Raw genomic sequence first — 144,179 nt, 5'->3', positions numbered from 1 at the left:
CATTACTGGATATAATTTTATTTACAAAGTTGTTATCAAAATAAGTATTTAAAAAAGATTTTAATTTAAAAAAAGATTTTGGATACATTTTGAACCAAGAAATGAGCAGAAGTCAGTAACAAAATTCCAACATTTTCATTTGGATTGGAAATATTGATCAGTTTGTTTCACATGAGCATTTTCGAAGTTTGAATTCATCAAGTATTCCTACCAATTAATACATTAAAATTATTTTAAATTTCCTCCCATGAGGTCTTCTCCTTAGCAGAAATTATCTATGAGATTTCAGCTTCCTGCTGAAGGATTCCCAGACTTGGGAAAGGATGTGCCAATGGGTCTATGGCATTGGCCATGTTTCCATGATTCCCAAAATAATTTGCTTATTTTTCCATCTACGGGATGAGAAAGATAATAGAAGACACAGCAATGAGGGGTGCTTTCAGGAGTACAAGCAGAATTCAGCAGTTTCACAAGAAGTCAAGGAGGATTGCTGAACTCTGCAAGCCAATTAACCTTGCAAACCTGGATAATTTCCCTCCCCGACAAATGCCCACTTGAGACTTGGGCTATATCTGCACTGCAGAAATAATGCAGTTTGACACTACTTAAAGTGCCATGACCCAATACTATGGAATTCTAGGATTTGTAGTTTTGTGAGATATTTAACCTTACTTGTCAGAGAGCTCTGGTGTCACAACAAACTAAGAATCTCAGGATTCCATAGCATTGAGCCATGGCAATTAAAGCAGCGTCAAACTGCATTATTTCTGCAGTGAGGATGCAGCCTTGGGCTTTGCTATGATTCTTGATTCAATCTTGATTCAATTTAGATGGCAAAAGTTGACTTCACTTGGGCTAGCCTGGAAAAAAATGCTTGCATTTTTTTAGAATTGTGTGCCTTGGTTCCATGGATCCCGTTTCCTCCCTTGACATGGCTATAGTTATAATCAGCATGTCTCTTCCTCCTTGGAACATTATGGCTAAAAGTCTTCTGATAGCAAGGAATTTGGAAGAAGCCTGAGGAGGATCACTTTTGACACCAAACCTGAGAAGATAATATAACCATCTCCTCAGGAATATTAGCTGGATGGAAAGTTACTCCAGTACATGCACAATGTAAGGTGCCCTGGCACCTTCTATATTAGAATGTATGAGTATTGAACTAAGAACCCACATTATGTTCAGAACCTGATCTTCTGGAGTGTGGGACAAAAATAGATTTCTTTCAATAAAGCTGGATCCTTGATTCACCAGGGATTTCTCCTGGAATTCTTGGGGAAGGAAATTCACCTTTATATTTCCATATTTCCATAAACACAGCCCAGCAAGACATCTCTTATCTGCAGACAGCCCTTCCAACTTCTGCTACCATCTTTTCCTTTCAATAGTAAAGATTCTTATTATTTATTGTTTGTGATGTGTGAGAAACTAAGAGGAAATGAGGAGTGTTTTATCCATTTCGGTCAGTATATGTCTATAGAACTCCCTACCTAAGGAAGTTAAGCTGGATCCATCTCTTTTAAGCTTTGGACAGGCTTTCAAAATAGTACTGCTCTGCATGACATTTAATGGTAGAAACTGATGTTTTAATTGTTTCAAAACTGGTTTCTAGGATTTTCAGACTGGTTTTTAGGTGTTTTAAGAATAATACTTTAATATGCTTTAAAAAGGTTTTTATCCTTTTATTGTTTTCATTGGTTATTATTTGTTTATCATCTCAGGAGCACTTGTGGGGTTGAAGATCATACAGAAATAATTTCAACAAATAAGTGTGAGCCTTTGGGGTGACAAGCTCCTCACAACCTAAAAGTACTGGTTTGTTTGTTTACCATTCTCAGGAAAACTTCAGGGTGCTGAATAAATTGATCAGCAACCTTAGGTTGATTTGCCCACCCTAATCTCTGCCTGACAAATCAATATTTTATAGAAGTCTGGGAGTGAAATTCACCTTCCCTTAACATTCTGTTGAATGTGTGAGACATAATTAGTAGGGGATTTGCCAATGCCTTCAACTGAATGAAGATTTCACCTGGGACATCAAAGAAATCTTTTGACATATGTCACAGTTTAAACATGTGCTGTGTCAGAGTCTATTTTCTTTCCTGCTACTACAGATGTCACTGACAGTTTCTTCGCATTGAGAATACGTTACTCACGAGCATCTCATGGCAAGTAGTGTCAATGTTAACTTTTTTATTTTTTTAAAAAATGTCTGTAAGAGATACTTTAGCACTTTTATATTTCTTTATATATTTTATCTGAGAAAACCATCTTGTTCTTGCTATATAATTTTTTGCCATCTGATTTTTATTGTATTTTTTGTTCTTCCAATAATTTTGTGTTGATTAAATGCCTGGGGAGTAGGTAAAAACAACTGCCATATATGATACAGCGTTAAAGCACTACATTAATTTTGCTGCATAGATGGATTAAAAGAAAATCCCAGTAGAAATGCTGCATTTTAAATATCCCATTTGTTAGGCAGTGTGAATAGCCAATTTTATTTTTTAAAAATGCAGTGCCTGACAGATACATGGAACCTCAATTCACAGAACAGATGGTCTGCACCCACATGTTTGTGCATGCTCCCCCCATGATGGTCAGAAGTTATTTCTTCATAGATGGGTGGTATGTAGCATCTAAGGCTGCATCCACATTGCAGGAATAATCCAGGTTGACACTGCACCAGAGGGCTCTAACAGAGAAGGCTAAATGTTTCATAAAATACAATTCCCACAGTTCTATAGCATTGATCCATGGCAGTTAAAATTGTGTTAAACAAGATTATTTCTGCAGTGTGGATGCTGCCATAATTGATTTTGCACTTAGGACTTTATCACACATGGCTTTTGAACCACAATTAAAATTAGAAACTAGGGCCTTGGCAGATACTTATTGTGCAACATTGCCTCTAACCTGTTGCTGCTGTGCCTCCAAGCATGGTTAGAGAGCTCCTTTTCATTGATGGGGAAAACTGTCAATAAACTCCCAATTGTGCTGTTGTGCCATTAGTCCTTAAGTGTGATAAGTTCCTCCTGCAGTAGTTCCAAGATTGGGTGTCAGTCTCCTCCTTTCCTCCCTTCCCCTTGCTTTTTCCAAATAAGCTGGTTTTCTTTTCTTTTTTCACTTTCTTTTCTTTCCTTTCATCTTTGGTTCACTAAATCACATTGCCATAACTCCAGAATTACATTATAAATAAAAATAAAAAACCAAAAGGCACGATGGGTAGGGGATAGGGCAGTGAAGTGGGGTTAAGGGAGAGTGTGGAAAAGAATGTGAAAGACTGTTGATGGTAGAAACATCATGCTAATGAAGGGACATGCAATAAGGAAAGTATCCAATTCCTTTTATTAATGTGAAGGTATTGAAAATGAGGCTCATGTGATCAAGTCCTCAGTGTTTGCTAACTACACCCTGTTACATTGTTCGGGTGCACTACACATGCCACTCTGAATCTGTTTATAATTGATGAAAAACTTTGTTTTTTGTTGTAAATATGTTTGTTTTCTTTGTTGTTAAAACCTATGCTTTATCTTAATATAATACTTTTTGGGGGGATCATAATGAAGGGAACTCCAGTTAGGGGTATGAGTCAAATTATGTATGCCCTGTTTTCCTTTCAAGATCTCCCTGATTCTCTCCATCTGGTGTGCAATCTTCCTCTCATTCTCCCACCCTCTGTCTTTCCTAGCATTATGATCTTTTCTAGTGGTCCATGTCTTGTCATTATATAGCCAAGTTATGACAGCCTCAGTTTGATCAACTTCATTTCCAAGGAGATTTCACTCTTGATCTGTTCAAGGGTCCATTTGTTTGTCTTTTTGGCTGTCCATGGTTTCCTCAACATTCATTTCCAGCACCACCTCTCAAAAGAGTTTATTTTCCTTCTGTCTGCTTTCTTTACTGCACAGCTGTATATGATGATGTGGAATACCATGGCTTGAATGATTCTAACATTAGTGCTCAGTTGAATATCTTTACTCTTTAATATCTTGTTTAGTTCTTTCATTGATACCCTTTCCATTCCTAGTCTTAGGGACTCTTCAGGCCACCCCTAAGGGATGGTGCAATGCCGCCCTTCTAGCCAGATCGGGGCTGCAGAATCAGCTCCTTTTTGCACCCTGGAAAGGGTGCAATAGTCATGGTGCCATGGCTATAAGGAGCTCCTTCGGCGCTGCGTCATTTGGACACAGCACCAGAAGAGCGCCATGATGCTGTGTGCTATGTGGAGTGGCACACGGCGTCATAACACCCTGGGGGCAGAACCGGAGCATGCATTGTGGAGATGCTACACCCCAACTCCACCCCCCAGCCAGCCAAAAATGCCAGTCTGTAGAGTCTCTTACTCTGATTTCTTGACTGCAGTCACCATTCTGATCAGTGTTTGATCCAATGTATGGGAACACTTTAATTTACTAGCACAGTGTTGCTTTAATTTTGCAATCTGTTAAGGCATGAGAATGCCAGTATGTTCCATTAATCTGGTCTGTAAATGCATGTATACATGTATGAATTTAGTCTCTTCACTGAAATTAAGGAGGAGCTCCAGGGCACAGGAAACCTCTATGTTGCAACAATAGGCACTGTGCATAATAGGTTCCTCCTGGATTTTATTATTTTATTTGTTCTCCTGGCATACAAATCTTTCAAATTTTCAAATATTTCACTTACAATTTTGCAAAAGATTGAAGTAGCATTACAACCACTATTTATGAATATTTTTAGAAAAGTTTTCATTCTCTAAAAGTTATTGCACAATCCATTTCAGTCATTGTGCTGTTGTTTCCTCACATTTTCATAGGGTACCAAGGTACACACAACTAATGTATGACCATTCAAATTGAACATCTTAAATTATTCCATATTTTAAAAGGATGCAGCTCAATTTATCATTAGCCAAATCATATGGATTAACCTTCATAAAGTAAGCATTGTCTAGGCAAATGACAGCCTCAGATCAGTCATCAGGCCGATCTACAGGAGACCCATTGAATCATGGAAAGTGAATACAGCGCACCCGGTTTATACTCAGGCACACCATACGCGGCTTCTGATTTACATGGAGGTTGCATTATAATACTTTGAATGGTGCATGTGTTCACCATGCGCGCACACCACACCACCACATGCACAAGCCCCATTCACTCTAATGGGGCTCGAGCAAACGCGGAATTCGCCTTATGCGGGGGTCCAGAACGGATCCCCGCGTAAGGCGAGGTTCCACTGTATTTCCATAAGTACCACAGATTCAATGTGTCTGCTTCATTTGGAAGTAGCAGTTGGCATTTATTACACAAAGTGTTATATATTACTTACAATAAGCATTATTAAGTAATGCCCAAGTGAAAACAAGCACAAATTTTCGGAGTTATATATAGAACAATACAGATACACATAAGATACCAGCAACTAGCCCAATTGAAGCCTGTGGAGTTTATTTCTGTGTAAGGTGTTTTCCACCAGGCCAGTAAGGACTGTTTTAATTGTTGCATCCAGATATAATTGTTATATTTTTCCTTAAACTGAAACACACACACACACACAATTTTTCTTTTGCAGTCCACTGATATTCTTGAAACACATGTTATTTTGTTCACCATCTCCAACTGCATGGTTATTACTACCTGTTCATTTCAAGTTGTTTTAACTTTGTTAGAAACTGCTCTCATGACAAAGAAAGGTACAGTATAAATTATATACCACCCATAACAATGCAAGAATATCATTAGCAACCATTTTGATAGAAAATGACAGATGATCTACTGGATAAAGAAGACAGAAAGGTAACTTGTTCTATAAACTCAGTGCTTCACCTCCATTCTCCCTATCCATGATGGGGTTCATCGAAACTACTTAGGGATATTTTACAATGCACTGTGTGTGAAACACTGTGGGGCATACTTCATGATAATTAATGTTGTAATTTCAATGATTAAGTGTATGTTCAACCATATGCAAAACTGTTCAGTTCAACCATTAAGTATCATTTATTATGGGAGTGTGTTGGCTTTATTAATGAACATCCCACCATAATAAATTATCATAATAAAAAGGAAATCTTGATCTTACATCAAACGAAAGCTTCCAGCCTTCAGCACACACAGTTATGGAATACAATTTTGCAAAGTGTAATATGAGAAAAAGCCCTGTAAACTTTAAAACTGATGATAATCATGCTATAAATGTTTTATCAAAGGTTTTCATCTACTACCACTGGAAAAAAATGTGTGTGCTTTTTAAATAGCTTACAAGGTTTTAACAACACTAATCAGGAAGCCTATTTTGTATTAAAGAGAATGCATGTCTTCTAAACAGATCCATTTAATTGTATCTTATAGTAAGTAGATAGAACCAGTAAACCTAGAAGCATAGAATCCTAGCGTAGAAGAGACCAGGAGGGACATCCAGTCCATCCCCATTCTACCATGAAAAATGGCCATTCAGCCTCTCTTTAAAAGACTCCAAAGGAGACTTCACTGCACTCCAAGGGAGTGTGTTCCACTGTCAGACAGCCCCTACTGTCAGGAAGTTCTTCCTAATGTTGAGGTGGAATCTCTTTTCTTCGAGCTTGTATCCATTGTTCCAGGTCCTAGTCTCCAGAGCAGCAAAAAAACAAGCTTTCTCCCTCCTCCAAGGCAGCATGTTCTTCTAACACCTCTTATAGTCAGGAAGTTCTTTCTAATGTTACATGGAATCTGTTTTACTGTAGTTGAGTCCATTGCTCCATGTCCTAGCTTCTGAAGTGGCAGAAAATAAGCTTGTTCTATCCTCAATATGACATCCTTTCAAATATTTAAACAGGGCGATCATATCACCTCTTAACCATCTCTTCTCCAGGCTAAACATTCCTGGCTCCCTAAGGCCCTGTGCAGACTGGCCTTAAAGGCTGGGTTGACGGTGGAGTCGGGCATAGCATCCATATCTTGTCTCCTTTCATCCTATTGCTTTGTCATGATCATAAATGATGATGGTTCTTCCCCTTGCAAAGGGGAGAATGTTTGATTTTGTTTCATTTAAAGAAAGCCTCTTAAAATGTTAAAGCTACAATGTATTTATTTAACCTATTATTGGTTTGCTTTTAGGCATGGAGAGTTCAGAATGTCCCTGAGGCTGAGAGAGTGTGACCTACCCAAGGTCACCCTGTGGATTTACATGACTCATCTGGGAATAGAACACCATAGAAACTCACTGGGTGACCTTGGGGAAGTCACATGCTCTCAGCCTCCAAGTACAAATCTAGAATCCTGGGTATTCCTTCATTGTAGAAAAGGGTTGGATAAGATGACCTCTGGGATTCCTTCCAATGCTAGGATTTCTCCATGGCAGAAGAGCATTGTCATTTGCCACTTTACCCTACTCCACTTCCTTCTTGTCTTCTCTCAGAATCTGAATATCATGGGCATGACAACAAAGGGGAGAAGGTCTGAAGGTATCCACCATCACCTACAAACAAAATGCTCTCTCTTTTTGTTCTCATTTGTTTTTCAAAGCAAAGCTGTGGGCAAAGATGGGGGAGGACATCACCCTAACAAAGGAAATAACCTCTGGTAAAACCTGGTATGAAAGGTAGCTTTGCTTACACAAAATACATAAATTCTGGCCATTGAACTGTCAGATGAAAGGTCTCATCCCTTCACTTCATTTGGAAATGATTAAAACCCAAATTCTTACTTGTTTATTAAGAAGTTCTAATAATTTATTCTCTTTAAAAAAGCTTACGAAATCTTTGAAGAACAGATATTTCGTGTGTTTATTGAATTTTGTTGAGAATTCTTTACATCACTATTTGTGACTCCATCAAAAAAGAGATAAGATTTGACTGGCATGACGGCTGGAAAAGATTTGTCTTTAATGCTATTTTAAATGCAGTCAGTGTTTTCAGTTGTTTTATCTCTTCTGGCAGGTCATTCCACAATTTGGGGGCAACAGATGAAAATGTTCTCTTTGAAACCATTGTTAGTCTAGTCCTGGCCAGTTGGAGCAAATATTTCCCAGAGGACATGAGTGTACAGGGTGGATTGTACAGGACATACTGAAACCATATAGGCTTTGTTAAAGTTTTAAACCCAAGGTGTTTCTAAGAAATTTTTAATATGTGAAGGACACATATTTTCCCCCTTATCTTTCTAAACAGTTCCCTTGGGATATTTGAATCAATAAGGCACTCTGTTTGAAGACCTTCAAGGAGGCAGACTTGATGCATACCCTGACTCTGACCCCATGTCAGTGTGATGCTGCATGCCCCACAACATGGTAGGCAGCATCTGGCGCTGCATTCAGATGACACAGCGCCAAAGGAGCATTGAAAAGCCATGGTGCCAGTGGCTATGGCACCCTTTCCACGGCATAAAAAGGAGCCACCTTTTGCATCTCCTTTTTGTGCCATGGAAAGGCCAGATCAGGGCTGCAGGTCGCCCCTTAGGGGTGGTCTGTTCAGCCTCTAATTCACAAATACAGTTTCAAGTGTCATACATATGATTACAGTTAACTAGCTGCTCTTGCCAACACTGTTTCCGTAGAATTCATCAGAATTGTTTATAGACGCCCCTTTTTATATCTTCTAAACCTTGGCCATAAAAATGTCAATATATCTCACCCTAATCACTCCTTCAAAATCCATTCACTTCTGATAAATTGTGACTGCTTTAATAAAACACAGGCATCTAAAGGTCCTGTAGCTATTTCTTCTTTAAGATTGTCTGACTGCTCACAGATGAAATGATTATTACTAGAGGGATTAGGGAATTCCACCCTTCGTCTCAATTCAGAATAAGATCATTCCTACCACATTCTACTACTTCAAAAAAAGATAGAATTTTTGCTGGAATTTAACTATCAGTCTGTCATTGGACTATGGGCTACCTTCTGCCCACTAATATGCTAATTAGATAAGAAAAAGAGCAATAAATAAAAACACATATATGCTTTCATTAAATGTTATACATAACATGATAATAAATAATAACTCATATCAATAGCAAGTTTTAAACATTAGGTTTTTTAAAAAAAATAGTGGGTGAAATGGATAGTGTCTGCCTGCTGGTGTAATTGATGCGACTGGCAGGATGGATACTCATTCTCCCTGCATATCTTCAGACTTTAGTCTGGAGGACTAGGGATCCATTTGGAACAGGGCAGAGAGAGGAAGCCGAAGTCCTGCTGTGGAGGAGTGAGTCTGTTTGTGTGGTGTTGGACAGAAATCAGTGATTTCGTCTGGAAACAGAGCAACCACATCTCAAGTAGAGTTGGTGGCTTGTTAACTGTTTGCTCCTTCAGGAAAACTAATATATCTGGAATGAAATACATATTTTCCCAGTCTCTCCCCCCCCCCCCCCATTATCTATTCTCACCATGTGGTTCCATAGTGTTTGATAGTAGATGCTTGTGTAAACTTTTAATATGCTGTTGAAATTAGGCAGTTTCAATTTGTTGGGGAATTTCATAAATACATTCCTATTCCTTTCTTGCCCATAATTTCACTCATTTAATCTACCCATGGCAGAGGTGTATAGCTAAATACTTTTGAATGGTGATGAACTGCAGTTTATTATGCTACTGTTGTAAACTTTTCCAGAATTGTGTAAAGAATGTTCTGTTTGGCATCCATGCCTTGGGAGATAGGGCAGGTGTTCACACTTCATATTGTTAACCTGCCACCGTACTTTTTCTTCTAGACAAGAGAATACCTCAGAGCAACAGAGTAGTTACTTGTTTGGAGATACAAGTAACTCCAGCTTCCTGGATACCTATCATTACAGAGGCAGGCAGCCAACTCCTCATTTACTCCCTGTAGGCACAAATCTGAGAAACCTGGTAGTGAACCATGGCGAGGCAGGTACAGTGAGAAAAGTCTCTCTCTTTCATTTGGCCAGAAATACACACTGTATTTTCAAATTTTAAATAGGAGATGTTGAGCAATTAGCCACCAGGTATGCTAAGGTCAAGCAGTTATAAATCTCCCAGCAGCAGTTACAGACAATTTGTTTGTTACAGTCTTTCATCAGATTGCCATATGTTCTTGCATGGTCTCTAGTTACTTGGATTATTGACCACAGGTCCAACTTTAAGATATAGCTTTTGGCATTTTCATGTTTAGACTATGGTCAGTATGACTGCTTGCTTCCTATGATTTCAAAGAAATACCTTTGGTCTTAGATTCACCACTTAGTGGGAGAAAATAGGTCCAAGAATATGTAGTAGTAAGATTCCACAATGTTGCTCCCCACACAAGGCTTGGTTCAATAGGGAAGCTATCCCAGGGAAGAAATGGATTAGATATTCGGATTTAATTAAAATAACAGAAAGGAATATCGAGTTTAAATCTCAGGAAGAATTAAGTGATGTTGGTATCTCTTGTCATTGGTATTTGTTTAGGCAGTTACGAGAAAGATGGAAAGCAGATAAAAATAGTATAGGATTTCTAGGCAATTAACAGAATGGGAAGAGATAATGGGTAAAGGGAAGAAGAAGGCAATAGCAAGATTTTATAAAATGATTCTGTGTTGGGAAAATGAGGAAGAGATTATCAGAAATAGTATGATACGGTGGGCTCAAAATGTGGGCCACAACATAGAATATAAGAAGTGGGAAAGAATTTGGAACCAAGGCTTAAGATATACTGTAAATCAAGAATTGAAAGAAAACGTATACAAGATGATATATAGGTGGCATCTTCCCCCCCAAAAAAATCTCTTTAATGTATAACACAGCTGATTCTTTCTGTTGGAAATGTTTAAATGTGACTGGGTCTTACTATCACATGTGGTGGTCTTGTAAGATGGCCAAAAAATACTGGTTAAATGTGTATGAAATTATAACTAAAGAGTCAAATATCACAATTTCTTTTCTGCCTGAAACATGTTTATTAGGTATGATGGGAAGTGATGTAGAAAGACAATATGGTAAACTTCTGTTCTATTTACTCACTTGTGCTAGAATTAACTATGCTACCTATTGGATATCAAATCAAATACCATCTATGGATAAATGGCTAATGAAGGTTCTGATGATGACAGAAATGGACAGAATGACATGTTGGTTAAAGGAGAAAAATGAAGAATCCATAAAGAAAAACTGGAAACTTTTCTATGACTTCCTGAATAGGAGATGGAACAATAACATTCTACTTTAATTAATTTATGGCCATTCAACATGGAATGCTATGAAAGATGTTGAGAAAGGGACAAATGTACTGTTTAAAAGCAGACCCCTCTTTCTCATTTTCTTGAATAAAGTATTGTTGATTATAGAAGGATCTATTTGTAAGGGGAAAGGGGGGAATGCAGGGAATATTTAGTAACTTTAGGATTGACTTAATGCTATGAATAGGAAAGAACTAAGATTTGCTCATAAGATCGAAAAGACGGGACATACAGTTGCTAGATTTTGAAAAATAACTACAATATTTTTTCTCTATCTGTTACATGGACAAAAATAGAAACTACATTAACTGTGTAAAGGCATAACTTCGAAAACGGAATAAGATTAAACAACATTATGATAACATTCAAATTAGAGAGCTGATCAGTTGGAAGTGATATGTATGTTATATGTAATTTTAGTTATGTCAGGGGTAGAGGGAATTGTCGTTTTTGGGTTAAATGTCAAATGTTCTTTTATGGTGTAATGTTATCATGTTATGATGGTTTGGTGTTTGTAAAGAAATGAAAAAAAATTAATTTAAAAAAAAAAGATTCACCACTTAGTGTACCAGTACTTCAGCTCTGAATCGCTATGATGCTCTTTAATGCTTCAGCATGGTGCCCATTGGCTACAGTTGTTTCATTATTTCCTGAAAACCAGCTGTCAACTGGCAGCTAATAGTTAATGGATTGGTACCAGCCAATGGACCTCAATCAATCTCGTGTACTTCTTGAAAAAAGAGGGGGGTATTTGTTTGTGTTAGGTGTGTGCTTGTAAGTGGGTGTGTTTTTTTTAGAATGACTAACAAGTATATACTTTTATATACAATTATGACACATAAACACATATACATTATTTTATGATCACATTTCAGTGGTGTTGATGATAATGAATGGCCTTTATAAAAATGCCACCACTGAGGGGAAAATTATTAACAGCTCAGAGTTTTGAAAGGTGTAGAATCAGTAACAAGTATTTATATTAAACATGCTTGGAGCATCACCAGTCACATTCATTTTGATTGATGTGGCATCCTGCCACTTGTCAATTATATCTCCTACTAGGCGATGTAGTAGCTCTTTCCAAATGATTCTGTCACTGTTACCAGTATACAGTAGAATTAGTATATATGCATTAAAATGTAGCCATGTGGGAGTTTAAAAGGTTCGATTCCATTATAATTTCAGATTCAATCAAACCCTAATTATAACATTGCTATGGTGACCATTGTGAGTGTGACTGAAAAGACAATTGCATGCTGCTCTCTTGGTTTTCCAGCACTTACAACTTTCTTGAAAATTACCCTTTTGGTGACATTTCTCAAGCTTGTACTTAATTCATCAGTAATTATTTTGTGGGAAAATTGTTAATGTTCCACTGAGTCATATGTCTACGCCATCAGGAGCAAAGACTTTTAGGTTCTGAATATCTAAAAAATATATCTAAAGTTCATCCTTTATAAGTACACACCATTTAGTACATAAGGAACTTTGTTGGTTTGGTTGAATTCAAGAAGACGGAGATGAGAAAGGTTCATCCTGACTGAAAAAGTTAGATGTCTGTATATAGGATGCAATTTTCTTTCCATTTGGAGCCCTAACTGGGTCCTAGATTGAAATCTTAATAGCATGAATACTCTTAGGTTGCTTTCTGATCATTCTCCCAGTTATGTGATTTCATTCACAATACTCATGCAAATACAAATATCCCACAAGCTTTATATCCCACTGGCAAAGCAATGGTGCTCATGAAATTGACACCCATACACAATCTTATTTTTCTAGCACTATATAATACCAGTAGGGATGTGAAAATGTGTCAATCTAGTTCTCATTGATTTTCTCAGTTTTCTGTCAGCATTCTCACTCTGCTCAGATACTATATAGTTATGAGGTTTCTTCATCTGGGAATTCATGAATCCACACACGTATATACATTAATTAAATAGTACACTCTTTTGAATACCTTTTTCTTTTCAATGGGGTATATTTTTTCAAATGCAAATTTCCTCCACTCTGAAACAGCAACACTTCCCTCATAACTACAAGGCAAAATTAATTCCATGCAACTTCCTATCTCAGAAAATGTAAAACGGATTCCACACAGGACTGTGACTCCAACATATTTCTCCCCATCCCTAACCATCACCAGGTACTCGCAGAGGGAAGAGTCAATTATATCAACTGTAGCTAATGCCATATTGCAGAACTGATGCAGTTTCACTCTGCTTTAATGGTCATGGTGACATCCTATGGAATCCTAGGATTTGTAGTTTGTTGTGGCACCAGAAGTCTCTGACAGAGAAGACTAAATAGCTCCCCAAACTACAAATCCTAGAAGTCCATAGCACTGAGTCGTGGCAGTTAATGCAGTGTATAACAGCATTAATTCTGCAGTGTAGATGCAGCTGTAGTGAGGAAAGTGAGGCTGAGGAATAATGCTTAGCCAAAGATCATCCAGAGAGCTTCAAGACTATGGAGATTTGGATGTGGGTTTCACAAGCCATAGTCTTACATACTGATTTCTACATCACTGAGAGAGGTTGGTTTCTGTTTGGTTTGGGGATTTGACTACCTCAGAACCATGAATCCTAGTCATATCTTTAATCCTACCCGTACGCAAACAAAGAGGCTTATTTAGCTTAGTGGTGGTACCTTCTTTGCAGGCTCTCATACAAGGATTGCATCTATTTTAAGTAGGACAGAGGAATAAAGTGATATTCTTTAAACTCAAAATAAAAGCTACTTGAAAATATTTAAGACTACCTATCTTATCTGTGCTTTAATCCCATTTCGGGTACAATACAACAAAATTTTAAATTAAATTAAATTGGGGAAAAATATTTTAAATGAACTAAAATCATTTTGTAAAAGAAGCATGCTGAAAAGGGGTCTACAAATACCTATTTATTCATGTTTCAATGCTCAGTGTATTTTATATACCATTCTGTAAATGTCATCAGAGTGTCTTGTAAGATCACACTGCACTCTCAAAAATCCTATTAAACTCAATCAATGAAATATTATTGAAATCAAGAGCACTTTACCCCCCCCTTGTTTTAACCAGTCATTTAAAACTGAAACAGCCCAGAGTGAAATGCTTAAAGATTTTCCCTCTTTCCTCTGTCTTTCTTTTCTTGCATAATTCTATTTTGTCAGTGCCAATTGATTTTAATTCATCTAAATAATTGCCTAAATAATTGACCCCCCCTTCTTTTCAGAAATATCAATTTCTTCTTGCTGGCTGGATATTGCTATAAGTGGTCATTTATTAATTTTGGTAAATTGCAAATAGAAAATTGGCTTCCAATTGTTATTTTTCTCTACTGTGCCTTTTCAAAAATGGAAAATAAAATAAAATAGACAGTGCTGTTTCACACATAGAAATTATGAACTATTAACCATAGAATCAAGGAATTTTCTCTGCTCATTGGCTAGATAGTAACACTTCTGGGATCAAACCAGACAGTACTTTCTCTTTCTATTTGTCTATTATAATCTGAACCAAATGTTTTGACCATTCTAATCTAATTAACAGAAAGAATATGAACTTCACTGATTCTTAATACACACCATGAGGCACCACGATATCACACAGCTGATGGAAGACTTCCAGCCCTGGATGAAGGTTGTTCAGCTTTTTCATCTGGAGTTGAGACACGTGAATGAGTGAAGGTAAGTAGTAAGAGGTTAACGTCTGAGAAATTGGTCCATGGAATTGAGCTCTGGTTGGCAGCTCAGGGGGCTAGTGCCTGCAGCTGAGATAAACTATAGTTTGCATTAGTCATTGTGGTTGGTTTTGACCTATGGTAAGCCTATGTATAAGAGACCACCAAGCGATCCTGGCTGTTATCCCGTTGAGTAGTGATGACATAATAAACTAGATTTTCTATCTCTTATCTACTGGGAATTCATGTTTATAGTAATTAACAACCAAACATGACCTCCAAAACCTACATTGTCAACCTGGTAGCACCTCAGCTCTTCTGATGCAGTTCAGACTGGGACACTGGGAAAAGATATTTGCAGTACTTTCCCAGTCTTGTGGGGTCTTCAGATAAGCAATTGTGGTAGGATTTCAAGGGGTTTCTCCAGCTGTCTGCTCTTGATATATCCTGTGACTGGGAGAGCATTTTAGATGTTATTTCCAGTGCCCAAATATGCAGTGTCTTTAAAACACACACACAGACACTCTTTGGGGCACAGCCAGACTGTAAAGGTTTTGAAGGGATCTTTAAGAACACCAAATAGAGACAAAACAGAAAGGAGCAGGATCAGATGTAATTCTTACCAATTCAGATTAGTTTCCACCAAGTGTACAAAACACAGCGCTGTCCTATGCATTATATTGGCCACTTTGTTTTGTTCCCACCCTATGCCCTTAGCCCCATCCTGTAGTTCTTACACAAGAATTTGTAAATACTTAAATTTGTAACCAGTGTGTGTGGTGTTTTGGTATGGAATGTGCTATTCAAATTCACAAGCTTTCTAAGTATTTACCAGATAAAATATCTTTTTTGTATTTAACATGTTGCATTTCCACACTAAAGTAATTACGTCAGCCATTGTTTTCCTTTAGTTTTAAAAATATACTATTTAAGAACATGAATAAATTAGATGTCATCAGATATTAGCTTAATTCAGAGGAAAATTGAGTTTGATCAATGGGCCAAAAGGAAATGTTCCTCCACCCATGCCCTAGTTCTTCTCCAACTTGGATTGAAATGGTTTTTGCTGCTTCCTCTATCTCCTGTATCCAGAAGACTCCAGACCATATATTCTTAATCCAAGCCCCCCATGTTCTCCTGAGATTTCAATGCAGGGAGGGGCATTGTCCATGTGTGAAGGGTTTTTATTTATCTTGCCTATCCTTTTGACCTATAGAAGAACCAACAAAGCATCTTGCTACACTCCACCAGCAGCCTCTTGTCTGAGCTAGGGCTACTACTATAGGATTATCTCCAACATCCTGTGGATCAGTGCTGCACCCAATCCACATATGCCAATATAGCAGCATTAAAAAACCCATAATAATGTTGTCAGCAAGGCAAGATAAGGCAACAGCAAAGTAGGTGGATGAAGTTAGGCAACTGCAGTCTCAAAAAGTTGTTCTTATGTGCTTTCAAACTGATGCTGACTTTTAGTAAGTCTAACAGAGGTTTAGCCTTTGCCTTTTCTACAGCTAAGAGAGTGTGAGTAGCCAAACATTACTCCCCCTTGGTTCCTATGGCTTAGTGGGTATTTAAATTCTGGTCTCTTGGAGTCCTAGTTGAGCACTCAAACCACTGAAGTAGCCTGGTCTAAATGCAAATCTGAACTATCAGGGTTTTTGTTTGTTTGTTTTTATCTGTCGTTTAAGAGTAGAGGGCCACCAAATAAATTTTCTTGAGGCATCTGAATTTCTTGTACCACATATTAGGGACCACTACCAAATGGCTTTTCCAAATTATCCTCTCCCCTCACACAGTTTCATTCGATCAAATTCTGAACCCTCCCTGTACACCCCATGACTGACATTTAGTAAAAGAGAAATAATGGGAGTCTATTCACTGTCTCTTGCATTTCACTAATTTGGCCCTTTGACAGCTTTTTAAAAATCTGCTATGCAATATTAGGTGTTCCCTTTGTTCTTCATCTGATAGGTCTCCCACACATACATGGAATCAGATATAACAGCTGTTTTCTGGGGAAAATGGAAAAGATATAACATGATCAAAACCATAAATTAGAGGTTATTGGGTTAATTATAACAGTGACAGAAGGGAACTGAGGATTTCAGATATAATATAGCTAGATAATTGTTAAGCCACATTGGTGGAAGCTTTTTGTGTCTTCCCTCTTCTGAACAGTTTAATAAGGGTAAGATATAGGACACACAGAAAGGGCAGTTTCCCATGCTGTTAAGCCTTGATACATTGAATAAACATGTTCTATTCTCATTAGATGGTCCAACTCAGTAGCAACTGGAGGAGGGGTCATGTGGTTTGTAACAACTAAAGCCATGTTGAAAAATAACACACATATACCTAGCCTAGACCTAAACCATGCAGGATTTTATGTTGCAACCGCTCTTTTAATTATGCCTGAAAACAGACTGGTAGCCTGTGCAGATGCTTTAATAAGGGTGACATGTGCTCCTTATAACCAGACCCAGTTAGCTGTCTGAATGAGCTCTTTGAACCAGCTGACGTTTCTGAACACTTTTCAAATCCAAACTCATGTGGAGTGCATTACAGGATACGGAACATGACATAACAAATGCATGCATCAGAATGACACCTCCAGGAATGACCAGAGTTGACACACTACTTCTAATGTAGTAATGTATCTGGGAGTACCTGGAGCCAATTGCCTTCAGGGGCATCATAACCCATCCAACGCAGTCAGAATCCCAGTTCTTTGTCTTCTGGTTGTCCAAAATAACATCTTGTTTTATCTGAATTAAGCTTTGTTCACCCTAATTCAACCCATTACAGATGGCTTACACTGATCTGAAGTAATACATCTTCCTTAGAATTCAATGGAAAGGAGAAGTAGAGTTGATAACACCTGTCATCAATATACTGGTAGCTATCAACCCCAAATCTCTAGACAACTTCTCTGAAAGAGAAGAATGTGATATACAGTACTTGTAGCTATTAGTTTTGTAAACAGTAACTAAGGCGTGTTACAGACCGCCATTTAGTATGCGCTCTGTGCATACTAGGGTTAGAAAGGGGCATGCTAGGGTTAGGAAGGGTCTTACCTTCCTAACCAGCCATGTCCCTAGTATGCGCGGAGCATGTAGTAAATGGTGGCGCCCGTCCACACGGGTGCTGCCATCTTTACGTCTCGGACGCACAGCGTCCAGACGTGGCACGGCGGAAGTGAGGCCACGAGTGCGCGCCTCGTGGTGCCACTTCCGGGTGCCAAGAAGAAGCACCATTTCGGCGCTTCTTTTTAGCTGCGCTGGGAAGCCTCGCGGTATGGCCGCTGGGGCTTCTCGGCGCAGCTAATGATGACGGCGGCAGACCGTCTGCTTTTGGGCGGTCTGTAATGCACCTAAAACAAATAATCCTTCAATGAATGAAGTCTGCTGAAGTCTGTTTCATTAATTAAGCAGCTGTTTCACTAGGCATTGTTCCTGAAAGCTTTTCCTGTGCTGGAGTTGGCTTTGATCCTGAGTTCCAGAGAAGACTGCATCTGATCCAGTTGGTACCAGTTTGGGGTTTCGAGGGCAAGAGACATCACCCATCCCAAAGACTTTTCTAACAATGTATACATTATCACCAAAGGTGCATCCACTGGCAATATGTTTCCTAATATAGTCCAAGTAGGAACAGATATGAATGATTTTAAATATAAGCATTTTTGCACATATTTTCATTTTCATTTTTTTAGTGACATTTATGTATACATATTCATTTATGTAATTAAATGCATCAAACATTGCTTAGAATGGGGACTACAGTCAAGAAATCAGAAGAAAACTAAGAGGCAGTACAGACTGGCACTTTGTGCTGGCCTGACTGCGGAGTAAGGCTGAACTAGGGTTCAGCGTCCACACACTCCCAGCCCTAGTTCTGCTGCTCAGCTGCCATCATGGCGCATGCCTGTACATATGCCACATGATGGTGTCTGTGGTGCACAGCACCCAAACGGCACTGGCCAGAAGGGGTGTCATCATGGTGCATGAGCGTGCCAATGACACTCCTTTCAGGAAGCTGCTCAGAGCAGCTTCTTTTGGAGCGCTAATCAGTGCTGCAGCGTGCGGCTGCTGAGGCATTGATCCGAGGCACACAGAGGTGGCGTTTAGCCGCCCATCTATATAGCCCCCTAAGAATGGGGAGGACAGCTATGAAAGAATTACAGAAGTCCTCACCAAATGTGCCTATGATGGTGATGGGATGGAGAGAAAGCCATCTCCTGAGGATCTTTTTAGATTGAGAAAACAGTATTTGTGCACATTTTAAAAACTGTACACTTTTTAAAATTGTGGATCCTCTTCAAAGGTATGGTTTTCATACCTTCGTATGTATCAGAAACATTTGATCATATGGATTTCTGAGTGAAATCCATATGATCTCCAAGTGCTCTCTCCTACTGCTAATCTTCATCCCTGTAAAAAAGAATAGTTCCCTAGAGAAACATGAACCAAATAAATTTATCTTCTACCCCCATATAAAAGATGGTCAAATGAATATTAAAGTTTTTCATTATAATAGATGCTTTAGGATGGTGTAAGAATTATAAGGAGAGGTTTCCTTTAGAACTTCTTTTAAAAAACTCAACCACTTGAAATATTTTGCCAGGAGCCTGTATTCCCTTGCAAACCCCCCTCAGTCAGGAAATGATAGAGAAGTGGAAACATCAGCCACTTCTTGATTGAGGAAGGATGGATCCCTACTGATCCCAATGATTGTTTAACAGTAAGTGGGGTTTGTTGGACTTTCACAGTCCCTAGGTTTATATAATATATATTGTTTATATAATATACACTGAGACCTTGGTATCCACTGGGGTTTGGTTCCAGGACCCCTGATACCAAAACTTGAGGATGCTTAAGTCCCATTATAGACAATGGAATAGTGAAATGGCATCTCTTATATAAAATGGCAAAAGCAAGATTTGTTTGGGGGGATTTTTATGAACGTGTTAATATTGTTTTTACTTATTATTATCTCTTATAAAGATCCTTCACTATTATCCAGAGAGTGTCATCACTTAAACCTTCTATTCATGTACCGAATATATTTTGATATGTCTGTGTCTAATCCCTACTTTCTGTCCCATCTATAAATCATACTTGAAAAATCAAATATCGCATTTAAGCAATTACTTTAGCAAATTCCCCAGTGCTTTACAGAGTTAATATCCTTATACTTCTTCTAGTCGCTCTCTTCTTATCTTCCTTTTAATTCCTATCTTCCTATCTTCTATCTCACTTGTTAAGGCTATCCATCGGTTCTTAACCCCTTCTAACTTTACATATTCCACCCACGGCTCCCAATCTTTATAGAACCTTTGTAGAGACTGTTATTTTCATTATACAGGATAGCTTTTCCATAGCAAATATATCATATATTTTAAGTTTCCAATCTTCTATTTGCGGGGCCTCTTTTTTCCCCCAGCACCTCGCGTAAACCATTCTGGCAGCAATTATTGTGAAAAATATAACTTTTCCTCCTTCTTTCTCCAAATCTTCATCTTCAATGATATTTAATAAATACATCTTTGGGCTCACGCACTCTTTTATATAAAACATCTTTCTCATTTCCTTATGGATTGATCTCCATAATTTATTTGCTACCTCACAATTCCACCATACATGCAAGTATGTTCCCAATTTCCCCCCACATTTCCAACAATTACCATTAACATTTTAAAACATTTTGGAAATTCTATATGGTGTCAAGTACCATCTGTACATAAATTTGTATAGATTCTCTCCCATCTCCATACTGCTTGTATATTTGAATCTAATTTTCCAATTTTTTCCCTATTGTTTCATCTCAATTGTCTGATTAAGGTCTTTAGCCCATCTGATCATATAAACTTTTACTGTTTCCTCTTCCATTTCCCATTTTAAAATTAAATTATAAAACTTCGAGATTCTTTTATTCTTCCCCATTTTTTATTATATTTTCAAATTCCTGGTCTCCAGGTCCTATCCCAATTGACTTATTATCCATTTTGAATCTTTCTGCCAGTTGCCTGTATGAGAACCAATTACAGTTTATTCCTTCTCCTATTAATTCCTCTTGTGTCTTCATTATAAATTTGTCTTGTGTCTTCTTTAAAATATCAGAGTATCTAATCCAGTTATTGCTCTCTTCTGATCAGGGCCTCCGCTGGAGATGCCCAGAGTGGTACTCTGCTACACCATTTCCATTTATTTTTGTTCCAGATTTTGAGTAGTGATTTACGTATTAGATTATTATTAAAGTTTCTGTCCAGTTTTAATTTTCCATAAAAGAGGTATGCATGTATCCCATATCTTAATTCGTAACTTTCCAACATTAATAGTCTTTTGTTCTCTAATTTAAACCAATCAAAAACACATGCTTCAAAGTACCATTTCAGAGTTGGAAATGCCATCCCCCCTTTTTCTATTTTATCCTGGATAATTTTATTTTGTATTCTTGCTTTTTTCTTTTGCCACACAAATTCCATCAAGTCCTTCTTCTACATATTAAATGGTGCATTATTCAAAATTACTGGGAGATTTTGAAAATAAAAAAAATCATTTTTGGGAGAACGACCCTCTTTATCGTCGCGATTCTACCCATCCAAGATAATTTTAATTTATTCCAATTCTTCATATCATTTTTAATTTCTCTCCAAATTTTACCATAGTTGTTAAGAAATAATTCTTTGTTATTAATTGTTATTGTGATACCCAGATATTTTACCATTTTTTAAATTTGGAACCTGGTTTTCTCCCTGATCCTTTCTTCTTCTTCTTTTCATAAATTCATAGAGAGCATTGTTGTTTTTGCGTTGTTAATTTTGTAACCCGTTAATTTTTCCATAGTGTCTAAGAATTAGCATCAAATTTTCTACACTCTCATTTGGTTCTGCAATTGTTAAAACTAGATCATCTGCATAGGCCCTCAGTTTGTATATTTCATTTCCCACTGTAACTCTTCTATTGCTTTTTCTTTTCTAATTAAATTTAACAATACCTCTAATGCGATTATAAATAAAAGTGGAGAAAGGGGACATCCTTGTCTGACACCTTTATTTACATTAAATTTTTCCGTTTTCTCTCCGTTTATTAATACTTTTGTCTCTTGAGATGTATATATTCTTTGAATCCAGGTAAGAAAATTTTCTCCCACCCCCATTTTTTTAGTTCCCCAAACATGAAGTCGCACCTAATGTTATCAAATGCCTTCTCCACGTCTAGAAAAATCATTGACAATTTTTTATGAATATTTTTTCATGTATCTCAATTATATTAATTATATTTCTAATATTATCCTTTATTTTTCTACCGGTGAGAAAGCCATTTTGGTCTGTGTGAATCCAATTTGTTAATATTTTCTTAAGCCTATTTGCCAAAATTGAGGCTAGTAATTTATAATCTGTGCTTAACAAAGCAATTGGCCTATAGTTTTTGGAGTCTAATAGATCTTTATCTTCTTTTGGGATTAGGATTATATTGGCCAGACTCCATGTTTGGGGTAATTTATCCCTAATACCTTGGTTCATGGTTTCTACTAAAAAAGGGACATATTGAACCTTTGAATGTTTTATAGGAAACATTAGGAAAACCGTCTGGGCCCGCTGCTTTACCTGATTTACTTCTCCTAATAGACTGTGATAGTTCTTCATTTTAAATGGGTTCATTTAGCAACTTCTTTTGTTCATCTGTTAGGCTTTTTATTTTGACTTGCTCCAAGTATTTCTCAATTTTATTTTTTTTATATTTGCCCTCTTTAAATAATGTCGAATAGTATTTATGAAAGGCTTTTTTTATTACCTCTGTATCTGTTATAATCTTCCCTCCCTCTTTTATTTTCAAGACTGTTCTTTTAGCTCTTTTCTTTTTTAGGTAGTATGCCAATACTTTCCCTGGTTTGTTTGCTGCTTCATAATATCTATATCTTAAAAATTTCAACTTTCTGTTTATTTCCTCTGTTGTTAATATTTCTATTTGTTTTTGAATATATTTAATTTCCTGCTTTGCTTCTTTATTATTCCACTCTTTCTTTAAAGTATTTTCCCATTTTATTAGTTGTCTATTCAATTCCTCCATTTTCTCTTCCTTCTTTCTTTTCTGTTCTGCCCCCCTTTTTTTATCAAACAGCCTCTTATAACAGCTTTCAAGGTATCCCAGATTATCCACATTGGGCATTCACTGTTAATGTTTTCCTTAAAAAAAATCTCGATATCTATTTTGATTTCTCCCACAACCTTCTCATCTTTCAACAGATTTTGATTTAAAGACCAATTATATTCTCTCTTCTCAAATCTAAATTCAACACTAACAGGGTTGTGATCTGACCAAATATTTGGATGTGTCTTTACGTTATTGATTTTTGAAATAATATGTGTGGAGGCCCAAATCTTGTCAATTCTCGCCCACGATTTATGGCTATTTGAGAAAAAAGTAAATTCTTTTGTTTCCCCATGTTTTGCTCTCCAGACATCTTGCGTTGTAAACAAATCCATCATCTCAAAAAATTATCTTGGAAGTTTTCCTTGGTTCTTTTTCATTAATTTATCTGACTGCCTATCCAATTTTGTATCTACCACCCCATTCCAATCTCCCACCATTATACATGATTCATAGTCCCATTCAATTAATGTCTCGGTTATTTTTTTTATAAAATTTGCCTTTATTTGTATGAGGGCCGTATATACCAATCACTAATATCTTTTGCAGGATGAATGACAATTCTACCGCCAAGAAATATCCTTCCGGATCATCACATACTTTCTTTGCCTCGTATTTATTATTTACATACATTACCACCCCTTTTTTCTTTACTTTAGTTGCAGAAACGAATTCTTATCCTAATTTGTTACATCGCAAATATTTCTTATCTTTTTCTTTAATTCTAGTCTCCTGCAGGCAACATATGTCTAATTTCATCTTTCCTGGATAGTGGAATATTTTTTCCCTCTTCTGGGAGGTATTCAAACCCTGTACATTCCAGGTACATATTTTCAAGATTATTGTGTGAACCCATTATGCACTTACAAATACCTTATTTACGAATTATTCAATCTTTACTAATCTCAGTCTTAATTATCAAAGTATTTGTCCAGTTGGTTTTCTCCGTCTTCTTGTTGTTGTTGATCATTCCAGTCTAAGTCTTCTATTATGTCTTCTGGGTATGTCACCTGATATTCCAAGTCTGTTAATCTATCACCTCGGTCAAATCTCATTTCTTCTCTTTTGTCTCCTTTCTCTTCTTCATAAAAGGTGGATTCATCTTCTGTATGGTGTTTTAGGCTTATATTGCCTGCTGCAGCTCCTCTTTAATACTCCTCTTCTTCCTCTTGATCCACTTGGTCATCTTTATTCGAGTCACCATTTTCATCATTTTCTTCCATTTCCTTTCCATCCATTTTCTCTTTCCTTTTTCTCAGAAATGCTTTTGCTTGTTCTGGGGTATAGATTTTGATTCTTTTTTTCCCCACCAAAATGTTATTCCTTCCGGAATTTCCCATCTATATTGTATTTTTTCTCACCTCAAGAAGGCTGTCAGATTCGTGTACTCACGTCTTTTACGAAGTAGTCTAGCTGGGATATCTTTTAAGACTTTCACTTCTTGTCCATCATATTCGAAAGGTGTTTCATTATGTTTATTTAGAAAAGCATCTCTAGTCCTTTTTCTGACAGAGTGGAGTGAGATATCACATGGCACCCCTTTCTGTTTTGCTACCTGTGAGTTCACGCGGTATAATTTATCTATCTCTGTTTCCAAATTGGTTACTTCTCTGCCCAAAAATTGAGCTATTTTGGGAATAATTTTTCCATCAAATTTTCATTTTTCTCCTCCACAATGCCTCTCAATTTTACAGCTCTTTCTCTTGTTTTATCTCTTTTTTAAATTTATTTATCTCTTGGGCAAGATTTTTAGAAATCTCTTGGGCAAGATTTGCAGAAAGTCCTTCTGCCTTCTCTAATATTAATTGATTTATGTCCACACTTCTAAGTTCATCTGTAGACTGAAGTTTCAGAACTGATTCTGAGTATTTGCTCTTGTGTTCCTTTTGGGATTCATCTTGCTGTCCCAATCTGTTCTCTATAGTACTGCTCTTTTGGGCTCTCTATCCTCTTTCTCTATGATAGTGAGTTTCTTATTTCCTGGTTCCATCTATCTCACGTTCCACTCTATGGTTTCCTCCGTCACCTCTTCCATCTTTGTCAATCTGCTCTCAACTCCTCCTTCTTCGTTCCTCTCCTCCCCTCCTCTCTCTCACACTACTCCAGCCTCCGTCTCCACAGCAAACAGTCAGTCTCATCCTATTCGCCTCTTCTCCTCTCCACTCCTCGCTTCTCCAAGGTCGTCTACCATGGGACGCGGAGTTCTCCAGATAAACAAAAGGGGGGTAGGTTTTTGGTTTTTATTTTAACCCTTTAGACTGCCATTGTTGTATTTCAAAAGTATAGTCACAGTCCTGTTATTAGTTCCTCAGTCCTCTCAGTCTCTGCCCAAATCTTGAACTAAAGAAATCCATAAAGAGCAGCACCATTCCAATTCTGTCTCAAATCCACTATTTTGTATTGTAAATCTCCAGGGGTTTATTTGTCCAGACTAGATCCTTATTAACAGTCCAATGGCAAAAATCAGCACCCTTCTCACTCTTTTCTCTCCTGTACTTCTTACCCCAGATGTTATGTCAGTTCATTCATCACAACCATTTGAAACAGCAGCTTCAACAATATAGTTTAAAAATGTGGTGGCACCTCTGTGTAAGATATGTCCGCGCTTCTCCTGCATGGCCGTAGATTGCTCTTCAGCCCCTGATTACAACTTCTGTTTCAGCCCAGGGTTCCTCTGGGTCCAGACTTACTTCTGCTTCCACAGGATTCTTGTGTAGTTTTTGAGCCTCCGCTGAACCCCCTCTGATCTCGCCTTTCTTGGAGAGATTTTTGAAAAATAAAAAGTACTTCTTTTGATTCAAATTGCCATGCAGAGCGAGAAAACCTCCAGGAGTCTTCTTGGAGTGGGTCTCTTCAAGGCGCCATTACCACCAGAAGTCTTACCACCAGAAGTCAGGAATGAATGCCTTCATCGATTCATGGAGCAGCTTGGGAAGGTGCCACCTGTGCTCCAGGGTCAGGTTCTGGACATGGCTCTCCAGCTTTTTCTGTACGCTTTGAGCCACAAAGTCCAGGTGTTCACTTGCCACTTTCACTTTGCTTGCCACTGGTGTTTTCATAGCCCTACCTCTCCTTTCTGCAATCAGGCCCTCCCATCTCCTTCCATGGCTGCCATTCACACCTGAGGCTGACCAGGGACTCTTTGGTGGCTCGAGAAACACCGGAGCAAAGGCCTGCATGGGTCTCCAAACAGTGATTGGAAGGCCCCACTCATGCTGGATCTTCTTGCGCTGAATGTGCATTTCCAGAAGAATATGGACTGCTTCAGCAGGATCAGGCAAGTGCACAGCACTGCTTGCAAGCTGTGTCATTTCAGAATCGACAAGAGAACTTGTTTCCTGTGATTTCCCCTCTGGTGCTTCTTTCCTGTCCCAGAACATCTGCTCAGAGTTTCCTGAAACTGTGTGAGATGTAGAATCTTGAGGCCCATCTTTTCCAGACCAGAAAGGTGGTGAGGAGGAATGGAAAGCTCTGAGAGTTTCTTGGAGGTGTTTAGGGAGGCCCCATCTTGGATGTAGGAGTCCAAGTAGACCACAAGTTGAACATGAGTGAACAGTGTGATGCGGCAGCTAAAAACGCCAATGCTATTTTAGGCTGCATCAATAGAAGTATAGTGTCTAGATCAAGAGAAGTAATAGTGCCACTGTATTCTGCTTTGGTCAGGCCCCACCTAGAATATTGTGTCCAGTTCTGGGCGCCACAATTCAGAAAGGACATTGAGAAACTGGAGCGTGTCCAAAGGAGGGCGACAAAAATGGTGAAGGGTCTGGAAACCATGCCCTATGAGGAACAAATTAGGGAGCTGGGGATGTTTAGCCTGGAGAAAAGAAGGTTAAGAGGTGATATGATAGCCCTGTTTAAATATTTGAAAGGATGTCATATTGAGGAGGGAGCAAGCTTGTTTTCTGCTGCTCCAGAGAACAGGACCCGGAACAACGGATGCAAGCTACAGGAAAAGAGATTCCACCTGAACATTAGGAGGAACTTCCTGACAGTAAGGGCTGTTCGACAGTGGAATGCACTTCCTTGGAAGGTGATAGAGTCTCCTTCCTTGGAGGTCTTTAAACAGAGGCTGGATGGCCATCTGTCAGGGATGCTTTGATTTGGATTTCCTGCATGGCAGGGGGTTGGACTGGATGGCCCTAGTGGTCTCTTCCAACTCTACGATTCTATGATTCTATGATTCTATGATCTGTGCTCTGCAGTCATCCTCCTCATATGAGCTTCCAGATACTCTTTGGTCTGTGGGCTTAGGAACGAAAGTGGCTGTTCTTTGATATGTACCTCTTCTATGACTTGTGGAACTTTATGGGTACTGATATTGTTCTGCCAATCTGGAGGGTGATTCTGTGAGTCAAGGGGGAAAGGGGCAAAAGCATGGAGAGACTTCAGCACAGCAGCGGGCAGGCCCCAAGCATGCTGGATCTTTCTGTGAAGAATGTGGAACTCCAGATAATTCTGGACCTCACTTGTGAGGAAAGGCAACAGCCGCTCAGAATAGGTAGAAGCTGTTTCTTGATCAATTATAAGTGAAGTTGCTTTCGGAGGGAGAAATGCCTTCAGAGACTGCTGAGACCGTTCTGGAAGGCCCCACCTGTGCTCTGCAATCACATGTCTCAGGTGGGCACTCAGGCGCTCCTGCGCATCACATCTGAGGAAAGAGAGACTTGGAGTCATAATCTGCACTTCTCTTTCCTTTAGGCATGTCTTAACCATGCACTCTCCAGTATATTTTTGTGACTTCATGGAAAAGGGGGAAAAGAGATGCAAGGACTGGATGACTTTGGAGGGTAGACCCCATGCATGTTGAATTTCCTTTTGCTGGATGTGGAACTCCAGATTATTTGAAGCCTCGTCCGTGAGGAAAGGCAGTCTTGCCTTTTCAATAGAGGAAGCTGTTCCACCAACAGCTGTGACTGAAGTCTTTGCTACCTCCCTTTCATGGTACAGTTTCCTTCCTGGTTTCTCTGATGCCTTAGTCTTCGGTTTGGTTTCTTCCGCCATTTCCTCAGCTTGAGGAATGAATGCCTTCATCGATTCATGCAGCAGCTTGGGAAGGTGCCACCTGTGCTCCAAGGTCAGGTTCTGGACATGGCTCTCCAGCTTTTCCTGTATGCTTTGAGACACAAAGTCCAGGTGTTCACTTGCCACTTTCACTTTGCTTGCCACTGGTGCTTTCATAGCCCTACCTCTCCTTTCTGCAATCAGGCCCTCCCATCTCCTTCCATGGCTGTCATGCACACCTGAGGCTGTCCAGGGACTCTTTGGTGGCTCGAGAAACACCGGAGCAAAGGCCTGCATGGGTCTCCAAACAGTGATTGGAAGGCCCCACTCATGCCGGATCTTCTTGCGCTGAATGTGCAATTCCAGAAGAATATGGACTGCTTCAGCAGGATAAGGCAAGTGCTCAGCACTGCTTGCAAGCTGGGTCATTTCAGAATCGACAAGAGAACTTGTTTCCTGTGATTTCCCCTCTGGTGCTTCTCTCTTGTCCCAGAACATCTGCTCAGAGTTTCCTGAAACTGTGTGAGATGTAGAATCTTGAGGCCCAGCTTTTCCAGACCAGAAAGCTGGAGCTATTTTTTTCTTGACCCTCTGAGGACTTAGAACCCTTCCTGAGGGAGCAAGGGAGAGAAAGTATTTTGCTGACTTGAAGATTCTCTGGGGCAGGCCCCACCTGCACTGTAGCTTCATCCTTTGAATGTGGACATCTAGGTGTTGGAGGATGCTCCTTGAAAGGAACCGTACCTCCTGTGGCATGATATAGGTCTGGGTCAAAGTCTTAGAAGGATGGGGCAATATAGGGGTTTCTTCCATAAAGCCCCGGAGTGACCTTTGCACCAGGAAAGGAAGGCTCCACTCGTGCTGCACCATTTTCTTCCTCACATGTTGTTCTAAAGTCTCTCTGGAGGGCCCCTGAAGGAATGGTGTCTCAGTGTCCATAAACTGGAAGTTAGCCCTTCCTGGTTGGAGGGAAGAGAAAGGCAACCTTGGTGCCTCCATCCAAGCACGGGCCTCGACATATTTTGTCCCCAGTCCCCAGAGAGAAGCCAGGCTTCTACACTTCAAGGCCAGTTCAGTTCGGCCCATTTCCTCTAGGCCAAATGAGAAAGAGGGGATTCGGAGTCTCAGTGGCCTAACACCAGGATGGATTGGCTTGGGGAGAGCCTGCCTCAGGGTGAATGACCAGCATCGCCAAGAGGCTGTAAGGATGACAGGGAAATATCCCAGATGGAGTTCCAAAGCCTTCTTCATGAAGTGGTGCCTCAGGGTCCCCAAATACTTCAGTCTTAAGACTGAGACCCAGCCGAGTTTGATGAATGGCTGCTCCTCCCATTCTCTCAGTTTTTCTCCTCTCCTGCTCTGTACTTGTAGCACCAAGAGTCCAAGGTTGTGGATGAAGGCCCTCAAAGCTGGACTCCCTGGGGAAGCTTCTCACTGCGTGTGTCCTCCTCTCTTCAAGGAAGCTGTCACTTCCTGCTTCTGGGAACAGCAGCTTCAGGGAATGGAGGATCCTTCTGGGCAAACCCCACTGATGTTGCAGCTTCATCCTTTGGATATGAAACTCTAGACAATGGTATGTATTCTGAGGTAAAAACAAGACTTCTTGCTGCAACACTTGGAGGTGAACCTCACTCCTGTAGAAAACACATTTCTGCGGGAAATACTGCATGAAAGCTGTGAGAGAACTCTGGACAGTTCTGGGCAAACCCCACTCATGCTGCAGTCTCTTCTTGCTCAGGTGCCGTTCCAAAAACTCTTGGTCCTGAAGGTGGAGAAAGGGGATCTCCATGGGGAAGAACTCAAAAGGAGCCTTGTTGTGCTGGAGGGGCTTAGAGTGTGGCCCAGGAGCCACTGCACCCAGAGCCTCCACATAATGTTGGCCCAACCCCCAGAGAGAACTCAGGTAGCAACGCTGCACACACACCTCCATCCTCATAGACTCCTCTGCAGGCACAAATGGCAGGAAGGGTGTCCGGTGCTGCAGGGGCCTGGAGTCAGGGAGAAGAACCTTGGGCAGAGGCTGTTGGGACATCAGCATTGTACACCTGTGAGAAAGTGTGACTGCAGGTGGAAAGGTCTCTAGCTGCACCTCAAGGCGCTTCTTCGACAGATGGAGCTGCAGTCTCACCCTAAAACTAGCTTGTGGAGCAGGGAGCAGCTGTGAGACTGTAGTACCCATCGTCCTTTTCACTTTCATGGTTCTCCCTTGTTCTCCACTAGTAGTACCCACCATCCAAAGCTGTGGGAGTGTTGCAAAGCAAAGCTGTTTAGGAGGAAACAGCATTCTCAGGGACTCCAGGACCCTTTTGGGCAGCATCCATCGCTGATAAATGACTCTCTGGTGGACATTTTTCTCCAACAGAGCTTGGGTGGCCTTGCTGATAAAGGACAGCTCTGTCAGGCAAAAAGCCACCTCCCCCCTGCCTTTAGCCTTCTGGGGGGAATCACAACCAGCGTCTGGCAGAAGGTACTGAAGGGATCTCTGGATCAGCCCTGGGAGGCCCCAGGTGTGCTGCAGGGACTTGCTTCTCACATGCCATTCCAGTAAATCTCGACTGTCCTGACCCAGAAATGGGGTGTCTTGTGCAGAGAAGCTGAACTGTCAATCTTTGCTGGGCAAGAAGGTACCAACAGTCACTGGTAAAACTGCACCCTGCAGCAGTTGGGCAAGAGACCTATTGTATATTGTGGGCAGTCCCCACTGGTAGACCAGGATTTTATGCACAAGATTAAGTTGGATGTGATCCAGAACAGTCCGATCCACAAAGAGGAGCTGCTGGCATCTTGGCTGAGGAGGTTTTGCTCCAGCGGGGAGGCCTTTGGGGAGCACACAATGGGTCATTTCCCAAGGTTGCTGTGCTATCTGAGCAACTCTGCCCAGCTGGATCTCCAGGGCTTTCTTGGCCAAGTGACCTTGCAGTGCCTTCCGCTTCCAGTCCCAGCCGAGCTGTGGATGATGCTTCCTTGAAGAGACTGTGGGGTTTTTCAAAAAGCTCTGGATCATCAAGGGAGGCACCCTTTCCTTCACTGAGCCTTCCAAAGGCAACATAAAGGCCCTCCCATTTTCTTTGCAGCTCTTGATGGGTGGAGGAGAGAACACTCTGAGAGACTCTAATACCCGCCTAGGTTGGCCCCACCACCTCTCTATGATCTTACGCCTGAGGTGGGCTTCCAAGTGTTTCATTGTCTCCAAGGGAGCAAAAGGGAACTGGCAACAGCTAATAACCACCTGCACTTCAAGCTTGGCACCAGCTATGGTGTTCAGGTGAATTGAAGATGCTGGGACAGGCAAGAGGAACCGTTTCAGAGATTGTTGCACTAAGCCAGGCAGGCCCCAGTCATGCTGAAGCCTCTTCTTCAGGACATGGGACTCCAAAATCTTCCTCTCTTTGGGTGCTATGAAGGAAGGCTCTGCATGACCAAACTCAACACATGTGTGTGCCCGGGAGGGCAATGCAGCTGACCACACAGGGGGACTGGGGACCAACTTGGCCAGGGACTGCATGTGGATGGATGGAAGACCCCACAAGAAATGGATCTGTTTGCACCTGATGTTTATCTCAATAATGTCAGCTTTCTCTTGAAGACTCAAACACAGCCTGTTCCTCAACTGAGGGTAGCTTTCGCCAAGCAGAATAAGCTTAGGCAGATGTGTGTTCCTCTGTTCCACATTAGTCATCCCGTGAGAATGCTCTACAACCACAGGGAAGCCTTCTAGCCTCATTGCTATGGATTTCTGCATAATATGGTCCTGGAGGTTTCCTTGGAAGCCCAGTGTGGTCTTAGAGTAAAAGGTTCCAGGCATGGGTGGCCTTAAGGAGTTCTTCTGCAACTTCCTTGTGCCACTAACCTGGCAATCAGCCTTTGCCGTCCGGATGGAGATTGTCAACGGAGTCTGCGCTTCTGACTGAAAGGGTGGTTTCATATGTTCTTGGCTGTACTTTCTCTGCTCAATCATTCTCAGCTGCATGACTTCCTTGGCTGCCTTGTCTCACACCGCACACATTGGATCATCACAGAGCAGCTGACGAATGGACCCTGTATAAGGACCAATCTGGTTCTTGCTGACAAACAACTTCTGTGTGACTCCTGCAAAGAAAATGAAAGGTTCCTGTTATTAATAGCAATTCTTCCCTTGTGTCATGGTTGAAATCAACACTGCTTGGAAAAATTACTTTTTTGGACCACAGCTTCGAGAACTGAAGCAAGTTTAGAACAAAGGCATGCAATGATATGTGTGTGTGCATGTTACATATCTGAATATGCAAGACCTAAGCAGAGCAGTGAAGGATAGGGGGTCTTGGAGATATCTCATCCACAGAGTCTCTATGAGCTAGGGATGACTTGAGGACAACAACAACAACAAAGTGTGCCTTCAAGTCCCCTCTCTAGTTATGGTATAACCGTGAATCATTGGGAACAAAACATTCCGAAGTCCACGAAATAACCTTTAAATCCCATTAGTAATTCAAAAAAATACTTCTTTTGAGATCTAAGATATCTCCATCCTTTGTGAGGTTACAGCTCCGTTTGTTAGGCAGTGAATATTAAATCTTGCAAGATATGCCTCCAAGCTACTGCATCAGGTAAAACATGCCAGATGACATCCCAATTTCTTTTTTTTTTTTCAAATGTTTTATTTTTGTTGGGGGTAGAAACTCCAAAGAGTAAAGTTCCAGGCTATTGGCTCCCTATGTAGGATTCCCTGTAGCAGCTAAAACACAGTCAGACAACATATTCAGGGGTTGTTGTGTTGGCCATATACCAAATGGCAACAACATCCACACTCCATAAAACAGTGATACCTTTATTTTGGAGAATGAACAGGCACAAAATACATAATACCAGTTTTTGAACCTTCACAGGCTTCTTTATCAGGCAAAGGTATTAAAGTCATTAAAGGGAAAAAAACAATGATAAAATGACAAAGTTAGTCACAGGTCTGCATTTTCTCAAGGTGTTGAGATCCTAGGTCTTGGATCTCAGAAGTACCCTTCTTTTATCGCTAATGGAATTCAAATTCAAATTTTATCTCCTGAACTTTGGAATGCTTTGTTCCCAGTGCCACAAGGTAAGAAAGAGAAGGGGCCTGCTTCCATAGCTATCCCTCCACATAACAACACAACAACGACACCTTTTGTGGATTTCTGATGTTATTGTACGTTGAATACCAAAGACAGCTTTCTCTACGTCATCATATTTCTCATTTCTGAATAGCTGTGAAAGCTGGCCAATGTAGAAAGCTGGTGGGATGAAAATCCACTGATTTGAAGTGTGGTGCTAGAGAAGAATTCTACAGATACTGTGCACGGCCGAAAAGACAAATCAATGGGTCTTCAAGCAAATGAAGCCTGAACTCTTCTTATAAGCCAAGCTGACTAAACTGAGGCTGTCATCCTTTGGCCGTAACATGAGAAGATATGGCTTACTAGAAAAGACAATATTTGGTAAGGTTAAAGATAGTAGGAAAAGAGGAAGATCACATTACAGGGGGATAGACTCAACTGGTTGTTGTTGGCTTTTACTGGAAATGGTTTTTGAGCTGCCTTTCTGGAAGAAAGCAAAATATTCCCCCAAATGTAAATTATTCCTCCAAAAACATCCCCAACACGGGCAGGGGAAATTGTAGGCTTGCCCTGTTCTCCCCTCCAGCCAATTGAGGTCCAAGATTGCTCTCTTCCTTTAACAGTAAGTAATGTGGACATTATAGTCTGGTTCACTTTCAGTCATAGAAAAAAAAGCCTCTTCTGGGCTAAAATGGCCTGGGAGAAGGCAAAATCTGCTGGAAATGCCCCCAAGTCTTCTAGGGGGCATTTTCAGCAAAAAATATTTGAAAGCATCTGCAGGTGAGAAGCAGTCCTCTGGACATTTGGAGCCAGGAAGATTGTTACCTTGTCCATGGCCTGCAGTCTCCTGCTGCCTCTCAGCTCTTCTTTGATGAACCTGCCACAAAGGAAGAAGAAAGGGAGGGAAATGCTCAGTCGTGAAGCAAATCATGGTAGAGGTGGCGGGATGATGCTGGTGCTCTGTTCTTCACCCTTACAACAGCCACATGGCAAAGGACACTGTGCCAGGGCTAGGTTTGTTTTTGTTTGTTTTTCTATCCTGAAGGATTCATGGCAAATCCTTCAGCCCTTCACAGATGAAAACAAGGACATGGATGGCCAAGCAACATCAGAGGGTGGTCAGGATGGCAAAAGGTGTGAATGAGGGGAACCATGCCAGGGAGGAGGAGACCCTGCAACAGTTTCCTTTTGCTTACTGGGTCTCTGGACTGTAATAAAGGATTGTTTGATTGCTTTTGCCTGAGCCAACTGGAAAGGGCAAGACTCCATTCCTCTCCTCTCCTCCCTGCTCAGTGGAATATGCTTTTTTTACTCTTTTGAACTCATTTTGGAGCAAGTGAATTTCATAGCCTTGAGCCAAAAAGAGTTAAAGCAGTGCCAAACCGGGTTAATTCTCCAGTGTGGATGCAGCCCAGGAGTTGCAGAGCGCAACAAACTTCTTCCCTCCTTCCAGCCTCATCAAGCAGCTCTCTCTCCCTGCTCCTCAGAGGCTGGCAGTGCTGCTGGCTGCTCTGCTTGGCTGATTCTATGATCCTCAGGCTAAAGACACTCTCTCTCTCTTTCTCTCTCTCTGGCGCACCTGGCAGTTTGGCACCCTAGGCAGCTTCCTAGTTCGCCTATATGGATGAGCCGGCCCTGCTCCTTGCTCTTCTGTTCTTTCCACTGATCAGAATATGACTGTAACTATGTTGATTACCAATCAAAAACTTTTCATGCTCATGTCCTTTTCATTCCCATGAACTCATACTGAGTGGAAGTTATAAAACCTTTGCTGTAATCAATAAAGCGGTCCCTCTTCCAAACGGCAGGAACTGGCACGACAATGCTTGGGATGTAATATTTGCCTGTAAGTAAACACCTTCCTTGGATGGTTCAGGGTCCACCTGCAATACCATGTCCCTAAGGGGAACACCATAGGATTCTGGTGTTCTAGAATTTGCCCAGCAACCACACATTCCTCTAACACACAAACACACACGACATTCCCAAGCATCCCCTCTCCCCTCCTGCTTTATGCAAATAGAATATAGATTTTCTTCTGCTAAGCACTGACAACATCTCAGCATTAAGGATGGTAAAAACTATAATCTCTGCTCCTTAGTTGACTGGACATAAAATATTTCTTATTCTTGTGGAAGGGGGAGCAAGACATGGGGGTGAAGCTGGCTGGGCAAATGGGAAATCTTGTGGGCCACATGGAGTTCATCGGCAGGCAAGTGCCCATGCTCTATTCAATCTTCTTATCTCAGTCCCCAGTTGTCTTTAAAGCCACTTTATAAGCCCTTCATCTCTCCTTGCTGGAGTAGTACATCAAGAACACTCACATTTTTCTCCATCCCATGTTCAGCTGCTAAAAGGCTCCTGATTCTCCATGTATCAAACCTACATGTCACATTTCCCTTTTTTATCCAAGGCCATAAATACTTGATAAAACATGAGTTAGCACAAAAACAGAGACCAGGTACACCGTTCCTGATTTTGTTTTTTAACATCCAAATTTCTAATACTCATGGGAAATGTTGAGCAACAAAGCTGACCACATCTCCATCTTCTTCTTTTACTTGTTTCCCAGATTCAGCCCCTGTATAAAACTCTTCCAAATCATTTGAACATCAGAAAAGGAGGAGGATGAATGTACTGTTGCTCCCTCTCTCCCTCCCTCCCTTTCTCTATTTCTTCCTTTTTTAAATCATACAGCTCTAGCTTCCTAAACCAGGATTTGTTTTTAAATGCCTCCCACACTCTCAAAACAAGGATGCCTGAGCTGCAATGTCTTGTACCACAAAGAACAGTACATTTGTAAATATTCTAACAAAGAATGTTTAAGAAACAATAGATTTTCCATTCAATCCCAATAAATCTGATTTTCCCCCCCAAAAGCATATGCTAAATTGGCCCTCTTTTCTTGGGACCAATTCTAATATAAATGAATACATTTTATAAATAAATAAATATTATTTTACTGTTGGTTTTCAAAGTGATTTAATTTTTAAAAAATAATTCTATGGATTGTTTAAGCACAAGTATGGATAATTTTGCCTTTATATAGCAATCTACTTTAAGTTGATTTCTTTTAATTTTTGTTAGGGGCTATACAGACCACCCGAAGGAGGCAGTCTCCGGGGACCCCTTTACTGGCCGGATCGGGGCCACAGTAACCTCATTCTGTGGCCACAATCCAGCCTCTGGAGAGGAGCTTCAAAAAGCAGGTCCTTTTTGCACCCTCCAAGGTGATAGAGCACACTGTGTGGACCAGCATGTGCCAAAATGACACTCTGGGGTCGAGGTTAGGGCACTCAGTGTACGGACACTACATTCCACCCACATGCCGGCACAAAGTGCCAGTCTGTATAGGGTATTAGTTGCTTTGAGTTCCCATATGGTGGGAAAGGTAGTGAAGTTAAAATCCTGTGGAACATCTAATATTCAAATAGATAAATCCTTGGAACATAATATGGCAGACATAGATGTGGTTGTGAGAGAAAAGGAAATCTTAAGAACGACAAATGGAGATTCAGACCCTGTGAGAAAAGAAAACAACTGAGGTTCCAGCAGTGAGAGGCACTCTGAGAGCAAGTCTAAAAGAGACCAACAAAACAGGTGAATAAATCAGCTGCAGAAAGGATCACAATAGTCCAGTGGCAAAAAGGGACATTCCTTGGAACAGTCCATGTTATCTGATGAAACCTCATGGATTCCTTGATCCTCTGACAGAATCCAAATCACTGATGGTCCAAAGTCCCAGATACCAGGTGATACCTGACAGGCTATGAAACATAATATAATAAGAGCAGGAATAGTAATACTAACAGAACAGAAAGAGATTATTGATCCATGGTGTGCAGCCACAGAGATGCATCTAAGGAAGAAGACTTTAAGTCTATGAAAGCTCATGCTGCCAACTTCTTTCTTTCCATTAGTCCCAAAACTGCTACAAGATCTCTCTACATACAGGACCACTTCTAGAGGCAAAGGTACTCACCCATTCTCTGATAGGCCAAAGCGAGGATAAAACTTCACAGAAAGCTAAACTACATCTGAAGGTTAAATTGCACCACTGACACAATCTTCTCCATGCAGGAAAACCTTGCACGAGTTTCCACATGAAAAAGAAAACTGGGATCAGAATAGCATTCCTGAAAAGGAATTTGCAAATAACACAACAATGCCTGTACAGTATAATCTCCTCCATATTTGTAACCAAAGCCAAGGGGATCCTTCATCCAAGGCTCTGGACCAGGCAGTACTGGTTGGAGATACAAGTGTAGGGCCTTGCCAGGGTTCCAATGTGCATTACAAATGTCTCCATGTACCCTTTGTGCAGCCATAAATCAGAAGGAACCTTCAGCCCTTGGGGCATTTCAGTGGGCCTCTTCCTCTTGGTAATACCCTCCATACCTCTTAATGCCAGCTCATGGGTGGCACTTATTATAAGGAGCACCCCTTATGTGAGGGGCCAGAAAGCTGGTCCTTTACAGGCCTTCTAGGTATCCCTTATGATGAGAGATGTCCCTGACTGGAAGCTTAGCCAGCTTTCCCTTTTATATAGATACCAAAAACATCCCAGTTACACTCTCTGAAATATAGAGAGGAAAGCAATGGCAAGCCTCTTTTGAAGAAGTTTTGCCAAGAAAACTGAACCAGCATTGTGTAGGGGTCTGAGTGTTGGAAATCTAGAAAAACTAGGATTCAAATCCCACTCAGCCATGGAAACCTTGGGCATGCCACACTATCTTAGCCCCAGAGGAAGGCAATGGTAAACCTTCACTGAAGAAGAAATCTTGATAAGAAAACTCTAGGAGAGGGCAGTAGCATACTCCAACTTGGTGTCACCCATTGTGGGGTGGGATGGGGCTTCTAGAGGCAGGATGTCCAGTGAACCTGCTGCATGAGAGCATGCACGCAAACATGCATGGTGGAAAAAAACGTGCATGACCCCGCAGCAGCCCAGAAAGCCCCACAGCGACTGGGAGAACAGTCATGCACTCCCCTGGCAGCCCAGAATCATCTCTCTCTCTCTCCCTCCCTCTCTCTGTCCTCCATTTGGGTTTTCTTGGCAAGATTGGTCCAGAGGAGTTTGCCATTGCCTTCCCCAGAGGCTGAAAAAGTGTGGCTAATCTAAGACTATTGTTGTGGTCTGAACAATGAAACTCTAAACAAGCCTTGGCAAGAAAACCTCCTCATAGGGTCACTGCTTTAAGGTCTCCATGAGTTGGAAACACTATAAAGGCACACAATCACAACGAAGTCTTAGATTAGTCACACTCTCACAGCCTCAGGGGAAGAGAAACGCAAACACTCTCTGAACAAGCCTTGCGAAGAGAACCCCCTTAGGTTTGCCATGAGTCGGAAATGCCTTGAAGGCACACAGTCACAATAATAGTCATAGCTTTGTCACACTCTCTCAGCCTGAAGTTCTGAATGTGGGATTTGTAGATTGATGAGGCAAATCAAGGTCAATGCCTCATCCAACTAAAAATCCCAGGAGAGAGCTGTTTCATGGCGGAGGCTAGGGTTTGACCTCCATAAGTCATAAATTCCATGAGTCAGCTTTGGGCAAGGCACACTGTTTCAGACTCAGAGGATGGCAATGGCAAATCCCCTCTGAAGGAGCCTGTCAAGAAAACCCCATGATAGGCTTGTCTTAGGGTTGCCATAAGTCACAAATGACTTGGAGGCACACAGTAACAAACCAGTTTATCCCCAGCATTTCACTGCAACAGGGTGACCAGATGTCAAATCTGCAAAGGAGGAAACAACACTATTACAAATTAAATGGTAAAAACACTAATAGAAATGTAAATTCATGCTTTTGTTCTGCCAAAATTGGAGGACATTTTGAAAATCCTCCTGGACAGAAGGCTGGAGTGTAGGACATGCCCTGGAAAAGGAGGACATCTAGCCTGCATTGTCCATTGGGCAGGAATGCTGGGAGCTGCAGTCTAACACCTGTAGAGATGACATTGCTTACTCCAATCAGTTCCATTGATGGGAGTCCTCCATTTGGTCACCGGCGGGCTTAGGAGTCATAGTTGAGGAACCTGCCAGAGCACTAAGATCTTCAGGGAAAGGCTTTCTTGGGGTCCCACCACCATCCCAGGCTCGCTTGGTGAGGACATGAGGAAGGGCCTTCTCTGTGGCTGCTCCCACCCTCTGGGACTCCCTTCCACGGGAGGCTAGGCTGGCCCCCTCCCTGCTTGCTTTTCTATGGCAGGCTAAGACATTTGTATTTCAACAACCGTTTATAAGCATGCCACTGTAGTTTTTTTTTTATATTGAGCATGTGTGTTGTCTTTTAACTTCCATTATATTTTAAATGTAATTTTATATTGTTTTTAGGTGGCTTTAACTGTTTTAAAATTTTATTGTAAAGCTTTTTAAATCTGTGAGCCACCTTGCGTCACTTCGGGGAGAAGGGTGGCATATAAATGAAGTAGATAAAGTAAATCAAAGTATAAAGTCAAAGGCTTTCATGGCTGGCATCCATAAATTTTGTGGTTTTTGGGGAGGTTATGTGGCCATGTTCTATAAGGGTTTATTCCTTATAGAACATGGCCACATAGCCCGAAAACCCCCACAAAAAACTAAATCAAAGTTATGTATGAGTGACTCTGCAACACTCTCTCAGCCTCAGAGGAGGGCAAAAGAGTTTGCCTGGAGGTCAAACTGGGGGTCTCTTCCAGTTGTAGGATTTTGGATCCTGTGCATTTCTTAAAAATCTCCTTAGCAAGTTTGTAATGGAATACAAGGGGAGCATTTTGTGTGTAGGTGGCGGTGGATCCCTTCAAATCTCCTGCTCTTTCTCCTCCTGCTCTCCCAAGAAAATTTCACAAAATCGGAAAAACAGGTACACAGATATTGGGCAAGGGGACTTGGATGATGGTATAGAGGGCATGCTTATCGGATTTCTACATGACACCAAATTGGGAGAGGTAGGCAATACCCCAGAAGACAAGGTCAGAATTCAAAATGATTTTAACAGATTAGAAAGCAAAGCCAAAACTAACAAAATGAATTTCACCAAGGAGAACTGTACGGTACTAAACTTGGGCAGCAAAAATCAAATGCACAGATATAGGTTGGTGGACACCTTTCCTAACAACAGTATATGCGAATGGGATCTGGGGCTCCTAGTAGACCACAAATTCAGCATGAGTCAGCAGTGTGACGCAGCAGCTAAGGAAGTCAATGCAATTCTAGGACTGCAGCAATAGAAATATAGAGTCTAGATCGAGGAAAATAATAATGCCACTTTATTCTGCTTTGGTCAGACATCACCTGGAATACTGTGTCCAGTTCACAGCAGTAAAAACCCATCGCAGTTATTTTCTAAAACTTTGATGGCATAAAAATGGTGTTTCTCTAATTAAATTTTTTTTGAGTTCTTACAATAAAACACGTAATGTCAGTATAACAGTGACAAAAACAAAACAGCAACAATTAACTACAGGGGACCAAGGGTATGCATCTGATGAGTAATTATTTTGTAGCAGAGTCACGGAATTGGGGTTTGCGAGAGCCAGAGTTGGACTCGTCCAGCTGTGGAGTGTCTGTCCAGAGATCCATTTGTGAAGTAGGAGGTTGGATCCAGTGGGAGTGATGATTATCCTAGTCAATAATTACTATTTTATATTAAAGTAGAGTTTCTAGTTTTTGAATGAATTTGACTATACATATGACTTTTTGCAAGAAAGTGGCAGGGGGCAGTTACTTTTGAAAGTGTAGATAGATCTGGTATTATTATGCCCTGCTTTTAAGGAATCTCATTGCAGCACAGGAACTATTTTGTTTTACACTTGTGATAGATGACTCACCTCCTAAAGTGTACTGAAGCGCTAATGTTTTCCACATAAAGACCAAATATTTCAAGAGAAATTTAAAAAATACACACCATGAGCAGTTGATACTTGAAAAACGAAAAGCAAAAGCAAACTATTACTAGACGTCTGTGAGGAGAAAACATTTTAAAATATTGTCACTATTTTTAATGTATTTTGGGGTGCTGAATTTGTGATCCTAATTCTGATATGGAAGATCAATAAGTATTTCATTGTCTGGACATGTTAAAGTTTTGTATGAGAGTTTTGATGTTGAGAACTGCTGCCCTGTGGATTTCTCAGTAGATTCACATTTAAGCAACTGAGCTAATAGCAATGTTCTAAAGAGCCTTCTGGACTCAATTCCACATTTGTCCAGGCAATATCCAGCAGGAAAAAAAAATATCTCTAAGCAAAATGAGTTAACTACGTACATGGAAAGTGGGAGAGTATGGGGCATTTCGAGATTTCCTGAGTGGTTTCTTAATTTCAAATCATGCACAGTTCTCTCTCGCCTCATTTTAACTCCCAGCTTCCATTTCCCCTCCCTTAAGAATAGGGAGGGGGAAATTAAGACTGCAGAATTAACACAGTTTGACCTCTGTTTATGGATATATGGGTGTCATGGGGGACTCTCCCCAGGGATGCATGCATCTATGGGTGTCCTGGAGGACTCTCCCCAGGGATGCATGCATCTATGGGTGTCCTGGAGGACTCTCTTCTGGGATGCAAACCTCTCTGCCATAGTCCCTCTTCTCCAGAATGATGCAATACCTCATTCCCACTTGCTGAACATGTTTCAAAAGAACTGACAAAGAACTAGTGTAAGGAAAGAGCAGGGTTTTTTTTGCATTTGCCTCGCTTCATCACAGTTGAAGCTGATCTCAGTGGGATCGAAACTGGTTTCAAGTAGGAACAAGGCACATATAACCCGATCAGCAATTCATTTTAAATTGTAGTGGGATTTTTTTTATTATTTATTTATTCATTTATTATGGTATTTATACCCTGCCCTTCAGCCCTAATGGCTATCAGAGCAGCTTGCAATTATTATGTTTAATCAGACGGTTCCCCGCCCTCAGGCTTACAATCTAAAAGACATGACACAAAAGGAGAAGGGAATGGTGGAGAGAAAGGGGATGAGGTCCAGTGGTTCTTCTCTCCCTCTGAGACCTGGGCCAAGGCAGATGAAATGAGCCCTGTGGGTCACTTTTTCTTCCAGGCTGCTAATCATCCTCTGTCTCAAGGATGAGAAGCCAGACTTCTCCACATGCCCCATGTCTTCATGTGTTCAGAAACAATTGGCCCCCCATTTTTGTTAGTAAAAAGCCATCTCCTTTCTACTATTACCACAATCATGTAGCATTGCTGTTAGTAGATAAAATTCACATTTTAAATGTGTGTTTTGATTTTACAACACACTTTTTCTCAGTATTAGCTCAAAAAACCTTTAGAAGCCTTAAATTAGGTAAGTATGATGAAGTCCCCTGAAACTGTAGGAGAAATTAGAAGACAAGGTCTGGTGAATCAAAGGCCCAACTTTATTTCAGGAAAGAATTGCATTTCTGTCTCCCATCCTGACAGACTAGAATCTGAGGAGAATGGGAGCCCCAAGCTCATATACTCTAATCTTGTTTGACAAGTCACTATTGCAAAATATATGTGCTGGGAAAATTCCATGAAACTAACACATTTGATAGAAATCAAACCTACAAGGCACCAGAAAGCATATCCAGAGGTAGTTATGCTGGTACAGCAAAGTACAATAACATCTGAAATCAACAAGACAGCGATACTTTTATTGGGCCAACCAAAATGAACAAAATACATAATGCAAGCCATTGAAGCTCCATTGGCTTCTTCATCATACAAAGGTATTAAAAATCATACAGATGTTGTTGTTGTTGTTGTTGTTGTTGTTGTTCTCAGTCAATAAGGTACAGAAGGGTCTCCATGTAGGCAAAGGCCACTTCTTTCTTTTGGCCACCACATGGGCTCTCGGAGACAAAGAGTTGTAAAGTCCAGAAAATTAAATTTAACCTCCATCAGTAACAGAAAAAGAAAATGCCTTTGAGATCCAGGCTACCATTATCCTATGAGAGGCTACCTTTTTAGCGAGAGAATAATGAATTTCTCAGTCCATCAGTTGGTCTTGTAGTCCCTTAAAGGGTAAAAACAAGCAACAAAGCATTTCTTAGTCTTTTTCTTTGAAGTTTTTATCCCATTACTTAATTTGCAAATGATGTAAAATTAAAGTTACCTTGGTTGAGAAGGTGTCAAGTTTCATATCTCATAAAAGAATGATTGAAAGTATCTAGAAAAACAACAACATTATGTTTCATGATCAGTGATTTGGTTACATCCCTATGTGCTATCTAACCCATTCTCCAATCCCTTGACACTATAACATATGCTATGTACCCTTCACAGTGTCAGTTCGTTCCTTTGGGAGAACTTCCCTAGCATTCAGATACACAAATAACAGAGAAGTAAGCCTCCCCCCCCCCTTTTTTTTTTTTTTTTTTTTTTTTTTTTTGAGTTAGCACAGGAAAAGTTATTATCATTCCCCCTTCAAGGGTTGTTTGCACTTTGCAGACAGGATGTGAGAATGACGATGAGCATAGGTCTGGTTGGGTCATTTTAAATGTCTTAAGTAGTACCCCAAATTTTGTGGAATCTCCTGTTGATAGCTGCATCTTTTGCATCTTCTTAAAGGCACATGAGCTCCATGAAGGGAAAAGTTGGTAAAGAAAGGCATTGGGGGGAAATACACCTTGGGCTTCAGGTTGTGTGCACCTCTATATTGTATGTAAAGAAACTAAAAAAACACAACTTTCTATTTCTTTCCTATAAAGCAACTTTGGAAGGAGTGACTGGAGCTAGAAATCAATAAGGTACAGTGGAACTTTGGTATCTGTGGATTTGAGCATCTGCAGACAGCAAGACCATGTTGTCCCCAACGGTGGTGCATGCATGTGGCTGCACTGCCATTAGGGTCAGGCCCTATTGTGCCCAGTGGTTGTGCGTGCACACGTCTGCACTGCTGTTAGGAACAACTGGAGTTCATGTGAAGTCCCATTTCCCCAATAGTGATGCAGCCGCATTAGGGACAACAGAACTTCACCTGAGGTCCTGTGTCCCTAATGGTGGTGCAGTCACATACATGTACCTCCATTGGAGGCAACGGATCTTGAGCATCTTCCAATTTTAGTTATGCACAAGGGAGATCAGAATGGATCCCCCATGGATACCAATATCCCATTGTACGTGTTGTATACAGGTCAAGCTTTCATGACCCACCACATGATTGGCATAATGAGGAAAAATTACATTGTATGGAAATATATCTGCCTGGATTTGGGAAACTAGAATGTAGTAGCCCTAAGAGAAAGGAATTCCTAGTGTCTGGTAAGCATGGAATGTAAGTTTAAGAGAAAATGGTGCATGAGTGCCTGAGTGGAGGGAGAGAAAAAACACAGAGAAAAAGAAGCAGACAGAAAGAGAAAGAAACACTAGGCTGGACTGAATGCCTATATATACAGGTCAAAGGAGTTGATTTCCTACTGCCCTAGTATCATCCTGCCTTCATAGCACAGAGCCAGCATTCTGATTGAACTGCAGACTCTTCACATGGGAAGGGCAGTTTGACAGCAAATCTGGTCTATTCCTGCAATAAAGCAAATGTTTAAAATCTGCCTTGTTCTCTAGATCTTCCAAGAAAATCCAAAGCACTTCAGAATGATACCCAGTGGCTGTTTATACAACATGCCACTGTACCACCCACTGCCACCACTGCTGATGCAAGTCTCTCCCTCTGAGGTCACAATGAGTTGCCCAGCCATGTTATTAATGTTGGGCACTTCATTTTTGACTTCAGAGGAAGTGACTCACACCATTGCCACTGTTGGTGGGCAGCACAGCAGGACACGTGTAGACAGCCTCCTGGGATTGCTCCAAAGTGTCCAAGTAATGGAGGGCAGTTTTGGGACCATAATTGCTCCAGGAGTAGCCAGGAGTATTCTGTCCAGTGCAGACCTGCTGTAAGGCATTTTAAAATAAAGCTGGTACTGGCTAAATAAATACCTTGGAGGAAGAAAAAGAAGAGCAATAAGAAAAAACAAAAAGAATAGGAGAAAAGAAATTATACTTGGATAAGGTTGGCACGATATAATGGCAAAGCTATATATTTCTCCCAGTTTAAAATATTTCCACCCAGCTAATTTTCAGTCAAACAATAATAACAATAATATAGTTTAAATTCTTTAGTAATATGAGTATTGATGGGTGGGAAAAACCTTGTAATAGGAACTGACAAGATGTCAAATTTTAGACAACATTATTCCAAATGCTTTAATATGTGACAATGAGTGGGGTAACATTTCACTCATATAGTCAATGAAGTTCTCTAGCCACCACATTATATTTGATTTGGGAAAATGCTAAGGGAAAGAAAGAAAAAATACCAATGATTCTTTTCCTACTCCAGTCAGAATAGACTTCTAATTGAGCCAACAGCTTAGCTCTGCTTCTGCTATTTTAAAAGGGGGGCTGCAGGGAGGGAGAAATCAAATTATACAGTGTAAGGTTTACTCTTTTTCTCTCATTAAACAAGAAATGGCAAATACAAGGCAATCCTGCTTTTGTTTACTGAAATCAGTCAGTAGGATTTGCAGTCTGTATAATGTAAAATGAATTAATATATCACACACCTTTCCTCCCTAATATTGTTGCATATGAACATCCTGTTACTCCTGAATAACTCTCCTGTTTAAACACACACATCCACACACAAATTGCAATCCAGCAGCTTGTTTAACTAACTTCAATGTTAGGTCGACTGGAAAGCTCATTTGTAAATGGCCCCATAATGAAAGATTTGCAAGCCAGCTTTTGGGATCCTTTGCCATGGGTTTAACTCTGAAATGGGTGATTGAGGATGGGGATTTGTAAAGTCCCTAATCACTAGTGATATGCTGACTAAAGATTTTTCTTTCATTCCCTTGCTGTCTGTACAGCTGCCATTGAAATGGATGATCTTATTAATTTTAGGGGCACTTTTAGAATATTAACACTAAGTACATACACAATAGTGATTTCTCCCTTTTGCCTACATGAGGAGTAGGATACTATTTTCAGCTCAGAGAAAGATGAGCTGAGGTCAAGTGTGGGGAGATTTTCTTTTTTTAAAATGAAAAGACATTTACTCATATGAAAAGTCTATTTGGGGTGCAGAGACCAAGGAGGGGGTCAGAGCAAGAAATGGATCTGTCCTCCTCCTCCTTCTCAATGTTCTATATTAGGAGTGAACAAAAAAATCATTTCAATTTATCTTTGTCCAAAATTTATCCAATTCACACCTCACAGAACTTAACCCAAATCTGAATGCAAATAGTGGTTGAAAGTCTTTACTTTTCCAGGTCTACACTGTAATTTAAAAAACAGAAATACCTTAGAAGAATGACTAAAGAGTGAAAAATACACATATAGGAAGTTGGGCATTTTAAGAATTCTCTAATGCCTTGGTTAGAGAAAAATGTTTGCAATGACAAATGTGCTCAAGTATGTACTTCATTTTGGAAAACTGTGCACAGAAATAGACACAAATGTTTACCTTAGACAGGGAATTGGGGAAGCTCATACTCAAATCTCAACAACCTTCAAATAATTGGATAACGCCAATGAATTCATAGAGGTCACAGTTGGCAGACTACAATACGTGGATAAGTATTCAGCATGATAAATAAGCCTGCTGTTCATCTGTTAATCACAATTAATACCTTCAAGTTCTTCTGTTTTGGGAATTCCCAGAGGTATTTGACTGAGAGCAAGTTGAGGTCAGATGTTGGACTTAGATGGTTTGAGCTACCTGATTTATTTTCACTATTATTCATTCCTCATTTGAAGAAACCTTACTCCGGCAAATTCTGGAGGCATATGTCTGTTCCTACATTTAAACATCCTGCATTTCCATATCTGTCCTTGGCATGTCCCAGAAATGCATCAAGACAGAAATTGCATAGCTCAATGGCACACTACTTGGCTTGCATCCAGAAGTCCCTCAGGTCATCAGCTAGGGTTTCCAATATACAGCTCACCATAGTTTATTTGGCTCTCAAATAGACTTCTTTCCAGATTTTAGAACTAGCTTCAACCAGGCATCTCCTGTGTGTTTTGTACTGCAATTCCTATCATTCTGAGTTAGAATTCCCAATGATAGGAAATAATGGGAACTCTAGAGAACTGAACAGTTAAGAAAGCAGACAGGAAGAAAATCAATTCAGTTTAGATGTGGTGCTGGAGAAGAGTGCTAAGGATTCTGTGGACACCACAAAAGGCAAACAAATGGGTCCTATAACAGGTCAAGCCAGAAATCACCCTGTAAGCCAAGATTACTAAACTGAGACTCTTTTACTTTGATCACAACATGAGAAGGCATGACTCATTAGAAAAGTCAGTAAGTGCTAGGAAAAGTAGAAGGCAGTAGAAAGAGAGGAAGACTGCATGCTAGATGGATGAAGTCTATTAAGGTGGTCATGGGTATGAATTTACAAGATCTAAACAGAGCAGTGCAGTTTAGGGAATCTTGGAGATGTCTCATCCATGGGGGACACTTTCACACAAAGTAGGCAAATGTCTTTAAAGCATGATTAAAATGTGGTAATAGCATGATCAGGGGAAAGATTATCACACCGCTGCATGCTTCTCCTATTCGTGTCCCATGTGTAAACTGTAATGGACATGTCATTGGGTAATAACAGGAATTTCCATTATTAGCCAATGACACATTGGTGTCTATTGGTTATTGTGCTATTGCCACATTTTAATCATATTTTAATGACACTTGCCTCCCATATGAAAGCGTCCAGAGTCACCATGAGTTGAAACCAACTTGAGGGCAGTTAACAGCAACAACCAAGTTCAAACCCTTCCACTTAATGGAAACAGATCAGTTTGCTAATTAATCACCCCAGAGGTATCTAGGCTGAAATAGCCTGTCTTAGGTACATTCAGTTCATGACTCCTACACAGAGACAATTGATGTGCAATCCACTTAAATCACTGAAATTCATTGGAGGATATACCATTGTCAAAGTGCCACAGCTTTGTAACCTCCATACAGACAATATTTAATAACCGGCTAGTATTTGCTAACATTCCTGCAGTTCTTTCAAATGTAATCTTGCTCTTTCCATGCTTCGTTCATTGCTTTATTCTTGGAAATAAAAAGTTTCTGGGATCATATGATTCTATGCAGAATTGGTTTTTTTTCCAGTCGCATCTAGGCATTTACATCTCCTGGGTGTTTTTGAGAACTATCTCTGGCATCAAGAATATCAATGCTAGAACATCAATATTCTTGCATGTTCATTGATGGCCACCTATTGGCTTCTTAATTTAGTATGCTGTTGATGCCAGCATCATGGCATGTTATGCTTCAGCTGCTGGGCTTCAGGTTTCTTACAAGATGGAAATGGAGTCCCACTATGGAACTGAACAGCTGTGGGGTTACTAGTCATGCTTATCTCTGACGTTGATTGGTTAGCCTACTGAGAAGTACTGCTGAGCTGCCAAAATGACAAGCAGTTTGGATGGTTTGGGGGAATAAGTAGCACAAAAAGGCTAGCAACTGCCATGCTATATTATAGGCTAATGACAGAAAAATAGTTCTAATTTAAGCATATCAAGATGAATATTGGAAATTTTTCACTGAAGCACTAAAAAAGTCTGACTACTATCTGCTTCTTTCTTTGGCAGAATATATATATATATATATATATATATATATATATAGAGAGAGAGAGAGAGAGAGAGAGAGGCATTTTTAAAAAGTAATGTTGACAATGGTTTGAACAAATCTCTGACTTGTTGGATATTACTTAAAATTATGAAGGACCTTGTCTAGACATTAATTTTAATAAACAGACCTTAAAAATACTTTTTTTCCTTCAAAAGCACATTATTTCTTTATGTTTTTAAAAAAATACAATATAGAAAAGAAGAAGTATACATCTTATAGAAATTTTCACAGTTTTAAGTATGACTGCATGAAGTGTAAGAAACCATTTTGCAGGATTATAGGTGATAAAGTGACAAATTATTGGACTCAGACATGCTGGAGGGGCCCTTCTGGGTCAGTGGCTTGAAGGACATTGGAGAGGGAAGTCTCAATTACTTACCTGAAATTGTGGTGTGGAATTATATTATGCCCAGCAGTCATGATAAATTATCTCTTATTCTGGGTAAGTAAGCAATACCTCTAAATTCTTCTCAGCTGAAAGTCAACAAGAATACTCCCCCTCCCCATATTTAGGTTACTGAGCTGTAATTCAGGACATTTCTGTACACTCAGAAGATATGTTCACTTATTCACTTGAGCATGGGCAAGGATAAAACCAGGGACAGGGAGGCAGATGGTATGTAATCCCTGCCCTCAACATTCTCAACCATCCAAAAGTAAATTAGATGATCACACATTGAGCACAAAGCTCTGAAGTGAGCGCCATAAACATTATTGATGTTCCTGCTCATAGGACCTTTGTAACCATGCTCAGAGTCTTCTTCAGACTTTTGCACTCAACTAATGAATTTTAATTCTTGGTGCTCAGGAGTTTGTGGGCAGGTCTTGAATGCACACTTATGCCTGTCCCTGGTTGTATCTCTATATATATGTAGGTGATGCCACCCTGGGGTTGTGATGGGGCCACCTAAGGCAGCTCTTTACCAGCCCAAATAGGAGCTGTTCTTTTCTATTCCTATTTGGGCTAGTGTTGGGACAGATTGGGGCCAGGACATGTGCTTGCTATGGCTCTGGGGTGAGCAGTTCCAGGGTGGCCCATATCCATTCTTTTAGGGCAGTCTGTTTTGCCATAATCCGTTACTAATTTTCCTCTTTCAGCAATTTTATTCTCACTGCAAGAAAGTCTTCAACAACTGCAGAGTTTTCAAAGATCTTGTCTGCACAGGTGAACCCTCCCCCCCCCCCCTGCATCCTCATCCTGAGGCCAGTGCTGCCTGTTTGCACAATGCATGGCGACATCTGGTGGAATACTGCAGGCTTTTCCCATTAACCCAACATTGCTCTAAAGTTGGCTAAATTAGGGAAACCCTCCCCCCCCCCAAAGAAAAACCTCAGAGTATGGGGTTTTGTGGTATAAGAATGAGCTTGCCTGTGCAACCAACGAAAAGAGAGAGTAGAGGGATTCTCTGATTACATGGATTGGGCCTCAGAGAATTACTGGCTTATATCTAGTGCAGACAGGACCAAAAACTATTTTCAGTTCAGTTACATGTTATTTGTGCCCTTTTCTGCACATAAAGCAGTGCAAATGTGTGTGTGTGTGTGTGGTTTTCCATGCCAAACAATCATGTGCAAATTTTGTGTAGAATAAGTTCTGACTGTGAAGGTTTTGGTCAGTCCAGGATTGTTATCATAAGGATCTCTCAATGTTCAAGAAACGTCGTGGTGGTGGTGGAGGGTTTCCAAACATCTTTAAATATATATATATATTTCTCATTCCTGTCATTCACTTGAGACCTTGCAGACATTCATGGTTGGTGACTCAAAGCACACTGCACTAGCCTAGATGAGTCAAGCAATGATTTAGTTTGTAAATAGTAGCTTCATGTATTAATAATATTGTATAAGGCATCCATGCTCACTGATAAGCACAGAATCTTTCTGTTTGCCAGTGGAACAACTATATATATATATATATATATCACCAATAAATGCAAAAAAAATCCACTTGAATGATTATTATGTGACAACAACAATGAAACATGGTCTAATATTAAAACAGAGTTGAATCAAACAGTTTTTAAAATTGCATCATATTTGAAAACATAGGATCAGTGTTAAAAGCCCTTTCCTCAGATGCCAAGAGCATGTTGGATTTAAAAGATCTTTGTCTTTTGCTATAAATCTAGTTTCTGCTTGATAGGAGTTCCAGAACTGTGAAGCAGCCACTGAGGAGGTCATCTCTTTTATTGCTATCAAATCCATCTGGGAAGTAAAGGAGGTGAGTCTGAGAGGAGAGGCTTCCCTAAAGATCTCAGAACCCAGTCAAGGAAACATAGTGCCTCTGATACCCTGGATACATGCCATATCAGGCTTTACAGCACTCTGAAACAAACCATTAACCAGTGGGGCTCATTGGATCAGCTGAAGTTTCTGAACACATTTCAAAGGGAACCTCAGGTAGAGCATGTTAACAGTAATGTAACTGTGACATGCATCACCATGGACAGAACAAAAACAGGACAAGAACCTGCTAGCTTTGAGCAGAGAATGCCTCATTCTATTCAATGAACAGAGAAAGGCTAGGTCTCCACAATAGGGACGTCCATGTGTGTTTGGACCATTAATCATGTTTTTTTAGATGCAGCCCGCTTCTCCTTGAATCAGTTACCAGTGATTTTAAATGAGGAGAATAAAGCCCATTAATACCAGTGTGAAGGTTGAAACAATTGTTCTCAACTTGCATTGGCATTTGTTTGAATATAGGCACTGGTATGTTATTATTACAAAAGTGAATTTAATTTTAAATGTTGCAGTTTTGTGATAACACACAAATCTCTCTGTGTGTATGTGATATCTAGTTCTAGTACAAACAAATAGAGATTATGAGTATGGCACAAATAAGCCATTTATCATTACGTTGGATTTAGCAAATGCCTTCCAATGATGGAAGCACACTACTGTATGAGATGCTTTAGATCCAGCAGAGGTTTTCTGTTGACCAAAGTAGAGGTGATTTTGTTGATTCCCCCATTCTGCATTCTTCATTGAAAAGCTACTGTGGAGGGCTAAACAAGTAGGGAAGATGATACTGATGGCTCGTGAAGGAGAGGAGAATCAATACAAGTTACTTCTGCCTCTCTTTTATAGTTTTGAAAGATTCTTTAAAAAGAATGCATATAAGGAAGCATTGAACTGAACACTAGTTGGAGAGAGCATTGGGTGCACTATAACAGCAGGATAGCTACCCACAGATTGGAGTGTTTGTGGTTTAGCATGCCTCATAGTATTCAATGACATGACATGTTCATGGATGTGCTGATGCAGGTTGCACATGTCACTGCTCATTGAATAATATGGGGCTTGAGCATCCATGGAGTTTATCGCACAGGTCCTCCTGGGTCTGTTCTGAGAACGGAACGGAAGGAGCAGGAACGAGTGCGGAACGAGTGGGGGACGGATTTTACCGCACACAACAGTCTCTCATTCATTCCGTTCCTCCTCTCTTCTGTTCTCAATCCATTCCAGAGGGGGCAATTTTTGAGAACTGTTCAGAACAGTTCTCAAAAAGCGTTCCCTCTGGAACAGAATGGGAACAGAAGAGAGGGGGAACGGAATGAGTGAGGGACTGGAGTGTGTGGTAAAATCCGTCCCCCACTCGTTCTGTTTCCTGCCGGGCCGTTCTCAGAACGTCCCAGAAGACCTGTGCGATAAACTTCCATGTTTACCCATCCACAGGGTGCCCAGAACCATGTTTGTATGTACAGCACTGTGCAAATCTACAGCACTATATAAATAACCATAATGATAATAATAATAAATAACCAGATGGAACTTCCCACTGTACTCTGGTCCTACAGTGCCATTCTACCATGGATTAGCTTTGAATGGCTTCAGCAAGTTTTTATAAACATTCTTAAGATACAGTTGGCCCTCCATATCCATGGATTTGTTATCCACAGATTCAACCATCCACAGCTTGTAATATATATCATTTTTGTTGTATCAGTGGGTGACTCATCCACTCCAAAGCAAGGTTGCTCTCCCTTTTGCATCTCTCAGGGGTTAAATATTAAGTAGGTTAATAGTTAAAATAAAGTGGTCCTTATTCAACTGAATCTGATCTCTTGACTTGGGCAGCAAAGCATTGATCTAAAAAAGGAGGTGAGTGGACTGTCATTTTCTAAAAGGTCTAGCCTTTAGATTCATATGAACTGAAAACTGGTCTGAAAATGACTTTCCTGAGCATATTTATTCACTTTTTAGAAATCTACATTCTCCCTGAAGACTGGGAGCATAAACTGTCTTGGAACTCTGGAGACAGAAGTGTAGGAACTGATGTATTATGCAGATGCCCAGCCATGAATTAGCAGTTTTACTCATTAACTTGTTCATGCTCAGATAACTTCATTTAATACAATCAGAGCTGAAAGGGATCTCAAGAGGTCATCTTTTCCAAACCCCAGATTCCCACATCAAGGCAGGATTAATTCACACTAAACTATTCCTGGCAGATGTTTATCTGATCTCTTTCTAAATACTTCCTGAGTTGGAGATCCCTGTGGCAATTTGTTCCACTATCCAATCACACTTGAAACTAGACCTTCTTATAATGTGTAGCTTTCATCAATCATTCTACAACTTAACACCATATCTTTTCTTCTTCAATCAAAACACTCTACCATGGTAAATATCAAATTTGAATACAGAACCCACTATTTTCTCTTCTTCCTTTTATTGTACTAAATAACCAATGATCTCTTTTTCAATTATATATCTTCTTTTATTACACGTTACTTGTGTTTCCAACTCTCATATTTGTTCCTTGGTGAAAGCTAGTTTCATCAGATGATGTAGTTGGTCGATTTAAGGAAAACATTCAGTTGGAGGAATGAACCTCAGAGTGAATAACTGGACCCAGCAGGAACAAAGAGAAGACAGAATGGTAAGGTACAAGAAATAAGTCCTAAAGAGAGGACTTGCTCATGTAGAACTTGTTATACTGTAATGACAAATACCACAGATATCAACGTTCAGATTCTGCTTTTTCAGATCAATATAAGTAGAACATTTCAGAAAATGGCTTATCCATTTGATAGTGTCAGCTCCAGTACAGACTAAAAGAAAGGGGTGGCCAGAGGCTGCCCTTTTCTTTTCTGGATCATTGCTGCGGCAACCACATGGCCACGGCAACTATCCTCCTCAAAAAAGAGCTGCAAAATGTTTGGTCAAAGGATTGTCTTCTCTGCGTCTGCTTTTGAACCTGAGTTGTAGCTGTAAAAGTCCCTGACACAGCTATTTTTATATCTTTCTCTTTCCCTGCATAAACACTTTATTAAGTCACAAATTAATTATAGTTATAGAGGCAAACTACAGTTCACTAGTTTAATATTCCAAATATGTTCCCTGTTCTTTATATCTCTTCCTTTTCCCCACGTAGACATTATATTAACTCCTGAGTTGGATTTTAAATCACAACTTATTTATAGGGATAATCCAGAATTCAAGGATATCGATGTTCCTTGTATTTCTGCCCTCTTGTTTTGAGGTTCTTTATATTTACTCTTCTACTCTTCTGTCTTAATATTTAGAGGGTTATTTCCTCCCAACTTCAGTGCTTCCTTTCATGCTCTTTCGTCCCTTAAACTCTCCTCCAGCTTCGCTTCAGCGTTTGCTTCCGCGTCTTTCTCTGTGCTTGACTCCGCATTTAGCTCTGTGTGTGCTTCCGCGTTCGGCTCGGCGTTTGCCTCTGCATTTTCACCCTCCTTTCATGGTATTTCCCTTTTTTAATTTCTCTTACACATCCAAAAAACACAAAATGCGCCTTACACAATAATAAGTCCAAATTCTCAAACTGGTTCAAATACCAGTTTTGTCCCTCTAATGGCCCCCTATTTTGAGGGTGTTTAAGGCTTTCTCAATCCTTTGCAGACTTCGCCTTCTCTTCCCATAGCTAGACACATAATGACATCAGCTCTGAGTTCTCTGGGGCTCCTCCAGGGGTCTGAGTACTGTTGTAATTCTTATTCATCTGATTAGGAGGATGTAGCTAGACACTTCTCCAATCCTGTCTGCTGGCCAAGAAGCATGAAATGGCTATGAGAGGTGACTTGAAGGGCTTTAAAGAATGTTGGGCTGAGGGTGTGTAGCCCAGCATAGCATAGATCTGCATGTCAATATTTACAATATGCGGAGGGAATTGAGGCCTATAATTGAGGCCTATAATGAGGTCTTGTGATGGTTAAGAAACTTTGCATGTGTGGACTTTTAGGACCAAATCTTCTGATACATGTCCTCACCACAGCCATCCAGCAGGAATGCATCACACCCATCATTCTTAAACTTAACAACTATTTTATTCATTTGTTGTTTATTGAGAGTCAGGGATGTATATACTGTAGTTCTGAGAACCATGTGAACATCTCATCATACAATTCAAACATGGGCTATCAGGTTTAAGGAAATTGTTGACAAAAAGAAGGGATATTTACTCCATAATTAATGTTGTGATTAAACATGTTACCCCCAAACTGGTGTCTGTTGCCTCCTTCTTGGGCACAAAGCCCTATACATATTGGTTCTCAGGGACATTGCAGTAAGGGAAGACACTTAAGTCCTGTGCAGATTCTAAGTTCTCTGCTTGGGCAGAAGGAGCCAGAGATGTGTTCTTGTATTGCCAAGGAAAAGTTGTGAGTTTCACTCCAGCCAGGGGGTCAGGGTCAACTCAGCCTTGCATCCTTCCATAGGTCACTAAAATGAGTACCCAGCTTATTGGGGGCAATTAGCTTAGACATTGTAAACCGCTTAGGGAGTGCACTAATAAGTGGTACAGAAATGTACTTATCAAGTTGCTTGAAAGTAAATCCTAATTACATTGCTTAAATAGATGTATATAGGATTGCTCCTATAATGTAAATGTTTCAGACATTTATATGTGGTTAGAACTTACATGTATTCTTATGTGGCATTTTCTTCACAAAATAATCAGGGCTCCATTCTTTTTCATTTTTCAAAATTTGATTATTTTACTATATATTCAGTAAGTAAGAATGAGACGTCATTCTTATTGAGAAGGATTTCATTGCTCTATTGTAGTTGAACAGATCATCCTTTCAAGGAGATACAGAAAGAAACCTATCCATTACTAGTTAGTGTATTTCAAATGACCATAGATTTCTTACTTCTTTATTTTCTCAATGTATGTCTTGTCTTTCTCCCTCCTGGCTATACTAATAGCAAAAATATTTTATTTCTTCTTTGCTACTAGAATGCTGCACATACTTCAGATGTGTCCTTTTTTATTACTGTTTCTTCAGTACGGAATAGATGTCTGACCCTATTCCATAGAAGTAGCAAATGTCAAACTGCTTAACTGTTTGCTGTATCCAATTTGCTGTTAAGCTTTTGATGTGATACATATTTTATGGGCATCACTTGCTGTCTTGGCCCTAAATATAATGCTACAACTTCAGATCTGTTATTTCTCTATGTGCTATAGGTGCCACACCTCCAACCCCACCTTTAGAACAGAAGTATCTTTTTAGATTCAATGCTGTTAGAATATAATGAACAATGTTCTTCTAATTTGTGAGATTCTGACTACTTACCATTGTTTTGAGCCCAAGTGCTGATGAGGCATACTTATTTAGAACAAACATTTCTTCTTTGTTTTAATGGCTTTTTAAATCTTGCTTGCTGACAAAGGGATTAAGCCCATGATGGGTCCCAGAGGAGCTCAATTAGCCTCCAGATCTTTGTGTAGCTGTTGCACATGATGCTACAAAACAGGTTGTACTAAATGCATGAACTACAGTTTATTGGGAAAAGTTGAACAGGGTAAACACATTATCTGAAGGATGTGGGGCTAACCAACCTAAAAAAACATATTGAATTTCTTCTCTGTTTTTTTTTGCACGAACACATTACTTCCTGACAGTTGGTCTCTTTCTAATAGGTGGTAATGGGGAAATTAAATTTCAGACAGGAGCATAGGTCAGAAAATGTTACATTTTAGGACGACCACTCCAGAATCCTTCAACCTGCAAGAATATGATCCCTGTCTGTCTCCCACAACAAGTGCAACACCTTGTGATTGTGGTGCCTCTGATGGCATTATCAAACAAAACTTTTAAATCAGAATTAAAACTAGATAAATAGTATATGTAGCCATACTTATCACATGACATCATCTCTCTCTTGTTGCAGCTTTAGATTTCAAGCATTTCAAGCATGGTCTCTACCTTTCCATTCATGAGGGAAAACCCAACAATGATTCCCAATATCACTGGTATGTCTTTAAGTCCCCCTGGTGGGACAGATCCCTTCTGCTGCAGTTCCAATATGCTGAAAGTCATAAAGCATAGGTGGGCATGATTCTCCTCCTCTTCTCACCCCTCTCAGTATTTCCAAGCAGGCTGTTTTCCTGTTAACAAAACTGGAGTAATGTTATTTTAGAAATGAGTCAAAAAGATCTTCTTAGCAACAGAAGGATGAATAGAAATCAGGAGCCTATGGTAAGATAATGGAAGCTGAGTCAAAAGAATATTACAATAATCAAAAGTCAGACATGTTGGGGAAGGGATGGAAATTAAGATGAAATGGCCCACTGGCAGCAATATATGTGATTGGATGTTTGAAGCTGTTTGCCCTGTTTGTCCTCCAATGGAAGCAGTATGCAGAAGGTTGGATGGGATATGGCATCTGAGGTTCTGGGGTAAGCCATTCACTGGTGCTCTGGAGACTGCCTACCCCTGTTTTATATGATCATGGAATCAGTGAAAACTGAATGCTGACTGTTATTATTATTATTATTATTATTATTAAACTTTATTTCTAAAGCGCTGTAATTATACACAGCGCTGTACAAAGTCAGTAAAATTAAGGAATATATAAAAGCCTGCCCGAGGCGTACACTCTAAAAGTAATAACAATTGGATAGAGGAATAGATAAAATTACAATACAGGAAAGAAAAAACAAGTTAAAAAACATCAGATATAAGAGCAAATCACATCAAACATTATCAGACAGCCAGATGACAATCACAAATTCCCTGAGAACGCTTCCCTAAACATTATGGTTTTCAGCTCAGCCTTAAAGCTGGTTAGGGAAGTGATGAGCCGTGCATGCAGAGGAAGAAGGTTCCAGGAATGAGGGGCAGCAAGAGAGAAGGGACGGATCCGGGACGGGGCAGAGAAAATCCTGGGTTGAGAGAGGAAACTTTGGCTACCAGAGCGGAGAGTGTGAGTAGGGATGTAAGGAGAGAGAAGATCACTTAAATAAAGAGGGGCCAGCCCATGCAGGGCTTTAAAGGTGAGTAACAAAAGTTTGTACCTGATGCAGAAAGGAAGAGGGAGCCAGTGAAGGGAAGACAACAGAGGGGAGACATGATCATAACGGCGAGCGAGTGAAATAATGTGTGCAGCTGAATGCTGAACAGAAATTAATGGGTGGAGATGAGAGGGATGAAGCCCTGCCAGGAGGAGGTTACAGTAGTCTAGTCGTGAGACCACTAGGGCATGGACCAGTGTTTTTGCGGTAGAAGCTGAGAGATATGGACGGATTTTGGCAATATTATAAAGAAAAAATCTACAGACCTTGGCTGTAGACTGGATCTGGGGGATAAATGACAAAGAGGAGTCAAAAATGAAACCAAGACTGCGGGCTTCCTGGACCGGCTGGATAGAGATGTTGTCAACAGAAATAGAGAAGGAGTATTGAAGGGTGGGCTTAGGTGGGAAAACAAGAAGCTCGGTCTTGGACATATTGAGCTTCAGACGCCGATGGTGCATCCAGTGGGAGACAGCTGTTAAACAGGATGACACTTGCTGTTCTAGCTCTGGTGAAAGATTAGGGGTGGAAAGGTACAGCTGGGTGTCATTGGCGTATAAATGGTAGGAGAAACCAAAAGAACTAATAAGTTTGCCAAGAGAGAGTTTGTATAAAGAGAACAAAAGGGGTTGTTCCTAAAATGTCTCTCTTTGGAGAAGGATACATGCCCTCTTCATTCATTCACTGAATGAAGGGAGTCACTCTAGAGAGTGGCAGATGGAGCATGCCACTGTGCCTGAGGTCATGTGGCTTTATTGTTCCATCCTCCAAATGAATATGTTGAACATAAACATGCACAGCAGGGCAGGATATGCAAAAGAAAAGCCTAATATATTCCCATTTACAGTAATTTGTGGCCATTGGATGTGCATGCGTGTGTTCATTTCTCTCTCTCTCTCTCTTTCTCTGTATGTAGTTATTATTAGACCTTAGGAATAGGGCCTGCTGCGTAGACACACTACCCAGTCAATCACATGATCCCCCTTAATGTGATTACTGTATGGAATTGGGCTACTGTCTCATGAATTAATCTATAATTTTTTTTATAATAACTTGGATTCTAAACTCTAACTTTAATATGAATTGTTTTCTTTGTCTCATTTTTGGTTGCTCTGTTTACACAGAGTTTGGGGATTTTGCCTCCTTTCTGTATATGCACAGCTGACAAGCCCTTCACATACCGAAGGGTTTGACACCCACAAGAAATACTACATGTACATGTAGCTGCTTTCAAAATTTGTGACACTGAAATATTCTCACTTGCCTCATTTAACCTGTGCAGAGAGTGTTTGGAATGTTAGTGCTTTGTTAAACCACCTGCTAATTAAGTCCCATTTTGTTCAACATCCTTGTTGTTGATTCATTAAAGCTATCACCTAGATTGTCCATCACATGCACAGTCTCTTAATAATTTTTCAGTCTCTCCCCTAGTTCCCCTGCATGCTCTGTGGTTTAAGGTCAAGGGGAAGGTAGTGGTTCTTCAGTCTTGATATTATCTACTTGACATTGATTTATATGAAATGCTTCATTCTAAAATTAGACTGTGTCATGCTGTTGGGACTTCACATTAACAAGAAGCTGTGGTGCTTTGCTTGCTGACAATTTCAGGATAGTTGAATTAATACTCCATCCCTCTCTGTTTGGAGAAGAGTTTATAATGAATCCTTGACGTTTCCTGGTTAAGTCACAAAGTGGTGAGTTTAAAACATTTCATTGTAAATCAAGGCAACATGGACTCTATGTTTGTTGTTCAGGATTACCATCAACCCTATGGTTTAAAGGAGAAGTGGACAGATGTGGACTAGGCATATAAATATTTATCTGTTTTGTTCTCATAATTCCTGTTGAATAATTTCCACACTTTTTGCCTTGCTCCCTCTGGAGCTTTCCCCAGTATTCACCCATCCCTGGTTTGGAAAATTATTCTGTGCAGAAAGATGTGCCCTCAGAATCATTATCTTTCTTCTAAAAATTGTTTTTTGTATAAAAACCTCAGTTTCCAGACAGTCACATACAAACCATTTGAACAAAAATTGATATCTGGAAAGGAGCCCTGGTTGCACAGTGGTTAAATGCCGGTACTGCACCACTCACTCACAAACCATAAGGTTGCGAGTTCAATACCAGCAAAAGGGCTCAAGCTCGACTCAGACTTGCATCCTTCCAAAGAGGTCACTAAAATGAGTACCCAGATTGTTGGGGGCAATTAGCTTACAGTTGTAAACTGTTTAGAGACTGCTTAGGCAGTGTGAAGCAGTAAATAAATGAAGCTGCTATTGCTATTGCTAATTTTCATGTGAAAAATCTAGGTCCCCCCCCCCCAATACCTGAAATACTACCCCCATAACAAAATAGCAACTTTGTGCAAAAACTCCATCTGAAAACGTTGTTTTTTTTTGTTTTTTTTTTTTTTTGCATTATCCATCCTCTTTTTGGCACATACCCTCCTCCAAAAGAAGAGGAAGAAGAAGAAGAAGAAGAACTGAGCCCTTCCTAGAAGGCATCTGGCTCCATCCTGGCCTCTGAGGGAAGAGAAGGGAAGCCAATCCCATCAGGCTTCCCTAAAGGAACTGAGCCCTTCCCTCAAGGCATCTAACTCCATCCTGGCCTCTGAGGGGAAGAGAGAGTGGGCCAATGCCATCAGGCCTCCCTAAAGGAACTCAGCCCTTCCCTCAAGGCATCTAACTCCATCCTGGCCTCTGAGGGGAAGACAGAGTGGGCCAATGCCATCAGGCCTCCCTTAAGGAACTGAGCCCTTCCCTCAAGGCATCCAACTCCATCCTGGCCTCTAAGGGGTAGAGGAGGTAGGCCGATGCCATCAGGCCTCCCTTAAGGAACTCAGCCCTTCCCTCAAGGCATCCAACTCCATCCTGGCCTCTAAGGAGAAGAGGAGGTAGGCCAATGCCATCAGGCCTCCCTTAAGGAACTGAGCCCTTCCCTCAAGGCATCCAACTCCATCCTGGCCTCTAAGGGGAAGAGGAGGTAGGCCAATGCCATCAGGCCTCCCTTAAGGAACTGAGCCCTTCCCTCAAGGCATCTAACTCCATCCTGGCCTCTGAGGGGAAGAGAGGCTGGGCCAATGCCATCAGGCTTCCCTTAAGGAACTGAGCCCTTCCCTCAAGGCATCCAACTCCACCCTGGCCTCTAAGGGGAAGTGGAGGTAGGCCAATGCCATCAGGCCTCCCTTAAGGAACTGAGCCCTTCCCTCAAGGCATCCAACTCCATCCTGGCCTCTAAGGGGAAGAGGAGGTAGGCCAATGCCATCAGGCCTCCCTTAAGGAACTGAGCCCTTCCCTAAAGGCATCCAACTCCATCCTGGGCTCTAAGGGGGAGAGGAGGTAGGCCAATGCCATCAGGCCTCCCTTAAGGAACTGAGCCCTTCCCTCAAGGCATCCAACTCCATCCTAGCCTCTGAGGGGAAGAGAGGCTGGGCCAATGCCATCAGGCTTCCCTTAAGGAACTGAGCCCTTCCCTCAAGGCATCCAACTCCACCCTGGCCTCTAAGGGGAAGAGGAGGTAGGCCAATGCCATCAGGCCTCCCTTAAGGAACTGAGCCCTTCCCTCAAGGCATCCAACTCCATTCTGGCCTCTAAGGGGAAGAGGAGGTAGGCCAATGCCATCAGGCCTCCCTTAAGGAACTGAGCCCTTCCCTCAAGGCATCCAACTCCATCCTGGCCTCTAAGGGGAAGAGGAGGTAGGCCAATGCCATCAGGCCTCCCTTAAGGAACTGAGCCCTTCCCTAAAGGCATCCAACTCCACCCTGGCCTCTAAGGGGAAGAGGAGGTAGACCAATGCCATCAGGCCTCCCTTAAGGAACTGAGCCCTTCCCTCAAGGCATCCAACTCCACCCTGGCCTCTAAGGGGAAGAGGAGGTAGGCCAATGCCATCAGGCCTCCCTAAAGGAACTCAGCCCTTCCCTCAAGGCATCTAACTCCATCCTGGCCTCTGAGGGGAAGATAGAGTGGGCCAATGCCATCAGGCCTCCCTAAAGGAACTCAGTCCTTCCCTCAAGGCATCCAACTCCATCCTGGCCTCTAAGGGGAAGAGGAGGTAGGCCAATGCCATCAGGCCTCCCTTAAGGAACTGAGCCCTTCCCTCAAGGCATCCAACTCCATCCTGGCCTCTAAGGGGAAGAGGAAGTAGGCCAATGCCATCAGGCCTCCCTTAAGGAACTGAGCCCTTCCCTCAAGGCATCCAACTCCATCCTGGCCTCTAAGGGGAAGTGGAGGTAGGCCAATGCCATCAGGCCTCCCTTAAGGAACTGAGCCCTTCCCTCAAGGCATCCAACTCCATCCTGGCCTCTAAGGGGAAGAGGAGGTAGGCCAATGCCATCAGGCCTCCCTTAAGGAACTGAGCCCTTCCCTCAAGGCATCCAACTCCATCCTGGCCTCTAAGGGGTAGAGGAGGTAGGCCGATGCCATCAGGCCTCCCTTAAGGAACTCAGCCCTTCCCTCAAGGCATCCAACTCCACCCTGGCCTCTAAGGGGAAGAGGAGGCAGGCCAATGCCATCAGGCCTCCCTTAAGGAACTGAGCCCTTCCCTCAAGGCATCCAACTCCATTCTGGCCTCTAAGGGGAAGAGGAGGTAGGCCAATGCCATCAGGCCTCCCTTAAGGAACTGAGCCCTTCCCTCAAGGCATCCAACTCCATCCTGGCCTCTAAGGGGAAGAGGAGGTAGGCCAATGCCATCAGGCCTCCCTTAAGGAACTGAGCCCTTCCCTAAAGGCATCCAACTCCACCCTGGCCTCTAAGGGGAAGAGGAGGTAGACCAATGCCATCAGGCCTCCCTTAAGGAACTGAGCCCTTCCCTCAAGGCATCCAACTCCATCCTGGCCTCTGAGGGGAAGAGAGGCTGGGCCAATGCAATCAGGCTTCCCTTAAGGAACTGAGCCCTTCCCTCAAGGCATCCAACTCCACCCTGGCCTCTAAGGGGAAGAGGAGGTAGGCCAATGCCATCAGGCCTCCCTAAAGGAACTCAGCCCTTCCCTCAAGGCATCTAACTCCATCCTGGCCTCTGAGTGGAAGATAGAGTGGGTCAATGCCATCAGGCCTCCCTTACGGAACTGAGCCCTTCCCTCAAGGCATCCAACTCCATCCTGGCCTCTAAGGGGAAGAGGAAGTAGGCCAATGCCATCAGGCCTCCCTTAAGGAACTGAGCCCTTCCCTCAAGGCATCCAACTCCATCCTGGCCTCTAAGGGGAAGAGGAGGTAGGCCAATGCCATCAGGCCTCCCTTAAGGAACTGAGCCCTTCCCTCAAGGCATCCAACTCCACCCTGGCCTCTAAGGGGTAGAGGAGGTAGGCCGATGCCATCAGGCCTCCCTTAAGGAACTGAGCCCTTCCCTCAAGGCATCCAACTCCATCCTGGCCTCTAAGGGGAAGAGGAGGTAGGCCAATGCCATCAGGCCTCCCTTAAGGAACTGAGCCCTTCCCTAAAGGCATCCAACTCCACCCTGGCCTCTAAGGGGAAGAGGAGGTAGACCAATGCCATCAGGCCTCCCTTAAGGAACTGAGCCCTTCCCAGAAGGTTCCCATTACAGTGGATCCTTGTTATACGCTGGGGTTTGGTTCCAAGATCCCCCGTGTATAACAAAATCCGTGTATGCTCAAGTCCCATTAAGTATAATGACATAGCAAAATGGTGTCCCTAATAAAAAATGGAAAATCAAGGTAAATTTATACTTTTTTGGAACATTTTCAAACCGTGTATGCTTGAATCTGTGTATAAAAAATCCGTGTATAAGAAGGGCCGACTGTACTTGTCAGATCCTGGTGTCTGTCTCCAGCCACATTTCTCTCCAGCCTCTCAAATACAGTACAGTTATGTGCTACTTGTGTTGCAGCTCATAAGGTTTTGGATTTTGGAGTACTTCAGATTTTGGAATTCTGGATAAAGGATACTCAACCTGTTTTGACCATAAGAAATCATTGGATCAAAATTTCAAGAAGTATTTGCATTTGAATCACACAAAACATAAATCATTTAGAATTTCAAGCTTCATCATTACAAATAGGTGAATTGTCACCATGGATATGTCTGAACACAGCTATCCAGTTCATAAGATGTACAGGAGTTTTTCATTACTGAGTAAACAAATGTTTATGCTCAGTATAGAATAATTAATTTAAGTCTACAATTCATTATGTAATTGAAATTTCAAATGGGTTTTAGTTACACAAACAATTATATATGTTCCTGTATAATTACAGGTTGCACAGTAGCTCTCTCAAGGGGATGTTAAGCCAATGGTGACCTGTTCTTGTGATCACCCTCAAAAATAGAGAAGTGAGTCATAAGAAGGGGAAAAGAAATCCACAGTGTTAGTAACAGGATATTTTTACTATTATCTAGAAATTGCAAACCTGGTTTAGTTATTGAGCATGGAGACAGTACAAATGCCCCCTCACCTGTAAATGAGAGGAGGGTACTTTCCTGAGCTATAACTCCGATATCTCATGATACTGAGTGTATGCCCCAGTCACCTAATGAGTTCCTTCCCCTGACCATGAACCCTGGAGCTCTGGGTGGAATTTATTGACACATCCCTTTACCTGAAGTGCCTAAAAACTCAGCAGTGATGCATGGCAACTTATGGCAATTTGTGGAGGAAATCAGCAAGATGGTAGTGGGGCAATGAGTAATTTCTTTGGGTTCTGCGTTCCACTGCTTTTTCCTTTGTTCCCTGTTTCTTGTCTGCATTGACACATCAGCAGTATAACCGAATGTCATATATTTGAAAACACTATCACCCATAAACAGCCAATTACCCCCAGATGTTGTGTCCATTAAAGATGGCAATATAAGTGGCAAAAATACACAGCTATCTAATCCAGGTTCACAATATGTAAGTAAATCCTACTTGTCCCTCCAATGACCACAAACAAAAGAGTGGACATTAACCAAATAGCAAGTGAATAAGAGGCAGATCTTGAAAAGACAGTACTGCTTTAAATAACTAATGTGGTTCTGTCCTCTGACACTTACAGAGCACACCCTCATATGTGTGGCAGTAAAAACCAACCCCTTCTACAGGTATTTGATCTCAAGGAGTGAGTATTGGTCTGCTTCCTCCTCTTTCTCCTCCCATGATGAAAGTTGAATGACAGTGACCGGTGTGTGCTTGGTAGTTCGATTAATGAAGGAACAGGACTAGGGACATTATGGATACATTAAAATATTGGCTTATTGGAATATCCACTGCATGTTTTGATTTTTGCATCTTCTTAGCTCTGTGTGTCCTCCTGCTTCCTCTCTCAAAAATCATGCCTCATAGAAATTAATTAATTGGATGGGTGGAGTTGAGGGAAGCATGAAAAGAGTAATTTAGCAGAAAGAATGAGCACCATATGGCACATGCACCTTTAGATTGCAATTGCCACTGCAAAGCATGTGAAAATCTCTCATATGAATGTCCAGGGGACTCACCAAAACTCTTGTGTCTGCTTTTGGAATCCTTCAATTGAAAGAGAGAAAGCCTCTGTGGTTTTAATGTTTCCTTACGTACTTTTTCAGAGTAACCTACAAAGCCCTGTGTTTCTGTGTCAGAGAAAGCTTCCCTTCCAGATTACAGACCATTACTCCAACTTCAAGACAGTACCTAAGTATGAAACTAATATTATGGAAACTTAAACATGAATATGTTGGCACAGGAAATTTTAAGACTAAGCTGTGAGAGGAATGGAACAACTTGATATTTGACAAGTAAATTACAACTAAAGCAGTTTTGTGAGAAAGTTTCAAGGACAAAACAAAATTAAAAAATATCCCTGTTTAAAAGTTAGACATCAGCTTTCTGTCAATTCTGTATATGTACTTTTGTAATCTGAGTCAAGCTGTTCTCATTACATGGGCATTTTACTTTGTTTTTATAGGTGAACTACAAAAAGAAATAGCAATCTTACCATACTGTGATCATTCACATTGAGAAATATTATTTTTCACAGTATTTTTTGTCACAATTGTGTTCTGAAAATGGCTATCATACAGAGTATGGCAGGGATTTTTGTTTCATTTTTTACTGTTATTACATTCTTCATTTTAAGTACTTTAAAAAACAATCCTTTGTGATTGATGTCTGAAATGGAACTCAAACTCCTGCCTGCATTAAACACTTGAAACCAGCACAGTTGAGTGACTTTACTGATTTCAAGTCCAGCTACCCTCAAGATCTGAGTTTACTGATTTCAAGTCCAGCTACCCTCAGTATAGATCCAGGATACTTTACTGGACAAGTATTTTTTGTTTGGTTGTTTGCTTGCTTTGGTTTCTTTTCAAATTCACCTAGCTATTTTAACAAGTGAGAAACCCCCTTTGGACCTTTTAACTAGCATACATCAGCCAAGCAGACAATGACCATGAACAAAATCCATTTACAAAACTTCTAGAAAATAAATCTCATGCCAATGATTCAGAAAAGAGAGAGTGCTTTTGGTTTACTGATTGAGAAGTGTTAGGATAGATAATTAAAAGTTTACACTTGATCTTAGCCAAAAGGCAGAGATGTGATTTACATACTCTTCCAAATACCTTTGTTGTGTCCATTAGGCATGGATACACCTAGTTTATAAACCCAGTTGATTTTACATAATAATAGTCATGTAAGTTTGAAACATACAGTATAGCCTCCTGTTCATGTGATATTTGATCACAAGGGTCTTCACAATGAAACTGGAAAACTCTAGAGTGATCAGGGTACTTACGGTTTACTGCTAAGTCTCCCTAGCAATCTCTCCTCAGACCTCTACTTTCCAGGAAAAAGAAAGGAAATGATGGTTCTAATCCTGGATGTAACATCATGGATGGAACCAGCCCTGTTCATCTTTTTGGGTGATGGAATTTGAGCTTACAGTGTAGAGGATATGGGGGTCATGTGGAGCATCCTTCCACAATGCTGCCACATGGGTCATCTCCATGTCTAATATTTGTGTACTCAAAAAAAAATGTCAGAAGATAGATTCTGTAGGTTGACATCCTATTAGTGACATTTGATCATTAAGAAATTTGGTTTTCTTTTCCTTCCTAACAACAACCAAGCTCAACACCTAGAAGTTATCATGGCATTGAGAGACTCCCTTCCCATGACCATTCAGTGACTGGTGTAGAGAGGGAAGGATATCATCCACCAAGGTGCCCAGAGGTTCTTGGTAGATCTTGGCAGACAATGTCATTAGTCCGCAATTTTTAGAGACATAGCCAGATGCTTCTCCAATCCCTCCTTCCACTGGCCACTGAATGGCTCTGGATGGAAGTGCTGTTAGAATAAAATAGTGAGTCCTCCCAGTGGTGAGAGGAGACCTATAGTGTACTTCCACTTGCAGTACTTTGACACCATGCTCAGTGATGTAGGACCCTGGCCTAGGTGTGTTCAGCTAACAGTCTTCAAATTTGTCCTCTGCCTTGCTGCTGAACATCCAAAGGTCAGGAAGTGAACTAGTGTATGTAGGGCTTTGGATAACAGGGCTTGCATTTCATCACTGCTTTTTTACCCCTTCCACTTACATTCATCCAACCCTGTGAACAGGGCTCCAGTGACTTTGTTGTAGATAACAGAAAGGGGAGAGGCATATTTTTAGAGAAAAAGAGAAGCTTGCAGGTGCTTTGCTAAATGAAGAGACAAAATAATCTAAATAAGGCATACTTGCAGATTCTATAGATCAATGGTCCCTAAATGCTTTTGGGATACCACTTCCTTTTCCCTCGGGTGACAAACCTACTACCCCCCAACACCTATTTCTTGATATTAGGTCTACTGCTCTACTGCAAATTCAAAACAACCCTTTGCACCCAGTCACCGTGGGAATAGCAGCTGAGCTGATAGCTGAGCAGTGCCTGAGAAGCCTATTGCCCATGCCAGCCTTGTGGCAAAGACTGGTGTGGACACGTGGCTTCTTGGTTGCTACTAGACTGGCATGTAATCTTCATCCCCACCATAGTCCTAAAGGCTGCTTGTTCTCTTTGACTTTTTTGCATTCCAATACTTTGAAGCCCCCAACCACTGCCCCCCTTTCCCTCACTGCCCCCCTGGATCTTTCCACCACCCCTAGGGCTAATAGCATCCATTTTGGGAATCACTGCTATAGATAATTTGAGATAAACATTGCTGGAGCATAAGTTTGCTTTGTTGCAGTTTTTAGGTACTAGCCTTTGGTCTGGCTGTGCAGAGTTTGCTGATGGGAGGGAAAGATTGCTGAAACAGATATTTGAGAAATAGAATCAGTAACTGAGCAAATGAACCAAGTGGATGAAGCTAGACTCGTGGTTTTACAACAGGAAGGAAAAGCAGCAAATGGATGAAATAGTTTGACATAGGTAGCAAATCAATCAGGCTGGCATTTTAATTTTAGTATTGATTTTTGTAGAATGTGCACAAACAATTGTCAACAGTGTTTGTCCAAATAGTAAATGTGATACTTCCCATAAATGGAAAATTTTAAAAATTACTGAGATCATCTTAGGGTGGTCATGAGGAAAAGACTGTATAAAACTGTTATGTCAGTGTCAATATGCCCTTCCCTGGCCTAGACCTCACTCTGTGCAGGTGTTGGAACCATGCATATGTAAAATAAAGCTTTGGCTTTGCCCAATCTACTGTTGTGACCTTTGTCTTGTTGGGATCCTATAGGATCTAGATCTCAGGGAGTCTACTGTGGATCCTCGCCCCCCTAGACAGGTAGAGTTCAGTTTGTAGTTGAGTGTTAGGAGGAGAGTGGAATACATCTGAGCTCTATGAGAAACTTGGGAGTGGCTGTGCACTGAGAATGCTTTTGGGTCCTGTGAATCCTAGTTTGAATATTGTGCCCCAGAGAGCATAGGTGTCCCTGGAGAATCACCACACAAAAGGAAGGAGGGAAAAGAGACAACTAAGGAAAAGAAAAAGCAGAAAAATAGGAAAAGGACAAAAAACAGACTGAGAGGAACTCCATTAGACAAACACACATGGAGATACATTGATGCAGAACATGGAGAAAAGGTAGTTATTGCTGGATGCCCCTGTGGGTCGCATTATTTGCATGGACAATAACCCATAAAAACTCCCCCAGTGATTGAAAATGACTAGGGTGTAATTTTTCACTAAGTTTCTTCTTCAAGGTAGCAAAGAGTAATTTCAGGAATTTCCTGTCTGACTCCACTTCCTTCACATCTCTTCCTCTCGGTTCTTTTCTCTCCCTACCAAATACACATTTGACTTTAATAAAGCTTTTGTCTTCACTAAAGTAAATTTTTAATGATCATTCCAAAGATGAGCTTCCTAAGGAATAACCATTAGTGGCCTATGTGATGGAATCTTAACTAGGTCCTTCTATTTAATCACACACTTCTTTTTGCTCCTTCAAATGGGGATGGTGAGAGCTGTCAGGGCTGCTTTCATGTCAGACATGGATCAGAGAGATCTGGGTTCAAACTCCCTACTCAGCCAAAACATTCTTGTGACCTAAGGCTATTCACTATTTCTAAAACCTACACCTTTCAGAGGTTTGTTATAAGAATACTTTGGGAAGATGGCTCATGCATGCTATCCTTGGGGTAAGTATTTAAAAGGTGGTCACATACAATGGATCACTCTCCCATCTTAATATATATGGCTGTTGGTTCATTTCTCTGTTAAACATAAATTGATGACTTCCGGTAATTCTTAAAAAGTGGGAAAACCTGGTAGCAGATTCAACTGCTTCCATTCAACATAAGATGTTTTATTCTGATGTTTTTTATACTCAAAGAACAAAAGATAGGGCTGTTTTTGCCTCCAAGAGGCTCTGTATTCAAACTCCCTTAAGCTCTCTTCAGCTTTTCAGCCATTTCTTACAACAACAACAAAACGTGTCAGCAGCACAGATTACTTAGTGAAAGTAGATGTTTTATTTATTGAACTTTTCAGAAATACTATAAAAAGTAGTATATCCATCCATTATGTATTGCAGCTACCATTTCAAATATAACCACTACACAAACCTGCCCAACAACAAACAGCACAATTACCAAATAACCAGTTTGCCACCTGCCTTGAATCCTTCTTAGCCCTGAAAGACAGCAACAGAGTTTTATTTATATTTGGCTAATGCATGTCAGGGAGAAGAGCTTATATTGCCGTGGGGAAAATGCCCTATACATTAGCTTTCAATCACTGGACTATTCAGAAATTAGGGGATACTTGGGGAATAAACATATCTTATTGATATGTATAGGAATGTTACTGTTTTCTGCTTATTGTAGTGGCAGCATTATGGCATAGTAATATATCCAAATATCTCATGTGTAATTCAGATTTTCTTCAGTGTGCTTCTGCATTCTGCAGAGGCAACTCTCCTGGAAAGTTACTAATGGAGTGAAAAAGTCCTTTGTCTATAGAGTGCCCCAAAGGTATTCAACATGGCAATGAGACCAGGTATTCAATTCCTAAAGCAACTGCAATCTGTAGGCTTTCAGTGAACCATGGAGCACTTGTTTGATTTGCAACAGGAAGCTGCTGGTCTCATGATACAACTTGTCTTTTTCATTCCAGCTAGCATGTAGACTTGAGACAGCTCTAAACACACTGAATACATCTCTTAGCTCTTTTCATATATTCAAAGTTTGTTTACTTCTTCAAGAGAAGCTTTGAGGTAGCCTCTAATTTTATAGAAAATAGTTGGACATAGGAGAGAGAGAGATAAAAACTTAGGACTTTATCACACGACCCCCATTCTCGTTGCAATTGCGTTAACAGAAAGAAGTGCATGCATACCAGTTTGGGAGCCCTCTCTACCATAAGTTCCTCCAGCAGCGCAACTGGACTGTTGCTGGTCCTGCATGCTCTTTTCCACTCTCCTGCATAACTCTGCCTACCTGCCCAATGCCCTACCCAGCATGCTTTTAATTTGTGTTTGTGTGCTGTTTTTAATGCAGTTCCAGAGTTATGCTAATGTGGTTTAACAAACAAACAAACAAAATAAGAAAAGTAAGAAAAACAAAACCAGGCTTTTTTGGAATAGTGAAGGGGAGGAGGGCAGAGAAGAGGAGGAGACACTGGCACCACATGACTGCCCAGTCCCAGGATTGTCACAGGATGATACCCATAGATGCATGCCTCCCTGGGGAGAATCCTCCATGACACCCATAGATGCATGCATTCCTGGGGTGAGTCCTCCAGGACGCCCATAGATGCATGCATCCCTGGGGAGAGTTCTCCATGACACCCATAGATGCATGCACCCCTGGGGAGGATCCTCCATGATGACAATCATGTATCCATCTATCCCTGGGGAGAGTCCCCCATGACACCCATGTATCCATGCAGTTAAACAGATGTCAAACTGTGTTAATTCTGCACTGTGGCAGCTGTCTTAATCTCTCCCTCCCTATTCTTAAAGGAGGGGTAACGGAAGCTGAGAGTAAGAGGAGGCAAGAGAGAACTGTACATGATATGAAATTAAGAAACCATTCAGGAAATCTCAAAATACCCCATATTCTCCCACTTTCCCTGTACATATTTAACTCATTTTGCTTAGATTTTTTTCCTGCTGGATCTTGGCTGGACAAATGTGGAATTGGGTCCAGAAGGCTCTTTAGAACATTGCTATTGACTCAGTTGCTTAAATATGAATCTATTGAGAAACCCACAGGGCAGCAGTTCTCAACATCAAAACTCTCATACAAAACTTTAACATGTCCAGACAATGAAATACTTATTGATCTTCCATATCAGGTAGCTGGAATTAGGATCACAAATTCAGCACCCAAAAATACATTAAAAATAGTGACAATATTTTAAAATGTTTTTTCCTCACAAATGTCTAGTAATAATTTGCTCTTGCTTTTCATTTTTCAAGTGTCAACTGCTCATGGTCTGTATTTTTATCTATCACAAATGTAAAACAAAATAGTTCCTGTGCTGCAATGAGATTCCTTAACAGCAGAGCATAATAATACCAGATCTATCTAAACTTTCAACAGTCCCCCCTACTTTCATGCAAAAAGTCATATGTATAGTCAAATTCATTCAAAAACTAGAAACTCTACTTTAATATAAAATAGTAATTATTGACTAGGATAATCATCACTCCCACTGGATCCAACCTCCTACTTCACAAATGGATCTCTGGACAGACACTCCACAGCTGGACGAGTCCAACTCTCTGGCTCTCGCAAACCCCAATTCCGTGACTCTGCTACAAAATAATTACTCATCAGATGCATACCCTTGGTCCCCTGTAGTTAATTGTTGCTGTTTTGTTTTTGTCACTGTTATACTGACCTTATGTGTTTTATTGTAAAAACTCAATAAAAATTTAATTAGAGAAAAACCATGTTTATGCCATCAAAGTTTTAGAAAATAACTGTGATGGGTTTTTACTGCTGTGAACTGGATACAGTATTCCAGGTGATGTCTTACCAAAGCAGAATAAAGTGGCGTTATTATTTTCCTTGATCTAGACTCTATATTTCTATTGCTGCAGTCCTAGAATTGCATTGACTTCCTTAGCTGCTGCGTCACACTGCTGACTCATGCTGAATTTGTGGTCTACTAGGAGTCCCAGATCCCATTCGCATATACTGTTGTTAGGAAAGGTGTCCACCAACCTATATCTGTGCATTTGATTTTTGCTGCCCAAGTTTAATACCATACAGTTCTCCTTGGTGAAATTCATTTTGTTAGTTTTGGCCTTGCTTTCTAATCTGTTAAAATCATTTTGAATTCTGACTTTGTCTTCTGGGGTATTGCCTACTTCTCCTAATTTGGTGTCATCTACAAATCCAATAAGCATGCCCTCTATACCATCAACCAAGTCCCCTTGCCCAATATCTGTGTGCCTGTTTTTCCGATTTTGTGAAATTTTCTTGAACCAGTCAGAAGCAACATTACACCAGAACAAGCAAGATGTTAAGTGCTCTTGCTGGGCTAGGATATTCTTTCTTGTGCTTATGCAATCCGCTTAAGACTTGTACTTTTACAGTGAGTTTGAGTTTTCTCTGTGTGACATGCTGTCTTAGTGACTCTCAGTTTCCAAGTTCCTGGTGTGTAAGCAGAAGAGACAGACAAAGAACGACAACAACCAGGACCGTTGATCCTAGGAACAATGTGAGCCGGTGTTGCTGCAGGAATTTTCAGCCCCACAATATATATGAAGAGGGCTGGGCAATAATTGGAACAGTGGTTTCCAACCTTTGGTCCTCCTGCTGTTTAGGACTTCATCTCCCAGAATTCCAGACTAATGACCAAGTTGGTTGGGGCTTCTGGGACTTGAAGTCCAAACTCCCAGAAGACCAAATTTTGGGAATCACTGAATTAGAGGATGTCTTTTTTCATTTCCTATTTTTTTTTAAAAAAATAAACGAAATGGACAAGAAAGTGTGATTTCTTTAAAAAAAAATTGGGAAAAAACAAATCTAATTGATTCCTCCAGTTTGGCAGCAGGCTATGTGTTCTTGGAATTATGAGTTTGGATCCTTCTTTATTTAGGGCCCAAGCTCGACTCAGGCTTGCATCCTTCCGAGGTCGCTAAAATGAGTACCCAGACTGTTGGGGGCAAATTAGCTTACTTGCTAATTAGCTTACTTGCTGTTCACCGCTATGATCTTTGGAATAGCGGTATATAAATAAAACAAATTATTAATTATTATTAATTAACCATGTTTATGAGATTCAATCACTTCATTTTTTTCTTAACAGTTTCAGCATGGAGCAGGCAGGTACAGCCAGCTCAACTGCTATGCTGGGAATTGAATATGGATTAACCAGATGTGCGAAAATTTTGTTGGGTTTGGCTTTTCAAATTAAAATTTACCAAAATACCCATACTTATTCATGAATAGGGCAGGAAAAAACATGAGATTTAAAAAAACAACAACTATAAAGTGCCTGTTATTTGGGAAAGTAAAATTGGCAGATTCATTTTAACACATGATGTTATTATGTAGATCAGACACCCAGGAATGGAAAGAAGGTAAATAAAGGTAGGCTTGCCATATCCTGCCTGGGGGCGGGACTTTCCCGGTTTGGGGCGGGGCCACATGGTCCCACCCCAGTTTGGCCCCTCCCCTGGGACCTCCCCCCCCCCAGCAAGGCCCTGGAGGCAGCTCCAGCCCTCCCCATGGCTGTGTGCCACCCTCCCCGCCTCCCTGCCTGACTTAAGCCTAGAGAGCAGGTCTTAAAGACACCTGCCACTCAGAGCTATTGCCAGCCCACTTGGTATATATACCCTGCAAAAGGCATTACTTTCAGGTTACAGTGAGCAAAGAAAAAAAGGCCATCAATCGTTCCTCTTTCCCTGGGAGTCTAAATGCCTCCTCATCTTTTAAATGTCTACCACTCAGTATTGTTGTAATTCTTTATCACAGGGTCGTTTTTGAGGCCCTAAACACCTTTCCTTGTAATATGCAAATTTCTCCCAAAGCTGACCAATGAGAAAGAAGCAATCAGCCCTCCCCTTGGGTTGGTTTTCAATGGCTTGGAAGGAAGAGATTTTGCCTTGCAAGTTGCTGGTAAATAATAGAAGGCTTTGGGGTTGCAAAAGGCTGCAGAAATAGTTTGACCCCCCCCCTTAAACATCCATGGCTCAGTGCTATGGGATTCTGGGAATTGTAGTTTCTTGTGGCACCAGTGCTCTTTTGACAAAAGGAGACTGAATGGAGGCGTTGCCTGGCTGGGGGCAGAGCCTCTTGCCAGCAGTGAGAAGGCTGCGATGATGAGGAAAAGCAGGGGCTCCTCTGGTGGTCCTGGCCACTTCCCTTGGCTCCCTCCCTCCTCCTCCTCCTCCTCCTCCTCCTCCTCCTCCTCCTCCTCTCAGAGCTCATTCACACTCCCTGGCTTTTCTCTCTCCCCCCCCCCTCTGCACTTTGAGACCCCTTTAACTGCCAAAGCTCAATGCTCTGGAATTCTGGGGTCTGTGAGGCATTTTGCCTTCTCTGTCAGAGAGCTCAGGTGCCACAATAAACTACAATTCCCAGGATTCCATAGCACTGAGCCCTGGCAGTCCAAGCAGTGTGTTTTGGACACAGAGATCCTCCAAATGAATCCAGTCCCTAGCTTTTATATCTCTCACACACACTGCAGGAATAATAACCCACTTTGAGACTGCTTTAACTCAGTGCTAGGGAATCCTGGGAATGCTAGTGTTTGGGACACATTGAGACTTCTCTGTCAGTGATGGCTCTGAGGCCACAATAGACTACAATTCCCAGGATTCCCCAGCACTGAGCAGTCTCAAACTGGACCATTTCCTCAGTGTGGATGCACCTGGGGAGGAATTCTGGGCACTGCAGTTCAACTACGTTTGGAGGGTTATGGGACTCCCTGTCAGACATAGCTCTGGGGCCACAATGTACTACAGTTCCCAGCATTCCCCAGCACTAACCCAGGACAGTTAAGTCACTCTCAAACTGGATTATTTCCTCAGTGTGGATGCAGCTTTGGTGAGGAACTCTGGGCATTTCAGTCCAGCATTGTTTTATTTCTGCAGTGTGTTTTGGACCAGAGACAAGGTGAGCAGGCATCCTCCTCCTTTTCCAGGACATGTCCTCTTCTGTCAAATTTCAAAAGGTCCTCCATTTGGATCATGGCTAAGAAGCATGGATTTATAATTACATGGGTGTTTTTAGCTTTTATTTTTGGCCATGTCCTACATTTTTTTTGCTTGGGTGCCCTACATTTTGGGGTGAGGGCATTGGTCACCTTGGTCAGAGAGCTTTCCAGGGGTTAACTGCCATTCTGCTGTGGTGCTGGAACAAACCACCATTCCCAGAATTCCATAGCATTCAGCCGAGGCAGTTAAAGTGGTCTCAAACCAGATTATTTCTCCAATGTAGATGCAGCCCAAGCCTTTTGCCTCTCTTATGCCTGAGATTTCAAAGCCCAGCCTTGGCACCACAACAAACTACAAATCCCAGGATTCCATAGGATGGAGTGATGAGAGTGAAAGCAGTGTGGCAGCAGCCTAAGTGTGCTTAATGCAGTTCTTAACATGGTGCACCTCTTGCCTACAGAGTCTCACAAGACTTTTTTGTTGAACAACTTGTACCCATTAACTCCATTTCATGTCTCCTTTATTTAGTGGGGAGGAATACAGACAAAACAAGCCAAAATGAAGGAAAACCAAAGTCCCTTGACCAAAGGGTTTGGTTGTGGAATAAGCCTCTGAAATATGCAAGAGTCAATGTTAAAATAAAGCCATGTTCAATGCTCAAATGTGCTGTTTGGAATGGGGAGAGGGGGGTGGCCAGAAAAGGAAGTACATTTCCGTGATCTGTCTACGAATAATGTCAAAATGTCCTCCATTTTGATCATGCCTAAGAAACATGGATTTATATTAACATTTCTAAGAAAGCCTCAATTTTTTTGCGTGTCCTCGATGTTTTAAAAATGTGTCCTACATTTGAAAATGTTGTCCTGCATTTGTCCTACATTTGTCCCGGTTTGGAGGTCCTCACTTATGGCAACCCTAAATAAAGGAAGTTGAAGAACAGCAATGAATATGTAAGGTTTTTTTCCAAATGAGGCAAATCCCTTTTGTAGTCTAGTAGGCAATATGTTACTTAGGGAAAGTGGTGAGCAAAAACAAGATGAGCATTTGGCTATTGAATAAAAACATTCCCAGCATAATAGTTTTATTAGGACTAATCAGAAATCACAGAATAGTCAGGTGAGAGGGACATAAATATGGCTGAACTTATGCTATCTTACTTTCTGCTTCTGTACATGGCTTTGCAAAAGAATCAGTGGTTACAGTAGACTCATAGAATGAGCTACAGAGTAAAAGTGCATGGGCTATGATGGCCCCCACCTTTTGTTCCTGTGTGTGTCCACTGTACACACTCACACCGCACACACGCACCCCTCCCTTCGCCAGAGCTTTGAGAATACAATGCTCTCCCTTTACTGTGGCCTTGAAGGGAACAGGATCATCCTAGCTAGTATCTCTTTGCATTCCAGACTCCTAGCAAATGTAATAGCAAATGTAATAGCAAATGTAGAGCCAATAAGAAAATGTGTGACCTTTGCGTGGACAGTGAACGCAACCAATTATTTGTTGTTTAGACAATAGCCAATTAACTGCCTATTGTATAATCATGTGTGTACTAAATAACCAATTAAGCTAATGCTATGTAAACAATGAACTGTGTTTTACTATAAAAACTTTTGGAAATGGCTATTGGGTGCGGCAGCAATTTTATCACCATCTGCTGGTGTGCTGTCGCCTTGGCCAAAATAAAGTGCGTGTTGCCTATGGACATTTCGGGTTCTCGTGTCTCACTTAAGGACACTCCTTTCAAATGAACATGTTGGGAATGTTTCCCTAACAAGGAAGGCTTTTCTGATGCATATGTTTGTTTTCATCGTATTTCTATTAAGCAAAAAGAGAAGGAGGATATGACTTAAAAGCCCAAGTGTGGGCTATGATGTTATTTCAAAGTGTAAAATGATCTAATCTCAGAATTAAGGTAGAAATTTTTGTTTCATGATTCTCGAGACTGTACATACAGGATGGGAGCCCAAGAGCCCAAAACTGGATGGATATAGAAATTGACAGTAGTGTTGTAAAGAATTCTCGTCATTTTTTCTGAAGCATGTGAGAGATTTGTTTCCTGAAGCTTCAATAAGCTGTTTTAAAAGCAGAAAGTATTGGAACCTCTCAACCAATCAGTAAGAATTATTATTTTTTTAATCATTTGAAATGACAATTGGATTAGCAGGAGACTGGGTTTTTGCAGAGGATCTTACATTGGCTTTCCTTGTGTATGGTGATGTCCCAAAAATGGCCTCCCAATCTGCCCACAGCTTTGCTTTGTAAAACAAATGAATTGGGTCTCTTCCCATTGCCAATTCAGCCTCCCCACCCCCCGCCACCAATTTTATTCAGGGAGAGCAGGAGTAGAAAGAGCAGGAGATTTGAAGGGATCCACCGCCACCTACACACAAAATGCTCCCCTTGTATTCCATTACAAACTTGCCAAGGAGATTTTTAAGGAATGCACAGGATCCAAGAATCCTAAAAGTGGAAAAGACCCCCAGTTTGACCTCCAGGCAAACTCTCCTCAATTTGGTAAGAGGTGGGTCATTGCCCTCCTCTGAGGCTGAGAGAATGTCCCAGAGTCACTCATACATACTTTGATTTAGTTTTTTGTGGGTTTTTTGTGGGGGGGCTATGAGGCCATGTTCTATAAGGAATAAACTCTTATAGAACATGGCCACATAGCCTGAAAAAAACCATGAAAAACTATGGACGCCGGCCATAAAAGCCTACGACTTTATACTTTCATTTACTTACCTACTTCATTTACATGCCACCCTTCTCCCCGAAGTGACGCAAGGTGGCTCACAGATTTAAAAAGCTTTACAATAAAATTTTAAAACAGTTAAAGCCACCTAAAAACAATATAAAATTACATTTAAAATATAATGGAAGTTAAAAGACAACACACATGCTCAATATAAAAAAAAACTACAGTGGCATGCTTATAAACGGTTGTTGAAATACAAATGTCTTAGCCTGCCATAGAAAAGCAAGCAGGGAGGGGGCCAGCCTAGCCTCCCGTGGAAGGGAGTCCCAGAGGGTGGGAGCAGCCACAGAGAAGGCCCTTCCTCATGTCCTCACCAAGCGAGCCTGGGATGGTGGTGGGACCCCAAGAAAGCCTTTCCCTGAAGATCTTAGTGCTCTGGCAGGTTCCTCAACTATGACTCCTAAGCCCGCCGGTGACCAAATGGAGGACTCCCATCAATGGAACTGATTGGAGTAAGCAATGTCATCTCTACAGGTGTTAGACTGCAGCTCCCAGCATTCCTGCCCAATGGACAATGCAGGCTAGATGTCCTCCTTTTCCAGGGCATGTCCTACACTCCAGCCTTCTGTCCAGGAGGATTTTCAAAATGTCCTCCAATTTTGGCAGAACAAAAGCATGAATTTACATTTCTATTAGTGTTTTTACCATTTAATTTGTAATAGTGTTGTTTCCTCCTTTGCAGATTTGACATCTGGTCACCCTGTTGCAGTGAAATGCTGGGGATAAACTGGTTTGTTACTGTGTGCCTCCAAGTCATTTGTGACTTATGGCAACCCTAAGACAAGCCTATCATGGGGTTTTCTTGACAGGCTCCTTCAGAGGGGATTTGCCATTGCCATCCTCTGAGTCTGAAACAGTGTGCCTTGCCCAAAGCTGACTCATGGAATTTATGACTTATGGAGGTCAAACCCTAGCCTCCGCCATGAAACAGCTCTCTCCTGGGATTTTTAGTTGGATGAGGCATTGACCTTGATTTGCCTCATCAATCTACAAATCCCACATTCAGAACTTCAGGCTGAGAGAGTGTGACAAAGCTATGACTATTATTGTGACTGTGTGCCTTCAAGGCATTTCCGACTCATGGCAAACCTAAGGGGGTTCTCTTCGCAAGGCTTGTTCAGAGAGTGTTTGCGTTTCTCTTCCCCTGAGGCTGTGAGAGTGTGACTAATCTAAGACTTCGTTGTGATTGTGTGCCTTTATAGTGTTTCCAACTCATGGAGACCTTAAAGCAGTGACCCTATGAGGAGGTTTTCTTGCCAAGGCTTGTTTAGAGTTTCCTTGTTCAGACCACAACAATAGTCTTAGATTAGCCACACTTTTTCAGCCTCTGGGGAAGGCAATGGCAAACTCCTCTGGACCAATCTTGCCAAGAAAACCCAAATGGAGGACAGAGAGAGGGAGGGAGAGAGAGAGAGATGATTCTGGGCTGCCAGGGGAGTGCATGACTGTTCTCCCAGTCGCTGTGGGGCTTTCTGGGCTGCTGCGGGGCCATGCACGTTTTTTTCCACCATGCATGTTTGCGTGCATGCTCTCATGCAGCAGGTTCACTGGACATCCTGCCTCTAGAAGCCCCATCCCACCCCACAATGGGTGACACCAAGTTGGAGTATGCTACTGCCCTCTCCTAGAGTTTTCTTATCAAGATTTCTTCTTCAGTGAAGGTTTACCATTGCCTTCCTCTGGGGCTAAGATAGTGTGGCATGCCCAAGGTTTCCATGGCTGAGTGGGATTTGAATCCTAGTCTTCTAGATTTCCAACACTCAGACCCCTACACAATGCTGGTTCAGTTTTCTTGGCAAAACTTCTTCAAAAGAGGCTTGCCATTGCTTTCCTCTCTATATTTCAGAGAGTGTAACTGGGATGTTTTTGGTATCTATATAAAAGGGAAAGCTGGCTAAGCTTCCAGTCAGGGACATCTCTCATCATAAGGGATACCTAGAAGGCCTGTAAAGGACCAGCTTTCTGGCTCCTCACATAAGGGGTGCTCCTTATAATAAGTGCCACCCATGAGCTGGCATTAAGAGGTATGGAGGGTATTACCAAGAGGAAGAGGCCCACTGAAATGCCCCAAGGGCTGGAGGTTCCTTCTGATTTATGGCTGCACAAAGGTTACATGGAGACATTTGTGATGCACATTGGAACCCTGGCAAGGCCCTACACTTGTATCTCCAACCAGTACTGCCTGGTCCAGAGCCTTGGATGAAGCATCCCCTTGGCTTTGGTTACAAATATGGAGGAGATTATACTGTACAGGCATTGTTGTGTTATTTGCAAATTCCTTTTCAGGAATGCTATCCTGATCCCAGTTTTCTTTTTCATGTGGAAACTCGTGCAAGGTTTTCCTGCATGGAGAAGATTGTGTCAGTGGTGCAATTTAACCTTCAGATGTAGTTTAGCTTTCTGTGAAGTTTTATCCTCTCTTTGGCCTATCAGAGAATGGGTCTGGCTAATGGGTGAGTTCCCCTTAGGGACATGGTATTGCAGGTGGACCCTGAACCATCCAAGGAAGGTGTTTACTTACAGGCAAATATTACATCCCAAGCATTGTCGTGCCAGTTCCTGCCGTTTGGAAGAGGGACCGCTTTATTGATTACAGCAAAGGTTTTATAACTTCCACTCAGTATGAGTTCATGGGAATCAAAAGGACATGAGCATGAAAAGTTTTTGATTGGTAATCAACATAGTTACAGTCATATTCTGATCAGTGGAAAGAACAGAAGAGCAAGGAGTAGGGCCGGCTCATCCATATAGGCGAACTAGGAAGCTGCCTAGGGTGCCAAACTGCTGGGTGCGCCAGAGAGAGAGAAAGAGAGAGAGTGTGTCTTTAGCCTGAGGATCATAGAATCAGCCAAGCAGAGCAGCCAGCAGCACTGCCAGCCTCTGAGGAGCAGGGAGAGAGAGCTGCTTGATGAGGCTGGAAGGAGGGAAGAAGTTTGCTGCGCTCTGCAACTCCTGGGCTGCATCCACACTGGAGAATTAACCCGGTTTGGCACTGCTTTAACTCTTTCTGGCTCAAGGCTATGGAATTCTGGGAGTTGGAGTTTGTTGTGGAGTGCAGAGTGCCTCCCTTCTCCTTCCTTCCTTCCTTCCTTCCTTCCTTCCTTCCTTCCTTCCATCTTCTTTCCTTCCTTCCTTCCCTCTTTCTTTCCTCCTGTCCCTCCCTCCTTCCCCCTTCCTTCTTGCCTTCCTTCCTTCTTTCCTACCTTCCCCCTTCCTTCCCTCTTCCTTCCTTCCCCACTCCCTCCTTCTTCTCTTCCTTCTTTCATCTCTCCCTCTCTCTCTTGCCAAGAGAGAGACTTGTTCAGGGAAGGCTTGCCATGGCCTTCCCCTGAGGCTGAGAGAGTCTGACTCCCGCAAAGCCACCCAGTGGGTTTCCATGGCCCCATTTCTCCCCTCCCCCCAATAACTCCTTCTCCTTCCCAGACTTTGGCCCTATTCCTTCCCTATCCACCCACCTTTGCCTCCCTTCCATCACTGACCCTTTTCTCTGATTCCCAGACCCCCTTGTTGTTGTTGTTGTTTGCTGCTGTGTGTCCTCAACTCCATTCTGCCTCCTGGCCACCCTTTCATGGGGTTTCCTTGGCAAGGTTTGTTCGCCATGGCCTTCCTCTGAGGCTGAGAGAGTGTGATGCCCCCACCCAGTGGGTTTCCATGGCCGAGCTGGGATTCGAACCCAGAGTCATAGTCCAATGCTCAAACAACTAGTCCAGACTGACTCCAATAATCCACTTTAAAAAGTTGGTCTTCTTCCCAGATGTCTTCACCACAAAGGAAGGCACCACAAAATGGAAGACATTCAAGAAAAGGGAGGACAGGGCTCAAGAAAAGCTCAAAACACTCCCAGAAATGTAAATGCATGCTTCTTAGTCATGCTCAAAATGGAGGATGTTTTAAAATACCTCCTGGACAGAAGGTTGGAATGGAGGACATGTCCTGGAAGAGGAGGAGGTCTGTCCTGCCCTGAGGCAAACCTACCATGGGGTTTTCTTGGCAATATGAGTTCAGAGAAGCTTTACCATGGCCTTCCTCTGAGGCTGAGAGAGTGTGGCTTGCCCACTCTTGGTGTTGTTGTTATTATTATTATTATAGTTTATTTCTAAAGTGCTGTAAATGGTGTGCCTACTATGTGTCTTTCCTTTCTCGCCCTAAAGCCATTCCCATCCTTGGTTCATAGGCTGCATCTACACTGCAGAAATAATGCAATTTGACACCGCTTTAACTGCCCTGGCTCCATGCTATGGAATCCTGGGATTTGAATTTTTGGAAGGGAATTCGCCTTTTCATTCAGAGAGTAGTGGAGCCACGACAAACTACAAATCCCAGGACTCTATAGCATGGAACCAGCAAGATGACCAGATGTCCTCTTTTTCTGGGGTATACCTTACATTTGAGTCTTCTGTCCAGGAGGAATTCCAAAAATGTCCTCCCTTTTGAGCATCACTAAGACGCATGAATTTATATTTATATGAGGGGTTTTAGCTTTTACTTAGTCATGTCCTCCATTTTACTTGACAGACCTACATTTTGCAGTGCCTTGTCCTCCTTTGCAGTTAGGACAGCCAGTCACTGTGGGAGCCAAGGGCAGCTAAAGTGGTGTCAAACGGCATTAATTCTGCAGTGTGGCAGCAGCCCTGGTCCTCTCACCTGGTGACCCAACTGGTTTTCTTCTCTTTCTTATGACATCCTTTTCTGCCCCTTGGAGGAAGATTTTTAGTTTTTAGGGGTCATAGATGGACCACTACTACCCCACAAATTCATGGGATGGGATCCAGATCTTTCCACATCATTAGAATAAATAATGCTTCCAGCTTGCAAAAGGAATATAGATGCATTAGTCTCCATTCCAAATATCTCAGCAATAAAAAAAGTCTTTAACCTGTAAAAACCTAATTGGATTTTTGTCTAATTCTCAATACTATGACGAGAGATTGGAACCTAAGCTTTATGTCATGTTTACCTTTAAGAAATGAAACAGCGGAAATCAAGGGGTGAAAATAATTATGACGAGTGACAGGGGTGCCAAAATATTTCTCGCCTAGGGTGGCCAAATACCTAGAGCCGGCCCTGGCAAGGAGTTGCAATTTTTAGCAACAGGGGTCTGTAGAATTAGTCTCTGAGAAGAGAGCCAAACAAGAGACATTTGCAGTGTTTGTGGACACCAAATACCTTTCCACAACCACCTATTATAAAACATGTTCCCTTTGTCTTAAGATTTGAGGTGGTGGAAGAGACATGAATGGAAGAGCACTATCAAAGATGGCTGTCCTGTGGCTCACCAAATCCTGCCTGGGTCTGGCTATAAATTCTGTAGAATGGATTTCAGTGAAGGAGTAGATTTAAATATAGATTAGGGCTTTAGGTTCATTGTCCAGGGTTCTGAATCCCAGTCATTGGTTAACATGGAAAGGAGCTAGCAAGACTGCCCATTCTCCCCTTCACACTTCATGGTCTTCACCCACCCACCCTTGGGAACATGGCCCCTAAAGAGGTTTGTTACATGGCAATGACACACCCTCCAACTGTCCCAATTTGGCAGGGACAGTCCCAATTAATTGTCAGTTGCTTTAAAAATGTCCCAGTTTCTCTCTCTCCCCCGCTCACATTCCTCTTTTGTCCTGAGCGTACTTCAGTTGCTCCAAAATGAGTTCAAAAGAGTAAAAAAAGCATATTCCACTGAGCAGGGAGGAGAGGAGAGGAATGGAGCCTTGCCCTTTCCAGTTGGCTCAGGCAAAAGCAATCAAACAATCCTTTATTACAGTCCAGAGACCCAGTAAGCAAAAGGAAACTGTTGCAGGGTCTCCTCCTCCCTGGCATGGTTCCCCTCATTCACACCTTTTGCCATCCTGACCACCCTCTGATGTTGCTTGGCCATCCATGTCCTTGTTTTCATCTGTGAAGGGCTGAAGGATTTGCCATGAATCCTTCAGGATAGAAAAACAAACAAAACCAAACCTAGCCCTGGCACAGTGAAGGTTCAAAAACTGGCATTATGTATTTTGTGCCTGTTCATTCTCCAAAATAAAGATATCACTGTTTTATGGTGTTTGGATGTTGTTGCCATTTGGTATATGGCCAACACAAAACCCCTGGATATGTTGTCCGACTGTGTTTTACCTGCTACAGGGAATCCTACATGGGGAGCCAATAACCTGAGACTTTACTCTTTGGGGTTTGCAGCCCCAACAAAAATAAAACATTTAAAAAAAAAGAAATTAGGATGTCATTTGGCATGTTTTACCTGATGCAAAAGCTTGAAGGCATATCTTGTAAGATTTAATATTCATTGCCTAACAAAGGGAGCTGTGACCTCACAAAGGATGGAGTTATCTTAGATCTCAACAGAAGTATTTTTTTGAATTACTAATGGAATTTAAAGGTTATTTCGTGGACTTCGGAATGTTTTGTTCCCAATGATTCACGGGGATACCATAAGTAGAGAGGGGACTTGAAGGCACACTTTGTTGTTGTTGTTGTTGTTGTTGTTGTTGCCCTCAAGTCATCCCCAGCTCATAGAGACTCTGTGGATGAGATAGCTCCAAGACCCCCTATCCTTCACTGCTCTGCTTAGGTCTTGCATATTCAGATATGTAACATGCACACACACATATCATTGTATGCCTTTGTTCTAAACTTGCTTCAGTTCTGGAAGCTGTGGTCCAAAAAAGTAATTTTTCCAAGCAGTGTTGATTTCATCCATGACACAAGGGAAGAATTGCTATTAATAACAGGAATCTTTCATTTTCTTTGCAGGAGTCACACAGAAGTTGTTTGTCAGCAAGAACCAGATTGGTCCTTATACAGGGTCTGTTCGTCAGCTGCTCTGTGATGATCCAATGTGTGCGGTGTGCGACAAGGCAGCCAAGGAAGTCATGCAGCTGAGAATGATTGAGCAGAGAAGGTACAGCCAAGACCATGTGAAACCACCCTTTCAGTCGGAAGCACAGACTCCGTTGACAATCTCCATCCGGACGGCAAAGGCTGATTGCCAGGTTAGTGGCACAAGGAAGTTGCAGAAGACCTCCTTAAGGCCACCCATGCCTGGAACCTTTTACTCTAAGACCACACTGGGCTTCCAAGGAAACCTCCAGGACCATATTATGCAGAAATCCATAGCAATGAGGCTAGAAGGCTTCCCTGTGGTTGTAGAGCATTCTCACGGGATGACTAATGTGGAACAGAGGAACACACATCTGCCTAAGCTTATTCTGCTTGGCGAAAGCTACCCTCAGTTGAGGAACAGGCTGTGTTTGAGTCTTCAAGAGAAAGCTGACATTATTGAGATAAACATCAGGTGCAAACAGATCCATTTCTTGTGGGGTCTTCCATCCATCCACATGCAGTCCCTGGCCAAGTTGGTCCCCAGTCCCCCTGTGTGGTCAGCTGCATTGCCCTCCCGGGTACACACATGTGTTGAGTTTGGTCATGCAGAGCCTTCCTTCATAGCACCCAAAGAGAGGAAGATTTTGGAGTCCCATGTCCTGAAGAAGAGGCTTCAGCATGACTGGGGCCTGCCTGGCTTAGTGCAACAATCTCTGAAACGGTTCCTCTTGCCTGTCCCAGCATCTTCAATTCACCTGAACACCATAGCTGGTGCCAAGCTTGAAGTGCAGGTGGTTATTAGCTGTTGCCAGTTCCCTTTTGCTCCCTTGCAGACAATGAAACACTTGGAAGCCCACCTCAGGCGTAAGATCATAGAGAGGTGGTGGGGCCAACCTAGGCGGGTATTAGAGTCTCTCAGAGTGTTCTCTCCTCCACCCATCAAGAGCTGCAAAGAAAATGGGAGGGCCTTTATGTTGCCTTTGGAAGGCTCAGTGAAGGAAAGGGTGCCTCCCTTGATGATCCAGAGCTTTTTGAAAAACCCCAAAGTCTCTTCAAGGAAGCATCATCCACAGCTTGGCTGGGACTGGAAGCAGAAGGCACTGCAAGGTCACTTGGCCAAGAAAGCCCTGGAGATCCAGCTGGGCAGAGTTGCTCAGATAGCACAGCAACCTTGGGAAATGACCCATTGTGTGCTCCCCAAAGGCCTCCCACATGGAGCAAAACCTCCTCAGCCAAGATGCCAGCAGCTCCTCTTTGTGGACCGGACTGTTCTGGATCACATCCAACTTAATCTTGTGCATAAAAAGCTAATCTACCAGTGGGGACTGTCCACAATATATAATAGGTCCCTTGCCCGACTGCTGCAGGGTGCAGTTTTACCAGTGACTGTTGGTACCTTCTTGCCCAGCAAAGATCGCCAGTTCAGCTTCTCTGCACAAGACACCCCATTTCTGGGTCAAGACAGTCGAGATTTACTGGAATGGCATGTGAGAAGCAAGTCCTTGCAGCACACCTGGGGCCTCCCAGGGCTGATCCAGAGATCCCTTCAGTACCTTCTGCCAGACGCTGGCTGCATTTGCCCCCAGAAGGCTAAAGGCAGGGGGGAGGTGGCTTTTTGCCTGACAGAGCTGTCCTTCATCAGCAAGGCCACCCAAGCTCTGTTGGAGAAAAATGTGCGCCAGAGAGTCATCCATCAGCGATGGATGCTGCCCAAAAGGGTCCTGGAGTCCCTGAGAATGCTGTTCCCTCCTAACCAGCTTTTCTTTACAACACTCCCACAGCTTTGGATGGTGGGTACTACTAGTGGAGAGCAAGGGAGAACCAAGAAGGTGAAAAGGACGATGGGTACTACAGTCCCACAGCTGCTCCCTGCTCCACAAGCTAGGTTTAGGGTGAGACTGCAGCTCCATCTGTCGAAGAAGTGCCTTGAGGTGCAGCTAGAGACCTTTCCACCTGCAGTCACACTTTCTCACAGGTGTACAATGCTGATGTCCCAACAGCCTCTGCCCAAGTTTCCTCTCCCTGGCTCCAGGCCCCTGCAGCACCGGACACCCTTCCTGCCATTTGTGCCTGCAGAGGAGTCTATGAGGATGGAGGTGTGTGTGCAGCGTTGCTACCTGAGTTCTCTCTGGGGGTTGGGCCAACGTTATGTGGAGGCTCTGGGTGCAATGGCTCCTGGGCCACACTCTAAGCCCCTCCAGCACAACAAGGCTCCTTTTGAGTTCTTCCCCATGGAGATCCCCTTTCTCCACCTTCAGGACCAAGAGTTTTTGGAACAGCACCTGTGCAAGAAGAGACTGCAGCATGAGTGGGGTTTGCCCAGAACCGTCCAGAGTTCTCTCACAGCTTTCATGCAATATTTCCCGCAGGAATGTGTTTTCTACAGGAGTGAGATTCACCTACAAGCGTTGCATCAAGAAGTCTTGTTTTTACCTCAGAATACGTACCGTTGTCTAGAGTTTCATATCCAAAGGATGAAGCTGCAACAGCAGTGGGGTTTGCCCAGAAGGATCCTCCGTTCCCTGAAGCTGCTGTTCCCAGAAGCAGGAAGTGACAGCTTCCTTGAAGAGAGGAGGACACACGCAGTGAGAAGCTTCCCCAGGGAGTCCAGCTTTGAGGGCCTTCATCCACAGCCTTGGACTCTTGGTGCTACAAGTACAGAGCAGGAGAGGAGAAAAGCTGAGAGAATGGGAGGAGCAGCCATTCATCAAACTCGGCTGGGTCTCAGTCTTAAGACTGAAGTATTGGGGACCCTGAGGCGCCACTTCACGAAGAAGGCTTTGGAACTCCATCTGGGATATTTCCCTGTCATCCTTACAGCCTCTTGGCGATGCTGGTCATTCACCCTGAGGCAGGCTCTCCCCAAGCCAATCCATCCTGGTGTTAGGCCATTGAGACTCCGAATCCCCTCTTTCTCATTTGGCCTAGAGGAAATGGGCCGAATTGAACTGGCCTTGAAGTGTAGACGCCTGGTTTCTCTCTGGGGACTGGGGACAAAATATGTCGAGGCCCGTGCTTGGATGGAGGCACCAAGGTTGCCTTTCTCTTCCCTCCAACCAGGAAGGGCTAACTTCCAGTTTATGGACACTGAGACACCATTCCTTCAGGGGCCCTCCAGAGAGACTTTAGAACAACATGTGAGGAAGAAAATGGTGCAGCACGAGTGGAGCCTTCCTTTCCTGGTGCAAAGGTCACTCAGGGGCTTTATGGAAGAAACCCCTATGTTGCCCCATCCTTCTAAGACTTTGACCCAGACCTATATCATGCCACAGGAGGTACGGTTCCTTTCAAGGAGCATCCTCCAACACCTAGATGTCCACATTCAAAGGATGAAGCTACAGTGCAGGTGGGGCCTGCCCCAGAGAATCCTCAAGTCAACAAAATACTTTCTCCCCCTTGCTCCCTCAGGAGAGGCTCTAAGTCCTCAGAGGGTCAAGAAAACAATAGATCCAGAGGCAGTGTCTGGCATCGGAGAAGCTCAGGTACACCATGCAACCACTGGAGAAAGAAAGCATCATCATGAATTCTGCCTGCGACATGACATTTGCTCCCACTCTGAGGAAGATGAAGATTCTCGATCACTGGTCCAGTCCAGAGAAGGACCCACCCAAGAGGCAAAGAAGAATACCCAGAGAAGGACACAAGTAATAACCACAAACTCTGGCCCTGAAGTGGTAGCCTTAGCCTCTCCTGAGATGAAGCCCTCTTTACTCACAGAGGAAGCCTGGAATCGTCTGGAATTCCACATTGTGCAGAAGAAAATCCAGCATGCATGGAGCCTGCCATCCTCTGTGGTGAGGTCCCTGCACCATTTTTCTCCATTTCCTGATCCTCCAGAGAGGGAGACAGGAGAAAGCCTAGACAAAACAAGTGTGTGGCACCAGAAAGAAGTGAAACCAAGCCATCAGAATTTGTTTTTCCTCAGCTCCAAAACAAAGGAATGCCTGGAGGCTCACGTGAGCAGCATGGCCACCAAACACAGGTGGGAAATTCCAAAGCGGGTTCAGCACTCGCTGAGGGGGTTTATGGCTCTCAGACCCCCTTCCCAATCTGAGCTGGATCCATCACGACCTCTCTCACTGGATCAGTGTAAATCCTTTCAGGTGGCTACAAATGATTCCCAAACTGAACAAGATAAGGAAAACTCATGGGAAGAGGTCAGATCTAGGAAAATGTCAAGGAGAAAGCAAAATGTCCAAAAGACACAGAGAACAACAAGACCTACCAGCTTTAAAGTATCTACTTTCCTGTGGCCAGAGGTAAACCTACGTTTCCTGTCAGCAGAGGCTTGGGATTTACTGGAATTCCATATCAGACACAAGCAAATTCAGCATGCTTGGGGCCTGCCCTCTAATGTGCTGAAGTCACTGTATATCTTTTCCCCATTTCTTTCAGAGAGCAATGCAGGACAGAACATGGCCAAAACGCAAACACAGGAGAGAGTAGATATACAGATTGTGACTCAGAATCTCCCTTTCTTCAGTCCAAATATAAAGGAGCACCTGAATGCCCACCTGAGGCAAAAGATTGCAGAGCACAAGTGGGGGCTTCCAGAACGGGTTCGACAATCGCTCAGGACATTTCTGCCTCTGAGAGCCCCTTCCCAACCTGAAGTCAGTCAATCACAGCATCTCTTCTACTGTCGGTGCAAGTCCTTCCAAGTGGCTACTCATGGTTTCTGGCCTAAAGAGAACAAAAAAGAATCATTAAGACAAGACAAGCCCAAGAAGAAGAAGGCACCAGAGAACCCAGTAAGAAAGCCTAACCATGAAGAAAAAGCAGCAAGGACTTCTTTTATATCTGTTGATGGTACAGCTTCATTTAGTGAAAAGACAAAGCTGCCTTTCCTCGCAGATGAGGCTTCAAATCATCTGGAGTTCCACATCCAGCAAAAGAAAATTCAGCATGCATGGGGCCTACCCTCCAAAGTGATCCAGTCCCTGCATCTCTTTGCTCCTTTCCCCCTTAAGTCACAAATATATACTAGAGAGAGCATGGTTAAGACATGCCTAAAGGAGAGAAGAGAAGTACAGATTATGACTCCAACTCTCTCTTTCCTCAGATGTGATGCACAGGAGCACCTGAGTGCCCACCTGAGGCATGTGATTGCAGAGCACAGGTGGGGCCTCCCAGAACGGGCTCAGCAGTCCCTGAAGGCATTTCTCCCTCCGAAAGCAACTACAGTTGTTATGGATAAAGAAACAGCTTCTACCTATTCTGAGCGGCTGCTGCCTTTCCTCACAGGTGAGGTCCAGAATTATCTGGAGTTCCACATTCTGCACAAAAAGATCCAGCATGCTTGGGGCCTGCCCGCTGCTGTGCTGAAGTCTCTCCATGCTTTTGCCCCTTTCCCCCTTGACTCACAGAATCACCCTCAAGGGTGGCAAAGAAATATTAGCACCCATAAAGTTTCAAAAGTTAGAGGAGAGGTACATATCACAGAACAGCCTTTTTCATTCCTAAGCCCACAAACAAAAGAGTGTCTGGAAGCTCACATGAGGAGTATGACTGCAGAACACAGATGGGGCCTCCCAAAACACCTCCATGAAACTGTCAGAGCTTTCCAGCCCTCCTCACCCCCTTTATGGTCTGGAGAGGCTGGGCCTCAAGATTCTACATCTCACACAGTTTCAGGAAACTCAGAGCAGATGTTCTGGGACGGGAGAGAGGCACCAGAGGGGAAATCACAGGGAACAAGTTCTCCTGTCAATTCCGAAATGACCCAGCTTGCAAGCAGTGCTGTGCATTTGTCTTTTCCTACTGAAGCAGGCCATATTCTTCTGGAAATGCACATTCAGCGCAAGAAGATCCAGCATGAGTGGGGCCTTCCAATCACTGTTCAGAGATCCATGCATGCCTTTGCTCCGATGTTTCTCGAGCCACCAAAGAGTCCATGGTCAGCCACAGGTGTGAGTGACAGCCATGGAGGGAGATGGGAGGGCATGATTGCAGAAAGGAGAGGAAGGGCTATGAAAGCACCAGTGGCAAGCAAAGTGAAAGTGGCAAGTGAACACCTGGACTTTGTGGCTCAAAGCACACAGGAAGAGCTGGAGAGCCATGTCCAGAACCTGACCCTGGAGCACAGGTGGCACCTTCCCAAGCTGCTCCATGAATCGATGAAGGCATTCATTCCTCAAGCTGAGGAAATGGAGGAAGACGCCAAGCCCAAGAAGAAGGCACCAGGGAAACCAAGAAGGAAACCGTACCATGAAGGAGAGGGAGCAAAGACTTCACTCATAGCTGTTGATGGAACAGCATCCTCTAGTGAAAAGGCAAGGTTGCCTTTCCTCGCGGATGAGGCTTCAAATCATCTGGAGTTCCACATCCAGCAAAAGAAAATTCAGCATGCATGGGGCCTACCCTCCAAAGTGATCCAGTCCCTGCATCTCTTTTCCCCTTTTCCCCAAAAATATACTGGAGAGAGCATGGCTAAGACATGCCTAAAGGAAAGAGGAGAAGTGCAGATTATGACTCCAACTCTCTCTTTCCTCAGCTGTGATGCACAGGAGGGCCTGAGTGCCCACCTGAGGCATATGATTGCAGAGCACAGGTGGGGCCTCCCAGAACGGGCTCAGCAGTCCCTGAAGGCATTTCTCCCTCCGAAAGCAACTACACTTGTAATTGATCAAGAAACTGCTTCTGACTATTCTGAGCTGATGGTGCCTTTCCTCACAGGTCAAGTCCAGAATTATCTGGAGTTCCATATTCTGCACAAAAAGATCCAGCATGCTTGGGGCCTGCCCGCTGCTGTGCTGAAGTCTCTCCATGCTTTTGCCCCTTTCCTCCTTGACTCACAGAATCACCCTGCAGTTTGGCAAAGAAATATTAGCACCCATAAAATTCCACAAGTCAGAGGAGAGGTACATATCACAGAACAGCCTCTTTCGTTCCTAAGCCCACAGACCAAAGAGTATCTGGAAGCTCACATGAGGAGTATGACTACAGAGCACAGATGGGGACTCCCAAAACACCTCCAAAAAACTCTGAGAGCTTTCCAGCCCTCCTCACCCCCTTTATGGTCTGGAGAGAATGGGCCTCAAGATTCTACATCTCACACAGTTTCAGGAAACTCTGAGCAGATGTTCTGGGACAGGAGAGAAGCACCAGAGGGGAAATCACAGGAAACAAGTTCTCTTGTCGATTCTGAAATGATGCAGCTTGCAAGCAGTGCTGTGCACTTGCCTTATCCTGCTGAAGCAGGCCATATTCTTCTGGAAATGCACATTCAGCGCAAGAAGATCCAGCATGAGTGGGGCCTTCCAATCACTGTTCAGAGATCCATGCAGGCCTTTGCTCCAGTGTTTCTCGAACCACCAAAGAGTCCCTGGTCAGCCTCACATGTGAGTGATAGTCATGGAGGGAGATGGGAGGGCCTGATTGCAGAAAGGAGAGGAAGGGCTATAAAAACCCCAGTGGCAAGCAAAGTGGAAGTGGCAAGTGAACACCTGGACTTTGTGGCTCAAAGTACACAGGTAGAGCTGGAGAGCCATGTCCAGAACCTGACCCTGGAGCACAGGTGGCACCTTCCCAAGCTGCTCCATGAATCGATGAAGGCATTCATTCCTCAAGCTGAGGAAATGGAGAAAGAAGCCAGGCCCAAGAAGAAGGCATCAGAGAAAGCAGGAAGGAAACCTTACCATGAAAGAGAGGTAGCAAAGACTTCAGTCATAGCTGTTAATGGAACACCTTCCTCTATTGAAAAGGCAAATCTGCCTTTCCTCACAGATGAGGCTTCAAATCACCTGGAGTTCCACATCCAGCAAAAGAAAATTCAACATACATGGGGCCTACCCTCCAAAGTGATCCAGTCCCTGCATCTCTTTTCCCCCTTTTCCATGAAGTCACAAAAATATACTGGAGAGAGCATGGTTAAGACATGCCTAAAGGAAAGAGGAGAAGTGCAGATTATGACTCCAAGTCTCTCTTTCCTCAGCTGTGATGCACAGGAGCACCTGAGTGCCCACCTGAGGCATGTGATTGCAGAGCACAGGTGGGGCATCCCAGAACGGGCTCAGAAGTCCCTGAAGGCATTTCTCCCTCCAAAAACAACTGCACTTGTAATTGATCAAGAAACAGCTTCTACCTATTCTGAGCGGCTGTTGCCTTTCCTCACAGATGAGGTCCAGAATTATCTGGAGTTCCACATTCTGCACAAAAAGATCCAGCATGCTTGGGGCCTGCCCGCTGCTGTGCTGAAGTCTCTCCATGCTTTTGCCCCTTTCCCCCTTGACTCACAGAATCACCCTCCAGTGTGGCAAAGAAATGTTAGCACCCATAAAGTTCCACAAGTTAGAGGAGAGGTACATATCACAGAACAGCCTCTTTCGTTCCTAAGCCCACAGATCAAAGACTGCCTGGAAGCTCACATAAGTAGTATGACTGTAGAGCACAGATGGGGCCTCCCAAAACACCTCCAAAAAACTGTGAGAGCTTTCCATTCCTCCTCACCACGTTTCTGGTCTGGAAAAGCTGGGCCTCAAGATTCTACATATCACACAGTTTCAGGAAACTCTGTGCAGACTTTCTTGGTCAGGAGAGAAGCACCAGAGGGGAAATCACTGGGAAAAAGTTCTCTTGTCAATTCTAAAATGACCCAGCTTTCAAACAGTGCTGTGCACCTGCCTTTTCTTGCTGACACAGTCCAGAGTCTTCTGGAATTCCACATTCAGCACAAGAAAATCCAACATGAGTGGGGCCTTCCAGTCACAGTTCAGAGATCCATGCATGCCTTTGCTCCGATGTCCCTAGAACTACCAAAGAATCCTTGGTCAGCCACAGGTGTGAGCGCCAGACCTGGAGGGAGATGGGAGGGCCTGATTGGAGAAAGAAGAGGAAGGGCTACAAAAGCACCAGTGGCAAGCAAAGTGAAAGTGGCAAATGAACCCCTGGAGTTTGTGGCTCAAAGCACACAGAAAGAGCTGGAGAACCATGTCCAGAACCTGACCTTGGAACATAGGTGGCGCCTTCCCAAGCTGCTCCATGAGTCTATGAAAGCATTCATTCCTCAGACTGAGGAAATGGAGGAAGAAGCCAAGGGAGAGGGCAAGAAAGAACAGACCTTTATACATCACTGTCATCAAGCTTCCATGTTATCAGATTCTTCATTTCAAAGGTATGCAGAAAAAGAATGGAACTCCAGCTCAGAGGAAGTGCACAGTGATGACTCAGAGGCATTTTATGAAACAGGCTCGGACAGGGGAAAGACTTATTGGCTGGATTTTGAAAAGCCTGGCAGCTATCCTGGCCCAAAAGTCCAGCAAGTCATAGGAAACCAAGGAGCAAGAGGCAGCTGGGAAGCTGGGAGAAGAGTGTGTGGACTAAGGGTGTCACAGAATATGATACCTTCTGTGAAGAGTACTGGGCAAGGTCCACTTGAGAGTCCACCCCTCTCTTTGTCTGTTTCCAGATCCAACAAATCCAGATCCAAATTAAAAGACATCAAGGAAGTGGAGCAATCCCTTGTAACACCTACCTGTTCCTGTTCCTGTCATTTGTCTGCTTCTAGGAAAGACTCAGTTTCTTGTTTGCGACCAGACACAGAACAACTGTGGCAGCAGAGAGAGGAAGTCAAGAGAAAAGCCAAGTGGAATAAAAGCTCCTCTTCTCTGCAATCAGAGCATCTTAACAGCCAGAATTCTTCTTCATCTTTGGAAGAAAGTATGAAGGACAATTTCCCCCCAGAGCAGGAAGCACCCAGGGCATACCCAAGCAGGCCCATTGAAGTTCAACAGTACACAACTTTCCTCTACCAGGAACATATGGATGCTGTCCTACTGCCATCTCTTCATGTTGAGTCTCATACTTCCTATGAGGACATTGCAAGTAGGAATTATAGGCAGGCAGGGAGAGAGAAGTGTGCAAAGCCACGCAGCCGGCTACATAGGAGAGGGAGCAGACTCAGCTGGGGCATGGAGAGGGCAAAGGAATTGCCACACCAAACTGTAGGAGACACAACCGTTGCATCTGTTGCAGCATCCCCAGCATCTTCAACAGCTGGAGAGCTAGGAGAATGGTCCTGTGAGTCCATCACCGGGCAAAGCCACTATTTGAAAATTCCCCCAATCCTGAAAGGAATTGAGGGCTCCATCATGGGGCAACTGGTCCAGCAAGGCATACAAGCTTCTGACCAAGGTAAGGAGACCTCATCTGAGGACTCTGGAAATTTGGAACAACGCTATCAAGAGACCTCAGCTTCAGCTGATAATCAAAACTGTGTGGACCTAGAGTGTGTTGACTTTCAAACTCATCTAGCACTGTGTTGCTTGCCACAGCTAGATGAAGATAGAGAAGGGGAGGATGATGGTAACTTCTCCCTTGATGAGAAGCAGCTGCACCCTTCCTCTGCAGGGGGAGCATCTGGTTTCAGCACTGAATATGAGTGGGAAAAAGTTGGAGACTGGGACAGTGATGACGAAGGATTTAAGGCAAATGATTGGCTAAGAAAGGAGAGAAACAATGACAAGGACATAGAAGAGTTGGACAGAAGTGAGACAGAGAGCCTGAGATGTAGAGAAAATGCAGAACCCAGAAAGACAAGCAAAAAAGGACATGGAGGCAGAATTTCAGGGAAGGAAGAGAATCTGAGTTGGGGAGCAGAACATGAGTCCACTTTCCTATGTGGGAGGTCAAGACAACAAGAAGCTCTTGGAGCAAAACAAACAGTGAACAAGATATCCGAGGAACGTGAACACCGCCCCGTTGATGAGATGGTGTCCCTAATTGCAAAGATCCTGGAGAGAAAATTAAACCTCCAGGACGGGTATAAAATATGGAAGAAGTGCCAGGTTGATATAGGTCTCTGAATGTAACATCAAGGTATTTTTAAGCAAAGATGTATTGATACTATAATGACATGTTTGCATATATATTTGTTTTCATTAACAGTGCAACAAACTGCAATATATTTATGTACTTTAATATTGTTATTAATCAAATAAAATTAATTTTTTAAAAATCTGGAATTTTGTTGGAATGTGAGGAAGAATGTTTTCTGGGAGAGGTTTGGGGATAGGGTTATATTTTGTATATATATTCTCATTTTTAATCAATATATCTCTATACAATTGCCTCTCTATTTGGGAAGTCCCCTGATAGAGATACTCTTATGACTCCTATATCCCATTATTTCTGGCATTTGGTCGAGCAATGACACCTGCTGTATTGGTGGACAAAATGATTGAGAGTGGTGATGTAACAGTACTAGGGGTTGAAAGGATGGATTAAACTTCACTAAATAGCATAGATAAGAAATAACATATGGTACAAATGCTTTGCTTATACTGTGTCTTGACCTGCTCCCTCATGCTTTGTTCTGTATTCTGAGGCAAGAACAAGATGGACAACAAGAGAGGGCATTTAGTAGTCCAAATTCAACTTTTTTCACTTTTATACAAAAGGGAATTGATGCATTTCTTTTTTTTAAAAAAAAATCTGTATCTGTGAGACTCAGCTACTCCATGTATTTTTCTTATTGGGACAATATAGGACTGCTTACTGTGCCAAACTACATCACAAACCTATCGATCCCCAGATATAGAATAGCTTTTGCATTGGCTAGATTAAACGTTCTTCCATCAGCATTACTGGAGGGTAAATTTACTAAGACTCCTGTTCATGAGCGAACATGCCCCTGTAACTCAGGAGATGTAGAAAATGTTGGACACGTATTATTTCATTGCCCTTTTTATGACAATGCTCACAGAGATTTGATTACTCCTATACTCTTGAACGTACCTGGGAGATCTGAAGCTTTTTATTTAAATTACCTGTTGTCAGACTGGAACTTGCATATAACTTATAAAGTGGCACAATTTTCTGCACTAGCAATCACTTGTAGGAAAAGAACAACTGATCAAAGTTAAACACATAATATTGTGTCATGCCTGATACTGTATGTCTGGTTAAAACCTGATATTGCTAATCTACCTTTACTATTTCTCTCTTAAGGGCGGAAACCCATAAAGGTTTATTTCTATTTTATTTATTTTATTTTATTTTAAATGAAGCTATCTCAAATGTAACAGAAATGAATTATTTACATTTCAAGTTGGCAGATTTTTATCCCAAGCAATCTTTTTATGTGTATTATTTTATTTTTTATGTTATATTTTATATTGATGCTGGTCTTTGACCGTAATAAAGAATGTATGTAATAGGAACAAAGGCTTCTTTCTGACACCATCACAGCCAGAATAAAATTTCCTTTTGCTAAGGACCATGACAGTGTGTGTCTTGTTAGAATAATAATAGTGATGATTTGATTCTAATAAACACAGAGGCCAGGTTTCCGCCAATATATATTTTGGGTTTTATTGTTGGCCAAAATACCTTAAAGGCACCAGATCCCTTCTGATCTTGGAAGCTAACCAGGACTAGCCCTGGTTAGTACTTGGATGAGAGACCACTAGGGAAAACTAGGTGCTGTGGGCTGCATTTCAAAGGAAGGAATTTGCAAAACCACCTCTAAGGATTCCTTGCCTAAGAAAACACTATGAAATTCATGGGGTCTTCATAAGTCAATGGGTGACTTAAAGAAACACACATACACACCAAAAAGCAGGTGTTTGAAGAGCAGTAGGGTCAACCTGACCTTAGACTATCACCTGGTGCATCCTGTGCCTTCTCCATCTTCCCCTGGTGACACCACTTCATGGGGGTTGCTACACCATATAAAGTCACCTGCTGAGGCTTGGTCTATGCTCACTTACTCTGTTGAAGAACTTAGAGGATTTCCCCCCAAAACTATCTTCTGGACCACAGCTCCTCAGATCCCCAAACGAGATTACTATCTATGCAACGCCAGTATTTACTACCACTTCTCAAGGGACACTGGCTGAGTAATGACTTGTGACTCGTCATTCAAGGACACAAGCCAGTCTTTGTCGCACCCCCTGAAATCCCATTTCGAATCCCCTGGGGTTGTGGTCACCCCAGGTTGTGAACCCCTGTTCTAATACAAACCACTCTATCACACTGGCACTCTTCTGTGTTGACTTAGCATTCAGGAACAGAGGGAGTATTTCTAATGTGGTTCGAACTAACCAATAGGATTCAGGCCAATTAGTGCATTTCAACTGTGATCTCTTCAATTTAAACTTCCTTAAGTTTTGCAGCTTCCCACGAGAGAAAGAATGCGGGACAGAATAATAGAAGCAAGTTATGGTCGAGAGTTAAGAATCAATGAATGAAACATAATTTTTTTTAAAGATGTCCTCCCAATTGTATTGCGACGTAGAAGAGACTACTATTTCTTAACCCGCCAACTGCAAGACAGAAACATAAGATTCAGGTGGGAGACAACTGAAGGTGTGACTGTTACATGGAAGGAGAAGACATACAGAATAAACACTTTAGACAAAGCAAAGAAACTTTTGGAAAAAATCCAAAAACATGAAGACTTTAAAGAAGAAGAGAAGGATAAAGCAAATGGAATAAAAGAAGACAAATTAAAGAAGAAGAAAAAACTTTCAGAACAAAATAAAGAAGATGGAACGGATAACAAAATGGATGAAAGACAAGGAGAAGATCTAACTGAAATATTAGGAGCTACAGGAGGATCAGTTTATGACAAAGGTGAAGAATTGGAGGATTTAGAAGAAATCGGAATAAACAAGTTTTGGGATCCAAAAATTGGATATATGTCTGAAACAATTCATACAGGATAAACACAATGACCAAAATTATATCCCGGAATATTAGGGGAATGAACTCACCTCACAAAAGGAGGTCTATATTCCATCTTCTTACCTTGACAAAAATAATGGTGCTCCCGACAGGCACTCACAGGAAGCTGCTTCTCTAGTGAGGCTAAAGGAGCAGCAGTGACAACAAGAGGGATGGTCCAGTGGGGTTAATGTGATATCAGCCCAGCTGGCCCATTTGCATGACACAGCATCATATTAGTTTAAGCCGGAGCATGTGGTTGGTCTGGGGCCAGCCTGGAGTATAATGCTATGGGCTGGCCCTGGACTGAGTGGCCAGTGCAGGTGCATCTATGTTGTAATATGTGACCGAATTAAATGATCCAGCCAAAATCTATCCTGAAAAGTGTAAGAAAAGTGTTAAAAGTCTTCTAACAGACTTTCAAAACACTTTAATTCACTGATATGAAACACAAAAGTCCCTTCAAAAATCACTAAAAGAAATCACAGGGGAACATCAGCATCTGCCCTTAAAGTTGAGTACAAGTGAATTCATAAAAAATATCAAACACAGGAACTGTGTGATATGACTTTTTACTGAGTTTTTTTTTTCAAATTCAGCACCCCAAAATACATTACAAATACTGACAGTATTTAAAAACGTTTTCTCCTCACGGGCGTCTGGTAATAATTTGCTCTTTCTTTTCTTTTTTCAATTGTCAACTGCTCTTGGTATGTATTTCTTTAATTTCTCTTGAAATGTTTGGTCTTTATGTGGAAAACTTTAGTGCTTCAGTACACTTTAGGAGGTGAATCATCGATCACAAGTGTAAAACAAAATAGTTCCCATGCTGCAATGAGATTCCTTAACAGCAGGGCATAATAATACCAGATCTATCTACACTTTCAAAAGTCCCTGCCCCCCGCCACTTTCTTGCAAAAAGTCATATGTGTAGTCAGATTCATTCAAAACTAGAAGCTCTACTTTAATATAAAATAGTGAAGGACAAAATCAGAGAGGGTTTTTGTTTTGTTTGGCTTTTTTTTGCAGATGGAAGAAACTACCATATATACTCATGTACAAGTTGACCTCATGCATAAGTCAAGGGAAGGTTTCAGGGTGAAAATCATGGATTTTGATATGACCCATGGATAAATCTAGGGTAAAACGTATGGAGCTATAACGAAGGATTGAAAGGGGAAAATACCACTTCCATCCCTCCTCCTCCTCTGGACCTCTCTCGACCACCTAACACCAAAACAGGGGAAAAAGTGCCTTTGGAGATAATTATCACAGGATGTCACCTCCAAAGCATGGCTGCTGCATCTCTGAAGCATGGGTAGAGCATCCTTCCTCGTTCATGGGAAGGCCCTGTGAACAGGCTCCCAATTGTGTGTGTGTGTGTTCCATTAACAACAACAACAACAACAAGCTTTATCCCACCTCTCTATCAAAACAACAATTGAGACAGCTTACAATTAAAAGAATCCATACAAAACCTAATATCCCAGTTATTCCCTCCCTCCCCTAAAACATCAATTAAACAATTTAACTATTAAAATCATTCATTAAAAGACAAAACAAGTGAATGGGGCTACAGCATATTCAATGGGGCTACACCATCAAGAGCGACTCTGGAGGCAAAGGAGCCCAGCTGTTCCCCCCGCCCCCCTTGGTCCTAGATTGTAATATTTTAAGATTGTGTATCATTTATATTGTTTTTAGGATTGGGATGGGGGACTGAGAATGGGGATTATTTTCTATTTTACTTGTTTTGTTCGTTTATTGCTTTGTAATTTGCTTTGTGAATTTTATTGCTGCTGTGGATTGCTATGTATTTTTTGCTATTTATTGCTATTGTGAACTGCTTTATTATTTTATTCTGATTGTTTATTTGCTTTGTACTTTCTTTATTGTTGTAACCTGACCTGATTCCTTGTAATTGGGCAGGCTATAAATAAATCCTTATTATTATTATTATTATTATTATTATTATTATTAACAAATGTAAGGCATGCTGGGCAGGGAACCATGGTTAAAAGTCTAAGAAAGAGAGTCTGCCACAGACAGCCTTGGTAGCATTAATAGAGGGATGATGTGATAAGATTTCTTTCTCTAAAGTGATTGAGTTGAGAACTGTGCTTCTTTGATAAACTCCTCAGGCTGCATCTGCATTGCAGAAATGGCTCAGGGCTATGGGATTCTGGGAACTGTAGTTGGTTGTGGCCCCAGAGCTCTCTGACAGAGAAGGCTAAATGTCTCCCAAAACTACAATTACAAGACTTCCATAGCATCGAGGCATGGCAATTAAAGTGGTGTCAACCTGGATTATTTCTGCAGTGCAGATGCAGCCCTAGTCCAAAATTTCAAGGAGCTATTCAAGGTACTGAGTTCTATCCCCAACAGAAGTCCAGCCGTTTCGATTGCACTTCCAAAGTTCTAACTAAAACCGAAAGCAGATTCCTCATCTAACTGGAAAAGGACCTTCCAGCTATCCCTGACACAGTTCCATACAGCTTACCAAGGAATTATACCTGAAGAGATTCATGCAGAATTGCATTACTAATTACATGATTTAATGATGAATTGCTGGAATCCCCCCTCCCCATCTTTAAGCACAATAAAATATGTAGATCATTTGTTGAACCCTGAATCCCTGTAGAAATGTGAAGATATGAGCTTGATTGTTCTTTCCTTCCTCCTCTCTCTAAACAGCATAGAAACCTTCCATAATTCCATCAAAATTTCATCATATATCCTAATTGGAAGATATTCTTTAGAGAGAATTCTCTGTCTTCTGTTTGGAAGGGTGGTTTTTCCCCCCATTTGCTTTTTAAATCATAAAAAGTTTTTCTTCACACAGCTAGAGTTATCTGGTGCATTCCTATACCTTCTATTTGTAGGCTAGGAAGCTAGTGAACGTCTCACAGTGGGGTGCTGAGCTTTCTGAAGGTAAGGGAATCTATTCTGTCACACAAGTTTTGTGGAAGGCATAGCAGCTTGTAAAAGCTCACAACACACACTGAATAAAACATGAAGCCCATTCAAAAAGGCTCATTTCCTCCCGACAAGGGGCACCCAGTGTACTGCTCCTATGCCATTGTTGTTGTTTTATTGCTTTTTGTGTGGGAATTGAGGTTTGGATTTCTTTCCCACAATTCCTATTTTTTAACCATTAGGGTTTTTTGTTATTATTATTAGTAGTAGTATCTCCCAATGATTTATGCAATAAATATCCTGCAGTTATTTATGCAATGCATCAAGATCAAGTGCAGGATAATGGTTCCAGAAGCCTCTGAATATAATAATAGTTTTTTTCAATAGCAGTTGGTCTAAAGGCAGGGATAATATTCCATTTTATTTTTCACATTTCTGTACTTTAAACTATGCCCTAGTGGTGCTTTAAGCATTATGTTGGGCTGCTTCAGCAATATGGCTTGTTGGGTATAAAAAGAATCAGTACACATATTTCTTGTCCTTCTCTCAAATGCCACTTCATACATATATGTGGTCGTTTTCTCAACAATATACTAGCAATGTCCCTCTCTCTGTTAAATGTTGTTTAGCCCAGGTCTTTCCAATGTGACAGGGACTAGAATATATTTGTGCCCATTGATTGCAATTCTTTCTTTCTTTCTTGGAAACTCATTTGTGGACTAGCAGGCCAATAGCTTTTGGATTGCCACTGGTCCATGAACCACCACTTTGAACAGCTCTGGTTTAAACAACTGCCAGAATATTGTTACTAATGGTGGAATGTCTTCTCTGATAGGTTGTTGGCTAAATCAATTATTCTTTTTCTCAAACAAATTTACCTTTGAATAAAGACTTTGGAAAGACCAGCTTCTTTTGCTCTGCCAAGAACACAGTCCTCTTGGGGAAACAAAGCAAGAGCACACCACATGACACTTTTCCCAGCAGGATTTTTGGGATTTTGTTTATTACTGAAACGTTGCTGATGGCTCAAAGGTTGGTGGGTAGATGAAGATTCACATCATCAAAATGGCACGAATCCCAGGTGGGTTGAGGGAGTGATGCACCCAATTATCTCTGAAAAATTCCCCTTTGGATGTAGAACATTTTGGATTTGAAAGCACTATCCATGAGACATCTTATTGGCTGGATATGCTTACTTTCAAAGAACTGTTAAATTATAAGGGATTGTGCTCAGTTGGTTTGGGTGCAGTTAATTCATGATGATTCTGGAGATTATCATATGACGGAAGGGACATAATTGTCCCATCCCTGTCCAATGTTTCCTGCCTGATTGAAGGAAGGACTTTCACACACGACCCAGCATTGACCTGGCAGGAAAGCACCAGTGAAAGTGATCACAACATCACTTTCACTTGCAAGCACACTGAACCCATCATTCAGCTGCCCAGGAAGCATGAGTGAAAGTGATCACGCAAATCACTTTCACATGAAAGCGGGCTGAAAAGCACTTTTAGCCATCAGCTGAAAGGGTGTTCTCCTGTCATTTGCAGTTTAATGGAAGAACCCATTAATACTATGGTGGCTGAAATCACTGGATAATCTCAGGAAAGAATTGTTGTTGTTGCTGTGTGCCTTCAAGTGCTGAATTATGGTGATATTAAGGCAAATCCTATCAGGGAATTTTCTTGGCAAGTTTCTTCATAGGGGTTTGCCATTGCCATCCTCTGAGGTTGAGAGAGTGTGACTTGCCCTAGGTCTTCAGAGTCATAGTCTAATGCTCAGACCAATACACCAATATTCATGATACACATACAGAACAGGACTTTCTTTGTCTTAAACCTGGAGTTGGGGAACCGATAAAAGACATGCATTTAGGAACTTAGCTGATATAAATAAACTTTTCTTTCCTGGAAGATTTCCTAAATTTATTGTAAGAAATAAATTATACATTATTTTTATTATTTCAGTGGCTTTGATTATTTTATAGTATTTGTTTCTTACTGAAGTAAATGAATGAAATGCTAAATGGAATATAATAGTTTAACATGAACTGTATGTAAATATACTTAAAATAAACCCTGAAAATTGCTACAAGTCTCTTAAACTGACCCCTGAAAAATCCACCTTCTTACACAAGTGCATTACTTATGAAGACAATTTTGATGAGGGAATAGTGGGCCACCATAACATGAGAATTGTCTCCTAGATACAACCTAGATTGTTGCCCTAAAGGAAAACCTGTTGTAATGGCATGCACTTAAATAGTAAAGAGAATTTTTCAGAAAGCATATTTATTTCGTATCACTAGACAGGCTATAATTCAGGATGCTGATTAAACTGCCAGAATGAGATGAGGATCCTAGGTTTAATGTGTGTTCTTGCACAAAATCTCACAGGGCTCATCAACTCTGACAGTTTTACTAAGCTCTATTAACCATTAGTTAAATTAGCCATAACTTTTAAACATTATTGGCTAATTGCTTTGTGAATCTGAGGCAACACCAGAGTATACTACAGAGTATATCAATACAATAAGTTCTTTACTTCACAGTATGATATCACACTACTTAAACCTTGATTGATGGATACTCTTCAAAAACCCAAATGAACTTTATTGCATTCCTAAATAGTAAGAAATGATTTGGAGGTGGTAGGTCCTTAGCATCAGATTTAAATATCAAGTTTCTGTCCCCTGCTCCACTGTGCTGAAGACATCTGTGAAGGTGACTGGATGACTTGGACAGAAACAGCTATTTCAAAAGTAACACTGCTCAGGAAACTCTATGGAGAGAGAGAGAGAGACTGGTCTCACCTCCTGTCCACTCTGACTTGCTGACTTTCAAGGCTTTCTTTTCCATTCCCATAAAGGTTTGCTGAAATAAAGGCAAGTTGGAAATAAACTGGTTAGGAATCCTTGGAGTTGCAACATCTAGAGAATGACACTATTCTCATCCCCATTATACAGGAGGTACCTGGAGCCAACAGTTGAAATCTAGAATGAACATTTTGTTTCCTTAAGATCCATGCAAGAGGTTTATCATCAGTCTTTATAAGCAACTTGAAAACATCCATAGAATCCATATGAGGAACAATAAGGAACATATTACCTTTAAGTTGTTGAACTTCAACAACTGCCAGTGGAATTGAACTGCCATAGCCAAAGATAAAGAATGCATGGAGTCAGTCCAACATCTGGAAGGCTGCATTTTGTCCACCCACTTCATGTTGTGTGTTGCATATCTTCAAGTTGTTTCTAACTTATGGCAACCCTAAGGTGAATCTATCACAGAGTTTTCTGGGGCTGAGAGTGTGGCTTGCCCAAGATCATTGAGTGGGTTTCCATGGCCATGCAGGGAATTGAACACAGGTTTTCAGAGTCATATGTAGTGCAACATTCAAACCACACCATTCTGGCTCCCATCCCTCATCCAAAACATTAAGATAGAACCCTTGGTCTTTGGCCCATAAAATTAGGAATGTCTGCTCCAGCTGTTTTTTTTTCTCTTGTTGTTTTAATAATGGTTTGGTTTTAAAACTGTTTTTATACAAGTGTTTTTTGTTGTTTTAAATTACTTTTTAGTTATTTAACATTAACGTTTTTAAGTGTTTTAATCTATTGTGCATCATTTTAGGGTCCTAGTAAATCAAGAGGTGATTGGCGGTATGTACCAGGCCTTACTTTCCTATAACTGAGTTTAAGGTAGCAATCCTTTGTAAATTTTCATGGGAGTTAGGCTGCATCCACATTGCAGAAATAATCCACTTTGACACCACTTTAACTACCAGGGCTCAATACTATGGAATTCTGGAAATTGTTTTGTAAGATATTTAGCCTTCTCTGCAGAGAGTTCCAGGGCCACAACAAACTACCATGCCCAGAATTCCATAGCATTGAGCCATGGCAGTTAAAGTATTGTCAAACTGGATTAATTCTACAGTGCGAATGCACCCTAGTTCTGACTGAATACAGTGGGGTGTATATCTGTTTGTTTTTTTTAAAAACCATATCTCTGTACTGAAGATAATTGACATTCAGTAATGACTCACAAGTGAGTCATGAAAAGTAATTCCTAATTGGAATAATGCACAAATCAAACCCTTTGTAATTCATGGGTAAGGATATTGCTGTAGGGCTCTGGATACTGACACCCATGAACCTTACTGAGACCCTTGGATCAATTGCCAACCTGAAGGCTGGAGAGTCACATGCACTGCCTTGAGCCTTGAAGGTAATACAGTGTGCCCGCATCATACGTGGGCGCACTTTACGCGGCTTTCAGCATACGCTGAAAGCTGCATGGGGAGAAGGGGCTGCACATCACATAGGGCTGAATGGGATGTGCGCACATGGCGGACACTGCCACACCACTGCATGCACGAACCCCATTCATTTAAATGGGGCTCAAGCATAGGCAGTATTTGCTTTACGCAGGGGAGTCCGGAATGCATCCCTGCATAAAGAAAGGGCAAACTGTAATATTTAGGCCCACTAGTTGTACAGTAATGGAGGTCACAAGAGGATGTGCTGTCTGAGATAAACCAAAATTGTCAACCAAAACTGCATGACACTTCCTTACCATCTCTGTTAAAAGCATATGCTGTTTCATGAACACAGAAGGCTTATATCTGATTCTACAATTTCAGAAAGTACAGAAATAGAAAATAACCATTTATAAATATTTACAAATAGTTTCTTGCTCCAGTATTTCACTTTGGCTCCCTGTCACTTTTTTTCCTTTCAGCACAAAGCCCAGGGAGCCTATATGTGGCTGGAAATTGTTTTGTATTAGTTTAGTAATAGGCATCAGTGTTTCTGCCAATATCTAACTAGAACAATTTTAACCTCTTATATGATGTTCGTGGTTAGAAAGATATATAGCAGGTACCTGAACACTCCAATATTGTGCAACAGCTTATTAAATAGAATTTGTATTCAGTACATTGCTGAATTTGCATCCCTCCACCTCTTCTTACATCCAAAACAGTTTGCAACAGTACATACAACATTCGAGCCCTTTTGTAAAATGAATGATGGAGAGAATATATGCATGTAAGAGCAACATTGTAGTAACAGGCCCTACCTCCAAATTACATGTGCAATTCAATGTAGTTGTTTACATGGAGGGCTCTGTTCATCCTGTCTGGAAAACTGGCTTTTCATGAACATTAAGTTTTTACTTGGAAAGTTACTTGTCAGAAGTAATCTGTTTTGTTACGTGTTATAGTGTTTTAAAAACTAACTCATTACTGTTACTCATTGTTCTATTACCTATTCTTTACCTTCTCACTACTTTCTATTATGTTTTTAAGAGGTGGAAACCCTAAGTATTAATAAGAGAATGACATAAAACTTGAAACACTTCTGTGCAATGCCTATTAAAATGCCCTTAAATTTAACTTTACTTATTACATCACTTTTGAAACATTAAGGGCCGAAATCCTGTTGGGTAGTTAAACATGTGTAACCTGGGAGTTTATCACACCCTATTTAAAGTGACTTACCCCATTCACATTTAATTTTGAACCTGAATTTTATTGCACACATTGGGGGCCAGGCAAGTGGAAGGGCAGCCCAGATCCCAGTCATGATTAACTGGCATCTTTTACAAAATGGCAGACTCCCAGTTTTGAAAAGATGCCAGATAAGTGCAGCTGGGTCCCAGGCTGCAGCCAGGTTGCATCCACCCATCCCCCAGCGCGTGCGATAAAGACCAGCTTCAAAATTAAATGTGAATGGGGTAAGTCACTTTAAATGTCATGCAATATACTCCCTGGACTTGTGACTGTTTTGTTTCATGATCTTTTCATAGCCCCTAGTTTAAGGGATAAGTAGGGACCAATCCACACTTACTGTGCAGCAGCCTCTATGATCCACTGGGGTCTGTTCCTCTGTCACTTTTGAAGCAGTTGAGTGACAGTCCCACCACACTCTTTGCATGAGTGATCTCTTGCACAAGGGAGAAAGAATTGTGATGCAGAACCTGCTTCTGGTTGTTGCACCAGAGATTATTGACGCAAGTGTGTTAGGAAGTCATTCAGATGATGAATGGTAAGAGTAGCTGCTGTCAGTTAATAGTGATGGTGGGGGGATTAGGACAGGATTACTGTGTAGCACTGCTTATGAATTTGTAATTCCCCAATAGATTCTGGTCCTCATCTTAATTGCTTCAAAAAAATAACATGCTCCAGGTCACTTTATTACTTGTTTCTTCATTCCTGGGTGTTGAAATGTTTGAATGCTGCCCAGAACAAAATCTAGTGGATATCTCCAAGTTGATGTTGCAGAGTGATCCAGTGATAATTGTTTGACATGACTCATCACTCTTGATGAAACAGGGTTACATCACTATGATCCGGAGACCAAACAACAGTCCTTGTAGTGACAACACTCATGTTCTCTATGGCTTAAGAAACTGAAGACTCAAAAATCAGCAGGAAAGGTCATAGGCAAAACTTTGTGGGATAAGCAAGGCATTTTGATGAGTGTCTATCTTCAGAAAGGCCAAACAGTTAATGTAGAATACTGCCTTAACTTGCTGTGCCAATTAAAGCAGGCACTAAATTAAAATGGTGAAGGAAGCTGTGGAAAACTGTTCTTTCTTTGTAGGACAATGCATCTGCTCACAGGGCTGACAAGACTCTGGAAGTTTTGAAGAACTTGGAGACCATCCACCTCACTCCCCAGATCCAGCTCCATTTGGTATGTCCTGTTTCCAAACCTCAAAAAGAGTTTGCAAAAGAAAGAAATTTTTTAAATGATTCAGAGGTGATAGCAGCAGCAAAGCAGTATTTCGGTGACCAGACTTCAAGTGTGTGTGTGTGTGTGTGTGTGTGTAGTTAAAAGAAACTTGATAACAATGTGCCAAGGGTGAATATGTAGAATAACATGTAAGTGTCATGCCTCTAGGTTGGGCTGAGAACATTTCTACATGCCCTAACATATTCCTTGTATCATTAATGAATAGATCCTTCTGGTTTTCTTTTAATGGTAAGGAGGTGCAGATTTCCACTGTTTTGTTGTTCCCTTATTGTTTCTTTCTAAGTCCAAAGTTGAAACATCAGTTAATACAATCAGTACATATTATCTACGCTATTCACATTTGGTCAATATTGAGGCACTCCAACCTGATGGTGACAGATTGGAGACTGCTAGACTCTGAACTGTGTCTAAATGTCACACACATAAGTAAACAATCATGAGCATACAAGCACGGCATTCTAACAAATAAGACCACATAGGTATGTGATTTACAGTATCTTTTCTCCCAATCTAGTTCCCATGGGGGGAAAACAAGTATGCTTCAGGCCAAGTTAATTACTTTCTTTCTACTCTTTGGCAATTTAAAAGTGAAATTCACAGAGCATGTTAACAATTTCCCTTGTTAGAGATGAGAGATATGCATGAACACTTATAGTATCTTGATGCTTTATGCTCTGCAAACCCATGTAGATAGGCAGTTTCTAGCAACTCATTAAATTTGGCTCAGTGTCTGATTTCTTTCATTACCAAACATGAAGAGTATAGGTTGCAACACCCTGGGGATATGCAGAATATGACACAAGCTAGCTTTCAAAGTTTCTATCATTAAGGTTTAAAGATACCTTTCACCAAGAAAATTGATGTTTACTTTGCTGAAAGCTTCTTCTACAGCAAAGCAAGAAGCTTGGCCCTTCTTTCCCAAATTAAGTCCAGACACCAAGGCTTCACTTCTGCATAAGTTAAATCAACCGGCAAAGATAAAACTGTCAGCAATACTATTGTTAACCAAGTAGTCATTCCAGGAGGAGTGTTTACATGTGAAAACAGATGATTCCCATCACCAGTCTTCCTATTGGCTGGTCTAATCAAAAGGTGAGAAAGCATCCAAATGTTTCTCCACTGTGCCAGTCTGGGGGAGGATAGAAATAGCAAAACCAATATAATAGCAATAGCAAGTACAATTCTATACCATTTATCAGTGTACTTAAGCACTCCCTAAGTGGTTTACAATGTGTAAGCTAATTGCCCCCAACAAGCTGGATATTCTTTTTAGTGATCTCAGAAGGATGTCAGACTGAGTCAACCCTGAGCCGCTGTCTGGTATTGAATTCACAACTTTGTGGTTTGTGAGTGAGTGGCTGCAGTACAGGAATTTAACCACTGTGCCACCAGGGCTCCTATGTAAGCCAATGATGAAGCATGAACACTAGGCATTAACTCTATATGAGAAGGCTATGCTCAGTTTTAAGTAACGCACTGTATTAAGAAATATGTTATGGGTATTAAGAGTGTGCATTGGATTCAAGCCAGCTCTGAATCCTGGAATGATTCATGCTACTTCCAACAACTTGTGTTGATTTTGGAGATGAGGTGGGCTTCCTCTTGAAGCTATGAGAACTGAAGTAGGCCCCCAGCTAAAGATAAGTATTGTAGTCATGTTGTAGAAAATGTTTCATTTGTTGATTACAGATATTATGTATCCAATTTGTACTACCTCAGAAATTATCTATCTATCTATCATCTATCTATCTATCTATCATCTATCTATGGCGCGTTACAGACCGCCCAGAAAGGGCAGTCTCGCGCCGCTGCTGGTTGCTGCGTCCAGAAACCGCAGCATCCAAACTGCGCGGTTCCCGGACACAGCAAAGAAGCGCCGAAATGGCGCTTCTTCTTCTGCCCGGGATGAGACGCCGCGAGGTGCTACTCGCGCACTCACGGTGTCACATCCAGTGCACGACGTGCGGATGTTATGCATCCAGCACGTAAAGATGGCGGCATCCGTGTGTATAGGGCGCCGCCATCTTTACGCCCTCGTCACGTGCTAGGGGTGAGGCCGGTGTGGACACTAGGTCCTCGGCCAACCCCTAGCACATGACAGGGGCGTCGGAAGAGCCCGTCTGTAACGGGCCTCTCTGTCCATCCAATTATTTGGATAATTATTCAATTATTTTCTTAGGCAATGTCACATGGACCAAAGGATATGGGCCTTACAGGGGGACATCAGAGCTCAGATTTCCCCTGCAAAGCCTTTTGGAAACATCAGTTTGCGAAATCTTTTTCCCCCCACTGCAGAGGGGGAAATGAGGTGATGGGGTGGTTTGAGACATCTCTGGCCTCTGGACATTCCTTTAGACCAATTAAAAAAATACACAACAAACATGTCAGAAATTATCCCTTTGCACTGATTTCAATAATGTTGTTAGCTATTAAATGTATTATTTATTTATTTATTTATTTATTTATTTATTAAAGCACTTCTCCCACCCTTTTTTACAGGATTGCAGGGCAGTAAAGAAAATGAGCAACAGTGTGGTGCAATGGTTTGAGCATAGGACTAGGATTAGGATTAGGACTCTGGTGATAGGGCTTCATTTCTTCACTCAGTCATGGAAACCATCTGGGTGGCCATGGGTGAGTCACACACTCATAGCCCTAGAAACTCCATGATAGGTTGCCATAAACTGAAAATGACTTGAAGGCATACAATAGCAGCAGCAAGAACCATTTAAAATTTCCAATGGAAAAAAATCACAGATAATTTGAACAAGGCAAATACATATTAAATATACAATAATTAATTAAATTATGAATTAAAGCCACTCTAAAAACTACAACAATTTAAGACCATGAACATATAGACATGATCCTCCCCAGAGGCTTTAATAAAAAAACATAGTTTTTAAAATTCAATCTTAGCATCAGCCAAACCTCCAAGGGACGGGCTTTCCACAAACCACAATGTGGGCATCACAACTGAGCAGGCTGTCTCCCATGTCTTCTTACTTTAACTACTTAGTCCTATGGAACCATGAGGTTTTGTTTTGTTTGGTGAGGTCCCTGCTAGATCATTACTGCTGCAACTTGGTGGGCTGGATAAGATCTCTCTAGCGATGGCAATAGCAATAGCAAGTACATTTCTATACCGTTTATCAGTGCACTTAAGCACTCCCTAAGTGGTTTACAAAGTGTAAGCTAATTGCCCCCAACAAACTCATTTTAGTGACCTCGGAAGGATGCAAGCCTGAGTCAAGCTTGAGCCCCCTTCGCTGGAATTGAACCCACAACCTTATGGTTTGTGAGTGAGTGGCTGCAGTTCAGACATTTAACCACTGCGTGACCAGGGTTCCTGGAAGGGCACAAGGAAGGGCTCTAGTGAAGTATCTCACCAAAATACAAATTCCCAGTATTCTGAAGCATGGACTGGAGCCATGATAGCTGATGTGGTATCAAGCTGATGTAACTGTATAGTGCTGATCCACTCAGTGTGAAATAACCAGTTATCAGCCAATAAAATGGCTGAGGAGGATTAAAAGGAGCAAAAGTTATAATCTTTCATCATTTGCTCCCTACCAGCATTAGCCTAGACACACAAAAAAGCACATTTTCATCCTCCTCTTTCTGCCTTTCAGTTCAAAGCATCAAAACATATTTCTGACAAAAAATAATTACACTAAGGCCTCAGTCCCATTATGTTTTAAACCGGTTTTCAAATTTGTTTGAAGTAGTTTAAATGACCCTGGTTTGCACTTGAACCAAATAGCTAAAGCGATTCGGAGAGGGGGGAGCCATACACTAGACCCATTTAACCTGTGTCTTTTTGATGCTGATGTTTTTCTGCGTCTTTTTGGACAAATCGATTCCATGCAAGTGTGAACCAGATGTGGATCAAAATCAATGTCAAGAATCGATTTGAAGAATCAAATTCATGAATTAATTCAGTGTCAGTGTGAATGAGATGTGGATCAGAAACTATTTACTATGATGTGATAAGCGGTCACTGGGTGGGGAAGTGGAAATTAACAACCTGTGTTCACCCGCCCTTTGCCCCTCGTACGGAAGTACATAAATGCAATTGCATTGATGGACAGAGGGGAAAAAAACCACTGAAAATGTTCCAAATTGAACCAATTCATTTGCCAATGTAAAATACAAGAGGATTATTTTGAGAGACTCCCACAGGAAATGGTTTAAATTGAATCCATTCATTCGTCAATGTGAACCACAAGTGGGCTATTTTATTTTGTTTTACAGCAAGAAAATGTAATCATGGCAAATGTAGTGTGAACCATGCTCTGCTACTCAACCAAACTATTGATTCGGATCATGAAGTGATTTATTTGTAAGTGGAAATGAGATCTAACTTTCGATTGAAACAAAGAAGATGGCTGTGTGAACATACTCATCAATAATCTGTTTAAATTATTTTGTCAAGAGGAAACTGTAACCCACAAGGATGAACCAAGTCTGTTAAAAGCCAACATCATACCATAGTAAGGTAATGTATTTTTGAATCAATACAAATGAGTCTAAAATTCAAACACTAGAGCCAAGAGAGGAAAGCAAAATTGCCCTCCTTCATGTGACAGCTACATGATAAAACTGGTAGTGAAAGACCATCCGCTAATTTCATTTCACCTTTCAGTATAATGAGTAGCAGCATTGTTTTCTTCTGCTCTTTGATTCTGCTCACATGAAAGCAGGGATGGCCCTCACAGGTGTGTTTTTAATATAATCAATATTATGAAGCCATCAGATCAAAGGAGCTTAGATAAAGCCAGCGACTTAACAGCTACCTAACCAAGCAAAAGCAGATGCTCCGGAAAGTGCATGTCATCCTTTGTGTAAAGAGCTAAATAACTTGAAATGAAATTTTGTTTCTCTGCTGGCTTGTTTCTAGGCCGGTAATCTTTACAATAGCATAGAATGAGGAGGATTTGCAGTAGGCCCCAGAGAGCCAAATTAAACAATGCCTGATGCATTCAGGGCCCATTTTTCCCCCTTGCCTGGTTTGTTTCTTTGTGCCAAATATTATCATTCAGTCAAAGCTAGACGATGCAGTGCTAGCATGCCCTGACAATTAGTGAACTGAAATATAGGAGATATTCCACAGTAAATGCAAGAAAGAAAGAAAAAGAAAAACAATAACATTATATCAAACAAGCTCAAGGAAGGGAGCGTGTTGAGAATCTTAAATACCACTGTCTGCAGTCATCCATCATTCTAGAGGAGTGTAGATGCCTTGACAGTCATGCAGAAAAGTAATAAATAATGAAATCCCTGGCCTAGCAAAGGGGAAGGGAAGGGGCCATTGGAAATGGAGACTCAGATGATCCTTGTGAAAAATTATCTTAAATAACTAGCCTGAAAAGAAGCCTTGGATATATATTCATGGGGACACCTCTGTGTCACAGAGCTTTTGACAAGCCACATCAAAGGACTAAGGGGAAGAAAAGGTGTCAAAACAAAGAGAATTGTTGATTTAGTAGGGTGTGCACTTAATCTACAGCATCCACTTCTGCTGTTCAGTCTTCTGTAGGGAGAAATGTGTATGTGTTGGAGAAATAAGATTCATTGCTCCCGATGTAACTAGAAATCTACAAATTATAATTATCAGCAGTTTCTTTTTTGCACTTCTAAGTTAACAAGCAAGAGATCAGTGTAAGGGTCAAAAGAAAAATAGAGCTTCTAATTTACCCTGAAAAAAGCCTTTAGTCATACACACCTAGAATTCCTCTCTGGTAGACATTCTATGGAAACTTAATCTGAATGCTATCCTGCAGCCTTAGCAAAGGTGGTGGTGGGCATTCTTCAGGCATTTGTATCATGTCGTTTCTTGCTTGAGACTCTCTGGTGGGAAATAGAGGCATGGTGCGTCAATTTCTTACCAAGAGTTCTAGAATTACAGTTTGCTATGGCATTAAATATCATAACATCCCCTAATATATTTATTAATCCAGCTATAGTTTGGTATAACATTAGAGGCCAGCATGAGCAGACACAGTTGTCATGGCATTCATACACCAGGTAGTGTGAATGACACATAGACCCAGCCATGTGGGAAGATGAGGGGATAGAGGAGCTTTCTGGGAAAGTGCTTTCAACTCCCCCACCTCCCACCACTCTTTATTTCTGACAGAAACCAAAAGCCAGAAGATCAAACAAGACCAGAATCCCCCTTTCATCTCTTGTGTATTCCTAAACACCCCTCCTGGACCTCTCATTTTTGGGGACTCCAGATCTTGTCTAGGTGTTATAAAGTCCATGAAGCATTGTTTGTCAAAATCAAACCCCTCTCAATTCCCAGATATCAAAACACATTTTCCACTTTGAAAACTTTTTAAGTTCCATTGAAGAGCAATCAAGCCTTTTGTTTCCCATGAAATTTCTATGGATTGGGGGTGGCTTTAAGGGTATAAATACTATCCCAATGTAACTTTTCTGTTGTAGTTCCCCCCCCCCCTCCAATATGCATGATGACTGTCATCCTCAGTTCACAGTTTGAGTTCTTTGTCCATTTCCATCTGCCTCAGAAAACCTCAAGCCTTGCAGCTTGAGTCTTCATATCTGCTTTCTGTGGACCCTTTCCTTCAAGATAGGTTGCTATTACCTTATCCAACTTTAAAAGTTAGGAATCTATCCCCTTCATTTTTCTGTTCTAGTTAGCTCTGTACACTAGTTGTTTGAATGGGTTATCCTCATGTATGTGTTCTTTTATATTTTCTCTAATAAAAGCTCATGCAGTTCCCCATGCCTGGAATCTCTATCAGTTATCACAGGGTATATTTGGTGCTTAGTTCTTATATACATTACTCCCTCTTCCAAAGCCAAGCTAAATATTCCCCAAATTAATTAAAGATAGATTGCTGCTATCAGTGGAGGCTCTACAAGCCCCACACATTTAGGATAACATTGCCCAGAGTACACTCATCACATGTTCTCCCTCCATTCATACCTCCAAGATGAACTTTGGCCTAGGGGCAGGGGAAGATACTGAAATACTGATTCAAGCATTCATTGAATCAGTATTTGATTCATTGACTATGGATGGGGTGAAGCCTGGCAGAGGCTGAAAACAGGAAAGACCCCCATCCCACCTAAGCTCACTGGAAGACCATTGGGGCACCTTGTGCTTTTGTTTTTGATCTTCAGGGATGGGAGTAGAAGAGGACACATTTCCCAAGGTCCCCTGGGGGGGAATGCAGACCCCTAAGGCCTAATATTTGTCTATCCCTGGTTGCATAAGACAATAGTATTCAACATATTTAGCAATTTGACTTTTTATTTTTTTGCAGCCCCATTCTGATTCCCAATGTGTCTAACAACAATTCTCAGTAATTATATATTAATTGGGTTTATTTAATGGGAAAGGTTACACCAGGGGTAGGCAACCTGCGGCCCGCGGGCCGGATGCGGCCCGGCGAGACCTTGGGACCGGCCCCAGCCTGGTCCTGCTGCCGATTGCCGCCAGGGCCTTTGGCATCTCGTGTGAGGGGCATGGTGGTGCAATTGTCTATAGAAGCCTCAGAAACATGCATTTATCTTAACATTTTTTTAAAAATCAGCAATTTTTTTCACGTGTCCTCCATTTTTTATGTAAAAAGTGCCCTCCATTTGAAAATTTTGTCCTACATTTGTCCCAGTTTATTTATTTATTTTATTTATTTAATTATTTAATTATATTTTTTTGGCTTCGGCCCCCCAGTTGTCTGAGGGACAGCAACCCGGCCCCCGGCTCAAAAAGGTTGCCTACCCCTGGGTTACACTGTAAATGTTTTTAAATGTAGTTTTTGATAGAAACATTTATATAATACCACTGGATCTTTATGTATTGGTTGATTAAGCAGCTTATGTGATTCTCAGCCCAAAGGGCCCCCAAAGCAGCGTCTGCCCATAATGAAATGCAATCACTTATATCACTGCAGCTGATACACCAGTTCTTTAGGCCAGTTTTTAATTCAAATGTCCCCATATTTGTTTCCATACAATAAAACGTATGGGACATTTGTGAAAATGTAACACGTATTAAAAGGTAAAGCTATTAAATTTTGAAAAAAAGTTGTTCGTATTTGTTAGATCATTGGTTACACCCATTATTACAATGACAAGGATGAGAATAAGAATGAAGATGAGGGAAAATATTTTGCATCTCCTGGCTGGCCCTTTCTTATTTTCTGCAGCACATTAGTTAAGTAGACCTTTGTGGTAAATTTGAATATCATGAGTCCATTCACTGTGAAGACGCGTTGTGTTGGGGCGAGGGCTGAGCGTCCGCATGCTCAAAGCCATATTGCCACCAGCAGAGCATCATTGTGGCACGCGCCGGTCTACACAGTATGCACCATGATGATGCACCTCCAGAGCAGCACCCAAGTGGTTCAGCACAGAAAGGGCATCATCATGGCATGCTGCCGCGCCTATGACACTCCTTCCAGGGAGCAAGAAGAAGCTGCTTTTCATGGTTTCTTTTTGTTCCAGATGGAGGCTGCAGCATACAGTTGCCGCAGCCTCCATCCGGAGCAAAAAGGGGTGGTGTCCCGCCGCCCATATGTACAGCCCTTAGATCTGCTGCCACACTGCAGAAATAAAGCAGTTAGAGACCACTTTAACTTCCATGGCTCAATGCTACGGCATTCTGGGAATTGTAGTTGGGGGCACCAGGGGCTTCTGACAGGGAAGGCTAAATATCTCACAAAACTACAAATCCCAGAATTCCACAGCACTGAGTCATAGCATTCAAACTGGATTATTTCTGCAGTGTGGCAGAAGCCTGAGACTACAGCAACTTTCTTGAAATGGAAAGTTACAGCTTTTGTGGCTATTGACTTTGGGGCGTGAGAGGTGAACAATGAAAGAAAGGCATAAAATGATGCATGCTGTTATTATTCTATCAATTTTTCTCTCATAACTGACAAAGGAGGTGGGGCTGACCTCCACTCTGCTGGCAGATGATGATGATGATGATGATGATGATGATGATGATGATGATGGTGATGATGGTGATGACAGTGGTGATGGATTTGTTGTTGATGTTGTTTGGGCAGGCTTTTGGCAATGGAACCATTACAGGGGATTGGGTATGTTACCATTTGAGTATTTCGCATCTCACAGGTAGATGTTTCTTTAACTATTGTAACTATTCCATTAACTATTTAATTTAATACCACATTAACCACTAAATTTGTTTTCTCTTTTAAGGCTACCTTTTTATTTAATGCAACTGTGAGCTTCCCTTTTGGGGAGGAAGGTGGAATCTAAATATAATAAACAAGAATAAATGGAATAAAAGGTATATTGAGTTTGATAGAGAAGGTACCCTGTAACAGGATAAAAAAATAACATTTTCGAAGCAAGATAAACACAGTCCATTTTAATTATTTGTCACCTAGCACTGACATGAAAAAAAGAATCATTCACACCTAGATATCTACAATCTGTCTTACACACTGATTTAGGGTGGGTTTTTTTGTTCTATCTACAAGACTCTCAGGGGAATGTATAACAAGTCCCTAGGTGAAAATGTGCTATTTCTAAGAACTTTCAAGTCTGTCTGTTTGACTGTAACTTTGCACCCTGGATAATTTCAACTCTCTTAGAATTCACCTGTCATCTCTCTTCTTGCCACTCAATTCTCCTTGGAGACAGTCTCTTTTTAATTTTTTTTTCCAAAGAAGACTGGTGTTCTTTGCTACTCAGTTATTTTCTTTTTTCCTACATATTACCATATCTTCTGTCCAGCCGTTTCTGCTGAACAAATTCTTCTGTTTTATAGGAACCCTGAAGACAGAGAAAAAAAATTAATTCAGTCAGTTTGGGGGGCAGCTTGGGTATCCTAATGTTTGTGTTTCCTTGACATGCAGGAAAGGAAAATAAGCAGAAATAGTTGTTTACTGTTGGCAGGCATCTATACTTTTGCATTTTAATTCTGAATGTATTTAACTAGAGAATATCTATTTTTCCCACTGAAAAGTTAACATTATCAGTATGCTCGTACAAAGTCAAATAGCTATTTAAAATAAGGACAAGATGTTCCTGAAGAAAGCTTACATGGAATCTGGAGAAAGAAATTAAGACACCCATGAAAGATGCAAAATTGCGTGCTCATTATTGATCCACCAATGTAATTACTGTACATACCATTTGCTAAAAACATTTAAGTATGACATTATCTATTTAGTGTGTGTGTGTGTAACTATATATATATATATATATATATATATATATATATATATGTTACCTTTCTCAACTTGTCTCTAATTAACTGCTAACTCACACACACCCTATTTATCAATTACAACCTAATTGTTCTTTTGCTGGAGGCTACACTATTATTAGCTCAGCACTTTATGTATGAATGAATAGTTTTCTTCTAGTCCATGGAGAATTTGGCCTCATTTTGCCTAAAATTGATCTACAGAAGACTGAGGAATAATAACAATTTAAAAAAAAGCCTGGAATAAACCCAAAAACAAAAGTGCATTTAGCAGTCTTGGATGGAACAGCTTAGTAAGATGGCTGTAAACTTGCAGACTTCTGCAAAAACACGAAGACCTTTTGTCTACTTTCCAAAGACCAGCAGGCTTGTCTAGCACACTCTCTGGGGAATGAGATGGTCACTGTTCTGCTAAGTGCTTATTATTTAGAAACAAATATTCCCTGCACTCTAACAGAACAATTTATTTGAACAATTGCCCCCATTAGCCTCTTCTTGGGTGATCCATTTTGTATGTCCCCAAGGAATGATGGCATGTCAGGGAATCTGCAGGAAAAGAAAGAAAGAAAGAAAGAAAGAAAGAAGCCCTGGGTTGTTTCCAGAAAGATTCAAAAGAAAATCCACTTCCATACAAAGCACATATTTTATTTCCTTTTTCTCTCCTTGTCCCAAAGCAGCTAACATGGACTTCTTGTGCAGCATTCCATCTGACAGTCATTGATATAACATTGAAACTGTGCTATGCGTTCACTAAGCTATTCAGAGATAGCTCCTTTGTTTATTAATTATTTTGTGCATGTGGTGAAATGACAAGGCTTAAAAAGAAAAAAAACCCTCTGTCGATTTCACCTTTGTGGTGAGGGAATATTGCAGATCTGAGAGAAAGCTTGTCAGTTTTACTAGTGTTGACTAGTGTTCTTGCTCTTTGCCATTTTCTCACACCTGTTAGAAATGGAATAAACAGTTTTGGGAATGGCAGAGTCTGGAATGTGTGATGTAGGAGCTAATTGAACAATAGTTTGGAGAAAGTGACAAAAAATGTCTGTTTATCTAACTTTTACATCTCCATAGCTTCTTTCCCTTATGATTTCATTCATCATAAGAGCAGCTTCAGTTCGCTTGGCTGAATATTCAAAGAACTGCAGTAGGTTGTACAAACTGGAGCTGCAAGTAACAGCCAGCCAGCTCTGTATTTTCCAGGATAATTTGCTCTACCTACTTCTCCCTGCCTTGTCCCTAGCAGTCATTCAGTATTACATGGACCATGAACATGCACAGTCTTTGTTGTGGTGTTTGGGATATCCCTCATGTAGACTTTTTCCACTACCACCATTAAAAAAAAAATCTTCCACATTTTCAGAATTTCCAAGCCTGGTAATACTTACCTTTTGCGCATGGAAGATGCCATTTTAGTTACATGCAAAAAGAATGAGTTTAATATTAATGTGAAGGGCTTCCTCTTGACACCTATAAAACCAGTTTTTTATTTTAGTGGCACCATCACTCCTAACAAAAGGAACTGCACCATTAACCATTCCCATCACTGATTCCAGCAAAGCCTTCTGCAACTTGAAAGACTGATGTGCTATATCCCATGACAATTTAGTTCAGCAAGTAGGATTTGGTTGCTCTAGTTGATCTCTTTCTGTTACCTCCAAGGAGGTGATAGTTTGGGGACTCTGTAACAAGAATTTTAGACCAGTATGAAAAACCTCAAGCGTGGGGATGCATGGTCCAAGCCCTTAAGAGCTGTCAGAGTAAATTCCAGTGCCTTTAATTGTGTCCAGAAGGCTATGCATTCTGCCATTTGTGCATTTTGAATTTTCCAGTGCCATCAGGAAGTGCCCAGCTGCCTTGAGTTTTCCTTCCAAACAGCTCTCAGAGGCAAGGCGGATATGAAGTCCAGGCTCATTATGCTGAGTGGCCAGTCTGAGAAATCGTAACAAGGACAGGATTCTGCCACATCGTTATCTAACAGAGGACAAAGTTCAACTTTTTATTTGCTTGCTACATTCTATAAAAATCTCAGCCAACATACACTGAAATAAACATGAAGAAAGACATGAAACATTTATTCCCAGGCAGTGGATAACCAAATCTGAACTCCTTTAAGGAGGTCAAATATTTTGAGAGTTCTGGCAGGGTAAATCAGAATAAATATGTCTGGAGATTGAAGGGGAGTGAAATATAATTGCACTCTCCCCCACTTACTCTGAACAAGGACCTAGAAATTATGACAGTGTTCTCTTTTTAAAAGCCCTCATAATTGGTGATCCATCTCCAAATTGAACTGAGGGAAGTTTGTTAGTAAGAGGAAGCCTAGGAGTTCTATGGGAGGAAAAAAAATCTTTTCCCTCACTTTTCCCAGCATCTCTGAAATACATACAAAGCACCTACTTTCTACCTGCTGCTGCTGTTTTTCCCCTTCTCTTTTTCCTCCTCTTTGCTCATCCCATTCTTTTAACTCTTGAGCTATTGGCACTTTCTAGCAGATGGGTTGGCAGCCTAACTCCTGGGTGGAGACAGAGGAGATTACCGCACTGCGTTCTGAGAACGTTCCGTGTCATAATGTGATGATAACGTTCCTGGAACGGATATTACCGCATTAGCAAACTAGAACGTGATGAGAACGCATTTTACCGCACAGCGCTTCCTTTTTCTTGAAACCATTCCGAGAACATATTCCACCAAGGCTGAGAGAAATCCATTTTCTCATTCCTCCGTCTCCTGATTGGCTGAAAGAATGACAGGCAGGGAGGCAGGCAGGCAGGCAGGCGAGCGACTGCAGTGAGGGAAGGTGTGTGTGAGAGAGAGAGAGGGGGGAAAGAAGGAGGGAGGGAAGGAAGAAGGAGGGATCGGGAGGAAGGCAGGAAGAAAGAGAAATGGGCAGAGATGAGCCTTGCAAGTTGCATCCCAAACCTCCTTTGCAAGGCTGGGATCGGGAGGAAGGCAGGGAGAAAGAGAAATGGGGAGAGATGAGCCTTGCAAGTTGCATCCCAAACCTCCTTTGCAAGGCTGGGAAGAAGGAGAAGCTCCATGCAGGTCTCTTCAAGCCGAAGGAAAGCAAGTTGCCAGGGAGGGGACTGGGCCAATGGCAGAGCCCTGGCAGCCATAGCAGCTCTTTAAACCGGTTAGAAAAGAAGAGTCCTCTGCTGTCATCCCAATTCCCCTTTTTGGCTGTTTGTCACTCTTTTGCCTCCTCTGTGTGTGCGCATGTAATGTGTGCCATCATAGAATCATAGAGTTGGAAGAGACCACAAGGGCCATCCAGTCCAACCCCATTCTGCCATGCAGGAAATCACAATCAAAGCATCCCCAACAGATGGCCATCCAGCCTCCGTTTGAAGACCTCCAAGGAAGGAGAATCCACTACACTCCGAGGGAATGTATTCCACTGTTGAACAGCCCTTACTGTCAGGAAGTTCCTCCTAATGTTGAGGTGGAATCTCTTTTCCTGGAGCTTGCATCCATTGCTCTGGGTCCTAGTCTCTGGAGCAGCAGAAAACAAGCTTGCTCCCTCCTCAATATGACATCCCTTCAAATATTTAAACAGGGCTATCATATCACCTCTTAATCTTCTCTTCTCCAGGCTAAACATCCCCAGCTCCCTGAGTCGTTCCTCGTAGGGCATGGTTTCCAGACCTTTCACCATTTTAGTTGCCCTCCTTTGGACATGCTCCAGTTTCTCAATGTCCTTTTTGAATTGTGGTGCCCAGAACTGGACACAATATTCCAGGTGGGGCCTGTGAGCTTCCCTCCCCGCTTTAATTCTTATCTGGCTCTTTGCTATGGAATTCTGGGAGTTGTTTGCTTGCTTTTGTGTGGTGCTCCAAACAGAGGAGCTTTTGTGGGTTCCTTCCTGGAGGGAAGGAGGAGAAGGTCCTGGGCATCCCTGCCATCCCTGTTTCCTGCAGGCTGCCAGCACAGGAGCCCCGCTGGACATGACACCAGAGGCCCCCCCCCCCGCAGAAGCAGCCAGACCCTCTCCCTCTTGCTCTCTGCCCTGGCCCCCTGTATCCCTCTCTCTTTCTCTTTCTCTTTCGCTCCTTTCCTCTTCTCTCCCTTGTCCCAACTTTCCTCCCTTCCCTCCCTCCTTCTTCCCCCCCCCACACCTTCCCTCACTGCAGTCGCTTGCCTGCCTGCCTCCCTGCCTGTCATTCTTTCAGCCAATCAGGAGATGGAGGAATAAGAGAACGGATTTGAGAACGGATAAGAATACCGCACAGACCTCTGTTGGAACGTTCTCATCATGTTTCAGCTCGCTGGGAACACATTCAATCCGTACCCTCCTGGAACACATGTAGAACACATTTAGAGCGTTCTGAGAACCCGATTAGAACACAGACGTGTGGTATTCTTAAATGTGTTCCGTTCTCATCACGTTCTGAGAATGTTCTCAGAACGCAGTGCGGTAATCTCCATTGTTTTGTTGTTGTTGTTGTTGTTGATGATGTTGTTGTTTTAACAATGCTAACATTTTTGATTTGGAATGATTAAAAAAATGCACTTCCATCTTGGACTATTATTATTTAAAGGTGAAAACTCTAGTTTTGACCAAATAAAGTAGAAATGAAAGCTGCTTACATGTGGCAGATGGAAACATTAATTGGAAAGGACATATGCTGATGTGGAAATAAACACAGATCAGTGTGTAATTGCAAGGAGAAATCCTTAATAGGTATCCATGGATTTCATTATATGCCGATAAGGAATTACTTGCAAGACAATAGGCTACCCACCTGCTAGGAGTGAAAATGGTAAGCCTGTGAAGAAAAAAAATGAACATTTTATTGTATTGGGAAAACATTTTTTTTTAAAAAAAAAAAATCATTCTGTTTTATTTTTAAAAAATGACTGTCATAACTGCTCATCTCACTTGGAACCACATTTTCTTTAGTTTCTTTTTCTTTTTTTATTAAATAAATTTTATTGAAATTAAAAACAACTTTACATATTTAACAATCACACAGTTCAACATACATACTTTCTTACATAGGAAACTTTACATCTTTAAAAAGGAGAAAATTTACCATGTTTCTACTCTTTATATATGTAGTATATTATCCAACTTTACTTCTTCTTTCCATCTTCCTTTTCTCACTTTCTCTCTCTATTACTATTTCAACTCTCTCCTATCCTTCTTCTTTCTCTGTTCCTCTTCTCATCTCTCTCAACCTTTCTCATTTATCTCTTTCATGTTTTAACTAACCTCTTCTTTTGTTCAATCTATACTGATTCCACAACACCTACTCATCTTCCACTAACTACTTACTCACACCTTCCATCACTTACTTTATCATCTTCCAAAGACACTCTTCTTCCATCTTCTACATCCTCTCTCTTCATTCATACCAAACTTCTCTCTCTAAATTGCTGAGTATATTTGTTTTTTATTAGACCCTCTTTTAATAGAGTTCAATACATGCTGGTTCAACCCACAGTAGTAGTAGCCTTCCTGTTTATGTTTATTCCAAAGCTTCTTTTGAGATTTGCTGCTTTCAATTATTTGATCCTCTGCGTGTATCATTTTGAACAGACCTTTTTGTGTTTCTTATTTTTCTGTATCTTTAAATTAAGCCATCTACATTACTTTCCAAACATTGTTTTATAGCCTTTTTGTAGTTTCTTGAGCATGTTATGAAGTCACATGATGCGGCAGCCCTGCTGACATTGATCATATCTGGGTTTGGTCAATGCCTAGATAGAAAACTGCTTAAAGCCTCTCACACAATGATTTATGCCCGATGAAAGTAATGAATGGAATAAATTTCCAGAAATTGAGTATCTTCTACCATACCACTTATGGACATTTCCAGTTAGAGTGCCCAGTGATCTTGTATTGATCTTGAATAAACTGTCCTGCCTTATGAAAAATCTGCCTCTAATGGATCACCACTGGACGCTCAGAATAAATTTGTGTGTACAGGGAGGTGGAGAATATTCACACAGTGTCTCATTCCCAATGAAAGGCATGACTTCAGTGCATCACGACAACTTGTTGAGATACTGATAGCCTTCATGGGAGTTCTCACCTCCACCATGAGAATGAGACAGGAACAGGCTGTGTGCTTTTCTTGAATACTTTCATAATTTCCACAAAAAGTCTCTGCATGAATCTAATGATCATTTTTCCTTTTGCGAAGCAAAGTATATATATAGATAGACACACACACACACACACACACACACACACACACAGAGCTGCAAATAAGCCATGTAATATTTATAATTTGTAAGACTTCACACAAAAAGGCAGCAGCTAACATATTTTTATGCACTTTGCATGAGTATTTTTCTATTTTCACACATAAAAACGAAGCAAGAGAGAAATGTGTCCTTAATAACTTGCATGTCAGATGGCCTGGCAGAGCTCTAATCCAGCACAGTTCATTTCCACTATTTTATTTTTCTTCACAGTGTCAGCAGCAAATAATTTTCAAGACTTTAATGTAAGGCAGAAACATTTTCTGCGTGATATACAGAAATTCCTCATGACCTGTTATTGTTCCAGTTTTTGAAGTCCTGCAATTAATGGAAACACTTTCTACTAGAGATGACAGCAGGCTATGTGTGTGTTTTCCATACTATTTTCAACTCAGAAAAGGGAATGAGGGCTACTGTTGCTCTAGTCTTAATGGAAAAACCATGCAAGACGGAAAGTGGATACAAATAAATCACTTAGCATATAGAACCTGTGAGAATATTTTCCTGCTTTTTAAATGTCAATTTACAATTTACACCAAAACAAATTAGAGAGACTGGTTTTGTAGTAGTTGTATGTATGCTATCTCTAGAACTCACATGTTCTAGTGCTATTTAGCAGTGATTCCCAAACTATAGTGCTCCAGGGTTTTGGACTTCAACTCCCAGAATTCCTGACTGATGCCAAAGCTGGCTAGGGCTTCTGGAAGTGGAAGTCCACAACACTTGCAGGACCGAAGTTTGGGAATCATTGCTTGGAATAACAATTTTGCCACATAGATGGCTCCAGTGTTTTGTCACTAATTCCTTGTTCTGTTTTAAGGAAGTATATGGTTAATATGTTATGGCGGGGTCTTAAAGGTAAGAACATTATTTCAGAATGTTTAATAAAGAGTTCTCTTCTATTTGGTGTCCTCTGTCTTAGAGAAAAAGAATGAACCGAAGCTAGTGGTAACTCAAGTATACTCATTGAAATAAACAGGCCTTGAGTTAATTTTGACTAACAATCCCCATTCATTTCAGTTAATCTGTTCTTCAGTAGATAGGAAACAATGAATTTTGCCCAAGGCCATATTTCCTTTAAACCAGCAAATTGAATTTTGTTATTTTAAGCATGTGAACCAATCTATTTTACCCCTTGAAATCACAGTTAATCCAAATACACACCCCATCAGGCACTTTATCATACAAGAAACAAGTAACTGTAACTTCAGAAATATGGGGAAAGATGTTCTTTGAAGTACCTCCACAGCATGAGGACATTGAAATAAGTCACCACTAAAATAATCAGATCTTGTTTGTTTCCTCTGTAAGGGAAAACATCTATCCATCCATCTGTTTTTCCTCACCATGCAAATGCAATAGAGAGCAAAGAGCCTCAGGGAAATGGCACAGCAAAATGTTAATTTCACCTAGCCCTCAACAGTGGCTTTTTGGAATATTTTTAGAGAGTTGTAAAATGTAAGCATCTACAATAATATCTACTGCTTCATCTACTTTATTCCTCAGTCTGCTCTTTGTACATAGGCACCTTTGATATGGTCCCTATAACTGTATTATTTTATTTCCCCCTATGGTACAGTATAATCTAGATTAAATGGACAAATCCAGTGTGAATAAATATGGATTATTTTACATTTGTTCAGAGGACGGGATTTACCAGCCTTTAGAAACTCTAAAATACTATGAAGCACTTTGGAAGTATTTAACAACAAAATCCCAGCAATGTCTATTCAGATCTAATCCTCATTAGCTTCATTGGGACTTATTTCAATGCAAGTGTGTACAGGATTTCCAACCAAATACAGAAACAGCAAAGAACAGAAACACCTCAGAAAAACCGTCAAAGGAAAGAATGAAGGCATTTGAGCTCATCAGCTCAACCTGGATTGGCAGAAGAGAAGAGAAACAATAATAAATCCAGGGAGATAATGAAAGTATAATTATTCTGGGCCAAGAAAAACTGCTTTCCTACTACTAGAGCATAATTAGTTCCATGTACTTACATATATTGTTTGAATTATGCACCAAAATTTAGATATAGTCAGACTGATCCATGAGCTAAACTCTGAAAAAGAATCCCACTTAAAATAAGGTGATGTTGCCTGTAATTATACTGGTGATCAATACATTCACAGTGTTGTCGTGCTTCTGCAGTAATTAACTATACAAAGTGACAAGCCAAAGTGAGTTAAGGCCACTGAACTTTCTGTTAGTTATTCATCACAGTTAGTATAGTAGAACAAGCTGCCCAGTTTGTTGTCATTATTTTCAGATCGCGCATTATAAAATGCATGGTTTCTGTATAAAATTATGTTGTATGTTGACATTAATGTGTCTTGATCTGACAAGCTTTTCTGGAAACAAAGCTTTTCTTAGACAAAAGGAGCTCTTCCAGATAAATGAATATTATAAGTACATGAAGCGCTTCTTCCACTGAAATGAATGGGAGAAACCATGTACAGGAAACAAACAAACACCTCTGTATTTGTGCTGTGTGTGTGTGTGTGTGTGTGTATACACACACACACACACACAGAGAGAGAGAGAGAGAGATCACTTGATTGCAGTCAAGGAATGAAACCCACCTGTTCTCATTCTTTGGAAGGTTGGCTGGGTCTAAATATTTAGACCTGCAAAAAGCGAGAATTCCAACTTACTGAGAATATTAAAATAAATTCTTGAGCATGTCTGGCTTCTGTGTAAGTAAGCTTTCAGGAAGCAAAATGTCTAGGTTAAGGATTCATAAAGCTGACAAATAATGGTTATTGATCATAATGGATGCACAATACTGTGTGATACTCTATAGAAGACTAAGATGTAAAAGCCATCTCAGCAGCAATGGTCAACTTTGGGTTTCTATATTTTTTTCCTTTATTGGGTCAGAGCTATACAATGCTAGCCTAACTTCTTAACCGCATTTAAATAATTCCAGAAGAACATGACATGCTGCTTATGGTACAATAACATGCACTTAATTTTAATGAGGATACACTATATCTAATCCATTCAACCAAATCTTGGCCCAACCAAAAAGGCACAGGCAAAAAGAAAAAAAATCCTCCCCCTGTTCTCTTGGTGAACATTTGAACAACACAGGGCCCAATTGACAGTTCTGGCACAAACTGTCCTGATGAAATCTCACCAGTTCAGAACTGAACCCACCATATACTCTCCTTGCATTTTAAAATATTTCACCTTTTGTTCTGGATCTTCCTGGAAGATCTAGTGTCGTCTTTTGTGATAGTGGGTGCCTGTTTACATTACATCTCACTGTGTCACCTGTTGCCACTGCCACTGGTGCAAGTAGCTCACTCTGAGGTCAGAACAAGGTGCACAGCCATGGGATTGATGCTGGGTACCCTCTTCAGACCTCAGAGTGAGCAACTTGCACCAGAGAGAGTAGTGCCAGGCAGCTCAGTGGGATGCAAGTGTGAACAGCCAGCCAGCTTCACAATGAAAGGCTCAAGGTAATAAGGGGATGTTGAGGCAGCTTTGGGGCTAGAATACACTGGCTTGCTCCCAGAGTATTCTGGTCCAAGCGGACCCAGCTTTAAACCTTATTAATTGCAATGAGCTACTGTAAGTATGATTGCATTGAGATCCAACCCATTGTTTCCAATGATGGCACCCCTTGTTATTCTGTATACTTGATGAGGACAGATTTAGATGTTTTAAAATGTGATGTTGCTGAAGAAATCAATGGCTCTGTGTCTAGTTCCTCCTGTCATGCTTTATAATAGCCATTAATGAAACTGATGGCACAACATCATGCTTCTTAAAACTGTGGGAGCTGATGATATAGAATATGTTTCTGAATATTTGGTTCTCCAGACTTCGTGGACATCAGTGCCCAGATGTCTCATCCAAAATGGGCAAGGATTACGAAATCTGGAAACTGAAATACAAAACATCTGGAGGATCAATTGAAAATCACTGATATAGATAAAAAGCAAGGGAAGTTGTGACATGATCGTGCACATGAATCACATTGCTGTCAGCTATGATTATTCTATTACTGGTATCAATTCAATGCTTTTATGCAATGTCTAGTTTGGCTGTACTGAATTGTGATAGACTTAAAGGGACAGGGAAGGTGGCGTTCTTAAATCAGCAGGTTATATATCCTCCCTCCCCCCCTCTAGTAGCTAGCGAAACAATTATTCTTGCAAGATTGTAATGCCGATTTGGGAGTAATATTCTCCCCACCCCCCTATATATGGGATATAAATTACGGCAGAATTCAAAAGAGAGGGTTGGTTATCTCTAATAGACTTCCTTCCACTGTCACGAAATAAAAAATTAAAATGCTGATTGTGAAGGCTGAACAAATTAATTAAAGAACAAAGTAGCTACAAATTATTCAGCTTTTCATTTTAAATTTCACACCATACATATGACAATAGAAAAAAATACATTCACAGAACTATGAAACATCAGTCTTTGTGCATATTAGATAAGATTGCACAATTCTATAGATTGTGAATGCTCAAATGGAATCTCTTTGTATCGTCTGAGTGAATAAGTTAATTGAATTAGTACCTGACATTAAAAATGGAAAACCTAGTTAATTTCTGTATGATCTGGGCCATATAAAAATAAATAAGAAGGACAATTAACAGAAAGAGAGAAAATGTTAATTTAGGAATTGGCTTTTTTGTAAATCTATAGTTTCTCTAAAATGAAGTTTCAGTAAATTAATAGAGGTCATAACAAATAATTTCACTCTGAGGACACTGGTAATAAGTTAACAACACTGTAGTACTATATGTTTTGGGGGGAAATCCATTCATTATGCTAAAATATGTGATGTGGTATGATGTACTTACTCTAAATCTAGATTAATTCTTCTTAGCTAAATGACTAAATACCCAACATCACTTTTTGACCATTAAACATAGGCGGGATACAGACAGGCAAAAAGGGGTGTATTCATGACGTCATGAAGGTAGAGCCTTCAGACGGGCCTTACCTGAATGCCGCCATGAACACGCCCCCCGCACGCCCCAAGCGGGAAGAAGCGGCATTAAAAAGGTGCTGCTTTTCTCCGCTTCTTTTCCATTTGATGCGCAGTTGCGCAGCTCCGTCTGTAAGCTGCTGCACCGGTACACCAGAATTGCTACGCCGCTAATTTAAGTTGCCCATTTAAAAGCTCTGTGTCTGCTGCGTCGCATAATGAGTCGGGGTCCTGGAAAATGCGCAGTTTGCAGTCAGGCTTTAATTGCAGCGTCAGCTGCCATGCAGGTGTGGAAGCTGCAGCACAGCTGCAGTGCATTTTAAGACTCGTAACCCTAACCCTAACCCTAGAGCAACATGTACGCATGCGCTGCTTGGAAAGTTTGGACTTTAAAGTGAGCCCCTACACACATTCCTGTGCCATTTTCACCTAACAATAAAAAACCCCTAAAACTTTAAATATTTACATATGTACAAGGGAGGTGATGGGGGATGGCAGGGGGACAGCGGTGGGAGCAGCGACAGCTGTGGCTGTGCATTGCAGATTCAGCAAGAGCGCGGGGACCAAAGGAGAGGAGGCATCCATGATGCTGGTGACACTGGCAAAGTGCAAGTGGACAAGGATGCCAACACCAGCTGATCACCAGCTGGCAGGAGACCACCATTGTTCTTGGGCAGGGTGGGGAAAAAAGTTTTAAAGGGGCTTGGGCACTTTAAATGTGTACATAGGCTTTCTGCCGCCGCTGCTTAGCACTGCAGCTGCGCAGCTGCGCATCTGCCAGCCGGCAAAGGAAAAAAAAAAGCCCTGTTTTTGGCCGCCCGTGAGGAAGCTGCCTCTCTCTTTGCAGCGTCCTCCGAGGCGGCGGTTTGGAAACTGCGGGTCAGAAACGGCCCCAGGTGAGGCGTCTTCACTGCCCCCCATGTGGAAGCCCCATCACCTGAGCCACGCCCCCGGGGCGGGCGGTCTGGAGGCTCCGTATTCAGCAGAATACACCTCCAAGACGTCTTCCCCTGCCCGTTTGTATCCCGCCATAATGTTCAGGTGATACTGTTGTTCTTTTAAAAAAATCTTAAACATGTAACATGCTTATCATTTATACTATACATTTCAACCAATGTCACATTTGCATATATCACCTCAACTGAGAAGATTGCGCAATGTAGTATAATAACAGTGGATATATGAGTAACATAAGATTTGAAGCAAAGTTTATAGCATACCCTCTCATATCGGCTAACCCAATTATTATATTCAGAGACATAGGTGTGTTAGTCTAGAATACCAGTATACTTTCATTTCTTCTTTCACAGTTAGTCTCAAAAGTGTTACAAAGTCCCTTCAAATACCAATTATTATAGGTTTAATTCAAAAATTGATCTCCATTTCTGAATACCCTTCTCTCCAAAAATGTGTTCTTTGCACTTACTTGATGAACTGTGTTCCCCGTTTGTTTGTGAAAACAGGAACCAATATTAGGAATTTGGTTCTCTTAGCTTTTTGAGAATATTTTGCAAGGTGCTTTTTACTCCAGCTTTTGCATGTATGATGTGTCATATTGACTGTCTAGACTAGCAGCAGGTCTGATTTAATACGTCACAGCCATCATGGGTAACCTACTCAGAAAAGCTTTCATGTGCAAATCCCAAATGCTACTGTTCTCTAGGCTCAGGTGAAATAAGGCAACATCTCACCATCTTGACAAATCCTTTTCCTAAAGGCAAACACAAGCTTGCATTTTACAACAGTTACCAGATCAGAGCATAGAGATCTTTTTTGTCATTTATCCAATTCAGGTCAAACGTAATTGTAAATAAGATCAAATTTGCATCTGTTTTGATATTCATCTTTCTGATACACTTTCTAATGCATGACCAGATGTTCTCTTGATTTAGAAACAAATGCATTTTTCTCCTTTCACTGTTCCTTCACATCTTAATAATGCCATCTTTGCATATTAATCTAGTTTTATTACGGTAAGGAACAATAGTGTATGTTCTGACATTATCATACAGCTGATTGGAATGCCATTCTATTGCTTCACAGTGTACTCTGTGCATATTTTCTCAGAAGAAAGGGTTTATATTCATGTAAGGTTGCAGCCTGGACCCATATTCATTTCCTAATATATAAGCATTAGATACTATATTAAGAGACGTGTGGATCCCCACACAGGGTCAGGGTAACCAAATGAGAAAGAAAGTAAAATTCAGTTGTTGTTTTTATCACAAAACATAATCATGTAAAAGATTCTGTACAATTGTGGTGCTGCATAAATATCCACCATTCTTTTTACACTGGGCTTCCTCTTTCACTGCTCAATCAGGGCCTATACAGATTGGGAGAAAGGGGTGGCCAACCAAACAGTGCAGCAACGATGCGTTGGGAAAAAGAAGCCACAAAACACGGCTCCTTTCTCTGCCACTGCCAAGATGCCATAAGCCCCTGGAGCGGTGCTGTGAGATCCCTCATGCACTGCACCATTTGGACACGGTGCACAAGTCATGTCACCAGCATACGTGCCGTGTAAACGGCAGTGCGCCAAGATGGCACCAGCAGTATATGGTAGGGCTTGGGAGCATGCTGACACTTCATTCTTCAGAGCCCTACTTTTGGTCCCAGACTGGCACAAAGCGACGGTCTGTACCAGACCTCAAATTCAGTTGATCACAATCTGTGTCTGGTGAAGGTGGGGGTATCCTGGGCACCATATAACTTCAATTTTGCAACTGGGGTGGGGAAGGAAGAGTAGGAATGAAGAGAATGTTAGAAAACATTTGAAAAATGATTGGAAAATGTGTTACTTGAATGCTGAAACACTCAGATGAGGAGAATCCAGGCAAAGGGTGCTCAACCTGAGGATAATGGAGCAGAGGACAGAATAGGGGAATTTCAGCACAAAATAAGTAAAGAGATAGTACAGGAATACCTGTTTAACCTAAATGAATTTAAGTCTCCAGGACCAGATGAGCTACATCCAAGGGTATTAAAAGAACTGGCAAATGTAATATCGGAGCCATTGGCAATAATCTTTGAAAACTCCTGGAGAACAGGAGAAGTCCCAACAGACTGGAGGAGGGCAAACGTTGTCCCCATCTTCAAAAAGGGGAAGAAAGAGGATCCCAACAATTATCGTCCAGTTAGTCTGACATCAATCCCAGGAAAGATTCTGGAGCAGATCATTAAACAGAGAATCTGTGAATATCTAGAAGGCAATGCCATAATCACAAAAAGTCAACATGGGTTTCAGAGAAACAAGTCATGCCAGACAAATCTAATCTCTTTCTTTGATAAAATTACCAGCTTGGTAGATGAAGGGAATGCTGTGGATATAGTATATCTTGATTTCAGTAAGGCCTTTGACAAAGTTCCCCATGACATTCTTGCAAACAAGCTTGTAAAATGTGGGCTAGACAAGGCAACTGTTACGTGGATTTGTAATTGGTTGACTGGCCGAACCCAAAGGGTGCTCAACAATGGCACCTTTTCATCCTGGAGAGAAGTGACCAGTGGAGTCCCACAGGGCTCTGTCCTTGGCCCAGTACTGTTCAACATCTTTATCAATGACTTGGAGGAAAAAATTGGGGGAATACTTATCAAATTTGCAGATGACACCAAATTAGGAGGAATAGCTAATACTCCAGAGGACAGGATCAAAATTCAAAATGACCTGAATAGACTAGAAAGCTGGGCCACAGCTAACAGAATGAACTTCAACAGGGAGAAATGTAAGGTACTGCACTTAGGGCGAAAAAATGAAATGCACAGATATAGGATGGGGGACACCTGGCTTAAGGAGACAACATGTGAAAGGGATCTAGGAGTCCAAGTAGACCACAAGTTGAACATGAGTCAACAGTGTGATGCGGCAGCTAACAAGGCCAATGCGATTTTAGGCTGCATCAATAGAAGTATAGTGTCTAGATCAAGGGAAATAATAGTGCCACTATATTCTGCTCTGGTCAGGCCCCACCTGGAATATTGTGTCCAGTTCTGGGCGCCACAATTCAAAAAGGACATTGAGAAGCTGGAGCGTGTCCAAAGGAGGGCGACTAAAATGGTGAAAGGTCTGGAAACCATGCCCTATGAGGAACGCCTTATGGAGCTGGGGATGTTTAGCCTGGAGAAAAGGTTAAGAGGTGATATGATAGCCCTATTTAAATATTTGAAGGGATGTCATATTGAGGAGGGAGCAAGCTTGTTTTCTGCTGCTCCAGAGACTAGGACCCAGAGCAATGGATGCAAGCTGCAGGAAAAGAGATTCCACCTCAACATTAGGAGGAATTTCCTGACAGTAAGGGCTGTTCGACAGTGGAACACACTTCCTCGGAGTGTAGTGGAGTCTCCCTCCTTGGAGGTCTTCAAACGGAGGCTGGATGGCCATCTGTCGGGGATGCTTTGATCTGGATTTCCTGCATGGCAGGGGGTTGGACTGGATGGCCCTTGCGGTCTCTTCCAGCTCTATGATTCTATGATTCTATGACTTATTCTGTAGCAATTTTACAAATGCTTTTTTTGCACAGAAAAGAGCTTCTTTTCCCCCCAGAATGTAATAGTTCAATTTTTACTTCCTCTTTTCTGCACAAAATGATATGTTTCTATTTCATTATTTTAAAAAATATGTTTATAAACATGTTTTACCTTGCATTTTAACTTTTTAAAATAAAAAAATTAGGAGTTTGGGTTAATTGCATCTTAACTTTACTATTAATAGTTTTTTAGTTGCATGGTGGTTGTGAGCTGGCAGGAATCCTGTACTGGGAAAATATAAATGAATTAAAATAAACTAACTAACTAACTAACTGACAAACTAATAGTGCTGAATAACTCCTGAACTGCAAATTGCTTGCTCTGAGAACAAAATTATATATATATATATATATATATATATATATCCTTAGTGAAGAGCCATCACCCTCTTGGATCTCCAGCAAGTACCCTGTGTATCAACAGATTCTACATCCACATTCAACCAGCCATGGCTAGAAAAAAAATTAATCCTAAAAGCAAACTTTGATTTTGCTATTTTATGTAAGGGACATAATTTTACTACCCATTGTATATAATGGGATTTGGGCATCTACAGATTTTTGTATCCATGGGGGTCTTGGAACTAAACCCCAGTAGATACCAAGAGCCCACTGTACTACTGAAGTTAGGGAAGACAATACCTCTTCCTTTGAGCAGAACTGCGGCTGGATTTTTACTTGGGATCTCCCTGCCCTCCTTGTTCTTTGGCTGTGCAGGTGCACCCTGGTAACATCAAATGAAATTGTGTTGGTTGAGGGGTGTATATGCCACCTTCCACAATTATTGTAAAAAGACATACATTGGCATAATGTGAGTGCCTGTGAACAGTATGTTACCAAAAGAACAGTGATCTATATCTCAGACAAAAAGCAAATAAACAGATTGTGAAATAATTCTCTCCCTGCCCCACCCCTCATATTCTTATTATAATAGTCTATCATAATATTCTTTGATAATACTCTTTAGTATGTTACCCAAGTTATGCATGAAAAGGAAAGTGAAGTGCTAGCAAAGATTTAATAATTTCTTGTTCTGGTTGGCCAATATTACATATCTGTAAAAAACAAATCCTTCGAATCAGTGTGTTATATGGGACAAAGCTGAAGAGGTGCAGAAATTTTGAGGGCTGTTTTTAAAAATAGGCTGCTGTTGATTTCATGGTTGATCTCCCATTCAAACTTGAAAACAACACTCAATTATATTGCATACCGAAAACCTGAGAACTGTTATTCATTCATTTGCTGAATTTTCCTATTTCTGTTGCCTTAAAAAATATAACTATACATGATCTATTTGGCAGTAGGGACTTTCATACATGTATGAGAACAAGCATCCAACTGCAATCACTTCCGTACTTGCAGTTTGAGACTATGGTCCAAACCACACTGAAGAAATAATCCAGTGTGAGACTGCTTTAACTGCCCTGACTCAATGTTAGGGAATTCTGATGACTGTAGTTTTGTGAGACATTTAGCCTTCTCTATCAGAGAACTCTGGCGCTACAATAAACTACAATTCCCAGGATTCCCTAGCAGCTAAAGAGGTCTCAAACTGGTTGATTTATGCAGTGTGCTTTAGATCTATGTTTGATAATGTTCAACAGTTCAAAAGTCTATCCTCATCATTAGAGCCCTGGTACTGCAGTGGTTAAATGCCTGTACTGCAGCCACTCACTCAGTCACAAACCATAAGGTTAAGAGTTCAATACCAGCCCAGGGGCTCAAGGTTGACTCAGCCTGGCATCCTTCTGTAGGTTGCTAAAATGAGTACCCAGCTTGTTGGGGGCAATTAGCTTACACTTTGTAAACCACTTAGTAAATTGCTAAGCAGTATAGAAATGTACTTGCTATTGCTACTATGGAGAACGGGGTGGGGGCGGGGTGGATTTTGTACATATGAGAAAGTTGAAGGATTCAGAAACATATCAAAGTCTAAAACAGAAAAAAAATTAGCAAGTTAGAGGATGGCTGGATTTAGTAGGATGGTTTTGTCATAGATGGCAAGGGGGTGAAGATGACCAGTGTGCTAGACCATCCTGCTTATTGCTGCCACTGCAGTAAGGACAGGACCTGGAACAATGGATGCAAGCTACAGGAAAAGAGATTCCACCTCAACATTAGGAGGAACTTCCTGACAGTAAGGGCTGGTCGACAGTGGAACAAACTCCCTCGGAGTGTAGTGAAGTCTCCTTCCCTGGAGGTCTATAAACAGAGGCTGGATGGCCATCTGTTGGGGATGCTTTGATTGTGATTCTCTGCCTGAGAGAGAATACCCCTCCTTAAAACTGCAAATCCCAGAATGCAACAGGAGGCAGCTAGAGGAGTCAAAGGGGAATAGTAGCACTTTAAGAGTATAGTGTGATAAACATCTATGATTCTAGGTTATTTCTCTGGCTTATTTGGGGAAACACTAACCAGAATTCTTCTAACCATACTATGGATGGAAGGTATGTTTATCTGCTTGCATTTTCAGTTGGAGTGATTGCTGCTGACCAGTCTACATTATAATTAAAATGTTTGTGTGTCCACTCACTTGCGCTTAGAGTTAGCAATTTTTTATTTTAAAATTTATGCAAATGCTTAAAGTCTTTAAAAACACAGTTAAAATAGATAGACTGGTTAGTTTAAATGTACAAGGAAGACTTTGTCTTTTAATGCCACACATTGAATACCTATAACAAATTTAAATAATAATAATAATAATAATAATAATAATAATAATAATAATAATTTATAGCTCACCCAATCACAAGGAATCCGGGCAGATTACAGCAATAAAAATACAGGGAATACAATAACATAAAATACAATAAAATAAGATTAAAGAGAGTGACATAAGTCAGAATTCACAGCTAGACCTGATGGAACTGGGCCTGTCTTTTTCACTCCCTCCCAGGTCTGATGATGACAGTTGGTATGGCGGGAGGGTTCTTCTTGGGGCAAGAATTTTATTTAATTTTAATTTAATTCTTCTCATTAAATTTAAGAGAAGAATTGATGAACAGACGTACATCATAGTAAACTGGGCGAGGAACTAGGAAGGGAAGGCCTGCTGGAAGAGATCCGTCTTAGGAGCTTTCTTAAAGGCTGTAAGAGTAGAAATGTCGCAGATCTCCAGCAGGTCATTCCATAGCTTTGGAGCAGCAGTGGAGAAGGCCCTCTGGGTAACGGAGGTTAGTCTAGATTTTTTTTGGCTGAAGTCGATTCTTCCCTGAAGACCTTAGAATGCAGGACAGACAATATGGAAGAAGGCGTTCCCTTAAGTCAGGGGTAGGCAACCGTTTTGAGCCGGGGGCCGGGTTACTGTCCCTCAGACAACTGGGGGGCCGAAGCCAAAAAATAAATAATTAAATAATTTTTTTAAAAATTTAAATAAATAAATAAAAAATAAGCACTGCCTCGTACTCTCCTCACACAACGTGTTTCAAAACGCAGTTCCCCCAAAACCATTCACAGCCTCAGGAGTTGTAGTTTTCCTTCTTTTTCCTCCTCCTCTCTCTTCCTCCTCCCTCTTCCTTCTTCCTCCTCCTCTCTGTTTTCCTCTTCCCTCTTCCTCCCCTTCATCCTTCTCTGCTTCCTTCATCTCTCTTTCTCTTCCTTCCTCCCCTTTCCTCTTCTTCTCCTCCCTCTTCCGTCTCCCTTTCCCCTTTTTCCTCCTCTTCTTGCTTCCTCTTCCTTCCCTCCTTCTTCCTTCTTTCCTATTCTTCTTCCTCCCTCCTAGTCCTTCATCCTCCTCCTTCCTTTCCCTCCTTTTCTTCCTTTCCTCCCCTTCTTCTTCCTTTCCCCCTTTTCCCCCTCCTCTGCCTTTTCCTCCCCTCCTTCCCCCTTCTTCCATCTCTTTCCTATTCTTCCTCCTCCTCCTCCGCCTTCCTTTTCCTCCCTTTCTTCCTTCTCCTCCTCCCTCTTCTTCTCGTTCCTCTTCCTCCACTTTCCTCTTTTTCCTCTTCTTCCTCCCTCTTCCCTCCAGAGAGGTCTGGCGGAGGAAGGGCCGCGATGGAGGCCAGGACGGCGGGCTGCCAGGTCCTGGCCTCCAGCGCAGCCTTTCCTCTGCCAGACCTCCCAAAAATGGCACCCGGAGCAGCGCAGAAGCTGCGGAGGGGGTGGCAATCGGCGGCAGGACCGGGCTGGGGCTGGTCCCAAGGCCTCGGCGGGCCGGATTTGGCCCGCAGGCCATAGTTTGCCAACCCCTGCCTTAAGTATTCTGGACCCAAGCCATGTAGTGCTTTAAAGGTAATCACCAACACCTTGTACCTTGCCTGGAAACTAACTGGAGCCAGTGAAGGGATTTCAAAACCGTTGTTATGTGATCATTACGAGAAGTACTTGTAATTAACCTGGCTGCCATAGTTTTACAAGTTGAAGTTTCTGAACTTGGCACGAGGGTAGCCCCATGTAGAGCGCATTACAGAAGTCCAATTGAGAGGTGATCAGCACATGTACTACTGTTTCAAGGTCTCCCAGTTCCAGGAAGGGGCACAGCTGGCATAGTACTGGTGTTAGTTATAACTTACTGTATATACTCATGTATAAGTCTAGAAATTTAGGTCACAAAATGGACCCCCAAAACCTGAGTCAACTTATCCACGGGTCAGTGTAAGTAGTGTATCTTAACTCTTGGTTAAAAGAAGGAACCATCCCCTGGTGAAAAGCAGGAGTATAATAGGTGAAGGACCGACCCCCTCTCTCATCCATCCAGCCTTAAGAGTAAGCACAAACAGTTATGTTTGCTGGTCTTTTGTAAGTTCTTTGACATTGTTTTGCTTTGCTTCGTCCTTTAGATCCTTTGCTATAAGCCCCTAAATTTTACCCTCAACCTATCCATGGGTCATAGCACAATCCTTATTTTTGGCCCTGAAACTTGCCCTCGACTTATACATGAGGTCGACTTATAGTCGAGTATATACGGTAGTATCTTAATGATGTGTGTTACTGCCAGAATTTGTGATTAGTTTAAAATGTGCAACTCTGGAGTGTTCATCAGTATGACAGACAAAGAACACAGTTTTACAGTAACTCCTACCATAATATTTTCTCTCTTCAATGAAATGTCATCCTACTCTCATTGCTTATGGAGACTGTGCTTCCAAACTTTTATTTAGCTGTGCTACAGAGCATGTCCAATAACTGCATTCAAGTAGAGAAGACAGTATAATTACAGTATAACATATTTATTGAATATATGCCATGTTATAAACGTGTTTTATTATATAATGTAGCAAATTGGCATATGTGTAAGATGGCATTGTAGGTCAACTAAAGATTTGCATCCATGGCTCAAATGTGTGAATTGTGTACATTAAATTGCATTTCTTCAGTAGCATTATATGGTTTTGTGAACATTTTAACGAAAGCTTTTAGTTTACATATGCTATACCCATTTTAACGTAGCATCAGATTGCTAAGGATCTACCAAATAGAAAATTAGGAGACAATTGTTTTGAGAAAGAAAAACCAGAAATGAAGATTCAGCCTCCTCACGAATAAATTAAAGAATTATTCTTTAACTCTTAGCATTTTAGTCTAAAAGCAATGCTATTATTTATTTTTTAAATGACCTAGCTTGTAGTGACATACTAGACTTTAATTAGCTGTCTTATACAGTTGTCATATATGGTATAGTTTCATTTTACTTTTTAAAACAGAATTAATCATACTTTGTATTTATGGTATGGAACACTGTTATTACCTTCAGAGAAGCCTCATTGTGTCTCTGCAGTTTCATATACAGTCGGCCCTTCTTATACACAGATTTTTTTATACACGGATTCAAGCATACACGGATTGAAAATGTTCCAAAAAAGTATAAATTTACCTTGATTTTCCATTTTTTATAAGGGACACCATTTTGCTATGTCATTATATGTAATGGGACTTGAGCATACACGGATTTTGTTATACACGGGGGATCTTGGAACCAAACCCCAGCGTATAACAAGGATCCACTGTAATTCATGGTTAATCTAGAGCAAAGTAGATGACTCAGACACTTATAACCACAAATTTGGCAGTTATAAACTTCAGTATAGAGAAAACAGATTTTCTTAAATCACAACCACTATCTGTGCATGTTCCAGAAAAGAAAAAAAAGGGGAAAGATAAATGACTCATACAAAGAGGAAAAGCACAATGTGTTCCTGATGCTGTACAGCTCATGGATCCTCCTTGTAGCACAATTTGTTTGCATAAGACCCAGTAGTGTGGAAATTGCTACTTCTATGCAAGATGCAAAATAGTTCTGTCATTAAGTGGGTTGATTGCCTAACAAATACGAATATGAGTAGCCATTGAAACAGGACTTGTGAGTCATCACATAAAAGAGACATTCCAATTAGTAGAAAATATACTTATCCTGCATTTGACTAAAATGGGATATTTGAGAGAACCAAATGTAAGAAAGATAGTACAAAACAGTTACTCTATCAAGTTGGCCTCTAATTTTCATCATCAGGAATAATAATAATAATAATAATAATAATAATAATTTGCTCCTGTCTGGTTGTGTAGCAAAGATCATTGCTTTATAAGATAATTCACTTATTTAACATATTGTGTTATATTAGAGCAAAGGGAAAATTCACATTGTTAAATTATCCATTCATTATTTCCCCCTAGAACTGATGAACCCCATATTTCCTGACTGATACTGACATATCTTGAGGGGGAGAGAGGCAGGCTAGCTCCAACTGCCTGCCTGGAAGAAGAAAAAGCCCTCCTTCCGACCACCATCTTGAGGGGGAGAGAGGCCTGGCCTGAAAGACTAAGAGCCCTCCTTCTGACCACCATCTTGAGGGGGAGAGAGGCCTGTTATGTTTTATTTTGACTTTGTATTGTACTTCCTGTTGTACACCGCTTTGATCTAATTTGGAAAAGCGGTATATAAATAAACATTATTATTATTATTATTTATAAATTCTACACTTTAACAAATTAATTTAAATTATCATAGTCCATTAGGGCGGGGTGTCTGTGTCTGTACAATATTAAATAAGGCAGGAAGGCCTCAAAAGAAGAAGGAATATGATTTGAGGACATACATATTTGGTTCTTGTGAGGCCTTGGAGAAATGGAGTGGGAATGGGAGATGACTTGATTTTTCAATGCAAGACCCTCAGACAGTCATGGTCATTCAAAATGTCAGGCCCTATAGGGCTGAAGTCTGAACTTTCACCTTACACATGTATTGACTTTTGATCCCCTTCTCCCCCCGCCCCCACATATAGATCTAAGTATTGACTTGGATGGAAGTTGTTGAAAGAAGTGGCAAGTAGTGTGTGGGAGCAGAGTTAGTGCAAATGTTTTAAATTATTCTCTTTTTTATTGATTTTATTTTTTAGTTTTGTATATTATTATTTGGGGTGATCCACAATGTGTTCCTTTTTTTATCCTTTAGGTTATTTATTGCTCACACAGTATTGGGCTTTTGCATAATAAATAAAAAGATTTCCCCCACACACAGACACACTCCCCCCACCTCCTCTCTTGGTTTCTCTCCCCCTTCCCATACCATTATGCTTTCTACTCAATTCCCTTTTCCTTGGGGAACACATATTAAGTGATCAGAGAAAGCAGGAACCTGGAGGCAAAAGGCACAGTGAGTTAAACTCACACCCACCCACTCCTGCCTAGACTAGTGGTGATTGTAATGGGATTTAGTACCCCCCCTCTCTTTCCATCCATCATCTTTCTAGGGTATCTATCTATCTATCTATCTATCTATCTATCTATCTATCTATCTATCTAGAGTATTATCTGAGTATCTGTTTATGTATCATCTATCTATTTAGAGCATCTATCTATCTATCTATCTATCTGGAGATTATCGCACTGCGTTCTGAGACCGTTCCTATCATCACGTGATGAGAACGTTCCTGGAACAGATATTACTGCATTAGTAAACTAGAACGTGATCAAAACGTGATCAGAACTGCATTTTACCGCACAGCGATTCCTGAAACCGTTCCGAGAATATATTCCACCAAGGCCGCCTCCGTCTCCTGATTGGCTGAAAGAATGACAGGCAGGGAGGCATTGAAGCAGGCAGGCGAGCGACTGCAGTGAGGGAAGGGGTGTGTGTGAGAGAGAGAGGGGGAAAAGGAGGAGGGAGGGAAGGGAGGGAAGAAGGAGGGATCGGGAGGAAGGCAGGGAGAAAGAGAAATGGGGAGAGATGAGCCTTGCAAGTTACATCCCAAACCTCCTTTGCAAGGCTGGGAAGAAGGAGGAGCTCCATGCAGGTCTCTTCAAGCCGAAGAAAAGCAAGTTGCCAGGGAGGGGACTGGGCCAAGGGCAGAGCCCCGGCAGCCATAGCAGCTCTTTAAACCGGTTAGAAAAGAAGAGTCCTCTGCTGTCATCCCAATTCCCCATTTTGGCTGCTTGTCAGCCTTTTGCCTCCTGTGTGTGTGCGCATGTAATGTGTGCCTTCATAGAATCATAGAATCATAGAGTTGGAAGAGACCACAAGGGCCATCCAGTCCAACCCCATTCTGCCATGCAGGAAATCACAATCAAAGCATCCCCAACAGATGGCCATCCAGCCTCTGCTTAAAGACCTCCAAGGAAGGAGACTCCACTACACTCCGAGGAAAGAGTGTGTTCCACTGTCGAACAGCCCTTACTCTCAGGAAGTTCCTCCTAATATTGAAGTGGGATCTCTTTTCCTGGAGCTTGCATCCATTGCTCCGGGTCCTAGTCTCTGGAGCAGCAGAAAACAAGCTTGTTCCCTCATCAATGTGACATCCCTTCAAATATTTAAACAGGGCTATCATATCACCTCTTAATCTTCTCTTCTCCAGGCTAAACATCCCCAGCTCCTTAAGTCGTTCCTTGTAGGGCATGGTTTCCAGACCTTTCACCATTTTAGTCGCCCTCCTTTGGACACGCTCCTTTTTGAACTGTGGTGCCCAGAACTGGACACAATATTCCAGGTGGGGCCTGTGAGCTTCCCTCCCCGCTTTAATTCTTGTCTGGCTCTTTGCTATGGAATTCTGGGAGTTGTTTGCTTGCTTTTGTGTGTTGCTCCAAACAGAGGAGCTTTTGTGGGTTCCTTCCTGGAGGGAAGGAGGAGAAGGTCCTGGGCATCCCTGCCATCCTTGCCTCCTGCAGGCTGCCAGCACAGGAGCCCCGCTGGACATGACACTAGAGGCCCCCGCAGAAGCAGCCAGACCCTCTCCCTCTTGCTCTCTGCTCTGGCCCCCCTGTTTCCCTCTCTCTTTCTCTCTCTTTCCCTTCTTTCCTCTTCTCTCACTTGTCCCAACTTTCCTCCCTTCCCTCCCTCCTTCTTTCCCCCCTCACACACACACCCCTTCCCTCACTGCAGTCGCTCGCCTGCCTGCCTCCCTCCCTGCCTGTCATTCTTTCAGCCAATCAGGAGATGGAGGAATGAGAGAACGGATTTGAGAACACATAAGAATATCACACACACTTCTGTTGGAACGTTCTCATCCCGTTTCAGCTCTCTGGGAACACATTCATATCTGTACCCTCCTGGAACACATTTGGAACACATTTAAGCGTTCTGAGAACCCGATTGGAACACATACGTGCGGTATACTCAAATGCGTTCCGTTCTCATCACGTGATGAGAACGGTCTCAGAACGCAGTGCGATAATCTCCTCTATCTATCTATCTATCTATCTATCTATCTATCTATCTAATTATCTATCTATCTATCATCTATCTAACTTCTGTATGTTTACACTGTTTATGTCCTGCCCTTCAACAACAAGGTTTCCTGGAATGGCTTACATCAGGGGCATGGGGGGAAGAATCTGTCTTCTCTGATGGACTGACAGATTATAGATTTCTCCCATCACTTCACTCTTTGCCAGGGTGGCCTAAGGCTTACCCAACTACTTTGGATGTAGCTTGCCCAGTCTTTAGCTTCCTAACATGTACCACCTCAGAGACCTATCTACAGATGGTCTCTCAGGCTGAGCTGACTAAGATAACACAGATAGTCTC

At 41.6% G+C, this 144,179-nt stretch overlaps 1 protein-coding gene and 1 pseudogene across 1 annotated transcript; one reads left to right on the top strand and one right to left on the bottom strand.

Annotated features, from left to right (window-relative positions):
* Window positions 1–27,147: 27,147 nt before the first annotated feature.
* LOC149311397 (uncharacterized) lies at window positions 27,148–31,936 on the bottom strand (annotated as a pseudogene).
* Window positions 31,937–35,182: 3,246 nt separating this feature from the next.
* Window positions 35,183–95,874, top strand: LOC149311396 (uncharacterized). Its single transcript, XM_089529499.1, has 3 exons — window positions 35,183–35,244; window positions 36,120–36,262; window positions 84,918–95,874. The coding sequence occupies exons 1-3, from the start codon at window positions 35,183–35,185 to the stop codon at window positions 95,786–95,788; spliced, it is 11,076 nt and encodes a 3,691-aa protein (XP_089385625.1). The 3' UTR covers window positions 95,789–95,874.
* The last annotated feature ends 48,305 nt before the right edge of the window (window positions 95,875–144,179 follow it).

This window comes from Sceloporus occidentalis, unplaced genomic scaffold (genome assembly GCF_023333645.1).
Source record: "Sceloporus occidentalis isolate IW3139 unplaced genomic scaffold, rSceOcc1.0.p SCAF_6, whole genome shotgun sequence".
Classification (NCBI taxonomy): domain Eukaryota; kingdom Metazoa; phylum Chordata; class Lepidosauria; order Squamata; family Phrynosomatidae; genus Sceloporus; species Sceloporus occidentalis.
Note: the sequence above shows the minus strand (reverse complement) of the source record. Positions and strands in the feature narration are given on the sequence as shown.

What these genes read in the sequence shown, in the direction of transcription:
- LOC149311396 (XM_089529499.1), top strand. Translation starts at nt 35,183, where the DNA reads ATGGGGGTGAAGCTGGCTGGGCAAATGGGAAATCTTGTGGGCCACATG. An exon ending in CACATGGAGTTCATCGGCAG is followed by an intron (nt 35,245 to 36,119) that starts GCAAGTGCCCAT and finishes AATTTTTGTTAG; the next exon opens with GGGCTATACAGACCACCCGA. An exon ending in TCCTTTTTGCACCCTCCAAG is followed by an intron (nt 36,263 to 84,917) that starts GTGATAGAGCAC and finishes TTTTCTTTGCAG; the next exon opens with GAGTCACACAGAAGTTGTTT.